Raw genomic sequence first — 133,319 nt, 5'->3', positions numbered from 1 at the left:
ACTAAAATTTCAAAAGTAACGCAAATGCACAGGATAAGTGGTCGCTGACTAAACTAATTTTGATACACGTTATTTATAAAAAATTGTTTATGCTAAAACGTTTTTGCTATTTTGTTTGTCACTTCACTTCAATTTTATATTGATATCGAACTTTCAAAACTATAATGCACGGGAAAAGTGAGCATTGACCAAACTTTCAGAAATAAATCAAATACACGGGATATGTTATCATTGACTAAACTAACTTTGATCTACAGGACAAGTTGTCATTTATAAAAATAAAAAAAATCATGCTAAAACGTTTAAACTATTTATAAATATCATCACCTCAATTAAATTCTACACTGATATTGAACACTTATCAACTAAAAAGCATGAGATTAGTGGACATTGAATAAAATTTTGTAGATAACTGAAATGAATTGGAGAAGTGGCCATTGAATAAAATTTCAAAAGTAAAGTAAATGCACGGGATAAGTGAACATTGACTACAAGTATATTAATGATTCAATAAATCTAAAATATAATTTTTTGCTTATAATAGTGATCGAAGGAAATACGCTACTAAACATATTTTAGTAAACTAACCTGAAATGCATGAGAGAAGTCTGCATTGACTAAAATTTCAAAAGTAACGCAAATGCACAGGATAAGTGGTCGCTGACTAAACTAATTTTGATACACGTTATTTATAAAAAATTGTTTATGCTAAAACGTTTTTGCTATTTTGTTTGTCACTTCACTTCAATTTTATATTGATATCGAACTTTCAAAACTATAATGCATGGGAAAAGTGAGCATTGACCAAACTTTCAGAAATAAATCAAATACACGGGATATGTTATCATTGACTAAACTAACTTTGATCTACAGGACAAGTTGTCATTTATAAAAATAAAAAAAAAATCATGCTAAAACGTTTAAACTATTTATAAATATCATCACCTCAATTAAATTCTTCACTGATATTGAACACTTATCAACTAAAAAGCACGAGATTAGTGGACATTGAATAAAATTTTGTAGATAACTGAAATGAATTGGAGAAGTGGCCATTGAATAAAATTTCAAAAGTAAAGTAAATGCACGGGATAAGTGAACATTGACTAAAATTTTGTACATGACTCAAATGCATGGCAGAAGTGTGCATTGACTAGAATTTTAGAAGTAACGTAAATTCACGGGATAAGTTGTCATTGACTAGATTAACTTTGATACACGAAACCATATGTTATTAATAAAAAAATTGTTCTTGCTAAAGCATTCATGTTATTTATAATATCCTCTCACTTCAATACTATAATGATATTGAACCCTCATGAACTAAAATGCGCATGATAATGTTGCATTAACTAAAATTTCATAAACAAATGAAATGCACGTGATAATTTGTCGTTGACTAAACTAACCTTGATCTATAGGACAAGTTGTCATTTATAAATATTGGTCATGCTAAAACGTTTAAACTATTAATAATATCCTCACCTCAATTCAATTCTACACTGAAATTGAACCCTTATCAACAAAAATTCACGAGATAAGTGGACATTGAATTAAATTTTGTGTTATAACTAAAATGCATAGCAGTAGTGACCATTGACTAAAATTTCAAAAGTAATGTAAATACACACGATAAGTTGTCGCTGACTAAACTAATTTTGATACACGGTAATTCTATAATGATATTGAACCATCGTAAACTACAATGCACATGATAAATGAACATTGACTAAACTTTCAGAAATAAATCGAATACACATGATAAGTTGTAATTGATTACACTAACCTTGACCTACATGACAAGTTGTCAATTATAACAATTGTTCCTCCTAAAATGTTTAAACTATTTAAAATGTCATCACCACAATTCAATTCTACAATGATATTGAACACTTATTAACTAAAAAGCATGATATAAGTGGATATTGAATAAAATTTTGTAGATAATTGAAATGAATCGGAGAAGTGGCCATTGAATAAAATTTCATAAGTAACGTAAATGCACAAGATAAGTTTTTGCTGACTAAATTAACTTTAATACACGGAACCGGTTGACATTTATTTAAGATGGTTCCTGCTATAATGTTTATGCTATTTATAATACCACCTCACTTCAATTCTATAACGATTATGAACCTTGATAAACTAAAATGCACGAGATAAGTGAACATTGACTAAAATTTCAGAAATAAATCAAATACACGGGATAAGTTGTCACTGGCTAAACTAACATTGATTTACACGAAAATTTGTCATTTATAAAAAATTGTTTTGCTAAAACATTTAAACTACTAAGAATATCATCACATCAATTCAATTCTACAATGATATTGAACACTTATTAACTAAAATGCACATGATGAGTGGATATTGAATAAAATTTCTTAGATAACTGAAATGCATGAGAGAAGTCTGCATTGACTAAAATTTCAAAAGTAACGCAAATGGACAGGATAAGTTATCGTTGACTAAGCTAATTTGATATACATTATTTATAAAAAATTGTTCCTGCTAGAATGTTCCTGCTATTTGTAATATCACCTCACTTCAATTTTATAATGATATTGAACCTTCAAAAACTACAATGCACGAGATAAGTGAAAATTGACTAAACTATCGGAAATAAATCAAATACATGAGATATGTTATCATTGACTAAACTAACCTTGGTCTACATGACAAGTTGTCATTTATAGAAAAAAAATCATGCTAATATGTTTAAAGTGTTTAGAATACCATCACTTCAATTAAATTCTACAATGATATTGAACACTTATCAACTAAAAAAGCACGAGATCAGTGGACATTGAATAAAATTTCGTAGATAACTTAAATGAATTGGAGAAGTGGCCATTGAATAAAATTTCTAAAGTAACGTAAATGCACGAGATAAGTAGACATTGTCTAAAATTTTGTAGATGACTGAAATGCATGGCAGAAGTGTGCATTGACTAAAATCTTAGAAGTAACGTAAATGCACGGGATAATATCACTTCACTTCAATTCTATAATGATATTGAACCCTCATAAACTAAAATGCACATGATAAATGGGCATTGACTAAAATTTCATAAATAAGTCAAATTCACTGGATAAGTTTTTCCTGCTAAAACATTTAAACTATTTATAATATCATCACTTCAATTCAATTTTACAATGATATTGAACACTTATCAACTAAAATGCACGAGATAAGTCGACATTGATTAAAATTTTGTAGATAAATGAAATGCATGGGAGAAGCGAGCATTGACTAAAATTCCAAAAGTAACGTAAATGGACGGAATAAATTGTCACTAGCTAAACTAACTTTGATAAATGATTATTGTACACATGACAAGTTGACAAAAATATTTTAAATTTTTATAAGTTGATATGTTTTTTAGGAAAAAAATTATATAAATTGATATTATTAATGTTTAAACCACCAAATAATTTTTTTTGAAATCCTATAAATCGTTCACACCATGAATAACATTGACAAGTTAAGAAATAAATAATAAATGGTATAAATTCATAATAATATCGACATTTTATATATTGTAAAATTCATAATGATTAACTTTCAAATGGTATAAATTTAAACTGTTTACAAAGACATAATGACGAATTCAAACTACTAAAATTCATCCCCGACCAACCAGTACCCGTGCGGATGCACGGGTATGTTACTAGTATTTTGTAAAAAGACCATGTTACATGAACAAATCATCTAATACAATCAATCAAATTTTATCGGGAACTCATTGATTTGATCAAGGACTTTGTGATACGACGTCCCAAGCACATATCACACACAAATCAACCCTGGCTGGAGGCTTAGGTGGTACGACTTACGTGTGGTGAACAATATACACTTCAAAATTGTATATCAATGATGATTAAAATTGTGGTTAATTATGTTCAATGAATGATTATGAAACTGTGGTACATTTTTATATTCACTAATCATCTACTTAATGTAATTATTACATATTTAAATTGAGTTAACCATGTAAGCTGATATCAAAATTTAATGTCAAATTTGTGTAATAAAATAATACAACTCTAAAAGTATGATCAAATAAACCCTGTTAATCCCTTAACATGAATGCCAAATGATATTGGAATTAACTACTTACAGGTTGGGTTTGTTAATGGAAATGTAATTTTTGATATATCATGCTCAAATCATTTGATGCAATTTTTATATGAATCCGCCTCTTTGTATTTCCTCACAATATTGACATGTTGCTTCTATATAAATACAGTAGTAGCATTTTCATTATTCCAAATTAACATATTTTCCTATGATTGATTATTTTGACGCTGTGTAAAAATCCAAATTAACATATTTTCCTATGATTGATTATTTTGACGTTGTGTAAAAATATTAGTAAAAAAATAAAAATAAGCATAAGGCTCTGTTTGGTAAGGCCAAAAGTTAGCTTATAGCTTATAGCAGATAGCTTATAAGCTTGATTGACCAAAAAAGCTCTGTTTGGTAATGGTTTATGAGCTTATAGCTTATTTCACGAGCTTATAAGCTATTTTTCAAATGTTATTCCATATAGCGTTTGAGCTTATAGCTTATCATTTTTTCTTCCATTTTTACCCTTATATTTTATGTAAAATCCATGTTTACCCATTATAATTTAAAAGAGCACATTAATATAATAAATAAGCCTCATATCCATAAAAACAACGTTTCCTTAATAACAGAATAGCACTGAAAAAAATACAAACATATAGAATAGTATATTTGAATGCTTCCACTTTTCTCATTTTTTATGCATATAGAATATATATAACCTTCATATATGTTTTTTTAATTAATGAAAATATACCTTCTGGTTTTGAACAAAATATACCCCTAAAGAAATGATTTGTGTCTATTTAGCCCTTCCATCGTTAATAATTTATATAATATTCAATAAAAATATTATTTAATATTTTTACTTAAGAAGATATTATTCAATGTAACATACATTATTGTTAATAACATATAATAATGAAAAAATAATGATAATAATAATAATAATATAATAACAACAACAACAATAATAATAATAATAAAGCATTTCGGTAACGGTCATTTGTTACGTTTAATTGTTTTATAAAGTATAAACACTTAAATCAAAATAAATATAAAATAAAATTTTGGTGAGTAAGATTTAATTTATAATATAAAAGATATATTTTATTAATAAATTTAAATTATTTTTTAAAAAATACATAAATTGAAAAAAAAACTTAAATATCAATTGATATAAATTTTATATTGAATTAAGAATACCTTTTTATCCTTAAAAAAAAAACCTTTTATGTCGTTTTACATTTGTCAGCAAGTTGAACCGCTAATTTTACCAAAAACTTCACCTAACTTATCAGCTATAAGCTATCAGCTATAAGCCATCAACTATAAGTTATAAGTTATAAGCTAGCTTATCAGTTATCCACTATTTTTACCAAATAGAGTCTGAAATGGGCAGAGTTTATTATTATTGATGTAAAATATAAGGGAATACAGTCTGAATTTACATTTCACTAATCCAACAATATCAATTCAATTTATGTGTTTACAACTATTCAATCTTATTACAAACAATTAACAATGTCTATTCTTCTAAAAAAAACCAAAATTTTATTTGATGAGATGCATCTTATGCAAAAAAAAAAAAAAACCCAATCGAAAGCTAATCCTTTGCCCAGAGTAGTTGTTGTTGTTTGTAAAAGAACACAAAAAACCATTTCAGAATACAAATCGGAAACCCTAGATTTTTTCACAAGCAGCCCAATTCTTGCTCACTGTAATTGTTGATTTCGATGTTTGGACAGGAAAAACTTTTGAAAACACCCACAGTTCTTTCATACAACAAAACTACCAAAATGGTGAGGCACCATACCATCAAAATAGTGATGGAAGAGATGGAAGAGTGAAAGTAAGCGAAGAGTCCATTCATGCTGCTACCGTCAATGAGGAGAGAACCAATTCCCGGAGGATCTTGAACCAAACAATCACGTAGCATAGTGAGGCTTGTCGCCGGCGGAAGCTTGACGGTGGTGGTAAGGAAGAAGCGGTGAGGTGAGCGAAGGTGAAGACCGAGATATGGAAGAAGCGTCTTTTCACTTTCAACTTTTTGGCTTTTTGGTTGATTTGTTTATTTTTTTCGCTTTCCCAAAGTGTATTTATTATTCAATTATGGAAAATACTAAATTTAAAACAAAACTCTCATTGAAAGCTTCGCATTATTATATCCGAGACTCGGAATGTAACTGATAGTTGATAACCATAATTCCGAGACTCATAATGTAACTGATAGTTTTTTTTTGGAGAGAAAAATGATAGTTGATAACCATAATTCTGCAGTCACTAAATCTGTCGTATCAGTAATCTACCGGTGACTAATTCTAGATGACTCTTGCACCTCTAGATTGCACGTGTTGGTAAGGTGTTTAGTGCAATTTAGAGCATCATGTGAAATAACAAAATATATTAAATAAAAGCTTAGATTTTGATTATAAAATACACTCTCCGATCACTATTATAAACAAAAATCAACATTGTAGATTCATGCATTAAATGATATATGTGGTTTAAAATAAAGACCATATACATAATTTAATGAATGAATCTAAAATGTTGACTTTTGTTTATAATAGTGACCGGAGGGTGTAACTTGTAAAAATGACGATGCTATGAATTTGTTTGAAATCAACTCTTAACTTTTTTTTCATTATCCGTTACCATTGTGATTTGTGATGATAAATTTTTATCTAACGATGCTGATGTTGTCAAAAATAGAATATCACCTATAATTTATCAAAAGTTTATGACTTGTGGATTTATTTAGTTTGATAGAATATCACCTATAATTTATCAAAAGTTTATGACTTGTGGATATATTTAGTTTGAAATAGAAATATTATAAACCAACACACGTTGGCTCAGTTGGTAAGGAACGGGTCACTTCCTTGCAGAAGGTTGTGTGTTTGATTCCCTCTGCCGATGTGAGGGCAGTGTTGGTGGGTGATCTGTAAGTACCTCTATAAGTGTCTTTTGGGCCCGGAGGCGTGCCCTGACCCTGGTGGTGATCGGAGCCGAACCCACCTAAACTTTTTGTAACCAAAAAAAATAGAAATATTATAAATGCTTGTACCAAAAAAAAAATTATAAATGTGGTTGACAGGACATAATATTACCGGACAAGATAGAATTATACTGTAGGGAGAGAATATTTTTTATGTAGGAAAATAGAATTATAGAAAGGGTGCTTTGGTATTTTTGATAGTATGTACTCCCTCCGTTCCTTTTTAAGTGTCACTTTTGCAGAATTCTTTTGTTCCTATTTAAGTGTCACTTTACATAGTTCAATGCAACATTAAATGTTATTTTACTAATATTACCCTTATTTATTATTGTGGAGAGAGAAATATATGTAATGAGATATTAAATAAATAAGGTTATTATAGTAAAAATAGAAATTATTGTATCAAAAGTAGCAACATTTATTGATTGTCTTGGTTTGTGTAAAATGTCAAAATGTGACAATTAAAAAGGAACGGAGGTAGTATCATGTACAAAAAGTTGTCCGTGATTTAGGGAGGAACAAAAATTTATGATTTTGTTTAGGCATGTGACAACCCTCTTTCTCATACTTTCATTGTACTTTTATTCTCTCTCTTCCTTTTTCTCTCTCCATTGTTATTGTCTAATAAAAAGATAGGAAAAAGGTTGTCACTAAAAATTGTTGGAAATTGGATGTCAAAATATCATTCATCTTTGTTATTTGTTATGTCAAGTCTATAGTCTGTTTTTAAATCAAATAAAGCTTAAAAAAGTTGTCTAGCTCAATCACGTGTTTTTAACAAATCAAACGCACAAAAAAAAAAAAAAACTTGTTCCTACATTTTGTCAAAAAATTGGAGAAATGATATTTGTACAACTATTTTCTAACAACTTTTTGACAACTTTCTCTTTCATACTCACATTATGTTTTTATTCTCTCTCTTCCTTTTTCTCTCTCTATTGTTCTTGACCAATCATAGGAGAGAAAAACAAAGTTGTCATGAAAGTTGTAAGAAAGAGATGTACAAATATCACTACTCAAAAATTGTGATAAATATTATATTGTAGCACCTCTCTCTCAAATAAGTCGACTCTAGTTTTTTCTCTCTAGGTTCTCTCTAACATTTTCCTGATTGAGTGAATTGTTTTTGGTCAACTTTTGACTTGAAAATAGGGACCGAAAATAGTGATTGAAAATTTTATAAGGACTAAAAGTTGAAGGAAAGTTTTAGAGAGAATAAAACGAAAAGTTTATATAATTATAGGGACTAAACGTATTTAACCCTAATAATAATAATAATAATAATAATAATAATAATAATAATAATAATAATAATAATAATAATAATAATAATAATAAATACATTAAGAATAAGAATAGAACATGGTGTTGATTCTCCTATGTTAATAAGGTATCATGTGTCCTCGTGAGCTTAACTCAGTTGTCATGTACAATGCATAATATATGCAAGATCTAGGGTTCAAATCTCAGCCACCTCAAATAAAAAGTATTAGGTAATTTTAATTTTTTTTTTGAAGAAATAATTTTAAATTTTTTTTAATGATAAAAAAGTTTGAAATAGTGATCTATCTTTAATGTTTCTCTTCTAAATGAAATCTTCCATTTTTTCAACTATGCGTTCAATTGGATTGAATTTTAAGACTAAAGTGTGTGCAATTATGTTACTCTCTCCATTACAAAGTGATTCATTTATAAAAGGCTTAATTGTAGTTTTGACCTCTTAAATATTACTCCCTCCGTTTCAAAATGAGTGTCGTTTTAGGTGTTTACACACATATTAAGAAATGCAATGATTAAGAGAAAGAGAATGGTTATTTTACCAAATTATCCTTATTAACTATTGGTTAGTTTTAAAAGTTATATTTTGGAAGTAGTGTGCAGAGTATTAATTGGAGGGTACAATTGAAAAGAAAAAGTTATTATTGCATTGGAAACTGAAAGCGACACTCATTTTGAAACAAATTTTTTTGGCTAAAGCAACACTCATTTTGAAACGGAGGGAGTACAATCTTGCAATTTTGACCTTTTATATATAAAAAAAAACAATAATAAACCAACCCCTTAAGTTTATCCCCTTTTGCACTTTTGACTCAATCAATGCACGCGTGACACTTCACTTAAGTGAGTAGGATGTCATGTGTATAATTTTTAATAAAAAATAAATAAAAAAGCAAGCTCATGAGTGAAAAATAAAATTTAAAAATAAAGTTTTTTTTTTTGCAACAACACGCCATCATAACTCATCAACTCAAACCCTTCAGTTCCTTCAAAAACCTTCAATTCCTCTCTTTAAAAACCCTAGAATTATGAAATTGTTAACAAGTAACATCCTTAAATAACCAAATCCATCATTGTTCATCTTTGTTGCTTCATTGTTCTTAGCATCCGAACCTGATTCCAAACCTAACGCAAACACCGATACAATTATGGGAACTGGGAGTTACACATACATGGGCCGAAGTTTAAACGAATTCACCATCTCAGAGAGTTTCTTCACTAGGAGAAATTTGGATGAAACAACGTTGTTTACGTTTGACATTGTTGAAAAGGGAAAGAACGAAAATTGGATATGTGTGTGAATGTGAAGAGAGATTGGATTGCTCAATCTCCCAGGTTGCAGGGGGTGCTAGATGAATTAGAAGGACTCATGGCTACCAGCGTCAAGCTTAACTATATAATCTACACACGCGCTTCTCTCCCTTAGAGTATGCAAAAACACAAACATGTCAATCCCTTGATAGGAGCTCCTGAATATTCCGAATAATCGGAGTATAATGGTGCCAATCATTATCGTCGCAAAGATTAAATTGATGGATGTCTTCTAATTTGAATAGTGCACCATGTTTGTAATTCCTAACTCCCAAGCAAGTCGCAAGCCATGATACACTACCTGCAATTCGGCATGAAGTATATTAGAAAAACCAATATTCATAGCAAAACCACGGATCCACGCCCTAGCGAAGTCAGAGATGTGTTACTTGAACAACAATTTGTATGACAACTTATGAGACAATCATAGATTTACAAAGAAAAATTGATATTGATACAAAAACCAAAACATTAGAGAGATAAATTAAAAACATAATGTAAGTATAAGAGAAAAAAATGTCACGAAAAAATTGTACAAATATCATTTCTCTAAAATTAACTACTTGCACATTTGTTAAGATATTTTTTCTATCAAACATCCGCTAAGATATTAGTTATTCACATTTTATCATGTTAATCTTATTTAATACTTCAACCTCATTACCTAAAATTACCCATCATATCTTTTTATTGCAAAAGAAAAATTAACTAACTTCTTAAAAAAAAAAATAACTATTCAAATTTTAACGCAATAAAAACGAAAAAAGGGGCACATGAGTGTCCGTCTTTTCGCTAGTATATATAATAAGAGCCCAAATTGAAGCTCACAAAGCTGCTCAACTTCAGATGCAAGAGAAACCGTAGAATCAATGAAATGCTATACAAAATATCCAGATTGCTCAAATTCACGAATCCTTAACCTACATCACTACTATCCTCCAAGCTACGGTTGCTAGGAACCCTTGGGACTTTTTTATTGCTTTAATTATTAATATTTTGCTATTTTACACATGTATTTTTCTTGTTCTTTTTGTAATTATACAAGTGTTATTGTTGACGACAAAAAGGGAAGTAAGAGTATCAACGTTTAATTTGTTATATATTATCTGATTGCTTTTACTTTATGCACTTTATTCTTTTATGGGTTAAATTCATCGGGAGTTTATAAACCTTACCATCTCATTAAGTTGAATATTTGTAATAGAAAAATTGTTCATCCAAATGCTTGTGTTTGTCATCATAAAAAAGAGGAGATTGTTAGACCAAAATTGGTTAAAGAACGCACTCTTAAATTTTCATGATAACAAAACATATGAGTGTTGGTGTAAGTCATAGAGGCCAATAATTTTATGTTAAACTTACGCTATGTATCATGACTTTTATTATTAAATAAAATAAGACATTCTTTATTATATTTTCTTTAAGATTTATAAAGTCCTTATAATAGATAGTTCAAGTAATGAAACATTAACTGAGATTTAATTAATCGTGTGATTACATTAACATAAAGCACATTTTTCTTAAAAATATTCGTAGTCAAACTTTAATATAAATTCGGAGAGTAATAAAGAGTAGAGACTATTATGTACGTAGACTGATGATCACGTCTCACAGGTATATGAGATTTTTTTAAGCAAAATGAAAATTAAATTAAAAGAAAAAGAAAGATACAAAGACTGGGGGGACATGTGACCTGACCCAGATACAATCCATATGAGAATACATCATGATAAACCATACCAAATAGACCAGTCCTAATCTATTCTAACAAATATTCTATAGTTACAAACGCAACCCAGTGAACCTGCGTACGAGCACGAAATCAAGCTACATGTATATAAGATATTAAGTCTATATGTAGGTGTAAATGTTAGGAGTAATATTTGTTGATGTAAGCCCCATAAGCCAATATTTTATAAGAACAAGGTACTTGTATCCAAATATTTATATTTGTTAATAAATTAAGGCATTTTCTTTATTGTGTTTATGTTTTAAAATAATAAAGTTCATATAATACTTAGTTTGTTTAAATGGAAAATATTAAGTATAAAGAAATTATTCTTAAAATATTCATAAAATTATGGATAAAATTATTCTTAAAATATTCATAGTCAAGCTTTATACGAGTATAAAGATCACAACTCACAAATTATGGATAAGGAGTTATCATGTCTTTAGATAGATATAAATAGGCAGCCATATAAATATTACGAGTAATATTTATAATGGATTGACCCGCCACAAGAATGCTACACATAACATTATGTAAAATTTACAAGTTATTCTTATAATGATAAGTGGTGTACTATACCCTTCGACCTGAAATTAATGTGTACCCTAGATGTAGGAGTCGAGAGTACTTTGTTGCCATATAAACTTCGTCTGTAACAAGATGACTATAAAATCGATTGATGGGTACCTCAAAAATCTAGATGAAATTTTTCCTTCTACATCACAAGAGATATGTCTAAAGGCCCAATATTGAACTAGACAAGGATGACAAATTATGCATTGTGTTCAATATAGATATGAGGGCGGAAACGTAATTGTACACAAGATCTTTATCAAAGAAAGGTTTCATCAAATCACTTGACATTTTTGTCCCTTGGATAGCAACGACGTGTTGCTAGATACAAATCACTATTTATAATTTTAAATATAAGATTTATTATTATTGCCAACATTACAAAAGCCTACAAGGTGATACACAAAAGGACAATTAAAGAGAGAAATACATGATACTTATTACTTGGGGCTATGTTTAGTAAGCAGAGCTAATTCGTTAATAAATCAGCGAATGAGTTATTGGGATTACACAAGCCCAATAACGATTGATTTGTTGAACACACAATTGGTTCTATAAATAAAGCTCTTATGTTGAAGCAAGTGCACACTGAAAATCGGATTCCACTTTCAGAAATCCTAGGTTTTTCAATCCCTAAAATTTCCCCTCTTTCTAAGCCATCATCTGGTAGCAGCTAGTGAAGGAAGTTGTTCTTTCAGATTGAGTAGAGACGTTGTTGATCGAGTGGCGCTTGTGATCACCCGAAAATGTTGACATTATAGGAACTGCACTACAAGAGGCAACACTTCAATCCCCGGCCATGTTCTTTCGTAAGGATCCAACAAAAGGGAATTTTTATTGTTTTATCCGATATGTATATTCTATTTTGTTATATGATTTCCCTTCAATATTTATACTAGGATTGTCATAAGATATTCTTATAGTGATAATGATGTATACTACTCTTAAATTTAAAACCACTATGTTCTCTACACATGGACCTAAGTGTTTTATTGTTATTACATTATTTACAATAGGATAACTATAAAGTTGGTTAATGGGCAGCTGACAAATCATGCTGAGGGACATGTGTGTCCAAGATGTAATTTCCCTCCACCATAAAAGGAGAAATATCTTTTGATGAAATATGATTATAAAATTGCATGACTATGCCGAATTAGAATTAAGTAATAACAAACAACGATAAAAACACTACAAATAATATGATAAAATCAAAGGGACCGACATACCCATGCTTTCAGATTGACAAAACATTGATGCCTAAATCATTGACTGAATATGTAATTGATTGAAATCAATCTTTCAATATGAAGCAAAATAACACCGCAAAAGTTGATTCAAAACCAACCATTAAAAATTAAAATGGAAGAGAGATCTAGAACCGGTTTGTTGAAGAGAAACTAGGAAGAAAATAAATAGTGTGGCATAATGTTTTTTTTTGACAAAAATAAACGATATTCATTCATTCAAATTGATAGAGTACATCGATACAATACAAATCCAAATTCGCTATTGATAGAGTACATCGACACAATACAAATCCAAATTCGCTAAAAACAAAAAGGATGAATATGTGAACAAACTCACAGCATCCATGTTAATAGCATAAAACGACAAAGTATCTATGCCTACAAATATGACTAAAATGACTATATTAAAGTCTCCGGAATATTCATGTTTCCGGATCTGCAACGTTGACGACGCCAAAGTCATTGTCATTGATCTTGATCAGATTTGCACTTGCTCAAAGCTAATCTTTCAACCTGAATCAAATAAACACCGCACTAAGACGGGAAATAAAAAACACACCGCACGAAGACGGGAAATCAAAACAAACATAGTTGTTCAGAGACGACGATGTCACAAAAACAAACGAAAGAAAACAGAAAATATGTGAAATCACTTATTCAATTAAGATATAAGGAAAAACAATTCGGAGGGATGATTTTTGGGTCAAAATTGACTCTAAATCACCCCTTTGACAAGAAGAAGAAAAAGGCGATGACTAGGGTTTGAGAAGGAGAGAAGAGAGAGTATTGGTGTTTTATTTCCAAGGCCATTGTGCGACATAATGTTTTGTTGCATATAAGATAATAAGATAATATAATACATTCACAAATAAAATATAATAGATTAATAGTGATTCGTCTCCGTAAGCATAACACAGGCATAATATATACAGAAACTGCATTTGAACCCCAAATTCTTCACTTGGTGAATTTTAGCCACTACAAGTCTACTTATAAAAGGGAAAAAAAATATATCAGTAATGACCCCTCTTAAACGAAATAATGATCTTTTAATTTTTTCCTAATAAAACAATGATCCTTAACTACATGAAGTTCATTTTAGCATATAAATTAACGTGCGCTATGATTTTCTTATAAACTACCGTCACATTAAACAACATTAATAGTAATAAAAGAAAAATATACGGACATTTAACATAGGAGGAAATATATAAAAATAAAATCGGAAGAGTGTTTGTACTTAGGTTAAGGACATGCAACAACGTTAAAACTCTTAAGAAAAATTTGTCGTCCATTTGAATCTAACGAGGTTTAATGGATTAATTTATGTAATTACGCGCGGATAACTCGATTTACACAAAAAAAATAACGATGGTAGATGTGCAAGGAACTCAAATTTACTACACCTCCATCTCACAGTAATATATGATTGAATATATATATTTGGGTTAAATATGTTTTTGGTCCCTATAAATATACCAACTTTTCATTTTAGTCCCTCTAAAATTTTCTTTCAACTTTTAGTCCCTAAAAAGTTTTCCATCTTCACTTTTGGTCTCTCTTTTAAAGCAAACTCATATGTAGAATACATATTTTTGAATAAAATTTTGCATAAAAATTGATAATATTATAAGAATCTCTCCCAAAAAAATTTAGAATTTTTTAACAAAACATGAATTTAATATGAATTTTTATATTTTTTATGGTTAAAAATTCATATTAAATTTATGTTTTCTTAAAAAATTCTAATTTTTTTTGGGAAAGATTTTTACATTTTTTTACACATTTCTTCACAATTTCTTTAAAAAATAGTAAAATTAACTTAAAAATAGGGACCGAAAGTAGTGATTGAAAATTTTATAGGGACGAAAAGTCGAAGGAAAATTTTAGAGGGACTAAAACGAAAAGTTGGTATATTTGTAGGGACCAAAAATATATTTAACCCTATATATTTTAGCTTATTTTTGATTGAATTAAATATATTTATTTTGTTTGAATATATATATATATATTTTAGCTTATTTTTGAGTTAGAAAAAAGGAAATTGCTCCAATAATATTGGATCAAAAGTATATTCCATCCAAAGTAAAATATAACAAAAATGACAGTTAAAAAATTGATGTATATAAAGTAATTTTTTAACCATATACATTGACTTTTCAACTACCACCTTTATTTATATTTCATTTTAGATGAAACTTTTTTCGATCATATTTATAAACAAAAAATAACTTTTAAAGTTCATTGAATAATTAAACATATTTGATTTATAAATATGATCAGATATCTTTTTAAAAAAATGATCATGTAGTAATAAATATTCAATAAATCTAAAATATGTGTATAATATAATTCCAAGGACAGTAACAGAAACAAATCTGATCTGATATGATTTGAATAGAATAGAATCATGAACCAAATCTGAACCATGAAACACTCTTTCAATTCCAAGTTTCTAACACAGTAGTTTACTTTTCACATACCCCCCAATCCATACAAAAAGTAATCAAAAAGTCACAAAGCAATTTTCACCGTCAATCACAGGCTTTATAGAGTTACAGACAGACACAGTATAGTATTGCAAAGAGTCAACCGACCCTTTTTGGATCTATCTATTTGTAAGGCTTCAATGACTCCACATCTTTACGTTTTATCTTCAATCTCTCTCTCTCTCTCTCTCTCTCTCTCTCTCTCTCTCTCTCTCTCTCTCTCTCTCTCTCTCCAAAATAGTACTTTCTCTCTCTAACATAATATAAAAGTACATTTTTTTCTCCTTTGAAAAATAGTCAAGCATGCAAATATATGACATAAAAAAAAAACACTATTAGGGTTCTTTTTCCATTTAACCTAAATCAACTAGATTCATTATTTCAAGCCACCTTTCAAGTTTTTCTCAGTGTTACACTGTTTCTCTCTCAAAAGGGTCACTGACAAGAGAGAGAGAGACTGAGAACGAAGAGCAAAATCTTGCCTTTTTTCTCTTTCTTTCTCTCCAACAAAAATACATAAAAAAACACCATTTTTTTTCTTCTGTTGTTTGATACAGAGAGAGTTTTGAGACATTGGTGTTTCTCATTTGACCCTTTGTCTCCATAATCTCTCTGTCTTTGTTCTTTGTGTTTTTTTTTTTTGCTTGCAAAGTTCTGTACCTTTTTTGAACTTTTTGATGATTCTGCTGACACCAAGATTTACTTGTGATTAAGGGTTTGGAAAAAGTTTTGAACTTTTTGGATTTGGGTGGTTTTTTTTATTGAAGAGAAGAAGAAAAAAAAAGTGGGGTATTTGATGAGTTTTGGGGGGTTTGTAGAGAACAATTCAGGAGGTGGTGGAGGTGTAAGAAACATAGGAGAAATCTCTTACAACAACGAAAGAATGCCATTTGGTTCTTTCTCTCAACCTCGTCTTGTTACTTCTCCAGCTTTGGCTAAATCAATGTTCAACTCACCTGGATTATCACTTGCACTTGTAAGAACTATGAAAGATCTTTTTTTTTTGTTTGTTTTCTTAAATTTGGTTGTGTTTTTTGATGACCCTTTTGTTTTATTTGATGGAAAAAATGAAGCAAACAAATATTGATGGACAAGAAGATGTGAATGGATCAATGCATGGGAATTATGAGCAAAATGGTTTGAGAAGAAGTAGAGAAGAGGAACAAAGTAGATCTGGTAGTGATAACTTGGATGGTGTTTCTGGTGATGAACAAGATGCTGATGATAAACCACCTAGGAAAAAGAGATATCACCGACACACTCCTCAACAGATTCAAGAGCTTGAAAGGTATTTTTCTTTTACCATTTTTGTGCTTTTGTTTTTAAGGTTCATTTTGTAGATTTTAATAATCATGTTTTGTGTTATAGTTTGTTTAAGGAGTGTCCTCACCCAGATGAGAAACAAAGATTGGAACTTAGCAAAAGGCTTTGTTTGGAAACAAGACAAGTTAAGTTTTGGTTCCAAAATCGAAGAACACAAATGAAGGTGTGTGATATGACATCAAAAAGTCATTTTCCTTTTCATTTTCACATGGTTTTACTTTTTACTTTTTTAATATCCTTTTGTGTTGCTAACTTTTTGTTTGTACAATTGTACTAGACTCAACTGGAAAGGCATGAGAACAATTTGCTTAGGCAAGAGAATGATAAGCTTAGAGCTGAGAATATGTCTATAAGGGATGCAATGAGGAATCCTATTTGTTCAAATTGTGGTGGTCCAGCTATGATCGGCGAGATTTCACTCGAGGAACAACACCTTCGAATCGAGAATGCGAGGTTGAAGGACGAGCTAGATAGAGTTTGTGCACTTGCTGGAAAATTTTTAGGCCGTCCGATTTCTTCGCTACCCAACTCAAGTTTAGAGCTTGGTGTTGGAGGAAACAACAATAATGGTTTTAATGTGATGAATAATGTGCCTTCATCATTACCTGATTTTAGTTCAGGAATGTCTAATAACCCTTTAGCCATTGTGTCTCCTTCAAATAGACAAACATCTATGGTGACTACTGGCTTTGATAGATCGGTCGAAAGGTCTATGTTTCTTGAACTTGCTTTGGCTGCTATGGATGAGTTGGTTAAGATGGCACAAACTAATGACCCTCTTTGGATTAGGAGTATAGAAGGAGGAAGGGAAATTTTGAACCATGAGGAATATTTGAGGACATTCACTCCTTGCATTGGTTTGAAACCTAATGGTTTTGTTTCTGAGGCCTCAAGGGAAACTGGTACTGTCATCATCAATAGCTTGGCCCTCGTCGAGACTCTTATGGACTCGGTGAGCTTCTAAACCCTTAATGTTATCGATGCAACCTCAATTGTGGTCACAAAAATATAACAAACTTTGATGTCATGTTTCAGATTGGTTCTGATTGCAGTCTCAAACCATTTTCTTAAACATTGTGATCTTATATATATGAATTACAAATTGTTTTAGTGCTTTTCCCATTCTACGTAGAAATATAATTATGAATCTGACTTGGTTTTCTTTCAACAGAATCGATGGATAGAGATGTTTCCTTGTATCATTGCAAGAACCTCCACAAATGAAGTTATATCTAATGGAATAAATGGAACAAGAAATGGTGCACTTCAACTTGTAAGTAAAATTTATTATGTTTTTACCGTAGTGCTAAATATCAATTATAGCGTAGCGGTATTTAAACAAACTGTTATTTCACACGATCCATGATTGACAACACTGGCATTACATGAATTAGCTCTAGCAAAACGGATGTATTTTCGGTGTTTTGACAGTAAAGTTTGTGTTTTTTCAGATGCAAGCTGAACTTCATGTGCTATCGCCTTTGGTTCCGGTTCGCGAGGTAAATTTCCTTAGGTTTTGCAAGCAACATGCAGAAGGGGTTTGGGCTGTGGTTGACGTGTCTATAGATACCATCAGAGAAACTTCTGGTGCTACAAGTTTTGTGAACTGTAGGAAGCTTCCCTCTGGTTGTGTTGTGCAAGATATGCCAAATGGTTACTCCAAGGTAATTAAATTTCAAAAAATGCTTTCTTATTCTTGTTATTAGTGTGTTTTATGGTTTTTATAATCCCTACATTTCATGTTTTTTAGTTTCCACATCTTCTTGTGGACAGTAAAAATGATTTACATTCCTCCATACATTGTGTTCTGAACTTCTTTTATTTTAATATTAGGGAGAGTTAGAGTTACTATTTACCATACATTGTGTTTTTCGTTAATTAGTTTGGTCCTCGAATGCTTATTCAATTAGTCAGATCACACATTTGCGGACCAAAATGACTATTTATGCATATATTTACCATTGTTTAAGTAATATGTGGATCAAAAGAGGTGAGTAGAATATTCAAGTGAAGTGAAGCAAAACACAAGGTCAAGGAATCAAGGGGCTTGTGCTTTTCAAAGCAATTAATTAATCAAAAAGCTCATTGTTCAAAGTAACTTAACTAGTCTAGTGACTACTCACTATATAACTACTCTGTCAAATTATAATTCCCATATAAAATATGAATTTTCCACTTTTCAAAGAATTGTATTGCACCTGAGTAGGATGCTTCTCATAAACAATTACAAATTCCAATCTTAAAGTTTTCAACAATTAATCTTTAAATAATACACCCCATGTGGCCTAAAGTATAGATTAATCCACTATTTTAATATATAGAACCCTCTTATCACTTGAATTTCTGTACCTTTTGAGACTTATTGACTAGATTAGCAATTTTTTCCTTGTAATCTTTAAGTACATTTTGATTCTATAAACAAATAAACAATATATACAAAGTTTCTATTCCAATCTATTATGCTATATAGATAGTTCCTTACAAGCATGATTTGGATTTAGCATAGTTCAAGGCCTATTTTATTACTCATTTTCATTAGGGTCAAACATATAAGAGACTGGCTATTTTGTCTTTTTCCTGTGAGATTTGCAAATCTCAATGCTCACAGTCCCCATTGTTCCTAAAAATCTTGCTTGACTTTATCAATAGTACCCTATTTTATGTAAATGGTCCATGAGATACCTCTTGTCCTTTCTATTGGAATGACCAATCATCTCTCATCATATAATCACTAATCATATTACTATTTACTAGTACATTGTTTTTTGGACAAATGTTACAAATTTGTAGTACAAGATAAAACTTGATAAAATGTTAGAGTAAGTTATACATGGAAAATATGATTTCTATTTTGAAATATATGATTTACATGAAAAAATTTAAGGTGTAAGTGTGACTTAATTCATATTTTTTATTTTTTTATAATGATCCATGTAAGTGTTGTGTAACTATTTGGCATGTGCATTTTTATTCTATATATAAGTAGTAATTTTCTATATCAAGGTCAAGTTTTGTTTTGATTTTCCTTTCCATACATATATACATAATTGAATGACAACATAAAAATAATATTGGAAATAATTTCTATTTGTTGTATAGTATTGAAATATGTACTTAATCACATAAGTACACTTATAATACAATATACAGTAAAGAAATGTTTTGTAGCATGATATAAATTGATACTATTGTCATGCATGCAATTGTGAATAGAACTTGAGACATGTGATTTGTAAGTACGACTTAAGGGCATGTGGATTGAATGCAAAGTTGGAAAAGTTGGCATGACAAACATGGTTAATATTGCATTGATGAATTTGTAGGTGACGTGGGTGGAACATACAGAATATGAGGAAAATCAAGTCCACCAGCTGTATAGACCTTTGTTAAGCTCAGGCATGGGTTTTGGCGCGTCTCGTTGGGTCGCTACCTTACAACGCCAGTGCGAGTGCCTTGCCATATTAATGTCCTCTGCCGCTCCCTCTCGAGACCACTCTGGTATGACTCTAACTCAACTACTCCTAACACCTTTTCTACACATAAATATCTTTTAATGATAAATTATTTGTTCTTTGCTTAAAAATATGTTATATGATCCTCGCGTATCATAAAATAAATCTAAATACAATGTTCCAATTTCTCTAGCACATTTTGCTTAAAAACATTCAAGGATAGCATGATTAACAATAATCTGAACTAAATTGTATTTTTTATGAATGTCTCACAGCAATAACAGCAGGAGGAAGGCGAAGCATGCTGAAGCTCGCCCAGCGAATGACAAACAACTTCTGTGCCGGGGTCTGTGCCTCAACGGTCCACAAATGGAACAAGCTTAACCCTGGTAATGTAGACGAAGATGTGAGGGTGATGACACGAAAGAGCGTCGATGATCCAGGCGAGCCACCAGGGATCGTGTTGAGCGCAGCCACGTCGGTGTGGCTCCCGGTTTCGCCTCAAAGACTGTTTGATTTTCTGCGTGACGAAAGGCTCCGTAGCGAATGGGATATACTATCAAATGGTGGTCCTATGCAAGAGATGGCTCATATTGCTAAAGGACAAGATCATGGCAACTGTGTTTCTCTTCTCCGTGCTAGTGTAAGTTTTCTTTAATTCTTTCTCATTTTAAAACCCTAATAATAATAATAATAATAATAATAATAATAATAATAATAATAATAATGATTTTTAATACTTATTTGAAACATTTCTTCAAATTATATGGTTGGTACTAGTTGTTACTATTACAAGTTGTAATAACAACAATGTTGAGATGTGACAACGTTATAACTATGTGGACTTGCAAGTTGTTGTAATATTGTAACAAAGTTCAACGTTGAAATGTGAATGTGGCTTTGTTTGTTTGTCGGTAGTGTTTGGATTTTGAGAGGTTGAAAAGTTGAGAAGGACAAGAAGGAAATTTCTGAAGGATCTACAAGCACAAACTTTGATGATTCACTTAGATAAGCTTTTATAACAAGTCAAAATACACTTGTCACCTTATGTATTCCTATTTTATATGGTCCCACCCTTTATTTAATCAAAATTACTACATTTTTTAGTTTTTAGAAAAATGGAAAAATGTTAGTATTATTATTTTAAGAAAAAGTGGTAGTATCTTTGGTTTGACTAGCTTAGCTCATCAAGAAAATGACAATACATAATAATTTATATTTCATGATTTATTCTCAATTACTCCCTCCGTTTCAAAATGAGTGTCGCTTTAGGCTTTGGCACACAGATTAAGAAATAGAATGGAATAATCATTGGATATAACGCTTTTACTAAACTGCCCTTACTTTATAAGAAAAAGACAAAATTAAAGCTGCATTGAAAATTGTGTGAGTGAAAAGTTGGAGAGGGTAAAGTTGGAAGAAAAAAATTAAAGTTGTATTGGAAATGTAAAGCGACACTCATTTTGAAACAAATTCTTTTGGCTAAAGCGACACTCATTTTGAAACGGAGGGAGTATTATACATTTAATTTATGTTTTTTTAATTGTTTATTTTGATTTTGTAGGCAATGAATTCCAACCAGAGTAGCATGTTGATACTACAAGAAACGTGCATAGACGAAGCGGGGTCGCTTGTCGTCTACGCGCCAGTTGATATTCCAGCTATGCATGTTGTCATGAACGGTGGCGATTCAGCTTACGTGGCATTACTACCATCCGGCTTCGCCATCGTCCCTGACGGTCCTGGGTCACGTGGACTAGAGAATGGCGATGCAACCGCAAATGGAGGCGGCGAGGCGCGTGTTAGCGGGTCCCTTTTAACCGTGGCGTTTCAAATCCTTGTGAATAGTCTTCCTACAGCAAAACTCACCGTGGAGTCAGTTGAAACAGTGAACAATCTCATTTCATGCACTGTTCAGAAAATCAAAGCAGCACTTCAATGTGAAAGCTGAGTCGTGACATAAGTGGTTTTCTTAAATTTTTTGTTTTTCTATATCTACTATTACTACTACTGTTTTTGTTGTTGTTGTTTTGGTAATGGATGAAAGAAAAGGGTAAAAATGTAATTGGTGGGATTTGGGGTGTGTTTGAGTCAAGAACGAACCACTCATGGAAAAAGAAAAAGGTTCCTTGCATGGTGGTAAGGATATCTATCTATCTTATCTAGGGTTAGGTTCCTTAACACAAGGCAAGGATCGTGGTTCGGGTATTGACTCTTGTTTGTTTCCCCTAGTATGAAAAAAAACATCAATGAAAGGAATAGTGGAATGACAATTTTATAATTACAAATAATATGGTTTTTTTGTTGATAATATTAGTAGTATTTATCTCAGTGTTATATATTTAATAAGTATCTAATTTTAGGGATATTTTGTTGTTCTTTTAATCTATATATAATCTTACATGGAGTTTTTAGTAAATTCCTTGTGGGCATGAAGATCTTGTGTTACTCACGCGGTAAAGATTGAAAGAAAATGAATGTGATAGAGAGGTGTAGATGGTGGTGAAATGTCTGCAATGCATTTAATGAGGATTCAGAATTTGTTGGGAAAATAGTTGGCAACATTTAATGCTCAAGTTGTGGAATTTTCTTCCTTTGCGTGAGGCTAACCAATAAGATTTTGACATGAGTTTTGTCTATGAGCATTAGTTGACAAGGAAAGAAGTGTTGTGATTTTGTAAGATATTTGCCATTTTGAATGCAAGAGGGCTTGTTTTCATGTTCATGAGTTGCCAATGCATTTACCATAAGTGTTGATAATGATAATGATAATGATGTGATATAGTTGGAAGTTTATGCTCTTGTTTTGGTTGACATGGCTTGTGATCTCTTCATGATAGTGTGTAGGGGTGGGCATGGTTCGGTTAACCATATTAACCGAACCGAACCGTTTAAGGTTTGAAACTAACCGAACTGAACCAAAGTTATGGTTCGGTTAACCGTTTGCTTGCCTATTAACCGAACCGAACTGAACCAAAACCAAAATTTTGAACTAAAATGTATTTTTTATCCTTTTGCAAATTTAATTGTGTTTTTTTTTCATTTTTAAATTTAATTGCCAATGACTGTACCAATTCAATGCTCTAAATAACAAATTTTTGAGATTCATTCTAAAAAAACAAACAAACTAGGATCTGATTATGTGGTTGATCCCAAGAAAAATAAGCATAACCATAACAGTATGGTTTATAAGGAGAATTTGAGGCTTAATGCTTTCAGTTTGGAAGTTACTGCTAATGCAAATGAGAAACATAAAAGAGTCCTTTGAGGAAACTAATATTGTAGGCCACATATGATGTATCTTTAAATTTGCTGGTATGCAGTGACATCTGATTTAAATTTGCATGAATCAACAGGCAAATGTCTCTTAGTGAATCAGTTATTAGTAATTATGTGACAATGAGTAGACCATTTATTGATTAATCTTAACAAAGTTTACTTAATCAATGCCGCTACAATATCAACCTGATCAAGAAGCTTATTAGTTTAGAGTTAAAATTATAATCAAAATCTATTTTGAATAAGCTATTTAACATAAAATAAGTTGTTTTGAATAAGTTGTTTTTTAAAAAGAGATGGTTATAAGTTGTTTTGCATAAGATAAATTGTTTTAAATAAGTTTTTTTTTTAAAAAAGAGATCACTAAGTTGTTTTACATAAATAGATATGGTTAATGGTTCGGTTCGGTTAACCGAAGTTATTAACGGTTCAGTTCGGTTAGTGAATTGTTATCAAAATAATGGTTCGGTTCGCGAATTGGTTAAATGATTCAGTTAATTTTGATACGGTTCGGTTCGGTTAACCGGTTCGAATTGGTTTTTGGTTATTTTTGCCCAGCCCTAATAGTGTGGGTGTTTTTGATTCACATTTTCTAATGGAATAAATGACTAAATTGATGTTCGTAAAAGCTAACTTAATTGATAATGTTAAAAAATTGTTAGATTGAATGAACAGTTTTATTCGGGTTTGAATATGAGACTCATAAAGTGTGTATTTATGTTTTGGTATCGTGTTTATCACTTCGTTTAAGGATAAAAAATAATAAAAGAGACTAAATTTGATATATATTTTTTTTTACAAGAATAGACTAAATTTGATATTTGAAATGGTAAGCATTGGTCATTTTTTTTCCCTTCATGAATTTTATGAATACACAAGAAATTTGTTCAATTAATAATGTATCAAACATTCTAGTCTGTCAAATTTTTCTATGAGAGGGTGGTTGAATATTAAATGCATATGTGACATCCTCGTGTGCATGCCACAATATAGTCAATCTCCAACATCTCCTAGTTGAGATTCTTAGCAATGATCTATCTTAGCACGTCTTACAAGCCATATCTATTGTGAGGCTAATTCTTTGGATAATGATCTTGCTCATTCACGCCACTCACGTGACTTCTCTTGGACCATTTAGGTTAATTCTTTTAACTACACTGAGAAAACGTGTTTTGACAATTAACATACTTTTGTACCATTTGTTTTTGAGACTTTCTGCTTGAGACTGTTGACCTTCTACATTATTGAGATATTATCTTATCCAGATTGAATTAACTAGGTTAACTTCTTGTTACTGTTTGTAAAGACACTCAACTTTTGAAGATATGTAAGAATAATTTATTTTCTTAACTTTGAAAGTGACTCTTACATCATGTCGTTTCTCAACTCGTGATAGATAATAACAAATCATTTTCCTAATAGTGTTAATAATGGATATAAGAATCTAACCAATCACCATGAGTGTATGGATAAAAATCTCTTTTGGAGACTTCTAGTGTACCTACTACTCATACTCAATCAAGTTAATTTCTTCTTGTTCAATCAATTGCTTTCAATTGACAAATAAGATGTGATCCATTCAATGAATGGCTTGGCCTTCATTTATGCACTTTGCCAATATTGTTGTAGAACACATCCATAATCGTAATTATGCATGTCGGGCTCTCCCTTGTCGAGGCCAGAAATGGACCTTTATGGTAGTTGTGTGGGGATCGTTAGATTAGATGTAATGAGAGTATATTCTTCTTTTTAGATCTAACAATATTCACATTTGCTGTATAATGCATGTGTAGTGTAGGGGATATAAATCATGTGAAACCCCTTCCAATAATGAAACACCAAGGCTTTGTTTGGAAGTTTGGTGGGGAAGAGAACGAAAGACGTTGGAGGGTGAGAAATATATAAAAAATAGAGATATCTTTCATATTTTTTGAAAGAGCAACTTTTTAGACAATGATAAACTAATGTTTATGATTAATATATTAAATTTTTAAGGATATTATAACAAAATAGATTGAATTTGAAAACTTCATACAAATTAACACTCTCCCCCAATACAATTGTTAAGTTTCACAAATAAGGGGGGGTTTGTATTATGAAATATGGATAAAGATTTAAACCCTCAAAGCCCCCTCCTCCCAATTTCTCCTATTTCTTTCACTTGCTCATTCTTTTTTTTTTTCAAAACCCTCCCTTCCCTTCCACTCCAAATAAGGCTTTGTTTGCGAGTTTGGAGAGGAAGAGATGTGAGAGTTTTGAAAAAAAAAATGAAGGAGCAAATGGAAGAAATATAAGATTTTGAGAGGGGAGAGCTTTAAGGGTTTATTATTCTTCATAATACAAAATCCTCCTCATTTGGGGAACTAAAAATTTGTATTAGAGAAGGACTTTGAGGGATTAAATTATATGAGAATTCTTCAAATTAAATCGATATTATTATATATTTTATTCGTCTCCTTCCCAAAAGCTCTCTCCTTCCCTTTCCTCCAAACTCTTAAACAAAGTCAATATACATGTAGATACACACACTTTTAATTTGACTTTAAACATGTAATATTGTATTCCTCCCAATATATGTATGTATATATTAATTGAATAATTGATGTTTATACTTAAATATTATTTAATTATTAATAATCACTAATAATGTTTTTATTTAAGATATGTAGCATTCAGATTGTCACAAGAAGCTAGGGTCCAAAAAGATACACCAAAATTAAGTAAGAAGATAGTTGATCCATGATAGCTCAACTACAATTTTGGCTAAATCTTTATACTCAGCTTCATTTGATGATTTTGCTACTTCTCTTTGCTTGGATGATTTCCAAGAGAAAAGCTTGGTATCATAGTAGACAAAGTGAGTAGAAGTAGAAGTGTAGTCATATTTATTCTCTTCCAAAACAACATGACTATACTTTGGGATGGAAGAAGAGATTGATTTTGGAAGAATATAGTGGAAGATGGTTCCTTAAAGATATCATATGTCTTGTTTTATGGCTATGAATTGAGTGGTCGTCAATTGTTGCATGAAGAATATGGATGAAAATCCTTTAATCACTGAATCAATATATAAAGTTTCTTATCTTTACAATCTAGTTTGATTATAGTGGATTAAATTATTTGGGAGTAAATGTGAAATTTCCCATGCATGAGGGGATTAGAGGTAGCAATCGGGTTATAAAATAATATAGTTTCATTTTATCTCTTCTCTTTTTATCTATACTGTTCTTTTAAATTTGTTTTAAGAGAAAATCTTAGCTGTTTAAAGATATTTCTCAAATAAAATTGAGAGGCATTGAAATGAATAGGAAAATGAGTTTTACACAACACAATTATATTCAAGTGCATTTTTTCGTGTTTTTTTCACCTTCAAAGATTAATACAAGTAAAAAATCTAATATAATAATAGTAATAAAAAAATTGTCATAAAAAACAATAACAATAAAAATATTATTCATATTTACTTAAGTAGAACAATTTAATAGACATGTTTTTTTTTATACAGGTGGCCTAATATTTTTAGCCAAATGTGCTTCTATATAGCAGTTAGCCTTCTCTAATAAAATGTCTGAGATAAGCTTGATGTACTCTAACTTGTACATCCCAGCCGGTCTGACATTGACATATTTCAACCTCTAGTTCCTTCCTCCCATTTTTAATAACCCAATTGTGTTGGTTTAACGGTGTTCACTTGAAATCTTGGAGATTGTAGAATTAAATTAAAATTCCATGAACAACACAATTTGTAACCAAATCATATATATTTAAAAGTACAATGTCCTGGTATACTACTAAAGCTCTAACTCTTATCTATCTTCTAGACAAGTGAAGTGACCAATAAGGATTGGTCATAAATGCTATAAGTAGGGGTGTGCATGGTTCGGTTTGAGATGAAAACTGAACTGAATTGAACTGTTTGATTAATTTAAAATAATTGAACCAAACCAAACTGTTTGTATTTCGAACTGAACCGAATTGTTCCAAACAAAACCAAACTGTTCCGAACCGAACCGAACCGAACTGTTACCGAACTGATCACCAAACTGTTTCGAATCGAATCAAATTGTTTTGAACCGAACCGAACTGTTTCAGTTCAGTTTTAGAATTGTTAGTAATGGTCAGTTTTTTTATTTGGTTCAGTTTAGCAGTTCGGTTCGTTTTTTTCTTTTCTTTTCATCTCTAGTTATAAACGGGTTTGCTTTCCGCCTTAGTACATCTCACATTGTGGTATATATGCATGCATGCATGCATACATAGATGCTAAATTTCTGCCATGAATCGTATATTTTCCTTTATAAGCTACATGCATGCACATATAGATGCATATATATGAACAACAAGGATATAATATACACGTGAGGGTGTAATATCTCTCAAATCCCAATACCTGGCTGTAGGTGTGTGGACGATTTTAATAAAGTCAAGAAAACGAAATGGTATCAGAAAGAGGGAATGGCAGTTGGCCTTTTTAGTTTTGTTAGCTCGAGGACATTATATTATGGGTTCTCTTTGTTATTTCTATATTGAAATCACCTATGTACCCTCTCTCACTCTTTCCTTGTCAATTCTTATGCAATCCAAAACTCTTCTTCTTTCTCACACATGCTAGTGGGTTCTACTACGTCCCCACATCTTTGAAACATTATATTAGACAATGATGTCAACATTTGGATGTATCAATCTTCTAAAAAAAACATTTGGATGTATTATATTGATTTATTTGGATTAGAAAACTACATCTAATGTACATTATTTTATTATTATGGAATTAATTTGTACACATTATCAATGTATACCCAAGAGCGCTTATATAGATAATACGAGTCTCTTCCATCTTAACTAATATTTTAGGTTCGAATCCAGTCTTGAACATGCAACAACGTTAAAGCTTTTAAGGAGAATTTGCCGTCTATTTGAGTCCTACAATGATCGAAGAATTAATTTCCGCAGTTGCGCGCAGAGGTTACCTGGTTTACCAAAAAAACACATTATCAATGTAAAGATATCTTACATTATCAATCGATCATAAGTATTAAGTTATTAATAAAAGTTTGACTTAATTCATAAGTTAATAAAAAATCATTCATTGATTGATTGTAATTTATTGACAATATAATATATTTTCATGAATAATATGTATACATTAAACTCTATGGTTTTTTCATCTATTTCAAATTTTAAGCCTTTGTTGTCCATACGGGGAATGAGTGACTTTGATGGGATTGTCCTGAAATACAATTTTATGGCTTTAGCTATTAATTGTGATGGCTTTTTAGGTGGTCCATCAATTATTTATTCTATGTTAATATCCAAACAGAAAAAATATCTTGCTTATCACTTTGCCAATTATAGCCTAAGTTGATTTTTACGAAGTTGGCTATATGTTTGTGTTTATTTAGGAATACAAAATGGGACTATATACTACAAAATCATGTGACTTAGGTGTTTGCTTACGTATTTTATTGGCAATCTATTTTATTATTTATCCTTGATTTGAATAAACAATAAACTAAACAGCATTTAGCAACCGAAGTTCTAACTAAGAATAAAAGCAGTAGAGGAAGAATTATGCAAAGAAAAAATATAGGTGATTCGTTACAATTAGTAATTTCCTTTATAATTTCTTATAAAAAAAAGTTTAAGTAATTCCTTGGAGAAGTTATATAATATATTGGCGGGAAGAAAAAACTAAATCAAGACGACCCAACATGTGAAGTACGTTTTTTTGTTGACAAAAGCATGTGAAGCACATAAACTTAGGAAATTAAGAGAAAAAAAATGGCAAAAATGCAGCAAAATTTGAAGTTATAAGAGAAAAACAAAGACAAGCTCAACCTTTACTATTTTCAACAAGTCAAGTTCAAATTTTCAGTTCTTTCAAAAAACAAAAGTTCAAATTCTTAATTATGTTCGTTAGAATAAATGAATTAAGGCAAAATCACTAATTTTTAAATTTTACAAACGCAAGTTTAAGCGTTAACTCGCATCAACTCATTTACATTCCTAGCTTAAATATATCCTTATTTATTAATTAATTTTGTTACGTCTGCAGCAACTTAACCTAATTTTTTCCCGCTCATTTGCTTTATTACGTTTGCAATTATTTAACCTAACAAATTCCATATAAAAAAATACATTGCACACCAATTTCAATTCTATCCGCTTCCCCTTTTTTTTTGAAGAAAATATTTTCTACCATATCAATGATCTTACGGGTTAAAGATTATTTATTGGTCTCTATTATAGTCGAGAAAACCCGTGCGATGCACGGGTCAAAAGTCTAGTATGACTCTTAATTTAACTTAAATATAATTCTTAATTTTATCATTGATGGATGGAATATAGACCTCTAAAAATTAATCTAAAAGTAAACTTATCATTTTTAGTATTTTTTCTAAGAAGCTAAATAAAATATATTATAATAATAAAAATATGAAAATCATTCAAGCATAAAACAAAGTCGAGGTTCACAAACAAAGAAACATAGACGAAAAACCACATAAAACAACATCAAGGGGTGGAAAAGGTGATACAAACGGATGGTTAAACCGCCAAAAATTGAAATAAAAAAGATTAAGTTGGTATCTAAACTTTCAAACACCAATATCATGAATGAATCTTAATCCTATCAAGAAATTATACAAGAGACGTTTCTTTGTTCCAAAAATTCACGAATTTCAATCCTTACAAATGATCGAGATGAAAGTTAATCAAATCATTTGAAAAAAAACTGGCAAATATCCCTACTGAAGAGATGAGGTCCACCAAACTGCATAACATGCATGCAAACGGCAGATTATACAATGACTTATTTTTGCCCAACAAACTTTTACAACAAGTTATAGTGATTAGAGAACTCTATTATTTAAGTTTAATACATCATATGTATTTACTAAAAATGTATCCTAACTAACTTTCAATTGCTTAGAAGTTATGCTTTAGATTACTCAATTTTCTACTTCATTTTACGCATTGAAACATTGTTGAATGTTCTACTTCAAATATATGCTACGATTACGAAACACAACTGTTGAAGCATCATAAAATAAGAGTCCAGTTTTTTACTTCATAATTAAAAAATATATCATTTTAAAAATAACATTTTAGGGTTCCCTCTTTGCTTGATTAACCTTTTAGAAACAATCATAATCCCTTTTTTTTGCTAATAGGAAACAGTTATAATCTAGAAAGGAAAAAAAAAATGATATATCATTTTAATGAAAAGTTACTTGAGTAGGTTCCGAAAACATAATGTATATGAAAAAAATGTTAAGGAAGTAAAAGAAAAAATTTTATCATTGTAACAAGCACAATCTTTCTTCTTCTTGTTTATGGACTAAGACGAAGGGATTTATTGGGGATGTTTAAGATGACGAAATTTCTCTTTATGCTTCTTCAATTTCTCAAAAGCTTCCCCGAGCAGCACTTAAGTACCGTTTGCTCTCCAACTGTAGTTAAGTGTAGTTTGACATTTTTAAGAATGGTTCAATCATTTTCTAAATCGGTGTAATCGATTTAAACATACTCTCTGCACGGTAGTTAGCTTCGATGTATTTTGCTCTTTTCGGGGTGGCCGAGAGAAAAAACGAAAGCCTAAAGAGCAATTTTCTTAAGATGAAAGCTTAGTACAACAGCAATAGTATTGGATCACAAAAATGGGCCGCAGATTTTAAATGGCACGTATTTGCTACTTGCTCCCCTGTTTTTGCTATTCATGGTTAATCTCCCTTGATGTGAACACCCCCTTCCACTCTACAATTCTTCTGTGCATGATTTACACTAGGAAAGTAAGTATGTTAGGTCGTCTGACATGACTTTATGGCGTGTTAGGATCCTCTTCATTTTTCCTTTCAATGGTTTTAAAAATTTTTAAAGTGTATAGAAAATAATTAGACACACTAAATGTTACATTATTATATTTTTATTTCTAAATTTGGTAATGGGAAAAATAGAGAGCTTTACAAATGGAGAGGATCTTGATCCATTTATGGCCTACTCTATGCCATGTTGAGGCTAGCTCAAATTTTAAAAAATAAACAAGTTCTCACCAACAAAAAAAAAATAAACAAGGTCAATAATTTTTAAAATGATATTTAGGTAAAATTGTCAAACTACATGTCATTGAAAAATATTTTAGGACTACAAAACCAACCTTCTTAAGTAAACATATATCTTTTTTACTATTTTTATCATATTAAATTTTGTAATGTGTTAAATTATAAATTTGTTAAATTTTTCTTTAATTAAATACACTAACCTACATCAATTTTTGACATATTTATATAATTATAATAAAATATAATTTAGATAGAATGTTGTCAGATTCTCAAAACGGCTGTGTTAGATTTCAAAATAGAAAATTACCCCATTGATTATTAATATGTTAGACTATTTATGAAAGCTAGTGGTGTAGGCTTTTGGTAAGAAAATAGCGTAGAAGTGATATGAACCTTAGAGAATGTGAACATATTCAAGATGAAAGCATCCTTCCACGACTGAGTTCAACTTTTCAAGCAATTTTTACATAAAAAAACCCTACAAACACAAAGCAAGAACCAAGAAAGAAATTGAAAACTTTCAAAGTGGAATATAGTAGAAAGATGAACATGGAGATGAATAATCACCATTTCTATAAAGGAATAAAAAAATTGATCGCCACAAGAGATTTCAAAAGCTACTTGATAAGATTCACATTTTTTTCTTAAACAGCAAAATTATAAAAATTTATGAAAATCACAATTGGTTCAACCAAGAACTTTTGGAGGGAATTCTATACCTAACACAAGTGTGAAAACTTGCATTGAGCTTATTTTAAGCTTAGAAGTGTATCAACATGTTTATTACATTTCCGTAAAGACTCCAAATTAGAAACAAGCATCACTTAGAATAATTTGTTTTCGCTAGGCTCTCCAACAAGTTTCAAACCCAACAAAGTAGCAACTTTTCGTTCCATCTCCATTTGGAGTCTCCTAGTTTTACATATAGTAATTACACTCTCTTGTTGTCTTTGAGCTTCTTGGAGGTTCTAATCAAGAAGGATTTTAAATAAACTTTCTAACATTGCGAAACTTTCAAAAAGGTCAGACCAAAACTTATCCGAGCCTATAACATATAATAGGTTAAGCTCAAGTCTAACAATTTCAATGTATCTTAGACTCAAACTTTGCAGATCTTAGCTTATTTACACTCCTAATTTTATTTTGACCTACTTCTCTCTCGTCAAACCAAGTAAATTAGAACATTTTTCTCTGTGTTTGCAAGTTCTTGAACACTAGTATTTTCGTGTATATGTTTATCATAATGTTTATGTTATCTTTTTTTATGATAGAAACCATGTTATCTAAATACAAAATAATTCACTACCAAAAATAAAATAAAAATAAATACAAAATAATTAAGATTTAAATAGGTTACAGAAAAATTAGTTTTCATACTTTATTTTATGTTTTTACCATCCGAAAACTAAGATTTTGGAACAGATTTTTAAAGTGTTCCTCATTCTAAAAACTAGGTTCTTTTATTAGTGAGTTGAAGAATTAATTTATAAAAGTCGAAAATACAAAATAACTTCAGAAAAATAACATCCTTTGTTTCCTTTTTTCGTTTCTCATTGCAGCTGAAGTTTTTAACTTCTTATTTTTCTTAGGCAATCATGTTGGAAATGTATTGTGGGTTTCAAGTGGGTAATGAAGAATATCTTTGAGTTACTAATCTTTAGTTTGTTGATGATACATTGTTAGTTGACAAAAAACGTTGGTGTAATATTCGCACCATAAAAGATATTGTGTTACTTTTTGAGTTGCTTTCAAGGGCGAAGGTAAATTTTTATAAAAGTAAGTTTGTTGGTGTTAATGTCGAAGCATCTTGGTTAAATGAGGTTGCCATATGTTGAATTGTAAAGTGAGGGCATTACCTTTCAAGTACTTGAGATTGTCAATTAGTAATAATTCTCGGAAATTATCATTTTGGAACCTTGATCAAATCAGGGAAAAATTGTCTACTTGGAAAGATCAAAACGTATCGATGGATGATCATCTAATTCTTTTGAAAGCCATTTTAACATCTCTACCAGTATACTTCCTCTCCTTTTTCAAAGCTCCTTCATGAATGTTTCTTAAAATCGAGTCTCTTTTTAAATCTATTTTGTGGGGGTGGGAGTGAAGAGGCTCGTAAAATTCATTTGTTTCATTGGAACAAAGTGTGTTTACCTAAAGAGAATGGAGGTTTAGGTGTCAGAAACTTAAAAACGTTTATTTACCTAATTTAGGAAAGTGGCGATGGAGCTCAAGGAGAGAGAATGATGTGTTTGGTGTCAAATTTTATCTCATAAAATATTTGATTTGGAGTAGGAATACTTTTAGTATTATTAGAGGTGATAAGAGTGGAGGGAGATGATTTATGGATAATGATACTAGGATTATAGGGAATGGTAGTAGCACATTATTCTGGAACGAACCACGGCTGGATGAAGATGGTTTGACGGAGTGCTTTAGTAGCGTTGGAGAAAAATGTGAATCTGAAGGATATGGTGTTAGGTTATGTTGAGAGAGTTCGTTGGAGTTGGAGAATAAATTTGCTGGTGTGGGAGGAAAGGTTGGTGGTGGAGTGTAATGTTTTATTAACTAACATTTCTTTGCGTGATAGTATGAAGACAGTTTGATATGGGATATTAATCATGACAGTTTGTTTTTAACTAAAGAAAATTATAACTTGATTTTCGATTTTGAAGAAGTTGTTTATTCTCCTTTGTATAAAGTCACTTGAAATAATTTGCTTCCATTGAAGATATCATTGTTTGTTCGGAGATTGCTGCATAAGCGTCTTCCTTCTAAAGACTAAAGATAATTAATGTGAAGAGGAATGAAAAGTTTAGCAACACTTTCATGTGATGACTATGTAATTTGAGCGAAACATCTAAACATTTATTTTTTAATTGTCCGATGTCAGGAAAATTTTCTCCCCAAATGCAAAGAAACATTTGATTGACAAATAACTCTTCCACAAATAATTTGAATGAAACATCTAAACATTTATTCTTTGATTGTCCTATTACTCTAACGCATGTATTCTCTCGAGAGGTATGTAAATGCATGGCCAATCCAAGCAAGAGAGGTATATAAATGCATGGCCAACCCAAGCCCTTGCTTTAGGCCCCAAAAAATAAACATTTTTTTCTAAAGGGATTTATGTTAGTCTATATGATGATACTAAGAGTGCATTAGAGGGGGGTGAATAGAGTTTTTCGGTTTTGAAAGAGTTTGCGAAAGCTTAAGTTAGAATACAATGATGTCTACTGGATTATGCTTGAATATGATGATATGAATAAAGCAATGTAAAGAAATAAAGATTCAAATATGAATGAGAAGTTCACTATTGAGTCTTATTTGAGAATACAACAATCAATACACAAATTCAAATCACAAAACTAAACTATCTCAAACCAAACATATTAACAATAAATCACATTAACTACAAATGAACACGAGGTATATGAAGTAATTGTTTGAAGTTAATTTTCAACTTGTGATTGCGAGAAAATTGAAACTTTAAAATCTCAGTTAAGGAAATTGAGATTAAGTTTTGGTAAAAAGTAAAGTGACAATCAATTAATAATCACTTCACACAATGAATTCATATACATAAAAATATAATGCTGGAATTAAAAAAGAAAAGGGAGATAAGAACACCAAAATTTATAGAGGTTCCCCATTTTCGTCCTCATTAAGGGTACGTTCTCTCTTTGTGATAGAAAACACATCTATTACGGTCTTCCCCTATGATGAAAATGTTTACAAGTGTATGACTACAAAGATTCCTTTGATTTCCTAATCTTCTATGTTAAGCAATCACACAAGATCCAATCTTTAAGACCTCTTGAAATTGGATAGCCACAAGGTATTCGAATATCAAGCTTCCATGCAATCCTTTGAACTTCTACTCCAAGAATTCGTATTTGCTATGTCCGAAGCTTTGATCTCATTGAACTTTTAGTAGTTAAGAAACAACCTCCAAAACCCTTTGGAGGTGCAAAATGCCTTATTTTCTTTAGGTCCTGGATCCACCACTAATACCCGTGAGAGAAACAATTCTTACAAGTCCTATAACATCCTAAAAATCTAGACTTCACACTCTACCAAAATCTTAGAAAAGGTGTTTAATCTGAAGAAGATGTAGAGAGATAGAGAGTTTGAAGATTTCAGAGCCTTATTTGCAAATTGTTTAAATGAGCTGAACTGAGAGTTTAAGAGGGTATATATAGGTGTGAGTGAAAATGGTTAATTTTGACACAATATAACGACTTGAATCGAATCGTAATGAGTTTGAATCGATCAAATAGTGTAAAAGGAGGTGATATGAAACTATGAAGTTTGACACGATTCAGAAGGACTTTGAATCGATTCAAGACCTTTTCAAGTGAATATTGATACGATTCCAATCTTTGGATGCAAGAGATTGAATCGAATCATGAAGTCTAGATGAAGATTGATACAATTCAAAGAACAATGATACGATTCAAAGAGCAATGGACACATACCCGGAATGTTAAATGATAAATTCAAAATATTCAATGAATATTTGAATCGATTCATATTGTCAAAATAACATAAACAACCAGAGACAAATAATGATATGATTTAGAATTACATGAATCGAATCAAAGACGTAAAAAAACGTATCTTATAGAAAAACTTGACTTCCAAAAAACTCCTAAACACAATACTAACACTTCTTGACATATGACATTATTGTAGAGAGCATGAGATAGTAGATTGACAAAGGGTGCTTTAACAATTAAGATATTTAACAAATGCAAAGAAAATATAAATCTAATTCTAGTTATATATATAAACAAAACCTAAGCTATATTGAAGGAGAAACTATATTCTATCCCTTTTTGATGATGTTAACCGAGTGTTGATGATGTTAAATTTGCTTCTTCTGAAATTTAGCATACAAGCAACCAGAACATGGTATATACAAATATAGTATACAAGTATAACAATCGATGCAAACAAACATAACACAACATACTTGGCAAACAAACACAACGCAACATCATATAGAGATAATTCTTCCCATTTGACAACTTCAAAAGGGAGGTTACCCGAGAAAACCAGACAAAATTCAAACAACATTACAAAATTCAAATAAAGTTGCATGAAAATAAAACATCAGTGGGCATGGTTGAGGGAAGAGAAGTACCGTGAAGGGGACATGTTAAAGGTCGTGGAGTTTTTCCACCTTTGAATCGATTCCTTCATCTCCCTAAACTGAGTGTCATAAGCATCAAGCCGCTGATCCATATACAACCTTATACTTTGGAAAATGCTAACAAGTGTTTTTGGGGCATTGTTTAACGAATTGAAAATAATAACTTTTGCATAGAAATTTGTGTAATTATCACCCTTTCTAGATAAAATTTCTTGTAATTGATTCATTAAACATTGACCTTAAGATACTTGTTAACATAATCCATATTATTACTCTTTGTTTTACTCCATCCGATCATATTTATAAGAGACATTTAAATTATCAAAAGTTGATTTATTTAGTCCAAATTCTTAATTAGATACATCACATTTTGTTGAACTAAATGTTTTTTATAAATAAAACCAAAAAGAGTAATGGTGAATAAATAATACTATATTTAAAAAAGGGGTTTGTCTAAAAATGTGCAAAAATAGAAAAATCCTTTAAAAAATTCAAATTTTGTAAGATTACTTGCTAATGCTAAACCACCATTGGATATTCCATTTAACCAACCGAATCTATGTCCAAGATCCCTCTACCGTAATTAAACCCAAAACCAATGACCATTTCCACAACAACTACCCACCAAAACCCAACCGCGAATCCAAAACATCTTGACTGTCTAAAAGGGACCCACCAACAGTCAAGATTACGCGTTTGACTAACGTACAAAATATTTGAAACTTAGAATCATTGTGTTTGACCGTAGAAAAAAAAAAATCAAAATTCAGACATTTATTTTTCCATTTAATTAAATAACAAAACAAAGAAAAAAGACCACCTGCGAGAGAACAAAGCAATAAAGAGAGAGAATCTAGAGAGAGAAAGAAAGAACAACAACATCGTATCTTTCGTTACATTGTCTTCAGTTTTTTTTTTTTTTTTTCAAATTAATTTCTTGTTTTAGGAGAGGGAAAAATTGGGGTTTTCTCCTTTTGAACTGTGATCATTTATTTTGGAAAAAGTTTTGATTTTTTTTGGTGGGAATTGAGGAAATTAGGGTTTGGGAGTGAATTTAGTAACCATGAATATGATGAGAAGACTCAAGAGCATTGCTTCTGGAAGAACTTCTATTTCTTCAGATCCTGTAAGATTTTTTATTTTTATTTTGCTGCATAAGTTTATTTTTTAGTTAATAATTTGGTTTAAAAATTGTGTTTTTTGGTTGCTGAAAAAATGAGAAACTAAGTAGTTGAAGAAATGACCAAGATCACTGTTGGAAGTATCTCAGATTTGTCTAGATGAAGTTTATTTTTTCTTTCTTTTTAATTTTTTAATTTCTGGAAGTTTTTTTTGTTTGGTTATTCATTCATTGTATTAGGTCTTTTAATTCAAAATTTTGTATTAATTAATTAATATGTTAACTTAAATCTTGCTTGCATTGATTTTGTGTTAATTTACCAAAAGAAAATTAGTGAATTGGATTGTATACTGGTTGTTTGTTTTAGGATATTATTATTGTTCACTTAATTTCATTATGATGGGATTAAACAACGATAATCGATGAATGTAACTAAGTATTATGTTTAGTAGAGTTTATTATATGGTTTTGACAGTGCAATTTGATTTTTAAAACTCACCGGACTATGCGTGTCTTGAATGTTTTTCAGGGAGGGGATTCTAATTCGAAAAGAGTTAAGCTTGATCAAGAAACTGAGAAGGTTTATGAAGGAATAAATTCTTTAGGAAGAAATGATCGGGAGCAGCGTGTGGATGCATCGAAAGAAGCAACAGTTGGTACATCCAATGAAGTATCTACAGAAACTAAAACTGAGAAGAAGTCAGGTTTTGATGAACTTCCGAAAGAGTTACATGAAATGAAAATTAGAGATGAGAAAAGCAAAAACAACAATGAAAAGGTATTTCATGTCATTCATTGTTTCTTAATCCTTATTTTCATAGCTAAGCTTTTTGTCATTCAAATCCGGTTCTATAAATGTAAATATGTGTATATGAAAACAAGTTACATTTATATTTAATCTTCATGAACCGAAAAATCTTTAAATGCATCGATTATCGAGGTTATTGATTTTTTTTTTTTTTTGTTGCATACAGGATATAGAAGCAACTACAGTGAATGGCAATGGAACAGAAACAGGTCAAATTATTACAACCACTATTGCTGGTCGAGATGGACAACCGAAACAGGTTATTACTTCATTATCGTTGCAGCTGCTTATTAATGATTCGCTATGAAATATAGAGCTGTTATTAACTAACATTGTGTCTTGCTCAGACAATCTCATACATGGCCGAACGCGTGGTTGGGACCGGCTCTTTTGGCGTTGTTTTTCAGGTATTTGCTTATATACTTTTTGCTGTATTTTCATTCATGTAGTTGTCTTTTTCTTTTCTGTTCCTAAGGCATGTTAACTTATCTATGATGTTCTTTATTTTCTGTAGGCCAAGTGCCTTGAAACCAGTGAAGCAGTTGCCATAAAAAAGGTGCTGCAAGACAAGAGATATAAGAATAGGGAACTCCAGGTTATGCGCATGGTTGACCACCCGAACGTTGTTAAGTTGAAGCACTGTTTCTATTCAACGACTGAGAAAGATGAGTTGTACCTCAACCTTGTTTTGGAGTATGTACCTGAAACTGTTTACAAAGTTTCAAAGAACTATATTCGGATGCACCAACATATGCCTATCATTCACGTGCAACTGTATACATACCAGGTAAGTCTATAAAATGTGATGAATTGATTAAGTTTTATTTTGTTTTGAATTCTCTGTTGGATTTTTTTTCGAGCCAATTGCTTATGGCTAAGTATTATTTTTGTGTTTGTATTAATATGTCATGGCATAAATATCTTGTAGATTTTACGTGGATTAAATTATTTACATGAAGTGATCGGCGTCTGTCATCGAGACATCAAACCACAGAACCTATTGGTAAGTTTTGTTTGTGTTATTTCAGCAGTTCAGCTTGATCATAGCTTTTATTTTCCTTTTTTTCTTTCTCCGTTTTAAGTTTCATTTTTTCCTACATTTTTTCATGCTTAGAACTTTGTACTATGATAGCATTTTGAAATTCGAACTGACATGTGATGTAAATGATAGGTCAATCCACAAACACGTCAGTTAAAGATATGTGATTTCGGGAGTGCAAAGATGTTGGTAAGTTTATTCACCCTCTAAATTTGAAGATCTTACATTATTATTGCATATTATAATAGCATTTATCTGACTTTGTGATATTATTATTTAATTTAAGGTGCCTGGTGAACCCAACATATCATACATTTGCTCTAGATATTATAGGGCTCCCGAACTAATATTTGGAGCAACTGAATACACGACTGCCATTGATATGTGGTCTGTTGGTTGTGTTTTGGCTGAGCTCCTTTTAGGGCAGGTCAGTATATTCAAGACTTTCTTTGTTCTTAATTAAGCGCTTATAGCATAAACACTTACCATATAAGTGTTTATGCATAGGTTTTTCTATAACAAAAGATAACATGAAGTCAAACTGTTTTCATATTGGCCACAAGCTAGTTTATGGAAATAAGCTGAAAACAGCTTATGGATATGTCATAAGCTGTTTCCATAAGCTCTCCTGAACCGTGTTCACAAGTTCTTATATCAGTAGATAAGCTCAAATAAACCAATTTAAACAAATGCTAGGAATAAAAGGCATACTTTTAGGTTGATACTTATCTATTCTGTATTATTTACAGGCAATGTTTCCGGGAGAGAGTGGGGTAGATCAGCTAGTGGAGATCATTAAGGTAAAATTTATCATTTTCTTTCCTTTTCCGCTTCCTTTTGCTTTATGAGCTTCTTTTTTAAAGTTGCATTCTGTCTCCTGCTTTTTTCTTGAATCTGAGCTTTTATTATGCACTTTAGGTATTGGGAACACCAACAAGAGAAGAAATAAGGTGCATGAATCCAAACTACAATGAATTTAAGTTCCCTCAGATTAAAGCGCACCCGTGGCACAAGGTTAGCAGTTCTTTCCCCCAAAGTTTGCATGTAATCCATAAATCATAAATTCTTATGTTCACATCTGACTAAACTAGTGGTTTCCAGCTTTTTCACAAGAGAATGCCATCTGAAGCAGTGGATTTAGTTTCAAGGTTGCTTCAGTATTCACCACATCTACGTTGCACCGCTGTAAGTTTATTTGCTATGGAAATGCTACCTGTCTCTAAATATAAATCTGGTCTATTGTCCTAATCGTGTCTGTTTACAGTTGGCTGCATGTGCACATCCATTCTTCAACGATCTGCGAGACCCAAATGCAAGCTTACCAAATGGACAACCACTACCTCCTTTGTTCAACTTCACACCGCAAGGTAAGATGGTAGTGGCGGTGAAGTTTCCATTTTTAGTTATATGTTATTACCTGTTGCTTATCTAAAAATAAAATAATGCAGAGCTGGTAAATGCGCCTGAAGATTTGCGTCAACGTCTCATTCCCGAACATGCAAGGAGTTAAATTGATGAAATCAGTCACTGTAATATCTATAAGGGTATTGTAAATTGGTTTTAAATGACTAGAATACCCTCACACGCCTTCAATGCTTCCTGCCCGTCAAAGTCTTTTGTCCAGCCTTCACAATTGTGACTATACAACTCGTATAAAGTGAAGACAATCAAAATCAAGACAATGAAGACATGTAGGTGACAATGCCATGGATAAAGGGACACTTTACATGTTGTTGCAAGTGTTTGGATTTTAAACCCCTTAGTAGTAGTAGTGGTAGCAGCTTATGATTTGATTAATGTTTAGGTTTTGAAAGATAGCGACTTCTAACAATTATGTAATTATGTTTCTATATAGTTCAAGTTCGTTTATTCCTTAAAATGAAACCTAGATGGATTTTCAGTTTAGTAGGCACCACTTTTCTACAAATCCTTAATTCATTTTCATTTTTCTTGTTATACCAAAAACTATGATAATATATCCTTTGGCTGTAATGGATTTAACTTGTGTATATTCACTTACAAACATGGATTATGTATATCCTATGGATGTCAAAATGCATGTATTTTCGTAACATTCTAAAATTAAACTTTCTAAGTGTTATGTTTTGATAGTGTATAAAACTCTGAAAGTTAGGTCTTGAAAGACAATGTTTAAATAACAGTGTTTGATTTTATGATGCAATGCTCATAATGTGATTTCTATGTGCAACTTATCTTCAATGTGTTGTGTCACTCTAATCTAATGACTCCGCAGCAGTCATGGGGCGGTGTAGCCTAAAAGGAGGCATAGTGACAGTGGGCTTGTGGCACCACCCACATGTGATGTCGGCGTTGAAGATCCCCTGTCGCTAATGATTCTTCTCGCCGATGATCTCTTAATCAACCTCAATCCCAACACCCTATTAACCCTACTCGTGGCCTGTCACCACTTGGTTTGACTTTCCCTTATCGTTGTTGCTTCCATGGTTCTTAAGATAAAGCCAAGCTTTCAGAATGGTGACGTACACTGACCGAGAATTAACAAAAATGAAAGTAGGTTTTTTCCCTCACCTCGTCATCCTTCCAAACAGACGGGAAGGGTAGGATTCTGATAGTGGGAAAACGAAGGAGACAGACAATGGAAGAACAACAGTGAGAGTGTATTATAGTATAGACAATGCTTAGTAAGATCTTCTGCCCTTTAATTGTACATGGTTCTCAAATGTCAATGCTCACCCTACCACAAAAAAGGATTAATTGGTGAAAGTCCATTAGTTTTGTTGTTACCCTTAATATGCCTTCTATCTATGCCAAAAAAATATGGCTTCTAATAAGAATATGTCAAAAGAAGAATAAAAATAGTGTAAGAAGATCTGCTACATTGTTTGAGAAGTTTTTTGGTGCAAGGAAAAAAACAAAAAGAAGGAGCTCAGGGGTATGTTTGTCATCCAGTATTTCAGGAAAGGTGATGTTACCCAACACCACAAACATTATCATCATAGCTCCTTCAAAAGTTGCACCAGCCGGGAATTGAACCCGGGTCTGTACCGTGGCAGGGTACTATTCTACCACTAGACCACTGGTGCTTTGTTATTATGATCAATGAGAACATAGTATATATCGTTACATTACATCAGCTCTTCAATGTGGTTTTTCACCACTTCTTCTGTGTCTTTTATCCATCGCTAAAAATCATTGTGCAATTCGTTCATTTATAAAGGTTAATAAGATTTGTTTTCTTTCTTTTCTGTGTACAAAAGACAATTGGTTTTTCTATTATTTATTTTTTATATGAAAGGTCAATGAGATTTTAATAGTATAAAAATAAAAAATATTTAAAAATAAGTTATTTTTTAAAAAAATGTTAAATCGTTTGAATCGAACTAAACCAAACCAAACTTCACTGTTGTAACCTTCCCTCTTCCTCTCAATGTCGGCAGCAGCCACCCAAACTTGTTTATGATGATGATGGCACTGTATTATTTCATAACGACAACGACAATATGTAGAGGGACGTTGGCATCGAGACTATTGCCGATGACAGGAAGAGAGAAGAGGCGTGAATTTGGCAGCGTGCAACGTGTTAAAGTTCCACATCACAAACATGTTAAACAAAAGATGGTATGAACATGTGTTTATAAGTGGAGACAATCCTCACATCACAAACCTGTTTTGTGGGGTTGTGTTAGTCTCAACCACAATTTCCAAGAGACAAGAATAGGGAAAAGTTACAATATTGAGTGAAGAGAATAGAGAAATAAGAACTAATTATTTAATTTATTAAATAAATACTTATTTCTTAATTTTAAATCACATCCCTTAGATGTTACTTTGCCCAATGTCTTGCATCCATGACCATAAAAATGGTCTAAATGGATGATACTCTAAATAAATGGAATCAGAACTCCTTGATTTCCATCATCAATATTTTCAAGTTTCAATCTTTTTTTCTTCGAAAACTAGGAGGACAATGTACATCTACACACATCTTAGAGAATTTATTTTTGCACCATCGCAGCTTCTCGCGTGCCCTCTATTTTGACTAAAATACCCCGTTCAAATTTTATAATACGAGGCGTATTCGAATTATGAAATCCGAAATGGTTAGTTCTTCTTTTCGACCTCTCCATGGCATGCTAACCCTTGTCTTGGAAAAATCCCAATTCATATTATATAATCCAGAGCATGTTTTCCCACATTCGTATATTTGATCCATTCGTGTGTGTGTGCGCTTCTCAAAACCTCACAATCTCTATCACATTCACCTCCAAAACACCATATTTTGGGAGAAATTGTGATTTCAAAGCACAATCCAAGCATCAATGGACTTAATACACATTATTTTTTGTCTGAATGCAAAAGTAATGTGACTATGAAATCTTCCTCATTCCATTTTTGTGTGTTTTTCTTTATTTCACATCACCAAATTTGTACTGTCGGCATTCAGATTTTATAATCTGAACATTTGAACAACCCAATTCTTAATTATATAATTTGAATCATGCTAATACAAAAACATATCGGGATTCCTGACTATTGTTTGCACTATTTCATACATGGATGCTCCCATTGATACCCTGTATAGTTTGATACCTCACATTATTACAACTCCAATTCTCTTGCCAACCGTGACAATTCCTAAGCCATAGTTTTTCGCCTCTTGTTGAGAATCCTTCCGTCAATGCCAAATCCGAGGTGCTACCCCCATTTGTTATTCATTCTATTGATTATCGAATACTGTTTACTAGTGAAAGAAAGTTTACATCACGAGATTTGTTATCGAACATGATGATCAATGTAGATTTCGTGATGTTATAAGCCTACATGTTATGTTTGTTGATGATCATCACATTATCTGTCTTTAACTTTTACGAGAGCTAACCAGTGACCGTAGCCGTTATCTTTGATTAATTGGGACACAAAATCGATTCAACCAGGTTAATCTTCTTTAAAGCTACATTTTTTTAACCTATAGGAGGTGGCAATGTATATATTTGGATAGTAATGATGTTTATACAACTATTTGGTGACAACTCTTATGATAATCTTTTTTTTCTCTCTTTTTATTGGTGAACAACAATAGAGAGAAAAAGAAAGAAAGAAAGTAAACACATGATCTAAGTATGAGAGATAAAGTTATTCATAAATAGTCACAAAATAATCGTACAATATCATTTCTCATATTTGAGCCCGGTAAACATGATGCACCAATATTAGGAATACCAATAACATACATAAATATTTTCATCAATCTTCACCCTTTATTTTCATTTTCATTTTTCTCTCTTTGTGGATAAGGACGCTTTACTTCTTAAATCTCTTCTTTTAATAGTATACTTATACATTAAAATTGACTTCATCAATCTTCGACAAACATACATAAAAAAATGATATAATGTTAAAAACACAAATCTTTAAACAATGCCTGGGTAATTCCACCTAAAAGGAATACCAATAACACCACCATTAGAGTTCTTGGTACCAACATCAATTCCAGTTAACCGATCACCATAACTCTTTCCATCCGCCATTGTTTCCTTTTCCGCCACCGTAACCGATGTTTTCTCCGGCACAACCACCCTCACACCAAAATGAATAACTCCATTTTGTCTCCCTTCCCAATCCCTCAATTTATAACTCAAAATTCGCGAACAATTTTCCGATTCAGCCCTGTTTAGAATATCTGAAACGGCGATTCTTGCCACGCCAATAGGACGAACACTTTTGAACTTCTTGCATTGCACCTCAAAAGTGATTGACCTTGCATGCAATGGCATGTTCAACAAAAATTTCTCATTCCATGAAAGGAAACTCGAGTTTTTCCCACAATCATCATTATCTTTCACCGTCTTGGTCGTGTAACAAGTAAGAGACTCGCCTCGAACAACAACGTATGCATCCTTAGTTACATGAATATTTTCACCGGATATAACCGTTATTTCTAATGTGCGTGAGACCATACCCATAGTAGAAAATTTAATGTTGTATATTATAAAAATGTGTGTTAGCTAGTACTTTAAGAATGAATGTATATTGCTATGTCCTTCAATCTTTGCTGTGATGGAATTGAGGTGTTATGTTATAAGTTGTGTGAATATATAATAAGCTTAAGTTTTGGGATTTAGATTTGGAAAGTGGTGAGAAAGAGGGAAAGAAAGAATGAGTGTAATTGGTTTGCGGTTTCAGTGTAATTTGAAACTTGGTTTGAAAAGGCAAAATATACGTTTTCGTTGATGACTTTGACTTTGTATAACTTGCAGCACAAAACAATTCCGTTGATATATCCGCTAATACGCTGTTTGGTTGATATTTTTGAGATGAAATTATACTGAAAGACCGACCATTTATGTTGTTTATTTTTTTTTTTTTTTGTGAAGTTGCTTGTGACATGAGGTGAAATATTTATCTGTGAGACTAAATTTGTAAACAAAATCTTAATAAAAAACACCAAGTATGAATTTTTCCACACCTTCTTCAAAAATAAAATAAAAATACCTGGTATGAATTTTTCCACACCTAATATATTTAAAATAATAGAGCACGTATAACAAACTATTACTCCCTCTAGTCTCCTGGATTTGGATTTGTTAATCTCCTATATAAGTAAAATTAGTAGACTTTGTAAAATTGTAATCAAAAGATTATATTATATAATCTCATACAGTTTTTTTAATGTAATTAAAACATTAATTATACTTTTCAAATCATCAAACTTATTTCATGTGAATAAAATCACTTTTAAGAAAGTAAAACCAAATATATATTTTTTGATTAAATTAAAATAAATTTTATTATTATTATAATATATATATTTTTGGCTTAAATGCACTTTTGCCCCCCTATGTTTCAAATCGTTGCGATTTTGGCCCCCTAAGAAAAAAAATGGATATTTTGACCCCCTAACTTTTGTGCCTCTTTTGAATTGCTGGTTTTTGTGTCTCTTTTGAATTCCCTATGTATTGGGATGAACTCTTAGGCACTGCAGCTGGAAGTGGTGTGCCTCTTCTTGATGTAAATTTCTCCTACTAGAAACATACACCAATGTTGTTGCATTGTATGTATAATTAATTAATACCAATGTTGTGCCTCTTCTTGCATTTGTTCCGAAAGAAGGATTGGAAAGTTTAGACGAAGATTCCTCAAATGAGTGTTCTACAGTTCTTGTTGTTGGTGAATCTATGGCAATTGCGGCACACAATGAGGATGCAAATGTTGTTCTTGTTGGTCACACGTAAGCTTTTGTATTCATTTTTTGTTTCGGAATTTGAATAAAAGGGCTTTATAAGTATTCTTTCCTTTTTTGGTCTTTATGTTTTGCAGCTTCCAAGCTCTGCATTTGCTGGGGAGCTTCCAAGCTCTGCATTTGCATTTAATAGCAATGGATTGGCAAAAATTCCCTATTATTTCAAATGGTCTCTTAATATAAAAAACCATGTAATGTAAGTATTAAGAACAAAATTTGCTAATTCTGGAAAATGAACGCAGCGATTCGAGCAATAAAATGGGTGAAACGGACAGATTCGAGCAATTCAAAAGCGGCACAAAAGTTAGGAGGTCAAAATATCCATTTTTTTTCTTAGGGGGCCAAAATCGCAACTATTTGAAACATAGGGGGTCAAAAGTGCATTTAAGCCTATATATTTTTGTAAAAAAATACCAAAGTTAATGGAATGGTATTTTATAAATGATATCTTTAGGTGAACTTAATTAATATTTACTTATATTATAGACAATTGAATATGAGAACAAAAATAGTGTTTTATTAAAATGTTTTTTTTAATAGTTTTATATATAATGTGTTAAAAGTGTTTGGACTAATGAAATTAATTAATGAATAATGTATTATTGTTTTACTTAAATTAAAATATATCAATTATTGTCCTCGTGAGCTCAACTTAATTGGTAGGGACAATGTATTATATATGCAAGGTCCGGGGTTCAAACCCGACCAAAAAAAAATATATATACCAATTATTAGTATATGACTAATAGAATAGTATTAAGTTTTATACAAAGGAAAATTTACATCATTTAATTTGAACAGAAACATTGTCTTTAACATGAACTGTGCTACAAACTAAGTGGCCGATGAGTCCTAGAATGAAACGCTTGTGAGAACTCGATTTCAATTTTAGGCAGGAATAAATTTTGATCCAATTTTAGTTATCTCTCAATCAATGGTAAACTAGTGATGTGCATACTTGTGACCCATTCAAGTACGGAAATAATGAAGATGGTACATTTAGATGAAATGGTAATTAATAGATTCTTTCAGTTTAACCAAAGACCTTGAGTTCAAATCCAATGAGAATAGAACAATGTTAAATCTCCTGAGAGAATTTTGTTTTCAATCCATTGTAAATTTACCCGACTCAAGATATTAGTCTTTCAGCTGCGTGCAGAGGCTACCCATTACACAAAAAAGGAAAGAGATAAGCCTACTCTCTCTATCTCTATGGTTTAATGTATCATTCTCACACACACGAACTTTAGGTGAATGTTAATTTGTGCCCTCATAGACACATGTTAATGATTTATTTAAAAATATATGTACCAAAAGTCATGCATTCAATTACTTAAAAGTTAAAATATTATGTTTTCTAATGTAAAATTGCTCTTTTTTGCTTCCTTAACATGTGCTTTTATGACACAAGTTAATATGACACTTTTAAAACGCTATATTCGATCTACCTAGTTGACCAATACAACCATCCACTAGACACAACCTTCGATCGCATAATGTTTGGCATATGGCAACAGCTCAACAATCTTCGGAGCGTATGGAATGGATTGTCATTCAAGCTGTGTTGTGTGTGGAAATTGTCTTGTAGCTAATTGTAATAATAACATTTGAAGAATCCGAAAAATGTGTGGAAATTGTCTTGTAGCTAATTGTAATAATAACATTTGAAGAATCCGAAAAATCAATGTACAACGGTTACGTGAGCCCAAAGAAATTTCATCAAAAAGTAATCACACATGCAACAATGAAAAGGCTCTTGAATGAGTCCACCTCCAAAACACACGTAAAGAGAAACACTTCGTTAAATCGTAATGTTAATTCTCTTAACATTGTTACGTGCTTCTAATGCCACACGAAAATTTAATTTCGAAGACATTTCCAAGTTGGTCACGTAAATCAAGGTCAGAGTCAACACAATACTTGTATTTTTTATTTTTATTTTTTCAAAAAAAAAAAACTATTTTTTTTTGTTTTACCATGGCAATTAAACGTATATATCACAATACTATATATTACTACTGTTTTACTTTGACAAATTTTGTTTTTTTAAATTTAGACTGGACCTTGGCAATTTCATGACAGCAAATTCTTTTTCTATAAAAACTAAATGTATCATTTTTTACAAATATTAATTAAACAATTAATTTGGTTATTTCTTCCATCTTTTCCTCATATTTTCTCACCAAATCCCATTACTTATACCCTCTTCCAACATTTTCATCTCAAATAATCATTCCTAAACCATACCCTATATCACTTCACATTTCTTATAATAACACCTAGTTACCTATTGTAAACAAAAAATCTCATAGAAATGGAAGGAAAACAACCAGCACGCACATTAGAAATCACCATTATTTCCGGACAAAACATAAGTGTTGATCGAAATTCAAAGGGAGATGATATTTATGTTGTTGTTCGTGCGGAGTCTCTCAACTCTTGCACGACAAAAATGGTGAAGGAAAATGAGGGTTTACTTTCATGGAACGAAAAATTCTTATTAGATATTCCACCGCATGCAAAATCAGTGACGTTTGAGGTACAATGCAAGAAGTACAAAGGAGCTCGTCCCATTGGAGTGGCTAGGATAGCCCTTTCGGATTTTCTTGGTGACGATTTGTCGTTGCAAAGTGATGTTCAAACTTTGAGTTATGGGTTGAGGGATTGGGATGGTAGGAAAAATGGTGTTATTAATTTTAGTGTGAGAAGGGTGACACAAGAAGGTAATTTGTGTGTAGAAAAAGAACAAGGTATTGAGGATGTGGGGTTGAAGGTGGATGAGAAGAATTCAAATCATGTTGTCATTGGGATTCCAGTTTTGGGTTTTTTGTTTCTTTTGGGCTATTCTCTTTTCTCTTTTGTTCGTCGAAAGTAATGTGTTGTATAAATAAAACTGCTGCAAAAGATTGATTTTTGTATTTCATTCTTTTATACAAGAAGGCATATAGATATTTTATTTTAATTATTTTAGTTTTGTGTGACAATAAAAAAGAAGGTTTTTCCCTTGTAATATATACCAATATAAGATTAAATTTACTTTGTTGTATTTAATTTGTCAAAAAAATATATATACCGTCAATATATGCCTTCACATGTTTTATGTTTGTTGTTTAGGTGGTTTGAATTAGATCTAGAGCTTTGTAAATTTTCATAAAAGTACACTTCTAGAGAAATTATTTAGTATGGAGAATTCATTTTAAAATTAGAAGAATCATGACACACTTTATATATCAAGTAATTTTGAACCTGCTCTCTTTAATTTGTTACAATTCACGTTAATTTCATCAAATTTATACAAATCCATATGACTTAGTAGAATGCATGTGAATTCTAACATTAAAAAATAGTGTGTTAGAGAGTTTGCTAACACGCCTCTTTTTAGAAATGGAGCTAAGACAAACGAGAACAGTTCTATTTATAAACCTATATTATACTCCTAGTGGGGTCAAATCAGATCATTATCGACAAGGCAACTAATGCAGGAAAATACTTGCGTGGATCAGGGACCAAACCCTATTGTGTGGTCACAACCAAAGAAATGGGAGAGAAGAGAGAGAAGAGAGAAGAGAGAAGAGAGAGAAAATGAAAAAAGTAAACAAAGAAAGAAAAAACTATGTGTGTGACCAAACCCAATTGTGTGGTCCTGGTCCACACAAGTCTTTCTCACTAATGCCTCATCTACTATGGCGGGTAGACTTGGTTCTTGACATAACATGTATGTTAGTCTTGGTGAAAGAATTTAATTTATTAGTTCTCGGTGGTATACCCATTTTCTTCCTCCCATTCATGATAAATCCAGTCAATGTTTGGAAATTGGTGGTTCAAATATGAGATATTTTAGGGGTGGCTTAAAGAGCTTGAGGAAAATTCCTTCACTTTTTAAACCAAAGGGTGGATTAGCCAGGGGTATGTTGGAATAAAATGTGTTTAACAATGAACCTCAAAGAGTTTTGATGATAACAAGGTATTAAAAATTGTAAATTGGACTAGCTAATATTTGTTCAAGTGTACAGGACCACAGTTAAAAAAGTTACATCATTAATTGGTTCTGAATGAGCAAATAAAGAGCAAAAGAAAATGAAGCTTAGACGATTCTGAAGGCAATACGCTCCTGAAAGTGGAAAGCGCTCCTGAAGTCAAGCTGCTCCTGAAAGTGGAAAGCGCTCCTGAAGTCAAGCTGCTCCTGAAGATAGTAAAAGCGCTCCTGAAGAATAGTGCTCTTGAAGACAAGAGGTCCAGAAGCCACATTATCAGAAGCTGCATCATCAGAAGCTGAAGAAGCTGCACCATCAGAAGCTGCAGAAGCTGCATCATCAGAAGCTGCCTCATCAGAAGTCATTTCACCAGAAGCTAAAGATCAACTGGATTTGCAAAAGATTCAAAGATTGAAGAATCTACATTGCAAAAGCTGTCTATTGGATTCGAAAACATAGCAGAAAATTAGTGGAACATTGCAACGGTCATTTCAAAGGTGTTTGAAGGCATGTGCTTGCAATTTTGGACGAAAGCGTTGACATTGTACTTCTGTACGAATTGTACAACCACGTTCTCCACTACTCTGTTTTGTGTCCACGCTACAAGACAAGAAAACAGCTCCAGAATACGGCTTCGCCTGCATAGATGTTCCTTTGGATAAGGAATGATTTTCAAATTGGTTCTTCATAGGACAACAACCAAATCAGGCAAAAGATCATTGGTGAAAGATCAAGCTTCAAACAACGACTCTTTGGTGTGCTGGCAATTTCACAACGTCTCTTTCACACCTCTATATAAAGGAGTGAAGACTTAGAGTTTTGGTAATGCAAGAACGCTGAACGAAAGACTCACAACATTTTTACAAGTGCCAAACCCCTGCTGAAATTGTTCTGCATTCACTTAGAATTTCTGTGTCTCAAAGTCATATCTTAGAAATTCTTAAGTCCATTGAGTCTGTATCTGATTTGTATTGTGAGCACCTCTGATTGTATATCAAGTGTTCAACCTTAAACAATTTTCTGCGTAATTTTGTTTAGTTAGGAAGTCTCTTGCAGTTGTGCTTGAGCAGGAAGTCTCTTGATTGTGTTCTTGAGCAAAGGAAGTCTCTAGCTTGTGTGCTTGAGCAAAGGAAGTCTCTTGCTTGTGTGCTTGAGCAATTGTAATCAGATATTACTCTTAGTGAAATCTCCTTGGAAGTGCAAGGGGGACTGGACTACTTCCGGATTGTGGAAGGAACCAGTATAATTGCTTTGTGTCGTTCTTCTTCTCTCTCTCTGTTTATTCCGCTGCATTTAGATTCTGATTATCACTTCAGAAGCTGTCTCACTTAGCTTCTGATCAGTGTGTTCAGTTTTTAGGAGAAACGAAGAATTTTTCAAAACACAATTCAACCCCCCTTTCTTGTGTTTTTCTCACCTTCAATTGGTATCTAGAGCCTTGGTCTGTTGTGTAACACTTAACCGTGCAACAGTCAAAGATCTGAGAAAAACATGTCTACTCCTCCTCCTATTGGTTCTGGTGATACTAGCTATAAAAATGTCTCACATGATTATAGTGATAGTAAGAAATCCAGTGTTGGAAAGATTCCAAAATTCAATGGAGATGCTGAAGAATTCTCTTGGTGGAAGACCAACTTTTACAGTTACATCATGAGCCTAGATGAAGAATTATGGGATATTCTGGAAGATGGTGTTGGTGATTTAGTCCTTGATGAAGAAGGAGCTGCTGTGGATAGAAAGAAACATACTCCAGAACTGAGGAAACTCTACAAGAAGCATCATATTATCAGAGGAGCCCTTGTCACTGCCATACCCAAAGCAGAATACATGAAGATGAGTGACAAATCCACTGCTAAAGCTATGTTTGCTTCTCTCTGTTCAAACTATGAAGGGAGCAAGAAGGTCAAAGAAGCAAAGGCTCTCTTGCTTGTACATCAGTATGAGTTATTCAAGATGAAGGATGATGAAACTATTGAGGAGATGTACTCAAGGTTTCAAACCTTAGTTTCTGGGCTACAGATTCTAAAGAAGAGCTATGTTGCTTCTGATCATGTAAGCAAGATACTCAGAAGCTTACCTGCCAGATGGAGACCAAAGGTGACTGCCATTGAGGAAGCTAAAGATTTAAACACTTTAAGTGTCGAAGATCTTGTTAGTTCTCTCAAAGTTCATGAGTTAAGTCTTAATGAACATGAGTCTACTAAGAAGAGTAAATCAATAGTTCTTCCATCCAAAGGCAAGTCATCAAAAGCTCTCAAAGTGGTTGAATCTAAAGAGGAAGAACAGTCAAGTTCAGATTCTGAACCAGATGCTGCTGAAATGGCCATGCTCTCAAACAGACTTCAGTATCTGGCCAAGAAGAACAGAAAGTTTCTCGCCAGAAGGGGTAACTCCAGAAGCTCAAGGAAAGAAGATCAGAAGGGATGCTTCAACTGTAAGAAGCCTGGACACTTCATTGCTGAATGCCCTGATCTTCAAAGAGAAAAGTCAAAGGACAAGTCAAAGAGGTCTACATTCAAACCAAGCAAATTCAAGAAGCAGATTAAGCAGAGTTTAATGGCAACCTGGGATGATTTGGGTAGTGAATCTGGATCTGATAAAGAGGAAGCTGATGAAGATGCAAAGGTAGCTGTTGGGTTGGTAGCAACAGCAACTTCAGAAGCTGGATCAGATTCAGACTCAGAAGATGAAAACGAGGTATATTCCAAAATTCCCAGAGATGAACTTGTTGAGTCACTTAAAGAACTTCTTACACATTTTGAAGTAAGAACCAATGAGTTGAAGGATTTAAAAGAAAAATATGCTGATTTGGTACAACAGCAAAAATCAACTCTATTGGATCTGAAAGCTTCTGAACAAGGACTTAGGGGCTTTGACTTCATGTGTAAAACATATGAAGATCAGCTCAGGTTCTTATGTCAGAAGCTACAAGAAAAGTGTAATGAAAAACCTTTAAGTAACCATGAAATTGCTCTTGAAGATTTTATTATATCTGGCATTGACAGAAGCAGAGTAGCTTCTATGATTTATAGCATTTACAAGAACAATGGCAGAGGAATTGGTTTTCCAGAAGTGAAACTTGAGAAAACCAATCTAAAATCTTGTTGTGAATGCATCAAGGAAGGTCTGAAAACCTTCTTTGTACCAGAAGGGGCTGAGTTGGAAACTGTTGTTCAATCAGAATCTGAAGCTTCTAGTTCTAAGGCTAAGATTACTTCAAAGCCAAAGAACTCTAAGTCAAAGGCTATGATCAAATCTGATTCCAAGACTTCAAAGGTTAGGATCCTGAAAAGATCAGAACCTATTCCTTAGAGTCTGGTGAAACCAAAATCTGAGGCTCTGAAATCTAAGTTTCAGAAGAAGACAATTACTGCTTCTGAAGTACCAAAACCTAAGGTGATGGTTAATCAGAAGCAACACAACTCACAGCACAAGGTACAAGAAGTGAAGAGTAAAGCCTTAAGTACTAACCTTCTAGGACCCATAGGACAATGGGTACCTAAATCTAAAAATGTCAATGATGCAGGTATGTCTAAGAGCAGTGCCAAAGCAAAGATCATGGTACCTAAACAGCGGTTGCTCAAGACACATGACAGGAGACAAGTCCATGTTCCTCAGCCTAACAATAACAGAGGGAGGAAATGTGAAGTTTGGAGGCAACCAGTCAGGCAAGATCATAGGTACAGGAACTATTGGTAATTCCTCTACCTCAATTAATAATGTATGGTTGGTAGATGGTCTTGAACATAACCTTTTGAGCATTAGTCAATTTTGTGATAATGGTTATGATGTGCTTTTTGAAAAACCCAACTGTACAGTAATCAACAAGGAAGACAAATCCATTGTGTTCAAAGGAAAGAGAGTTGACAATGTTTATAAAATCAATTTTTCTGAACTGGCTGATCAGAAGGTGATTTGCCTACTATCAGTGAATGATAAGAAATGGATGTGGCACAGAAGGTTGGGACATGCTAACTGAAGGTTAATCTCTAAGCTTAGTAAGTTACAACTTGTGAAAGGGCTACCAGACATTGACTATCATTCAGATGCACTCTGTGGTGCATGTCAGAGAGGGAAAATTGTGAAATCATCTTTTAAAACCAAAGACATTGTTTCAACCTCAAGACCTTTAGAATTACTCCATATTGATTTATTTGGACCAGTGAGTACTGCATCCTTATATGGAAGTAAATATGGATTAGTCATTGTTGATGATTACAGCAGATGGACTTGGGTGAAATTCCTGAAAAGTAAGGATTATGCATATGAGGTATTCAGTAACTTCTGCACACAAATTCAAACTGAAAAAGAGTCAAAAATTTTGAAAATCAGAAGTGATCATGGTGGAGAATTTGAAAATGAGCCATTTAAAGTTTTTTTGTGAAAAACATGGAATCATCCATGAATTCTCTTCTCCTAGAACTCCACAACAAAATGGGGTTGTAGAGGGAAAGAATAGAACTTTACAAGAAATGGACAGAACCATGATCCATGAAAACAATTTGGCTAAACATTTTTGGGCAGAAGCAGTGAATACAACATGTTATGTTCAAAACAGGATTTATATTAGACCTATTTTGGAGAAAACAACATATGAACTCTTTAAAGGAAGAAAACCCAATATCTCTTACTTTCATCAATTTGGATGTACATGTTACATTCTGAACAACAAACTCTACCTAAAGAAATTTGATGCCAAGGCCCAAAGAGGAATCTTTTTAGGTTACTCTGAAAGGTCAAAGGCATACATAGTGTATAATTCAGAAACACTATGTGTTGAAGAATCTATGCACGTTAAATTTGATGACAAGGAGCTTGAAGATAAAACTTCAAAGCAAGATGAAAGTTTTGCAGAGATACAGGTTCCTGAAGTTACTCCAGAACCCGATCAGATAGCTGAATCTGAAGATAGTCCAGAAGCTGAACCCACATCAGAAGCGCAAGATGAAGCTACTTCTGATGAAGCACAAGATGGCTCACATCAAGCAGATCCTCCCAAAAACACATTCAAACACAAGTCTTTACATCCTGAGGAGCTAATCATTGGAAACAAAGATAGTCCAAGAATAACAAGATCACATTTCAGACAAGTAGAGTCAATGATTGGACTAATCTCAATGATTGAACCTACAACAGTTGATGAAGCACTTTCAGATGATGGATGGATCCTAGCTATGCAAGAAGAGTTGAATCAATTCCAAAGAAATGATGTGTGGGATCTGGTACCCAAACCTCAGCACAAGAACATTATTGGAACAAAATGGGTATTCAGAAACAAGCTGAATGAGCAAGGTGAAGTAACAAGAAACAAAGCCAGACTTGTTGCACAAGGGTATAGTCAACAAGAAGGCATTGATTACACTGAAACGTTTGCTCCAGTTGCAAGATTGGAAGCAATCAGGTTACTTCTTTTCTATGCAGTCAATCATGGCATAATATTATATCAAATGGATGTCAAGAGTGCATTTCTAAATGGTGTCATAGAAGAAGAAGTGTATGTCAAGCAACCTCCTGGATTTGAGGATATTAAATATCCTGACCATGTCTTTAAACTGAAGAAATCACTATATGGCTTGAAACAAGCTCCCAGAGCTTGGTATGATAGACTAAGTAATTTCTTAATCTAGAATGATTTTAAAAGAGGACAGGTTGATACAACACTCTTCAGAAGGACCCTTGGGAAAGATATTCTTGTTGTGCAAATATATGTTGATGATATAATATTTGGTTCTACTAATGCATCTCTTTGCAAGGAATTTTCTGAGTTAATGCAGGATGAATTTGAAATGAGCATGATGGGAGAGCTGAAGTTCTTCCTGGGCATTCAAATTAATCAATGCAAAGATGGAGTCTATGTTCATCAGTCTAAGTATACAAAGGAGCTTCTGAAGAAGTTCAAGCTTGAAGATTATAAAGTGATGAACACTCCAATGCACCCTACGTGCACCTTAAGCAAAGAAGTTGAAGGAGCTAAAGTTGACCAGAAGCTGTATAGAGGTATGATTGGTTCTTTGTTATACCTCACTGCATCTAGGCCAGATATTTTATTCAGTGTATGCTTGTGTGCAAGATTCCAATCAGATCCTAGAGAATCTCATATGACTGCTGTCAAGAGAATCTTCAGGTATTTGAAAGGAACAACTAATCTTGGACTCCTTTATAAGAAATCCTTAGATTATAAGCTAATTGGATTCTGTGATGCTGATTATGCTGGTGATAGGATTGAAAGAAAGTCAACCAGTGACAATTGTCAATTTCTGGGTGATAATCTTATATCCTGGGCTAGCAAAAGACAAACAACTATTGCTATGTCTACAGCAGAAGCAGAATACATTTCAGCTGCAAGTTGTTGTACACAACTACTTTGGATGAAACATCAGTTGGAAGACTATCAGATAATTGCTAACAATATTCCCATTTATTGTGATAATACTGCTGCTATTTGTTTGTCTAAAAATCCAATTTTGCATTCAAGAGCCAAGCACATTGAAATCAAACACCATTTTATCAGAGATTATGTTCAAAAAGGAATTTTAGATATACAATTCATTGATACTGAAAATCAATGGGCTGATATATTTACTAAGCCTTTAACTGTTGAAAGATTTGATTTTATAAAGAAAAATTTGAACATGCACTACGTGTCTGATTAAAGTTTGCTTGCTCCTGAATAGGATTTTAGGTTCTGAAGTTAGTTCAGAAGCAGTAGTCCATCAGAAGCTCTGTATTGAGGTTCTGAGGAAAACTCGCTTCTGATGATGACGTCAGCATCTGAAATCCAGAAGCTGGATTTATTGCTTCTGAATAGTTGAATTAGTGGAAACGTTGGGAGTTACTTTTTAAAAGTAACTTCTGGCCCACTAACTTGGTAGTTACTCTGTGAACTTCTTACGTGGCCTGTATGTGTTGGTGTATAACTAAAAGGGCAATGATGATTTAATAGCTTTGAAAGTACTTTTCACGCGCCCCCAATTTGTCATTAATGTTATGTTTGTTTGTCTCTTTTGAATTGCAAACGTTTTTACTCTTAGACACTTTTTCAATTCACACATTACTCACTCACAACAAACACATTTGCTCTCAAACCTCTTGCGAAGTAAGCGCAAAAACCTTAGAACCCTAAATTCTCTAAATCTTCTTCAATCATCATCAAATGACATCATCAAGCTCGCAACAAGAAGTTTCAGAATCTACTTCAAGCAAGCAAGGCGCATCAGGATCTGGGTCAGTCTACAAAGAAAAGACTATGGATATTCCATGGAAATCCTTAATCGTCCAAGTAGAATCGCCAGTGGACTTCACTTCACTTAAGAAGTACAAAGTGGACATGGAAGGTTATGTAGAAACTCAGAAGCTGTCCGGATACTTCAAGATGCTAAATGGGCCAACTTATGTGAACTTGGTCAAAGATTTCTGGTTAAGAGCTGAAATCGTCAATGGAAAGCCTGTGAAGGTAGCAGGGAAACAAGCTGGGTCGAAGAAGAAAAAGATGGAGATAGAGTTGAATCCCACTTCCTTCAGTAGCCTTGAGATAAGGTCTGAAGTGATGGGTATTCCTGTAACCATCACAGAGGAGATTATCGCTAAAGCATGCAGAGTGGATGCAGAAGGAAGATTCCAAGAAATAGTAAAGGCGGAAGATATCCTTCTGAAAAGCTACTGCAACTTGCTTTTGGGTGGGAATTCAAAAGCCAAGACATCAGAGATGGAGATTCACCACAGAATGTTGGTGAAGTTCTGCACTGATTGTTTCTTTCAGAGAGGAGGAGGATCTGATCAACCAAATTTCCAACAAAAACTAGCTATCTACTTCATGGCAATTCAGAACAAGATCAACTTCCCAAGATATGTCATGGATCATCTCTGTTGGGCAATCAATGAAGGCACTATCAAAGGAAGAAAGCAAGTACCCTATGGAAGATTATTGTCTGAAATCTTCCACCAAGGAGGAGTACTGAAGGTTCTAAAGAAATCAACGGATGCATCTGACAAATGCTTCAAGGCCTCTACTGCTGAGAAGATTATCAGTAGCAGGATCTTGCATTCCATGCATTATTTTAAGACAGCCCCTAAAGATGAAAAGTGGTTGGAAATGACTACAGCTGAATCTGAGATTATCAGGGACTTTCCCTCCATCTTTAAGGAAAGCAATTCTGAAATCTTAGCTAAATCAGCAGCTGAGTATGTCTTGGAGGAAGAGGAAAGCCCTCAGGAGGAGGCTGCTCCTATTAAAGGAAAGAGGGCCAGAATCAGTACTGAGTCAGAAGCTGCTGTTGCAAAAACCAAAAAGCAAAAAGTTGCTAAGTCTGAAGCTGAATCTGTTTCTGCCAAGGATAAAGGAAAGAGGCAGAAGGTTGGTGCTGCTTCTATTCCTCAGAAAAGAAGAAAAGGTAAGGCAGATCTGGTAATCACCAAAGAGCAGCTGGAGGAAGCTCTTGAAGAAATAGAAAAAGAAGAAGCTGAGCCTAAGCTGAAAAGAAAGAAGGCTCCACTCGACAAGAAAAGCTCCATGGTTCAAGTGACTCCAGCCATGAAGAGAATGGATAAGGAACACTCTGATGACTTTTTAGCAAATAGGCGAGAAGTGAAAGCCATGAAAGAACTTGAAAGAAAAGAGGAAGGAGAAAAGATGCTAATCGTGAATGAAGCTGATGCTGAAAATGTAGAGCAAGTTCAGAATCTTGGAACTTCAGAAGCAGTAGATAACTCAGAAATGTTATCTAAGGTACCTCAAGTTTCTCACACATCTTGTGCCATATCCTCTATTCCTTCTGAAGACACCTCTCTTTTAGATCACCTACAAAGTCATTATCTAGGTGAACTACCCCAATCTGGCTTTAACACAACCTCACAAAAGGCCTCTGAAATAACTCCAGAAGCAGCTGCTTCTGATAACGTTGTTTCAGAAGACCCCCCTCAACAACAACCAGAACCAGAAAAAGCCTTTTCACCCCCTCAATCTGAACCTACAACTTCATCACCCCCACAACAACAACCAACTGTTCCTGAACCATCTGTTTCTGAACAATCAATTCCTCAAAAGACCGTTCCTGAACATATTGTTCCTGAACAACCAGTTACTAAACCCATTCCTGAACCTGCACCTGAAACTGCCGCTCCTGAACACATTGTTCCTGAGCCAACCCCTGCTTCCATAACTCCTTCACCAGTACAAGTTATCAAGATCACCCATCATACTGGTGTATGTGATATGGATACAGACTCTGAGGATGATCAAGATGATCATGCCCCTGATATGGTAGTTGACCCCACTCCTGACCAACCATCAACTAGCCAATCCTTGACTACAAATGACCAATCATCATCAAACCTACCCATTATACACTTAGCCCCTCCAAAACCCTCTAAACAACCTTCACCTCCCACCATTTTCTTGGATTCCAAAGTACTACAGGATGTGTGGGAAGATATTGCTTCTGAAGTTCTCAGACTGATAGCAGGAAGAAATGACTTGGGTCATCAAGTTAGCTATCAGAAGCAATGGAGAAGGATCAAGGAAAGGGTCATCAACCTGATTTCAGCACTGCATGATTCATGCATTGAGGCTCAAGAGCAAGCCAAGCAGAAGCTGGAAGATTGGTTGAATGGAATGAAAGAGGATACTGGAGATGTAGAGATTCTTGGTACTTGGGTGAAGAATCCACTCAGTATCAGAGGCAGAGAACCAGATGAATTCCTGCCTAAGGAGCTGCAACTGACTATTCCTTCTGAGATCCTGGAGAAGATTGATGCACCTAACCTGGCTCTAGCTCAGGAGAACAAGGTGCTCAAAGAAGAAAATGAAAGTCTTGAAACAGAGCTACTAGAGCAGAAGCTGAAGATATCAAAATTGGAAGCTGATATGCAAGAAGCCAAGATCAGAGAAGACAACTAGAGAAAAGATATGGACAAGAAGTATGCTGATGTTCAAGAGCTTCTGAAGAAGATTTTAGAGAAATAAGCCAAACCAATAGTTGCACACTTTTAGCTTATTTTTTTTGTCTCTTTAGGCTTTTAATATTCTTTGATCATCTCTGCTTCTAATTTAGTTCTTTTCGCTTCTAAGCTTCTGAATTCTTCTTGCTTCTGAATATCATTAAATGTTTATATCATGTGTGTTGTTATTTGCTTTGATAATAATGTTTGCTATGACCTGTTTATTTAATTTTTGAAGATGGTTAAAATGCTTTAAAATTTATTTGAATTATGCTCTGAACCTTTAAACTTATGTTTTTCTCATCTCTTCTTTTTGTTTATGTCTTTTTGCTAATGACAAAAGGGGGAGTATATGTGATAGTATTTAAAGGCTCTGAGCCCCATTAATAATATTTGAAAATTTTGAAAAATTTCTATCTTTTTGTTTTACCTTTAAAAGGGTGTATCAAAAAGGGTGAAGTATCAAATTTCAAATAAAATTAATTGAACCATTCTTCTTATCTATAAGTCAATTCTTTCAATTTTTTTTAGCTCTGATATTATTGTGCGAAAAATGAATTTAATTAACCTGGATAGAACATAGGGGGAGCTTACAAACCTCACCTTAAAGACTATCAGACTCAGGGGGAGTTAGAGCTTACAAACCTCAGACTCTGAGCTTACAAACCTCAGAAACCCCAAAGTCAACTCGTTAATTAGATTAACAACAATTAACAATTTTTTAAATACTATTGTTTGTCATCATCAAAAAGGGGGGGATTGTTGGAACAAAATGTGTTTAACAATGAACCTCAAAGAGTTTTGATGATAACAAGGTATTACAAATTGTAAATTGGACTAGCTAATATTTGTTCAAGTGTACAGGACCACAGTTAAAAAAGTTACATCATTAATTGGATCTGAATGAGCAAATAAAGAGCAAAAGAAAATGAAGCTTAGACGATTCTGAAGGCAATACGCTCCTGAAAGTGGAAAGCGCTCCTGAAGTCAAGCTGCTCCTGAAAGTGGAAAGCGCTCCTGAAGTCAAGCTGCTCCTGAAGATAGTAAAAGCGCTCTTGAAGAATAGTGCTCTTGAAGACAAGAGGTCCAGAAGCCACATTATCAGAAGCTGCATCATCAGAAGCTGCATCATCAGAAGCTGAAGAAGCTGCACCATCAGAAGCTGCAGAAGCTGCATCATCAGAAGCTGCCTCATCAGAAGTCATTTCACCAGAAGCTGAAGATCAACTGGATTTGCAAAAGATTCAAAGATTTAAGAATCTACATTGCAAAAGCTGTCTATTGGATTCGAAAACATAGCAGAAAATTAGTCGAACATTGCAACGGTCATTTCAAAGGTGTTTGAAGGCATGTGCTTGCAATTTTGGACGAAAGCGTTGACATTGTACTTCTGTACGAATTGTACAACCACGTTCTCCACTACTCTGTTTTGTGTCCACGCTACAAGACAAGAAAACAGCTCCAGAATACGGCTTCGCCTGCATAGATGTTCCTTTGGATAAGGAATGGTTTTCAAATTGGTTCTTCATAGGACAACAACCAAATCAGGCAAAAGATCATTGGTGAAAGATCAAGCTTTAAACAACGACTCTTTGGTGTGCTGGCAATTTCACAACGTCTCTTTCACACCTCTATATAAAGGAGTGAAGACTTAGAGTTTTGGTAATGCAAGAACGCTGAACGAAAGACTCACAACATTTTTACAAGTGCCAAACCTCTGCTGAAATTGTTCTGCGTTCACTTAGAATTTCTGTGTCTCAAAGTCATATCTTAGAAATTCTTAAGTCCATTGAGTCTGTATCTGATTTGTATTGTGAGCACCTCTGATTGTATATCAAGTGTTCAACCTTAAACAATTTTCTATGTAATTTTGTTTAGTTAGGAAATCTCTTGCAGTTGTGCTTGAGCAGGAAGTCTCTTGATTGTGTTCTTGAGCAAAGGAAGTCTCTAGCTTGTGTGCTTGAGCAAAGGAAGTCTCTTGCTTGTGTGCTTGAGCAATTGTAATCAGATATTACTCTTAGTGAAATCTCCTTGGAAGTGCAAGGGGGACTGGACTACTTCCGGATTGTGGAAGGAACCAGTATAATTGCTTTGTGTCGTTCTTCTTCTCTCTCTCTGTTTATTCCGCTGCATTTAGATTCTGATTATCACTTCAGAAGCTGTCTCACTTAGCTTCTGATCAGTGTGTTCAGTTTTTAGGAGAAACGAAGAATTTTTCAAAACACAATTCAACCCCCCTTCTTGTGTTTTTCTCACCTTCAGGGTAGAACATATTAGAGTGTCTAAACTTAGCTTGCTTGTCAATTAGTGATAGAGATTACTAGTGAACAAACATTCCCTTATGAAAAGATGTGTTGGTGGCCAAGTGTGGACGTACGTGTTATTTTTAGACACCAAATTTAGGGTGCTTGATTGCTTCTACCTCATCAAGATCGTCAAAGATTATTGGTGGTCTAGGAGGGGTGAGATTAGGTCAAGATTCAAATTAGGTTTAGAGGAGTCTCAAAAATTGATTGATAATTGGTTCTTTGACTTCTTTTTGAAATGATGTTTGGGTTGGTAATTCTCCTTATCAAGAGTCCATTATCACAGTTTATGTCCAATAAGGCATCCATTTACAATTGCGAACTACATGCATCAATGAAGGAGAAATTCTAATATGGTCACAATATCAAATAAATAGTGTTTGGTCACACATACATAAAGAAGTATTTTTTAATGATTAAGAGGAAATTGATAAAATAATGATTGAGTATTTTGAGGATAGTTTTTTCTTGAGTGTGTGTCCAAATACTATTGATTTGGTCTAGTGATCATGGAAGAATACCTCACCACAATGGACCAAATAATGTGTTTAGAGCATATCTAGCCCTATGGTATAAATAGGCGTTCCATGCCGAAATAATATGGTACGTACTCTTATTTTTGAGAAATCCCTTCAAATAACTTTGAAACCTAACTGAGTTAAACATTGGAGTGTCTTTGTAGGAACCCAATATGTGAAGGATAACCATGAATCACCGTTGAAGTTACTTCGCACCACCTTCGATCGACTGAATTGAGTCAAGAAGAAATTGTGAAGGACTATATTGAATATTAGTCTACTTTTTATTAGCCGTTATATTTTTTTCTTCAAGATGTTAAATTCAGTAAAAAATAAACAAGAACTTAAGAGAAAAAAAATAATTAACTCTGTTGAAAATGTTGGTATTTACAAGAAATTAAAACTTACGAAATTAAATAGTACAACAGGAATATATGGCCCAAACAAAAAAGGGATTAAGACTCATGACTTTAGGTAGATTGTATTGGTATCTACTAGTATTACAATTACAATAGTAAATGATATACATTAAAAAATTGACTTCATCAATATTCTTTGACAAGCATGAAAAAAAAAATGAAATAATGTAAAAAATACAAATCTTTAAATAATGTTAGGGTAATTCCACCAAATGGGAATACCAATAGCAACACCATTGGAGTTCTTGACACCAGCATCCATTCCAGTTAAACGACCACCATAATTCTTTCCATCCGCCACCGTTTGCTTCTCCGCCATGGTAACCGATCTTTGCTCCGGCACAACCACCCTTACACTGAAATGAATAACACCATTTTGCTTCCCTTCCCAATCCCTCAATTTATAACTCAAAATTTGCGAACAATTTTCCGATTCATCCCCGTTTAAAATATCCGAAACGGCAATTCTTGCCACCCCAATAGGACGAACACTTTTGAACTTCTTGCATTGCACCTCAAACGTGATTGACCTTGCATGCAATGGCATGTTCAACAAAAATTTCTCATTCCATGAAAGGAAACTCGAATTTTTCCCACAATTATCGTCGTTATCTTTCACCGTCTTCGTCGTGTAACAACTAAGAGACTCTCCTCGAACGACGACATATGCATCCTCGGTTACATGAATATTTTCGCCGGATATAACCGTGATTTCTAATGTACGTGAGGCCACACCCATAGTAGAGAATTAATTAATGTTTGTTGTGCACAAAACTTTCTGTTAGCTAGTGTAAGAATGAATGGATATTGTTATGGCCATAAACTTTGTTCGAGTGTGAATATATATAAGGTTAAGTTTTGGGATTTAGATTTGGAAAGTGGTGAGAAAGAGGGAAAGAAATACGAGTGTAATTGGTTTGTGGTTTCAGTGTAATTTGAAATTTGGTTTGAAAAAGCAAAATATACGTTTTCGTTGAAGACTTTGACTTTGTATAAGTTGCAGACAAATTCCGCGGTTGGCATGCATATGCGCTGTTTATAATGGACCGACCACCGTTTATGTTATTTTTTTACGTGGAGAATACGTGCTGAGCGCCAAAATTTATTTGAGAATAAAAGTGAAAACAAAGTTTTAATATTATGTATTTTTTGACTCAATTTTATTATTATGTTGATAAAAACATTGTAGTAGGTAACCAGAAAATTAACTGATAACAAATAGTAAATATATGTTGACTATTTTGATTTGAATTGTTCAAGAAAGAGTAGTTTGTTATAGATTAAAAGAAAATTACTTTATATACTATCAGAACTTACTAAAATAATAGAAACTATTTTGAACTTATGTTATAAATTAATAGAGTAATTTTGAATTCACTAAATTTTATATTTATTGTCTGAAATTTTGACATAATAAAAATAACATATATACTAAAAAAGAATATCTCTAAAAAAGGTTTTCCTGAGAAGCTACTGAAAATTGTTTCTTATTTTAAACATTTTTAAAATTTTATTATTTAAAAAAGTCGTAGTAAAATGTTAAAATATTAAAAATCGTTTTTTTTTTAGAATGATTTTAAACTGATTTCTCCTCTGAAACTTTAAAAAAGTTACAACAAATGTATTGCTTAATACCAGTAGCTTAATATATACAAGCTATATTAAAAAGGGTTAAATATGTTTTTTGTCCCTATAAATATACCAACTTTTCGTTTTAGTCCCTTAAAAATTTCCCTTCAACTTTTAGTCCCTAAAAAAATTTCTATCTTCACTTTTAGTCCCTCATTTAAAGTAAACTCATATGCAGAATTTATATTTTTGAATAAAATTTTGCAAAAAAATTCATAATATTATAAGAATCTCTCCAAAAAAAATTAGAATTTTTTAACAAAGCATGAATTTAATATGAATTTTTATATTTTTGACGGTTAAAAATTCATAATTAATTTGTGTTTTGTAAAAAAATTCTATTTTTTTGGGAATTTTTTTACAATATTCTACACATTTCTGCACAATTTCATTAAAAAAAATAAAAATTAACTTAAAAATAGGGACCAAAAGTAGTGATTGAAAATTTTATAGGGACTAAATGTTGAAGGAAAATTTTAGAGAGACTAAGACGAAAAGTTGATATATTTATAGGGACTAAAAACATATTTAACCCTTTAAAAAAAACAAGCTATTTTGATAAAAATGTTATGTCTTTAGACAACATTTGTACGGTTCTGTATATAAAAACTTCAAACGACACTCATTTTTTAAAAAATTAAATGTTAATCATGAATAAAGTTATGGCATACTTGACACCAATATCTATTTATATCTAAAAAAAAATTTGGACTAAATCTGTATCTATAGTTAATAAAATGAAATTTTCCCCTCCAAATGGGACATGAGTACTAATTAACTAACACATGTCACCATACCCAAGTTTTCACCTCTCACACAGCCTTCTAATCGAATAATGCTTGGCAACCTGTGTCTGGAAATTGTCTTGTAACTTTGCTGCAACAACCTCTGAAAAATCTGAATAATTATGAATATATGCAAGGGTTACGTGAGCTAGAAGAAATTCCCACCGAAAGTATTCACAAGCAACAATCAGAATATTAGATTATTTGAATAGCCTTTTGAATGAGTCCACCTCTTCAAAGGAGAATGATGTGTTCCATTTCCTTCACTCTATCTATAAAAGAGATAAACATATAGGATAGTTTAGCGGGATTAAATAAATAAAATAAGTTTTACTAGACTATCATTTGTGTTTATCTCTCTTAAAAATAACAATAAATTAAGCAAAGTAAATGGAGAGTTAAGTAACTCAATTCGTTTGAACAAAAAAAAATAATTAAAGCAAATTGAGCAAGTTAGAACTTGCCCAAAATACACATAAAAAAACCACAAATCGTAACCATTTATGTGTGTTCCAATGTCCCAAGAAATTAAACCTTTCTTTTTACTAAGATATTGGTACGAAACTTTTACCACCGTTTAATAAAGAATAATCTTCGTTGGTAAATCTGTAGAACACATAAGGTGGGTTTTTAACTTCGAACTAAATTTTTTTCACTTGTATAAGGTCGAAATCGAACTTCTGACGACATATATAAGGAACTTACCATTTAGACTAATTCATTATTGTCACTCGAAATAAAACTTGTAAGACATCTTCAAGTTAGTCTCGTGAAATTATTAATACTAACATTGAAGATCTAGTTCAACACCTATCATATTATATTTTTTTTGTTACATATTATACTATTTTTTTAGGGATTACATATTATACTATTGTTTGTCGACATTGGTAATTTCATGAACACAATTTTTACCCTCCTCTCAAAAAATAAGAATTAAAAATTTCCCTAAAAGATAATAATTGAATTATTAACAAAACATTTAGATAATTTATTAAGTTGTTTCTCCCTTGCTACATATTCCGAAAATTTTCTTATCAAATCCCATTTGCTCAAACCCACTTCTAACGTTTTCATCTTAAACAATCATTCCTAAAAATATAAAACCATGCACTATATTTCGTATATTCTTTATAATAATCTACTTACCTGCAGTAAAAAACAAATCTAATAAATATGGAAGGAAAGCAACAAACACTCTCCTTAGAAATCACCATTATTTCTGGACAAAATATAAGCTTCGATAGGGTTTTCATCTAGTAGGGTTAACAAATGCATAGTAACTTCAAATTCTTTTTGTGGTGTTTCACTTACCTTAAAAAATATTATTCATAACTTATACACTACTAATAATAATATATTAATATATATACCATTTCCTTTTACTTATAGTTACTTTTATGCTTCTTATACTTATTTTTTTTCCTTGTATTTTTGCAACTTATATTCGGCACACATATCTTGCAACGGAAACATAAACTTTAAACATTAAATCTATCAACTTAGAATTCGTAAGATCTAATTTGGATCGTATATTGATCATTAATTTTATTCTTTGAAGTGATATTTCACCCGATCAACTTGTATGTATCACAATAATATATCTGTGCATCAAAATTGACTTCATTAATCTTTGACAAGCATGCAAGAAATCAAATAATCTAAAAAATATAAATATTTAAATAATGTTTGGGTAATTCCACCAAAACGGAATACCAATAGCAACACCATTAGAGTCCTTGGCACCAACATCCATTCCAGTTAACCGACCACCATAATTCTTTCCATCCACCACCGTTTGCTTCTCCGCCACGGTAACCGATCTTTGCTCCGGCACAACCACCCTCACACTAAAATGAATAACTCCATTTTGCCTCCCTTCCCAATTCCTCAATTTATAACTCAAAATTCTCGAACAATTTTCCGATACCGCGCCATTGAGAATATCCGAAAGAGCAATTCTTGCCACCCCAATAGGTCGAATACCTTTGAACTTCTTGCATTGCACCTCAAACGTGATTGACCTTGCATGCAATGGCATGTTCAACAAAAATTTCTCATCCCATGAAATAAAACTCGAGTTTTTCCCACAATTATCATTTTCCTTCACCGTTTTTGTTGTGTAACTATTAAGCGACTCACCTCGAACAACAACGTATGCATCCTCTGTTACATGAATATTTTCGCCAGATATAACCGTAATTTCTAATGTTTGTGAAGTCACAACCATGGTAGAAAACTTAGTGCACAAAAAATATGTATTAGTCTAAAAATGAATGTATATTGTTATGTCCTTCAAATTGGTTGTGATGGAATTGAGGTGGTTGAGTGAATATATAATGAGTTTTGGGATCTTGATTTGGTAGGTGACTAGGTTGGTGAGAAAGATGGGAAGAAAAAACTAGTGTAATTGGTTGGTTGGTTCAGTGTATTTGAATTTTGGTTTGAAAAAGCAATGTGCGTCTTTGTTGGATTTTGACTTATAACTTTGCCTTTGTATTACTCTTTTATTTGCGGCTGCATTTCCACCGTTTTCATTTATTTATTTTTTGGAATGAATTTCCACCGTTTTCATGCTAAGCTGAAGAGGCTATTTGATTGATATTATATAGTATTTTTTAGATGGAATGAAATTATATGGAAAGACCGATCATTTATGTTTTTTAGTGGAGAAAGAAACTAATAGTTAATAAGAATGATTTGGTAAACTTGTCAAAAAAAAAAAAGAATGATTTGGTAAAATATATATTTTCTTTATTTTGATCATTGTATTTTCTAACATATGTGTAAATACTTTAAATAATATTCATTTTAAAACGGAGGGAGCGGACCATAACAAATAATTAATTAGCTGTTTGAAATTGAACCGTTAGATGAAAATAGTGGTCGAAGTAGTCATCAATATGACAATATTATGCTTACTTTACGTGTGAGAAACATCACTGGCTCCCTCTCATCTAAGAGCAACTCCACGTTGTATCGACATGTCCTTCTTATCCTATAAACCTTTGTCCCTGTGTGTTCATCATTGGAAGGGAATGATCTGTCATTTAAAATGCTTTAATTCTCTAATCCACTGTTTAGTCAAAAAGATTTCAAACAGTGGAAAATAGGGTCACATACCCCATATTTGTTATGAATTATAAGATTATATATGGATGTATACGACTTACATACGATTGACAATGATTTTGGAAGACACCCATATGTGCTAATGATTGTTTACATTTACTATGGCTTTTGTGACCTTTGTAATCTTTTTATAATATTGATCTTAAATAAGGATTCAAGACACTTTCAATGTAAGTTGATTTATGGGGTAAGAAGTTGAACTTATGTCCCGTAAAAACGTGACTCTCATTGTTGGCGTGAAGATTTCTTTTGTGAACAGTGGCGGAGCCACGTGTGGACTAGGACTGGCCATGGCCTACCCATTTATTCTGTGAAAAGACTATAATACCCCTGAGCTAATTTTAATATTGCTGCCATGCCATTCACCAACTATCCCACTTTCTTTTTGTTTCTTTCTGAAACGCGTACATATTCTTCTCTCCGCCACCATCACTGCTCGCAACTCCCTCCATCTTCAATCTCTCTGTCGACCCTCTCACTTGCAACTCTCACGCACTTCACTCATCTTCTCTACGTATCCATCTCTCCCTCTCTGTCCGTTACTACAGAGCCATAAACCCTAACTATAAGTTATATTTTCAATCTCCTTGTTAGATTTTCCTTTTTCCCTTAAGTTTTTGAATCATACTGTGTTGGTTCTTACTTGTTATCGTTGTTTGGTGATGAATTTAAGTGAGTTTTTTTATTTGGTTTCACCTTCAATTTCTCCATAACCTAATCAAACCCTTTTGAAATAACCAAACCTGTTTTCCTCTGATTGAATTATTATTTGAGGTTGAAACTATGTTGATTGAAGGAATATGACAAAAATGCAGGTCTATACATACAAGAGGGAGAAACTATGGTTGTTTGATTATGTGATAATTGATAAAAAAAAATAATATTATTGATTCAATTAAAGAGAAGGCTTCTCGATAAAAATCAATGAGAATAACATTTTGTAAATTTTTTAGGATTCGTATATTTTCTTTTCTCATAGTTTGTTCATCAGAGCATTGATTTTATTGTTCAACACTATGAAGAGGCTTAGTACATCAGTAACATAATGAGAAGTGTCTTAATTACTCATCACTGTTGCTGAAATTGATTTTTCTAACAAAAATTCATTATCATCTCCATTTGAGATTATTTTCTCAATAACTTCTCATTGTTACATGTTATTGAAGAGTCTCATTCATCATTTTGGCGGCCATCCCAAACTTTTTGGTCTGGCTCCGCCACTGTTTGTGAATGATCAATAAATAAATTTGTAAGTGTTTCTAAGCCATTAAGTTTGTCCTAATTTTAGTGAGCTCTAAGACCCAACTCACCTAAACTTATTCTACGTTAAATTTCCAAAATTGTGGGTAATTTACACTTCAACCAATCAACATTAATCACATAAACAAATTTACAAGTAAAATGAAAGTTAAGTATTTTGTGAATATCATTTACATATTTACTCATTTGGTTAATTTTGATTGATTGATGGATCCATAATTTTTGAAAGGTAGTTTAAGCCTCACCTCACATATTTGCTTAATGTGTCTGGAAATTGTGGGTAATAATAATAAGCACAAAATTCTTAAAAAAAAAATATAAAATAAAATAATAATAAACACCGGTGGTTACGTGAGCCAGAAGAAATTCCCTCCAAAAGTATTCACATGCAACAACAATATTGAATACTAGTCTTTTGAATGAGTCCACCTCCAAAACACACGTAACAAGTACCATTTACGTGCTTTCCAATGCCACACGATTTTTTTTTTTTTTTTTTTTAATTTACACGAAAATTAAAATTCTAAGACATTTCTAATTAAGTTAACTAAAATTAATACTTCAATCAAGATCGAGGTCAACAACTATCAACTACTATCAAACTAATATTTTTGTACATACTAGTATGATACTATTGTTTGTCCTTGGTAGTTTCATGACAACAAATTCTTTTTTCTAAGTAAATAAATGAATCGTATACAAAATTAAACAATCAATTCATAGTAACTTCTTCCTTTCTTGCATTTTCTTATCAAATTCCATTACTTTTACTTAAACCCTCTTCCAGCATTTTCTTCTCAAACAGTCATTCCTAAATACAAAACTATACCCTAAAACTACCTTTTCATAATAATTTAGCTACCAATAGTGGACAATTTTTTTTCATAGATATGGAAGGAAAACAACAAGCGCACATTAGAAATCACCATTATTTTAGGACAAAACATAAGCGTCGATCGAAATTCAAAGACAGAAGATATGTATGTTGTTGTTTGGACTGAATCCATCAAAAATGGTGAAGGAGACAGAGGGTTTACTTTCATGGGACGAGAAATTCTTATTAGACATTCTAGTGGATTTGACAAAGTTCGGTTTAAAGATAAGAAAAATTTTAAGACTATTGTTTTTCTCACCTTATCATATACTCGCGCGCCCTAATTTTTTTTTTTAAATACCCTTTGAATTTTAAAATACGAAACGGATTGTTAGGTATTTTTTTTTTCTTTTTCAGATTTTAGAATCCGAAACAAAGCGAACTACACAGAAACTGTGTTGTATTTGATATCAGAGGCCTCTGCTGACCGCCGTAGAATGCCTGCATAAACTGCAAAGCAATTGCAGAGATTCTATGAACAGTTAGCAGTGACCATGACATCATAAACACTTCTATAAAACTAAAAAAAGTTAAATCTTTCTTGAATAAAATGTATGTTCATATTTTTCTTTATAAAGTTAAATTTTTCTTCCGTTAAGAGCTTTGTAAATATAGCAGCCTACATGATGATCAATATCAATGAACTTTATATCTAAAACACCTTTCTCTTATAAAGTGATGCTTTATTTCAATGTGCTTAGCTCTTCAGTGTAGAATATGTTTTTTAGACAAATAAATAGCAGCAATATTATCACAGAAAATAAGAATACTGCTTTCACTAATATGATGGTCTTCTAACCAATTTTTCATCCATATCAATTGTGTGCAACAACTACCATCTGCAATGTATTCAGCTTATGTTTTGGACAATGCAATAATGGATTGTCTTTTACTAGATCAGGAGATAAGATTTTAACCAATGAATTGACAATTTCCATGGGTGCTTTTTCTTTCAATCATGTCTCCAACATAGTCAGAATCACAGAATCCAACTAGCTTATAATCTTATGATTTCTTATAAAGCAAGCCAATTTTTTTTTCTAACATAATCCTAATTTTTTTTTCAATGATCAAGATTTCTTAAATAATTTTTTAATAAATTTAAATTTTATATTAAAGAAAACACATAACATCTTTTATATGAGAAAGTCGATAATATTTAAAGTCAAGTAGAATTATCGAGTAAAATGCAAATCCTTTGTATGTAAGTATTCTTTGAGGTTAAAGATCTTCTGAAATTTGTTCGATTTAATTAAGAACGTAGAAACAACAATGGTCCGATCCAAGTGATAAGAGATTTGGATGTCTTAAACAAGTGATCAAGTGTTCAAACTCTAGTGTTTTGCTTATGCAAAAAAAAAAAAATCAGTTAGAATCGAAGAATTCATCTTGTATGATCAAAAGATTCCTCAATGGAGATTAGTCATTATTAAAGAAGAGTGAAAACTTTGTATCTATAGGGGCGGGCAAAAAGAACCATAAATTGAACCAAACTGAACCAAAATTAACCAAATAATTATAGTGGTTTGTGAACCGAACTTTTAATTTAATAACAGTTCTTGAACCATAATCGATTAGTTTTGAACCTAACCATATTGACCCATACTGAACCGTTAATGAACAGTTTTGAACCAAAATAGTAATTTTATATGAATTGATTCTTTAAATAGTATTCAAAACGTTTTTTTTTATCTCAAAAGGTTAATTTAGGTTCGGTTTGGTTCAGCTCGTAGGCAACAAAATGATTTAGTACGGTTCGTCTTAAACCACAAACGGTGTGGTTCAGTTTTCTTGAATCGTTAGGATAGTTCGACTCGGTTTTCTTTAAAAACAGAAAACCCATGCCATGCCTATTTGTACTCAAACATATATAATTAAAAAACAAAAATCATGGAATTTACTTGTTGTATTTTGTTTAATTAAATCTAGTTTTGTTGCACTTATATATATTTTTTGGAAACTGCACTAATATGTTTTTAATTATAAAGACTATACTTTGATCAACTTTGGATGATTTTGTAATAAAAATCAAGAAGTTGCCTTGCGTTGTTAAGTAAGTTCCAGGGGAGAAAAGTTCGAATTTTTGTTTTATTTTGTTGACTCTTTCATTTTACACTTTTCAATGACAATTAGTATTTTCAAGTTTCTAATTGATGAATAATGATTGTCCTAAACTTAAGTCAGTTCCCCTTGTTCCTTGGAAACACAGTGGTTGACCCCTTCCTAGGAGACAATTAGGGAATCGTCAAGAGAAAAATACTAAGAAAGTTATTTATTTTGGAAAATATAGCAACGGATTTTGAGACAATTTTTTTAAGTCAACACTCATGTAGCAATGACATTTTATATAGAACGTGTACTTTGGTGTTAAACGTATATACATTTCATTATGTTCAATTATTTTTATATTTTTCAATCATTATCGATTCTATGTTTCAATTTGAGTGACTTATCGCATACCCAATATTCATGAATATAATCAAAGTGTATGCATACGATAAATGATATTTATACAACTATTTTTTGATAATTTTTGTGACAATTTTCTCTCTCACACTTACATTATGTTTTTTCTTTCTTTCTTTTAGCTTTTGTATCAATATCTTATTTTCTTTGTAAATCTATAGTTATCTAATAAATTGTCATACAAATGGTTGTTTAAATAACACAACTCTATACACATAGTAAAAAATTATGTTTGGAGGCTTTTAGGGGAAAATAATCAAGATTTGGTTTGGAAAAAATAATGGTGCATGCTTCAAGGGTGTTTCCTTGATCTTGTGCTTTGATTGTTTGGTTTCTAATATAATCTTGGCCATTTTTAAAGGATGTTTCCTTCCCTTGTTGCATTCGTAGTACAATAAATAAATTGGGGCTAGTAGGTAAGGAGACATGCCATGGATATAATTTATATTTCTTTCTTACAGACATGCCATGGATTACTATAATTATAAATTCAACAACAAGGAAAATATGTAGGTGTTGCAAATGGCTCCGAATTTTGACATAATTTTTTTTGGAGAAGCTGTCTTTTATATGCAGGCTTAAAATCATGTCCCACGTTCAAACTTGTAAAATTCGGAGAAGCTGTCTTTTATATGCACGCTTAAACATGTCCCACGTTCAGGGACGGATCCAAAAAATTTAATAAACGGGGTCAAGATTATTTATTGTAAATATAAAAATATAAAAATGCATAAGCAATAAAATGACGACATCAACTTTTCCATTTATTATGTATTTAAATTATGTATCTAATTTATATTAATGATTAAATACATCATTTATTGTCCATGTGAACTTAACTCAGTTGGTAAGGACATTACATAATTTATGCAGGGGCCGGGGTTCGAACCCCGGACACCTCACTTCTCCACATTTAATTGTGTGAGTTCCAGCCACTAGGCTACTAAACAAAAAAAAAATACATCATTTATTGAATCAATTTAAAAATTAAATTTACTCTTACAAATAAGACTGAAATAAGTAAAAAAAAAATTCAATCAAAGTCTCCCACTTAAAAGTTAAAAACACAAAACATGAATGAGAGAGTAGAGATGAATTAGAAAAACTTATACGGTGCACATTGCTTTCCACTTACTTTAACTATGACTATGATTTAAAAAAAAAAAAAAAAAAAACTCATTAATAAATAGTTAATGGAAGTGTTGTTTCTGAGCCAATGCACAATTGCACACTAAATAAGAATTGTTGTTTGCTTTGTCAAAAAAATAAAAAGAACTGTTGTTTGCAACATAATTAATTAATTAATTTGGCAGTATGGGGTCAACATAACATTACAAGTGGGGATCAAAGCATTAAAATATAGAATTGCTGATTGATTATATTTTGAAGGAGTGGGGTCAACTGACCCCATTATGGACAATGTGGATCCGTGTGCCTGCCCACGTTTAAACTCGTCCCAATTTTTTTATTAAGAAGCTAAAATGTATTTAATTAACCAAACATCTTAGTCTTTCTAGCACAAGATGTACCACAAGAGAACTAAGAAAGAATAAAAGTTGTTACAACATGGAACCAAAGGAAAACAAAGGAAAAAGCCGCATAACAAGCAGCATAAAACGAACAAAAAAGCAAAAGAAGCTAAAGGTGAACTCCCAAACAAAAGAGGGGATTAAGCCACACATGTGGTAATCGAAAGCAAAAGAATAGTGGGTTGCCTTCAGCCACTAGAAACATTGCAGCTTAATTATGTCTAAAAGATGATGAAAAGGGGCCCCTTGTTGAAAAATCCTGGCATTCCTATCACGCCAAACAATCCAAGTACAAGAGAGCCAAATCAAGTAGAAAGCATTACAAATGTTTTTAGAAAAGCCGCCTAGCGATCGGAATTGAAGTAAATGGTCTTTAACATGAGCTGGTTTGACTGTAACAATAACTAGCCACTTGTAAATAACATACCAAATTTATCCGTATAAGTCACAAGACATGAAGAGGTGATCAATATCCTCTGAAGAACCGCAACCACCTGAACAATAATGAGTGTTTGGTTGAAGGATCATGCGCCTAATTAAATTGGCATTTGTATGCAATCGATTACGTAAAAGCTGCCAAGCAAAAATGTTGTCTTTTAAAGGAACCTCTTTGTGCCAAAATACGTGTTGTGGTCGTGAGTTGAAGAAGAGACCCTTGAAGTCAAAAGGTTGTAAACACTGGCAACATTGTATTTTGAAGAGATATGAAGAGACCAAATCCACTTGTCGTTCATATTATCCTGCAAAAAAAAAAAATGGGTGATAAAAAAACACAACACTCTCTCACCAGTTCTTCCTCCCAAACAAACAACCTCCTCTGCCACCTCCAAGCACTACCTCCCTCCCCCCAACCTAACAAAAACATTAATTTCATAAAAATCACATAATCAAACATGACCCATAACCACTCGATCACTCATAATCTCTAAATGGTGAATATAAACTTTCCTCTTACCTTAACCCTTCAAAAGATACTTTAATCTTCAATCTACTCTCCCTCCTGAGCTTTCCCTCAAGTTAGATCTCTCTTTCTCTTGAAATCCTTCTTTCTTCTTCTTACCTTCAATTTTCTCTCTTCTCCCAACTTTGCCTCTTTTCCCTCAATTGTAACAAATGAGCTCTTGACCTAATTTTCACAAAGACTATTCTCTTATAGAAAATTGCTTTTCTGACAATGAAAACTTCATATTGACACAAGTAAAATACTAAAATGCCCTCAGCGACAGTTAACAACCGTTGGGTAAAGCGCCGGCAGTTAACAACCGCTGGCCACCAGCGGCAGTTAACTGCCGCTATGCGCGTTCTAGGATGCACCGTCCTTTTCATCATTCAACCTCTTTTTTCATCATTCATTCAACCTATTTTTTCAACATTTTTCAACATTCAACCTCTTTTTCCATCATTCAACCTCTTTTTCCATCATTCATTCAACCTATTTTTTCAACTTTCAACCTATTTTTTTTACATTTTTCCCCTATAAAAACCCTCACATTTCCTCACATTCTCTCATTTCCTCACATTCTCTCCTCCTTACTCTCATTTCCTATCATTCTCTTACTCCACCTATTAAGGACTAAATGTACGACGAAGATGACTCCACCTATTAAGGAATAAATGTACGACGAAGATGACTCCACCTATTAAGGAATAAATATACGACGAAGATGATAACTTACTTGTGATTTAGTGGAAGAAATTTTGGATGATTTGGTAGAGTTTTTTTAGAGAGAGTTAAAATTTGAGAGAAAGATGGTGATGGTGATGATGGAGTGTGTGTCTGGATTATGACTACTGACTTGAACATATCACGAACACAACGACAGTTAGCAGCCGTTGGAAGCCAGCGGTTGTTAACTGCAGGCGCATACCGTAACGGTTGTTAACTGCCGCTGGGGGTAAAAACGTCATTTATTTGTGTCAATAGGAAGTATTCATTGTCAAAAAAGCAATTTTCTCTCTTATATACTCTTGGGTTAGGTTACATTCACTAATGGGCTTAATAACTTTCTATCACTCACAAAATGTTGCTACACAATTACTTCATTAAAACCTCCATTATTACTCATACACCACTATTCTATTAATTCTCCAAATTACTACTATTTTCATTAATTAACTCTCCATACCCAAAAGCACTAAAAAAAACCCTTCATTCTAAAAATCCTAAATTACCCTTACTGCTAAAATGACTAAAATACCCTTATTTTCTCTAAAATCCAATAAATAAAACACACAAAACAATTAAATAACAAATAAAGCAATTAAATAAATAAAATCCTAAAATCGGGTCGTTACAGTCTCCTCCTGAGTCTCGAATGCACATGTCTATTCCTAATTATTACTAGAGTTAGAAAAAGAGGCATCTACATTACATTTATGCCTACCATGTCTTGGTTTCCTCCACCTGATATCTCTATTCCTGTTACCCGGATTCTGATCGGAATGTTGGCGAACACCTGTTGTTATGTATGTGTGTTCCTGAGCTGAGAGACACCGCTTACAGTTAGTATTCCTCCATCGTTCTAAAATATGCTTAGTTATTTCAAGAATTGTAGTACTTGAATCTAACACATGTTGCCATAGTTTAAGATTGTGACCTTTCCATATACTCCACATTATGGTAGCAATAGTCTCTAATTGCGCTGCTGACACCTGTTGCAAAAGATTAAAAATGATGTCTGACGCGTTATCAAAATGACTCAGAGATGATGCAATCAAGCACCGAACATTAGCAGCATTCCACACATCAATAGCTATTTTACAATGAAAGAAGATGTGGTAGCTATCCTCATGTGGATCATTACCCGTGAAACAAGTTAATGGACAATTTATGCCTATGCTTTTTAGCCTTGCACGCGTAGGGAAGCAATCTTTGTAAATTCTCCATAACAAGTTCTTGACTTTTGGTGGTACTTTCAACCTCCATATGTCACTCCAATATCCTGGTTTTCGCATATGAGAATTATTAGCAATATCTAGTTATAGTTTTTTATATTAGTGATTCTCTAGATCGGTTGTATTTTTTTTTTTTTTAATTACACTCCATTGTATGTTAGTGCTATTTTTTTTTATAAGATTAGTGCTAAAAAGTTATTTAAAAAAATGACGAATGATGTAATATTTTCTTTACTCATTTTGATGTAATGTTAAACAAACAAAATAAATAGAAAATTGAGACATGTATAAACGTTTTGTAAAAAGAATATCACACGTGTATCGTGAAGGAAAATGTATCCTTTGTTCTTGAATACATGATTACAATTGACAAAGTACAATTTCATATGTTTCTTTGGTAGTTTAACCAAACAGCTGGAATTCCTGTTACAACTCCGCTACATGAGCTATTACCGGTCACCGGAACCCCGGTTACCGGAACTCCACTCACCATCGACGACATGGAACTCGAGCAAGAATTTTGTTGCGACATTTTTACCTTTACTGAAATATTTACAACCCCATTTCTCCTAACTCTATTATCCCACAACCTATAACTTAAAAATTGCAATTGATTTTCATGCACATACCCTCCAAGAAAATCGGAAACAGGTATTCTAGCCATTCCAACACTATTACTACTACTTCTTGTTTTGTACTTCACCTCTATTGTTATGAACCTTGCATGTAATGGCACCTCGATCACCAACTTCTCGTTCCATGTAGGGTAACTTCCACCTTCGGAATCAAGTTTCGTGGTGCTCACTTCCTCATTGCTTCCATCACATTGAACCGTGACGAATGTGTTCCCTTTTATGGCTTTTTTGTTCTCTTGAAGATTCTCTGCTGACAAAATTGTTATCTCTATTGTTCGTGACATTTTATGTAAGTGTTTTAAGATATCTTGATCGGAAGCTAGAGACTAATTCCTTTAAACTCAAAGTATGTGTAAAATGAAATACTATAGTTTCACAAGTAATAAGTAAATTTTTTGGGTGACTTCGCGTATTCGGTCGACAATCAGAGACTAATCTCTCAAAATAATTTTATTTTTTAATATGTGAACAAAAAATTGATGATGAGGGTCAGCTAATTTTTATTGTGGAAAAGAAAAGTGCGAAGTTAGAAATAGGAATAGAAATATTTGAGGGATTGAAAGGTTGAATTGAAGGAGAAGGGGAGGGTGGTGTTATATAAATGGAGTTTTGAGAAACATGAAAGAAAGGAGAGAGAAAGAGAGTGGTTGCTTCTTTTGTAATAGTTGGGGGCTTTTTTGTTTTTTTGAACCGAAATTCAGCAGACAAAAACAAAAGACAAAAAAAAAAAAAAAAAATAGATTTGAGCTGTTAGAAATACGGCGCGTGTTTGAACGTGTGAAAATTCAAGTTGAATGAGAGGCGTTAAAAAAATGTGGCCGTTATACTTGACGGTGGAATTTAGTAGGAACTTTCTTTTGAATTTATTCTTTATTTATTTTTTTACAAAAATTTATTCTTTATTTCATTATTACTCCCTCCGTTCCTATATGTAAACCCCTTCTACTATTTTCACATTTCTTAAGAAAAGTTATTACTGTAATTAATGTGTCTAATTTTTGTGTTAATATTACCAAATTGTCTTTGTTTCTATGTGTATTAAATTTGATTTTTCATATTTCAAAATAAGTTAGTAGTATTAATTATGGGTATCTTTAGGAAAATAAATAATAAATGCATATAGGAATTTGAAAAACGGTTTACATTTAGGTACAAATTTTTAGTCAAATGGGTGTTTAGGGACGGAGGGAGTAGCTTTTTTGACGTAAATCAGGTATGCTCCGACTGCGGAAACTACTCTGTCGAGTCTTATGGAACTCAAATGAACGGCAAACTCTATTTAAGAGTTTTGACGTTGCTGTATATTCAAGGCTGAATTCGAACTCAAGACTTTGGTTAAGTTAGAAGAAACATCATCTCATCAAAACGCTCTTGGGTATTTTATTTATACCTTAAGAATAAAAAAAATACTCTCTTTTTTTTAACATACGTAACTTTGTATTTTCACACATATTAAAAAATATAATTACTTGTCAAAATAAAAGTATGTATGAAAAGTGAAATATAATAAAAATGATGACTAACTATTTTTTTCAAAGTGATGACTAACTTTGTAATGATAACAAACCATTTAAAAAAAAAAAGTTAAAGCAATTGACCAAATTGACACGGGGAAGAATTGAACCGAGACTTTAAGGAAAAACACATTCAAAATGGTTTATAGCGACTAACTAATAACATTGGTCATTTTTAAAATACAAAATTTTTTGATGAAATTGATGTGTAAATATTAAAGAAATTCTAAATTCAAACTTAAAGTTACAATTAATTACTACTAGTTGTCTTTTTAAATACAATTCAGATGGTAAAATACTATTGTGACATCGACGTTTGATATGATGATGAAGTGCGAGATAATTCTCCACTTTTTAACATTTAGTGTGTATGTGTGGTATGTTTTTTTTTTATTATTAAATTCAATACTATTGAACAAGAATTTCCCCTTTTAATTTGCATTAGCACTAATATATATTATAAAGACTGTACTTTGATCAACTTTGATGATTTTTGTAATAAAAATCAAGTTCCCCTATGTTGCTAAGTACTCCGTAAGTTCCAATCTGTTGTTTTATTTTGTTGATTCTTTCATTTTACAATGACAGTTGGTACTTTCTAATATCTAAACTAAGTCAGCTCCCCTTGTTCCTTGGAAACACAATGGTTGACCCCTTCTTAAGAGACAATCAAGTATTCGTCAAGAGAAAAATACTAAAAACGTTACTATAACTTTTGGAAACTATAGGAGCAATTTCTAAAATTGGACAACATATAGGATGTAAGTCAAGTCAACACTCATATATATGTGATGTCCACAAACATTTCATATGAAACATGTATCTGATGTCCACTGACATGTGGTTTTTTTTTAAGAAATATATTAATAAGAGATTACAACACAATGCTACTAATATCTATGTTACATGCAATCACTTTTATACTTTTAAAGTATTCTGGATGTTAACATATCAATATTCATATCTTTTTCTAATGACAAATGTTAGTAGGTTAATTGTTATTAAAAATGTTTACATATCAATATTTTTTTAATGGCAAATATTAGTAAGCTAATTGTTATTACTGATGTTTATGTGTCATTGTGTATCAATATCCATGTCTATTTCAGAGCGTGTGCATATAACCAAAAATGAGTTTGGAGGTTTAGGAAGAAAATAATTTATATTTGATTTGAAAAAATAATGCTGTGCATACTTCAAGGATGTTTCCTTCATTGTTGCATTCATAGTGCAATAAAAAATTGGGTCTAGTAGATATGGAGGCAGGTCATGGATTATTGTAAAACAATCATACAATTAGATACAACTAATGATGAAATACTATATTATAATAATTAAATAAATACTATCTCGTGTTGATTTAAATAATAACAATAGGTGCTAACCTTACTAATAATATTTGCAGTTTCAAAAAAAAAAAAATAGGTGTTACAAATGGCACCGAAATTTGACATAAAAAATGTGGATGTATTGGTGATGAGTTTTGCATAAGCCTTCAACAAAATCACGGTTTCATTATGATTTTATCAAATTCAATGTAACTTTAAATATACATTATATGTGAGAACTAAATATCTCTTTTAAGTTCAAACTTGTCTCAATTTTTATAGATAAAGCTCAATTTAAACAATGTATAATTAAGATTTCTCTATTATTTAAAGAAGGGAAGGGATGGGATGGGATTAGAAGTATGTCATCTGCCTTGCTGTTCACAAATCAATTTATAAACATTTGAAGAGATTTTATAAAAAATGAAACATAAAACAAATAAAGAATAAAGAATAAGGGAGGCTATTTGTCAAAAATAAAAAAAAATAAGGGAGGCTAGATTAATTAATAATCAAAAGAAGTTTAAAACAACACATCAAAAGTTGTGGGCTTTTATCTAACCTATTTATACAGGTTGTTTGGAAAATAGGTGGATCCGACAACTAACATCTGACAAAGGTTACATTGTCAATGAGGTTTATCACTTGTTTACGGCAATGGAACCGATGCATCAAAATGAATTTCATAATATTATTTGGAACAACAATGTCCTGATAAAAGTATTAATATTTGTTTTGCGTTTGTTACGGAATCAGTTACCATCTAAAGATAATCTGATAAGGCATGAAATTATACATCAAAATTCAAATGTTTGTGTCATTGCCTACGGTTTTGAGGAAAGCATTAATTCATTCACTGACCCTAACAGTTGTCTGATCAAGTTTTATATCATATAGACATATCTCTCTAAAATTTTAAATAAATTAAAATCTTAGAAATGATCTATATGAATATATGAGTTTTAAAATATTTACACCGTAGAAATATGTTCAACGGTAAATATTGTTGTTACACCCGTATAATTTCGTGGTTGTGATGAATATCCATTTAATTTCAATTCAATGAATATCAGAATTCAGAAGTACAATTTGAGATGACTGATTGAGAGGATAGCTAGAGAAGGCAAACCCACTACCGACCTGTCTTGCCCACCCTATTTGATTAGGAGTAGTTAAGATTCAAGTTAATATTTAGATATTAAGGGGTCTAAAATTCGGGTTGTCCTGAACGATTCATCTTTCGATACATATTTTATCTCTTACCTTAATATTTAGTGTTGAGTTTGATCATGTTTAAATTGCAATACTGATTGATGTAATATTGAAAGAACATTGAAATAAATATACAAATTGAGACATATTTAATTCCCACGTGTATTGTCAATGAAAATGTATGCTTTCTGTTTTTAATGTACATGATGATTACAAAGCACCCTTTCAAATGTGTCTTTGGTAGTTTAACCAAACAGCCGGAATCCCTGTTGCAACTCTGCTGCAGGAGCCATTACCGGCCACCGGAACACCAGTTACCGGAACTCCACTAATCGATGACATCGAATTAGAACAAGAACTTTGTTGGGACATTTTTACCTTCACTGAAATATTTACAACCCCATTTCTCCTAACTCTATTATCCCACAACCTATAACTTAAAAATTGCAATTGATTTTCATGTACATACCCTCCAAGAAAATCGGAAACCGGTATTCTAGCCATACCAACACTACTACTACTTCCTCTAGTTTTGTACTTCACCTCTATTGTTACGGACCTTGCATGTAATGGCACGTCGATCACCAACTTCTCGTTCCACGTAGGGTAACTTCCGCCTTCGGAATCAAGTTTCGTGGTGCTCACTTCATTGTTGCTTCCGTCGCATTGAACAGTGGCAAATGTGTTCCCTTTTATGGATTTGTTGTTCTCTTGGAGATTCTCCGCTGACAAAATAGTTATCTCTATTGTTTGCGACATTTTATATTAATGTTTCAAAAAGATATCTCGTGCAACTATAGATATTAATTCCTTTTCAACTCTGTGTAGAATGAAATACTATGATTTGTGAGTGTAGAGAAATTGGGGACTTGAAGGTTGATTGAAGAGAATTGGAGGATTGTGTTATGTATATATATGGAGTTTTGAGAAACATGAAAGAAACAAGACAGAAAGAGAGTGGTTGGTTCTTTTTTAACGTGGAATTTAACTTTAAGAAAAATCGGCGCGTGGTTTGGACGGAGAAAAGAAACTGTTTGACAATTCAAGGAACGTTAAAAATATGTGACGGCGGAATGTACTTGGAAATTTCGGTTATGGTGAATTTTCGACTTTTTTTTTTAAAGGGATTTTCGACTTATTGTAAAGCTTGAGGTTGGGATTTATTCTTTATTTCATAATTAGCTTAATAATTAGTATTTTTGTGTTAGCTCTCCAAAACGTTTTTAAGGTAAAAGAGTTTTAATAATTTAGAGTTTGTTCGAAAGATAAATAAAATCATATCAATAATTGTGGCTTTTAGAAATTTAATCCAAATTCGTCGAGCTCATTTACCACTTAAGAATAATTCGAATAAAGAAAAATTCATTTTTACCAAAAAAAAAAAAAAAAAAAGCAATACTCAAATAGGCATCTCCTTGCACATGTTGTGTTGGTTAGAAAGATTGCATATCTTTGCCTGTTTTTATATATTTCATTTTGATTTTTTTTTTTTTAAAAAAACTTAATCAGACAAGTAAGACCATCACCTCACATCAACAATGGATTGGTCAAAGTAGTAAGAGATCTAATTTGCGCTTTTTAGGCATGTGATCACGGGTTCAATCTCTCCTCTTGTGTATGGTAAAAAAATTGGTTAAAAGGAGAGAATATACTTCGTGTGTAACAGGTTCTCCAACAAGGATTATTATTGTTAAACAACAGTTGTGAAAACTTCGTATCAATAATATGATAACCGATGACGTCCATGACTGGATATTTGGAGCATAAGCCGAGTGGTCTAATGGCGATAATTTGATAACATATCTTTGATAGGCTCTCATGCCATTTTAAATTTTTTGGGTTAGGTCTAACTCAACTTGAAAAGAAAGAAAAAAAAACATAGCTTGTAAGATGATGAATATCTCACTATCCATTATGGAACTATTAACTAATCTAGCGTAGACTTATTGAATAAGAAATTCTCCTTTTGGTTTACAATTTCAGTAATATGTTTTTTAATTATAAAGACTATACTTTGATCAACTTTGGAAGATTTTATGAAGAAGTTGCCTTGCGTTGTTATGTAACTTCCTTGGGAGAAAAGTTCGATCTTTTGTTTTATTTTATTGACTCTTTCATTTTACAATGACAGATAGTGCTTCCTAATTTCCAATTGATGAATAATGACTGTTCTAAACTTACGTCATCTCCTCTTTTTCCTTAGAAACACAGTGGTTGACCCCTTAAGAGACAATCAGGGATTCGTCAAGAGAAAAATACTGGAAATGTTGTAATTTTGGAAACTATAGACATTCAATCATTTTTATAATTTTAAATTAATATCAATGTATATGTATCGATATCAATGATGTGCCCCACTATCTATGCCCATCTCAGAGCGTATGAATAAAGCCAAAAATGAGTTTGGAAGGTTTAGGAGGATAAGAAATTAAGAATCAAAATTTGGTTGGGAAAAAAATAATGGTGCATGCTTGAAGGATGTTTCCTCCCCTTGTTGCACTCGTAGTACATTAAATAAATTGGGGCTAGTGGGTAAGGAGACAGACCATGGACTAAAAAATGCAGCAGATATAATGAAATGAAATATTATATGTTTTGGACCGGTCAGAAGACCAATTCCACGTTGACACGTGGCCTAACACCGCCTTAAAGCTTTGTGCTTGAAGGAACACGCCAACTTTAGTGCACCGTGTTGCATCCAAACACACCCCCGCGCGAGGATCACCTTACATGTGTCCTCTAACCGCTCCTTAATCACATGCTGCAAAACCTGGAGACGGTTATCCTCAACGCGCGCTTATATAAGGGTGGCTTAGCTTCACCCTCAATGTATGATTCACTTTTCTCAAACACTTTCTACACACTCTTTGTCAGTTCCATTACTGACTTGAGCGTTGGAGTGTTAACGTGCCTGTAGGCACCTTTCGTTTCACCGCGAAGACTCATCGTCACCGTATCCAAACACTTTACTGCATGCTCTCTGTAAATATTGTAAAGCTTAACGTTGGGATTTATTCTTTATTTCATAATTAGCTTAATAGCTTAATAATTGGCATTTTGTGTAAGCTCTCCGGTTTTCAAGGTAAGTGAGTTCTAATAATTCGGAGTTCGTTTGAAATATAAGTAAGATCATGTCAATAATTGTGGCTTCTAGAAATAAAACTTGAATTCGTTTTATGGGTGTTCATTTAGCACTTGAGAATTAGAATACAAATAAAGAAAAATTCATTTAAAAAAATATTTTTTTCCAAAGAAAAAAAAATCAATACTCAAATAGGCAAGCTCCTTGGACTTCTTGTGTTGGTTAGGATTTCTTTATCTGTTTTAAATATGTTTCATTTTGCCTTTTTCAAAAACAAAAACAAAAAACTCAAACAAGTAAGTAAAATCATCACCTCACATCAACGATGGATTGGTTAAAATAGTAAGGGATTTAATTTGCACCTTTTAAACATGTGGTTATCGGTTCAATCTCTTCTCTTGTGCATGGTAAAAAAAAATGGTTAAGAGGTGAGAATATACTTTGCGTGCAATAGGTTCTCCAACAGGGATTATTCATTGTTAAACGACGTTTATGAAAACTTCGTATCTATAATATGATAACTGATGACATCTAGGATTAGTCATTGAAAATTGCTTTTTTGACAAAGAATACTTCCAATTGACACAAGTAAATGACCTTAATGCCCCTGGCGGTAGTTAACTACCGCTGGAAAACACGCCGGTAGTTAACTACCGCTGAGTTCTGTATGTTAAGAACGCAAACAGCTTCCAGTTTCTGGTTCAAGTTCAAAACAACACAAAACCAACTTGACCCCAACTTTAATTGCACGGATTTGAGGCAAATTTCTTCAAGTAATTAACAAGTAAGTACCTTTCTTCCTATTTACATGTAATGTAGGCTGTTTAGGTTGTTAGTTTTCATAATTTTAGCAAAATGTTTAGGGTTTAGGTTAGGTTTAGGTTAGGTATGAAAATTGGAAATTATGATAGAATTAGATGTTGTTTAGGCTTGGTTATGCTGACATTGTTGTTTAAAGTAGGTTTATGTTCAATGTAGTTGAATTTGATGTTGAATTAACACTAATTGTGCTAGTATTTTAAAATGCACTTAAGGTGTTTGATGAAATGCCTAAGTGAAATAATCTTGCTTTTTTTGTGATTTTTTTATTTCCAAATATGTTAAATTTAATAATGTATATATGTTATGTTGGATTTTGAATATGTGAATATGTGAAATTTGTTATGTTATGTTATGTTGGATTTTGAATATGTTATGTTAAATTGCACTTAAGGTGTTGGATTTTTTGACAACTTATTTATGTTATTTAAAATTTGTTTTGTACAGATATGGCTAGGGATACAGATGAGTAGCAGCGGGTTATTACAGAGGATAGGATGCAGAGAGGTAAAGAGACGAGTACCGCTAGTGCTCGGAGAGAAAAGAGGGCTGAAGACCCGTATGTCCCTAAGACTCGGAGGCGCAGGGACCCGAGGATACATGGAGAGGGCTCACAGGTACATGTGGATGACTCCTCCCAGGTGATTGATACGACACCAGCGCATGATTATGCTGGGTATGCGGATGAGGATTTTGCTGGATATGATCGGATGGAGGAGGAGAGAATGTTTTATCAGCCGCCGCAGCAGAGGATGAGGGGGTGCCAGAGGATGTTATGGAGGATTATCTTGAGGCAGATAATCATGTTCCTGAGGGTGAGCCTGAGGCGGCGACTCAGCCACGACGTCGTCGTGGTCAGTTGATACCACCGTATCCTGCTGGAGAGCCTCCCTTTCCTAGAGGACCTGAGACCACGTCACTATTGTCCGACTACGCGAGACACGTGGCAAACCCTCTTTGGGTGAACCATAATAATGTAAGTGTTTAAATTGTTTAAAATTCTTTAAATGTTTTAAAGTGATTATTTAAAATATTATGTAGCGTAAGTGTTTTATTTATTTAAAATAATGTAGCGTAAGTGTTTTATTTATTTAAAATAATGTAGCGTAAATGATCTAATTTATTAAATATAATGTAGCGTAAGTGTTTGAATTTATTAAAATAGTGACAATGTCTTATTTAATTTGAATTTCAGATGTGGCAGGATGAAGTGGGTTATAAGAGCATAAACGCAGGGAAAAGGTTGAAAGATCTTGATAAGCCGGAGCCAGCTTTGAGGTGGTTTTGGGAGCATGTGGAAGGGTTTGGCCTCTATGGTTTGATACACGTTGGATATTCGACTGTGACCCATGCGATGATACGTGCTCTATGCGAGAGGTGGCACACGGAGACCAGTAGTTTTCATCTACCTGTGGGGGAGATGACGATCACTCTGGACGATGTGCATAATCTTCTTCACATTCCTATTTACGGCCGCATGCTAGAGCACGACGAGGCGATGGATAGGGACCGTTCGATTGATATGATGACCAGGTTGTTGGGCATGTCAGATGCTGATGCCAGAGCTCAGGTTAGGGAAGAATCTGCTGGTCATATCAGTTATCCCGCACTGAAGCGGGTTTATGAGCAGCACCTGACTGAGGCTAGACGACTTGAGCATCCACAGTCGAGGGAGGAGATGCAGGAGAGAGCCAGGAGGAGGGCGTGCTGTGTGAGGAGTTTCCTTCTATATCTCGTCGGTTGTGCGCTGTTCACTGACAAAAAGAACAGACACATCGACTTGATATATCTGGATTGCATGGCGGACTTGGGGGCGATTGGGAAGTGGTCATGGGGAGGGATGACCTTAGCCTACCGCTACGATTATCTGGATGATTCTGTTATCTTGAATAACAGAACGATGGTTGGCTCTACGACTCTTTTTATGGTAATATTTATCTTAATTTCTTTATGAATTTATTTTATAAATTTTATTATCATGTTAGACTATTTTATAATGTTTTAGATTTATTGAATATTTAAATCGAATAATTATTTTTGTGTGTATTATTTATTTTGTTGCAAGGATGGATTTTGGAGCATTTGTCAGGTCCTTACCCAAGGAGGCGTAACCCGGAGTGGAACCCGCGGACACCATGTGCTGGGAGATGGCTAACTAGCAAAGGGCATAAGAGTGTGCACATTACCGCTCACGCCTGGATCGCTTGGAGGTGGATGACGTCAGGTTTTCTACCTATGGTGATCACAGAGACGTGCACCCATTTAATATCTTGTGCACTTACTCGGGATGGCTCATGTGCGGGAAGGAGAGGGTGTACCGTCATTTGCCTGAGCAGGTGAAGAGGCAGTTCTCCTTTGTCCAGGACGTTCCCAGACATCCTTCAGCTGTCCCTCCGGTGCCTACACAGATGCTGACCACTGTGTTGATGGACGTTGCGGTATGGTTAGTACCTGCTTGGGGAGATGGGTGTGAGACACCATGGCTGCATGTTCCTGGCTACATGGCTTGGTATGCCAGAGTCTCTCACCCTCGCATTCTCCCACCTGATGAGGGATCCCCTCCCAGGCCGGCGAACGTGGAGCAGCTCATTGAGGAGGAGCATGCTAGGGAGATGCCTAACACACTGACGATCGTCCGGGATGTGGCGCACATAGCCCGAGATATTGTGGCCAGGCATGGCGAGATGATCAAAGAGGAGATTGTCCAGGAGGTCATGCGGATAGCTAGTGCTACTGAGTCTGCACTTACTTATCAGATTTCCAGGCGGCGCAGGGGGCAGCAGAGGCAGGGTAGGCAGGGCTGATTAGTATTAGGATTTTTTTATGTATTTTTTGACTATGATGATCATGATGTATTATTATGACATGTTCCATACATTTTCCTATATCTATGACATATACGTACATTCGCTTTATATTATTTATTGCGTTTTAATTTTACCATGTTCCTGTTAAATATTGGATGAATATGTTTAGGTATTATTAGATGAAAATTTTAGAAGAATTTTCAATTGGTTATTTGATAAAAATCTTTGATGAAAATGAAAATGAAAGGTAAAATTGGATAGGAAAGACACTGGAAGATGGAAATGAGTTTCTGGAAAATGATAAGCACGTAGCGGCAGTTAACAACCGCTACCTTCAGCTTCAGCGGTTGTTAACAACCGCTGAGTCCCAGCGGTTGTTAACTGCCGGCGTATCATGGAGCGGTTGTTAGCTGCCGCTGGGGGTATTAACGTCATTTACTTGTGTCAATAGGAAGTATTCTATGTCAGAAAAGCAATTTTCTTAGTCATTTGAAGCGTAAGCCGAGTGGTCTGATAACGGTGATCTGATAACAGATCTTGGATCGGGTCTAACTCAACTATACAATATAGCTTGTAAGCAGGGCCGTCTTAACAAATTTATAGGCCCGGTTTTAATTTTATAATGGATGCAAAAAAAATTAAATTCCGGGCCCCAAAAAAAAAATAAGCCATTTTAAAATAAAAAATTATAAATCACAAATCACAAAAAATTATAAATCACAAATAAAAAAATAAATAAGCCATTTTAAAATAAAAAATTATAAATCACAAATCACAAATAAATAAAATAATAAATCACAAATCACAAATAAATCAAATCACATAAAATAATAAATAAATCACAAATCACAATAAATCAAATCACAAATAAATAAATTATAAATTATAAATCACACTTTGGTGGGTCTTGAACACATGACCTCACACTCAACAAAAAGTGGCCACATCACTAAAGCAAGCTGTACCGACTGAAATAATGCTCTTTTAATAGATATATAACCATTATTTTCGTGTCTTACATATTAAAAAAAAGTATTTTGGGCTCCAAAAAATTGGAGGCCCAGTGTCGTCGCCCAGCCTCGACGGGCTATGGGCCGGCCCTGCTTGTAAGATGAAGAATATCTCACAATCCATCGTGCAACTATTAACAAATCTAACGTAGACTTTTTTTGAACAATAATCTAACGTAGACTTAATGAATAAGAAATTCTCCTTTTGATTTGCAATTTCAGTAATATATTTTTAATTATAAAGACTATACTTTGATCAACTTTGTATGATTTTAGGAAGAAGTTGCCTTGCGTTGTTATGTAACTTCCAGGGGAGAAAAGTTTGATCTTTTGTTTTATTTTCTTGACTCTTTCATTTTACAATGATATTTAGTACTTTCTAATTTCTAATTAATGAATAATGAGTGTTCTAAACTTGAGTCATCTCCCCTTTTTCCTTGGAAACACAGTGGTTGACCCCTTAAGAGACAATTAGGGATTCGTCAAGAAAAAAATACTGGAAATGTTGTAATTTTGGAAACTATAGACATTCAATCATTTTTATAATTTTTTTGTCAAAAAAAAAAATCATTTTTATAATTTTAAATTAATATCAATGTATATATATGTATCAATATCAATGATGTGCCCCACTATCTATGTCCATATAAGAGTGTATGAATAAAGCCAAAAATAAGTTTGGAAGCTCTGAGAGGATAAGAAATTAAGAATTAAGATATGGTTGGGAAACAAATAATAGTGCATGCTTGAAGGATGATGTTTCCTTCCCTTGTTGCATTCGTAGTACATTAAATAAATTGGAGCTAGTGGATAAGGAGACAGACCAGGGACTAAAAAATGCAACATATATAATGAAATAAAATACTATATGTTCTGGACCGATCAGAAGACCAATTCCACGCTGATACGTGGCCAAAACTTGCATTGTTGCCTCTCATCCATATAATAATTAAATAAGTAGCAACTCGTGTTGGTTCAAATAACAACAATAGGTGTTGCAAATGGCCAAGAATTTTGACATAAATTGTGGAAATAAGTTGTATTTTATATGTGAGACATAAACATGTATGTCCACGTTCAAACTTGTGCTAATTTTGAGAGATAAAACTCACTTTAATCAATGTGGAATGATGTTTCCCTATTATTTAAAGAAGGGACGGGATGGTGGTTAGAAGTATGATATCTTCCTTGCTGTTTACAAAACATTTTATAAACATTTTATAAAAAAATTGTAACATAAACTAATAACGGTAATGAAGACTGGATTAATAGTCAATCAAAAGAAGATTAAAACAATACATACCAACTGTCAAAAACATAAATACCAGAAAGTAAAATAACTTATTGAGAGTCATATTGTTTAATAAAAATCATTCATCATTAAATTCCACCATGGTAGCACTTGGATAATGTTACATAGTTTAATAAGTTTTTTCAATTACATATTTTATTAATTTTTCAGTTGGATTGAAGGTTTATATCATATAGACATCCCTGTAAAATTTATATAAATACGAAATTATTTATTAATAATGCATTGGAGATGCATAAAGATTATATTTTTTTAATAAAAGCACTTTAGACGTAATCTTTATGCGCTTGTGCCCACACAAAAATTTTAGAAACCATTTTTTAGTAGTATAGAATGCATCAATAATTGACATTTTGACCACATGGCTCACACTTATCATAAATCATTTCTCTCTTGGTCCACACTTATCATTATATATCTCCAAAAAAAATTAATAATATGAATATTATCAAGAGTCGGATGCGAAATCAAATAAGAGATGATTGTTTAGTTATTTATATAGTGAAATATATTTTATTGATATAAAAAATGATAAAATCATTCATAGTTTCCATAATATGAAAAATTGTATAGGACAATGGTACAAATTTTCATATATAGTGTCCCCACCCCCACTATTCAAAAATCCTGCCGTCACTGCAATGACATAGAATAATTTCATATTTTTGTAAAAATTTAGAGATAATCTATATAATATAAACTTTCAATCCAACTGTGAAATTTGTAAAATATGTACACCGTAAAAAAACAATTGTTACACTGGTATAGTATGATCCCTCATGTATAATATACGAAGCACCGGCGGGCAAGAAAACCCAACCTTTATAATAGGTGGGGATGAATATCCATTTCTCAATTCAATGAACATCAGAAGTGCACAGTTAATTATTTTACTGTTTAAATGTTTGTTAAAATTTACTATTTGATTATGGCTAATGTTAACTTGTGCCCTCAAGGCACAAGTTAAGAAGTAAAAATAGAAATGTTTTGTTGTAATTAATGTATTTGAATTTAACTTTTTGACTTTTAACTAATTGAATGCACAAAATTTAAGAAACAATTTCTACTTTTGGGTTGTTTAACATGTGCCCTAAGGGCACAAGTTAACATGACCCTTTGATTATTTTCATTAACATTGAAATCTCTCAATAATTTCACATAACTAGAAAATTTGCACACCAGCTCATTGTGTTGGGTAAATTTCTGGTTAGTTTGTTGTTAAATGAGTACAGATTTACATCTAAATTGTTACTAAAAGTGATAACTTCACCCTTGTGTATACATGAATGTCAGATAGTATCATTTTGACATTATGAAAAGAAAAGAAAAGAAGAGAAAAAAGGATGAGCTGGTAAACTTCTATCAGGGCCGACCCAAGCGTAAAACGACTCAAGCCTATGATTTAAACCTTTAAACAAAATCCTTTTTTCCAAAAGGACTTCAGGGACTCTAGCTAAAACATGTTTTTACAATTAGTAAAGAATTTGAAAAATGTCATTTGAAGTTTGCCAACGAGCTCAGATGGTCCACCGTGAGGTTATTGACATTTCTCTCTTGAGCTCCCTTCTATGAAGCACGAACAATCCTCGGATTAGGCGTGTCCCGGTGTCGACACTTGTAATTACACTGAATTATGTGATTTTTTCAAATTATTAGTTGTGTCGGAGTGTCGGTGTCCGTGTCCGTGCTTCATAGGTTCCCTTATATCAATGATATTATGGAGCGCAAAGCTCTTTAAATTTCCATTGGACAAATATACAAGCCCTTTAGATGACATTTAGTTGATCTTGAGACTTGAGATATAATATTTCTAACAAATATACAAGGCTTCACCAAAATTTCTTAAAGAAGCATAACAACTTAAATGTACAAAACCCCCGATAACTCGCAAAAACATTGAATGATCACTTTACCTCGGTCAATGTAGTGTTATCATATCTTTTATCTAAATGATCTTTTAGAATGTCCCTTAGGTACTCCACCTGTTCAGATCCTCCTTGAAGTTCCTCCCACTGCAGGAAAGTAAAAGCACACAAACATTCACAATTTTTTCCGTAGACAAAAGACTGTTCCTATAGAGTACTTAAAATAGTTTGGTTGAGAAAAAGGTATGACCCTTTTATCCTCTGCTTTGAAAATAAGTAGAATACATAAACAGATAAACTGATGGCATAAATTGCATCTTTCAAAACAATAGTAGGAATAATACAGTTGAAAAATAGAGGCTAGAGATTAAGATAGAATGTGTCCGCGAAGTGAAGCTTGGAAGGCAATCTCTCCAATCATATATACCAAAAGGCGCATAAAGTTATAAACTGGCAAGTTCTGTATGTTTTGTATATATTAACTATATGTAATCAAATCAATAGATGTGGAAGTGGTAATATACAACTTCCCGATTTTTCAAATTTTGATGAAAAAAATGACAGGGTTATTAAAATGAGATATGTAAGACTCTAATTAAAGAAACTAGAGAGCTGACCTCTTGATAGGATAATGATACGAGTTTCCAACCGGCAGCAGTAATGTATCGACGTTTAAGCATGGTATGTCCTAGAGGAACACCTGTATAAAAGGAAAAGACAATAAATAACAACCTGAGTGATTCGACGTAGTAAAGATTCAAATTGATACAAGAGAACAGAAGAATACTAGGGCCCTGTTTGGATAAACTTAATTAAGAGCTTATGTATAAGTTATTTCTAAGACAAAAGATAAAATAAAGTCAAATTGTTTTCATATTGGGCTATAAGCTACTTTGATAAGCTAACCTGAAGAGCATATAAAAATAAGCTGAAAACAACTTATGGAGATGTCATAAGTTGTTTCAGATGAGCTCTCTCAAACAGTCTCACAAGTGCTTATACTAGTAAAGAAGCTCAAATAAGTCAATCCAAACAGAGTCTAAATTCACTACATGAAAACAAAAGATACACACCAGTATTTCTAGAGAAATGTGTAGGACCATCAATCTCCAAAGCAAGCTTCTTATCGACTATCACAGCATCCAAAGTGTACCCATCTACAACATATTCTTTGACCCAATCAAGTCCAGTGCTAACAAGAAGATGTCCAACCTCTTTCTGAAACGACGAAGTTATCTTCTGATTAAACCTTTTCGTTTTTCCAGCGCTGGAAACTTTATCCTCAAGCTCACCACATAGAGACAACTGAAGATGTGGAAATTCAAGTTTCAAGCACTGGTTTACAAGATGAACCTGAGAAGCAAACATGATATCTTCCCGATACAGCTCTGAAACCCTTTGCTCCTCAAAATGGCTGAGGGTTTTCCATACATAAGAGAAGAAACTTCTGTCCATTTGTCCAAAGACAGCATAGGACCAAGCTATAGTCCCAAGCTGATCCCTACTTAAAGTAAGTAAAGTTGAGTCCCCGTTTCGATCAACAGATTCAACACCAATCTGTTCACCTATGAAACCTTTCGATTGGCGATGATCTTCGAAAAGTCTGTCTAAAGAATCAAATACAGTGTCAGCAGGCTCATATAGAGATGCGAAAGCCCACAAAAGCTGTGCAAGTTCTTGTCCTTTGAAGGTGTGAATTATTTCTGAAGCCCTTTTCGACAGTTCAGCGAAAAGATCGGGAGCTGAATGTTGCATTGAAGCGAAAGCACCTGCAATGTTAGCAATGTTTTGAGAGTTTAATTCCCCAACTTTAGTCAGTGCAATCTCTGCAATTCTATCCATTTCTGAAAAGTAAAGAAGTTCGCCACCAACTTTGGACAGAGCCCAAGCTATGTTTGAGATTCCTTGAGCTGAGCATTCAGGTAAGGCTGTCATTGCAACGCCGACAAGCATAGACATCTCTTTTTGTCGAGCAAAAGCAAGTCTTCGAGTTTTCATCATAGAAACTTTCTCCATATTCTTAGCAATGCGATGAAGAGCAGTGGCAATATTCAAAGGGGAGAGAGGTGAGGGGCTCAATCCTTTTGCAACTGCGACAATTGTTTCGTAAGTAACATCCAACACATCATCCGCAGTCTGCGATTCAATAATCGCTTTGTTCAAGTTGATTTCTTTTCTATGATCAGATATCCCAGAGAATTGAGACAGTCTATTGTAAAACGTTTCCATCCTTTTCTCCATATTTTCTGCAAACATTTCATCCGCAATCAAACTCACTTGCCTTTTCAAATCACTTTCCTTTGCCTGTGGCAGTCCAAACTCTTCCTCTGAACCATAATCAAGTAAATCTTCTATTTTATCGATTTTCTTCTCAGTTTTCTTCTTGCTTACCACCTTCTCCTCAACCTTCTTTTTCTTCTTATTCTTCTTAACAGTTACCAAATCTTCCATTGCATAAGCCCTACCCTTCGCTTTAATCGATTTCAACGCCACCTCTCTCGCCCTCACACACCAATCCATTCCATCGGTATCCTCAAGCAACTTTGACTTTTGCTCTTTTTCCCTTTTCTTCGGAGCTCGGTAACCAAACGGATCCAATTCCCCGACAAACTCTGATTCCCAATCCATATCAGACTCCTCTTCCTTATCATCACCATCCAATGCAGCCAATCTATCTCCTCTAGCACCATCGTTACTATCTCTATCAAAACGCGTGCAACCGATTCTCAATGTATTATACGAATCAAATTTTCGATTCAAACGCCAAGTTCTCGTGGTAATTGGGAAAGTATAACTAACTCTTGGAGTGAAACCAAAGGGTTTTAAACAACTTTGGTTAACCAAAGAATTCAATAACCCTTCCATACTTTTCAATTATCCTCAAAAAGTACAAATCAACCAAACAGGTTTAAGTTTGATGATACAAAACAAAAAACTATTTTTTATCAATAACTCACAAAAGGGTGTTCCTGCAGACAAAAAATTAAACAACTTTCAACATAATTGACATGGAATATCAAAATTAGTTGCTAAAATTCAGAAATAATGAGGCATGCCAATAAAATTCAACTGGGTTTGGGTTACTGAAATATTCTGAATATAAATACACAGTGATTGATTGAATATGATAATGTTAGAGATAACAAGTGCTAAAATGGATGAACAAAATGAACTAATTTGAGAGATAAAAGGAAAATGAAGAATATGAAACTCACCAAGAAGGAGAAGAGACGGTTCCTCAGGACAAAGCAGACTGTGTTGTGTTTCAAGAACAAACAAGTGATTTCTGGTTGTATATTGGAAATGATAATTAAAGTTTATCCATCTTTTTAAAATAAATTCCTTTCAATTTTTTTTTAATAATATTTTTGACAAATTAAGAGAGCTATAAGTAAAAGAAAACATAATATTTGATAATAAAAAAAATTGATTAAGAAAAAATGTTTTATTCTTTCCTTATGAAAAAAAAAAATGTTTTCTTGACCCAATTTTTTTTTTTAAATAGTATTTAGATAATTACTTAATTTAGAGTAAGAATTTAATGAAAAATACACATATCCTATATTGATGGCATGTGCAAGACCCAAGGTCTAGGCTCTGCCCTATAATTTCTTAAAAAGTATTTTGTACTTAATTTACATTGTACTTAAAAAATTATATACATAATCTATAATTGTTTTATACATAGAGGGGTTTCATATTCTACAAACATTGAACAATATAATTTCTTAAAATTATATTGTGCTTAATTGACATTGTGCATAAAAAATTGCATGTATAATCTACAATTGTTTTATACGAGGTTTCATATTCTACAATCTTTGAATAATCAACTCATTATCAATGTCGTTGAACACATTTATCTCAATATATAAATCTTGAAACCATTGTCCCTTCATTTATCTCCTAATTGATTACACAATCTAATATTTACAATTTTTATAGTAGAAAAAGGTTGTTCAAACGATTGTTGTAGCAACGTGCAAAATAATTGTTAACTTCAAAAGTTGCAAATTCAACACTTATACACATATAAATGATTTATGTCTGAAGTTGATTATCAAACGTCATTAATGCTGGGTACAAAATTCATTTGGATAAAATTTTGCAAATTCAATCAACTTTGTTTTGTCAAAAGCAGAGAACAGGTTGATTGGATACAAACACTCCATTTGAATGAGAAACTTATTGTTTCAGTTTTTCATATCAAAACCATTGTTAAGCTCATGATACATATCCACGACAATATAAAATAATTTTATGCGATAATGTTTCACTATTGTGATAGATTTAGCATTACCTCCAAATTTTGATTTTTCACAAAAGGAAATACATGTTTTAAATGTCAATTTCATGCTCACTGCAAAATAAGTTTATCTTCTCCAATAAAGATTGTTATCCATTATCTCTTGGAATTTGTAATCGCTCATTAGTGATGTTAATTAAGTTAATAACAATATTAATGTCTTAACCTTTCTTTTGCAATGTTTGCGACAATTCATATGAAATACCCACAAAGTTTTCATCAAATGCAACATGGGTGTAAAATCATAGAAGTGCATAAAATACATATGAACTTTCCCTTAAGGTCAAACTTTTGAGATCTACTAAAAATTCGTCTTGCATGTTGCTAGCACCATAATGACCTTGTAGTATGTACATGTCTGCAAAATAAATCACCTATGGTAATTTTTACAATATTGTTGTTGTAGTTTTAGCATGAAAACACCCAAACATCTCTCAACAACACTTCCACATTTGTTAAAATAATGCAAAACAACTACCATTTATTCCTTATTAGATATTTATATTGATTGATCAACAAGATTAGTGTTGGTGTAAACCATACGTGCCAATAGTTTTATGTTAAACTCGTGTATCATGACTTTTATTATTAAATAAAATGAGACATTCATTATTATATTTGCTTATTAAATAAAATGAGACATTCATTATTATATTTGCTATAAGATTAATAATGTCCGTAAAATAGATAGTTCAAGTAATGAAACATTAAGTGAGACATAATCGTGAGATTACACTAACATAAAGATCATTATTCTTACAAGTATATATGTAGTCAAATTTTAATATAAATTAGGATAGTAATAAAGTGTAGAGACTATTATGTGCGTAAACTGATGACCACATATCATGGGTCATAGATAAAAGGATATGAAACATGTTAAGTGATAGTGTCCTAGATGAGATTTCAAACCCTGACAAACGAGTTGGCAATTTTTTTAAACCCAAATTTAGACGGCAATATCTACAGTGAAATTTTGAATTAACACTATGTTAAGATTATTGTCATTTTGATAAAAAAAATTGGGTGCTCCGCCCGAGTACCCGCTTGTCCGCAATAAAGAAAGGATTTGACGTGGCGGCGACTGACTGTAGTAGCTTATTGTCATTATCACAAATCCCAAAATCAAGGTAATTGAAGGTAGTTTAGATTGTTCTTTTTTCCAAATTCCAAAAACAAACGCATGTGTAATTGATTACTAACGCGCTTGTAATTTTTATTTACATTTTAAATTCTAGATCTGGTTTTCCTAAAATAGGGTTTTATGATTTAGGAAATTTTTTATCATGCTAGATATGTAATAAATTTTCATCTGCCGCTAATTTTCCTAAAAGACTTGCTATACGGCACGACAGCTCTCGGCACACGAATTTGCACGATACGTTCAACTACAAGTGGCTTTCTCTTTTAATGGTTGCTACCTTATAATATTTTATAATAAAACGTAAACCTAGCTATTATAAAACATCCAAATGAGACAAACGGTGATATATATCTATGCTTGTGAGCTGCAACACATGTTTCACAGTTTGACAATCAATGAAGATCAATATCTTACAAAGCTACAATGATGTGGAGAAAAGTGTTTTCTCATAAACAAACATATGCTAGACTATACATAACATTTGTACTAAAATCATAATTGAAAGAGAACTCAAACAACAATTTAGAACTCATTCGTGCAATAGTGACGAATTTTTTGCCGTGCACTTTAGCTTTTCTCTTTTCCTAATGAGTTTTATCTTTTTGGAATTTTTTTTTTAATCATTATCATGCTAGATAAGTAATCAATTTTCATGTCATTGAATTCCCTGATATGGGTTTTAGATTTTGAAATTTTTTAATTATTTAGAAAAGTAATAAAGTTATTGATTGTTGCACTAACGGTATTCTTTAATTATGTAGGAAAACACCACGGCATCTAAGACCATCCACAATGGTGGGTGCTTCACCTATTTAACACCATAATAAATAGGTACCCCCATTGTGGAGTATAATATATGGGTGGCTATAGAGAATAGTGGCTATGGAAGCACCCTCTCTCTCTCTCTCTTCATTTTTCATGTGTTTTTTTTTGTTCAGTTTAAGATAACTTATTTGTGCCCAAAATGTGAAGAATACTAGTACATAAAATTGCAAAACAAATCTTGTGACCACAAAAATTAATTAAGACCTTGGTCAAGTAAGTTGGATTTGGACAAAGTCATCACTACCATCAACTTCCTCTTCAATCCATCTAACAACGTTAACACCCAATGAGCTTGTTCCACCATTGTCTTCCATCCCTGATATCCTTGCTTCTCCTACGACCCGCATGATTTCTTCCACACTTTGTTGGCTTGGTAATTGGTCTATCTGTATTTCATTGTAACCTTTTCTTTGAGCTTCAACTATCTCTCTGGGCATGTTCTTCCAAAACCAAGGGTGTTGTCTTATCTCTTCATTTTTCATGTGTCCCGTTTAATAAAATAAATAAATTTTGTTGAAATGTAATGATATAAAATTATTTGTGGGACCTATTTAATAATTTCTTTTAAGGTGCTGGTTGGAGAAAATTGGTGCTTATTAAGTATTACGGTAAAATGAGTGATGTGAACATATGAATTCAATTTAAACACCTAATTTAGGGTGCTCCGTTGTGGATGGTCTAACAGATTGAGAAGGAGCTTATAGTTTATAGGAAAACATACATAATCTACATTTGTTTTATACGGGGTTTCATTTTCTACAATCATTAAACAATACAATTTCTTAAAATTATATTGTACTTAAAAAATAAAAAATTACATACATAATCTACAATTGTTTTATACGGGGTTTCATAGGGGAAAATACATTCACCTCCCTTGAGGTTTATTAAAATGACACTGACACCCCTTATATTAAAACTTACATTAACCTCCCTTAAGTTCCCATCAAATAGACAAATATATCCCTTCTTCATTAACACCGTTAACTTTCCGTTAACAAATTTTTAGAAAGCTGCAATGCGAACAATGAAAATGACGACGTGAACAAGAGCATATTGTTTCTGATTGCTGAAACAGAACGTTATAACATACATATGTTTTTAGTTTTCTAGAAATCAACCAACACATGAACGAAATTAAATAGACGACGTTCTAATAACATACATATATTTTTAGTTTTCAAGAAATCATCGTAGAAAAATCTGTAATTTAGAATTGATTTTTTTTAAAATAAATTCTGGAGAGAAACTAGTTGAACATCTTAGGACATTTAAATCTCCAAAAGACCTTACATTCCAACAAAATTAGACAAGCCATTATGAGACACATGTATAAATACGACTCAAATCAGTTTACTCGATTAATTCCATTGATTAAAGAAAATTCCAAACAATTCAAGAACAACATGTGACATGCGACATAATATCAAAAACACCACTATATTTGACACTTGAATTTACCATGTTATTTATGCACGCGTCATTTTAAATGGAATTGTTGTTATTAAACTTAGTTCATGTGTTGTTGATTTGTTATTAAACTCAGTTCATGTGTTGTTGATTTATGAGAAGCAAAAAACATATGTATGTTAGAGTGTTCTCTTTCAACAATCATGAAGAATATGGTCTTGCTGTTTGCGTTGCCAATTTCATTGTTCACGTAGCTATATTCTTCAAACTAGGAAAGATAACGGAAAATTAACGGTGTTAATAGATAAGGGAGGTTAGTGTAAGTTATAAAACTAGAGGGGGTTTCAATGTCATTTTAATAAACTTCAGGGGAGGTGAGTGTAATATTCTACAATCCTTGAATAATCAACTCATTATCAATGGTGTCGAACACACTTCTCTCAATATATAAGTCATGAAATCATCGTTCATTCATTCATCTCCTATTTGATTATGCAATCTAGTCTTTACAATTTTCATAGTAGAAAGATGTTGTTTAAAGATTGTTGTAGGAACGTGCAAAATTATTGCTAACTTCAAAAGTTGCAAATTCAACACTTAAACACATACAAATGATTTTTGTATGAAGTGGATTATCAAACGTCATTAATCTAGCTGTACACAATTCATTTGCATAAAATTTTGCAAATTCAATCAACTTTGTTTTGTCAAAAGTAGAGAACAAGTTGATTGGACACAAACACTCATATAAATGAGAAACTTATGTTTCAGTTTTTCATATCAAAACCATTTTTAAGCTCTTAAAGTTGTATAATATAAAATAATTTTATGCGATAATGTTTCACTATTGTGGTAGATATAACATAACCTCTAAATTTTAATTTTTCATGACAGGAAATATCATACATGTTTAGAATGTCAATGTCATGCTCATTGCAAAATAAATTTATATTTTTCAATAAAAATTATTATCCATTATCTATTGGAGTTCGTAATCACTCACCTGTGATGTCAATCAAGTTCATAACAATGATGATGTCTTAACCTTACTTTTGCAGTGTCTGCGACAATTCATTTGTAATACCGACAAATTTTTCATCAAATGCAACATGAGTGTAAAAGTAAACAAGTGCATTCCCTCAAAAAAAAATAAAAAATTAAACAAGTGCATAAAATACATATGGACTTTCCTTTAAGATCAAACTTTTGATACCTGCAAAAAATTGTCTTGCATGTTGCTAGCACCATAATGACTTTGTAGTAAGTACATGTTTGCATAATAGATCATATATGGTAATTTTTAGCGATATCGTTGTTGTAGTTTTATAATGAAAAACACCCAAAAATCAGATCATATATTGTAATTTTTAGCGATATCGTTGTTGTAGTTTTATAATGAAAAACATCAAAAATATCTCAACAACACTTCCACATTTGTTAAGATAATGCAATACAACAATCATTTATTCCTTATTACATATTTATATCGATTGATCAATAAGATTAGTGTCGTGCAAACAATTTTTTATGTATCGATAGAAGAAAGTTGATAAGATACAATTTTAAAAACTTCTTGACTATTATTTTTAACATATATCACACATTAATGTAATATTTCTATTTTATTTTTATTTTTATGTTAACTTAGTGTTTCTTTTATATGCAAAACAATATTAAATAATTGCATCTCACTCGTTGTGGATTTTATAGAGATTTATCTGTGAATGCAAATTTTTATATATTTGTTATCATGAAATTTTGAACACCCATGACTATTTTTAAAATATAAACATTAATGTAGTATTTCTATTATATATTTTTTAATATTATATGTAAAACATCGTTAAATTTTTGCTTCTCCATCGTTGTACATTTTATGTATTTATTTTGAGAAAGTCTATATGATATATTTTGAAAACTCACGACTATTTTTAAAACATCAATATTAATGTAAATATTTATTCAAAAATAAAAAAAATTAATGTAAATGCTCTTTTAGAAGATGTAGTGTTTGTATTAAATATTTTTTTATACACGAAAATTAACGAGATTAAGAGATTCAAAGAGATATAAATAAAAACTATTTAATTTAATAATCACTTGCAAAAAGAAGATTTAAATGCAAAACGACACCGTTTACATTTCTAAAACGGCGTCATACTTGGTCACTCTATCTTCTTTCTTTCTTTCTTTCTTTCTTTCTTCCTAGTTCAGTGGAAAACTACAAGCTGAAGCACACAGCAGAAATGGCTACAACTGCCTCTGCTTCATTCACCCGCCTCTCCATTCCCCCAAAACAACAATTCCTCATCTTCACCTCCCCATTTCAAACCAAACCCCCCTCATCTCGAACCCGGTTCACATGCTCCGCCGCCGGTGAAACCGGTTTATTCACAAAACTCGGCCGGTTACTAAAAGAAAAAGCAAAAAGCGATGTAGAGAAACTCTTCTCTGGTTTCTCCAAAACTCGTAACAATCTCTCCGTCATTGATGAGCTTCTTCTTTATTGGAATCTCTCTGATACTGATAGAGTTCTTGATGAACTCGAAGAGGTTCCTTTTCGTTCCTCTTATTCAATTCCAAACTATTATTACTATTTTCTTAAATAATTAATTAATGTTGTTTGTTTATTAATTATTACAGGCTTTATTAGTTTCTGATTTTGGACCGAAAATTACTATTAAGATTGTGGAGAATTTAAGGGAGGATATACTTTCTGGGAAGCTTAAATCTGGGAGTGAGATTAAGGTATGTATGTGTGTATGACAATGTAGAATTAATTGAAATTAGTTTTTTTACACAGACGGTGTAAAACTTTGTTCACATGCATGTAACTAAATCATACCAAGTAGTAGATATTTTTAGGGATATTTTATGAACTTATATAGGTAGCATCTTCGAGTGATTTGGTTGGATGCATGTGTAATAAAGTTTTACACTTTTGTGCATACAAATTAAATCCTATTTTATTAAAGATTTTAATTTCCATGCATGTAAGAAATTTCACATGGTTTCTACTTTCTATTAAAAAAAGAAGAATTTTACACTGTCAGTGCATTGCGACCAGTCATGTGTGTGGTGAACTTAGAAATACTTACAATAAAAGTCAAATGTTTCAAATGATATGACCGTTATGATTGATTGTAATATGTTAACAAGTGTCGCATACTTTTTTTTTGGATTTAATTGAATTGTGCGGACAATGTAATTTTTTTTTAAACCGTTATCAATTACAATTGCTGAATCGTAGAAAGTATTTAACTTTAATCACATCCATTATAAAAGTCATAATAATAACGACAGTAACACTGTCGTGATTGAGTTTGAACACACCAGAAGAATGTGGTTGCATTGTATAGGAATGTGATTTGTGGCTTTATACTGAGATGAGAGGGACTTTACTAACTCATCAACCAAGAAATCAACAACTTTGTAATGAGCATTAGGAAGAATACTGCTTACTGTTTTTTTGAACCGAGAAGGCTTTGGTGTTGAAGATACAATCATTTCGGAAAGATCTCACAACCTATCCAGAGCAATACCAAACAAAAGAGGCCAATCAAACAAACCAATTTTATGAGATGCTGTCAAATTATTGAATAGCTATTCCTGTAAATGCTTTTGGAAACATTTGGCACCCATTCTCCCATTTAGCTTGATGGCTCCATAAATCAAAAGCCAAGCTACAATTTTTGAAAGTATGGATAATAGTTTCAGCATAAGTATTGCATATACTGCAAGCATCACTAACTGCTAGGACACAGCGAGCTCGCTGTGAAATAGTCATTAGAGCATCGTGTGCCACCTTATGTATAAGACAACAACAGATCCTTTCAAGACCCTTCCACTTCGAAATGACAGTGAATAAACTATTAGGTAGCATATCAGCAGAACTCAAAAACAGAGTGATAAGCTGAAGCATCCGAGAAAAGTGGTTAGGGATTCCACCTTGAGTTTTTGTGTATGAAGAAAATTTGATAGAGAGGAGAAAACTTACCTTGTGTGCCAACATATGTTCCCTGATTGAGATTAGTCACCTTCATACCTATAATATGATTACCAATAAAAATATTGGTTAAGCAACACTAAATACCTTTGAAAGTAATCCTTTTATTTAAATAATAAATACTAGTGGCCGTGAATCCGAGTATGAACATGGATACCGAAAAATGTTTTGGCCGAGAAACAACTCCTTAGAAGACACGTGTTGATTGAATCACTGCCTTATTATATTATTTTACTAAGTATATAAATTTATTTTTGTTTAAAGAAACAAATATCAAACTATTTTGTTTTAGCCAAGGAGTTTGGATTAGTAGTCATCAAGCTGATCCACAACATGAGAATGTTAGAAAGATGCTCTTACGTGAAAGGTCCCTGGTTCGATCTCCGTCAATACAATCCTTAGTGGTGAGGCTAAATTGGTAGAAGCCCCCACAGTACTACCATCAAAGGAGGGGACTGAAGAAAGACAAAAGAAACTTTTTCTGTGTTCTTAATGTATTAATTTTATTTTATAATTTATTTTATTTTTGAAACCAACATATATATATTTTTTTTTAATTTGTTGCCAGCCTGCATTTTATAAATATTTGACTATATATGATATTTATTTACGGTTTTAAGTCTTGGTATGGAACTAATTAATATAATCTTCTGTCCCTTGCATTTATCAAATAGGAATTTCAATTTTTATGATATGAATGGTTTTAGGAAGCACTGAAGAAGAATGTTTTGGCTTTGTTAAGCAACAAGGGGAGTAAAACTGAACTTCAACTTGGATATAGGTGTGAGCATTTAACTGCTGATTTTTGTTTTGTTTTGCTGCAAGTCACTGAATTTTATTGTGTTCATTTTTGTGCTTTATATTGGATTAAATTTCATTTACAGGAAACCAGCCGTAATAATGATAGTTGGTGTTAATGGTGGTGGGAAGACAACATCTTTGGGTAAGTAAAATACTAAATTGTTGATTCTATTATTTATGGAGCAAGGAAACAGAAAAATGAGACAATTTGCAGTGTTTCCCTCCTTATGTACCTGGAAAGATGTTCTTTAAGTTAATGAACAAACCAAAATGTTTAAAGGTGTTACATGTCTTTAAAGTTAATAGATAATTGTCAAATGATGCCTGTCCTTCCAAGCAATTAACAATATAGAAATCCAAAACCAAACCGATTTGATAAGCTTTTCCTTGCAGGAAAGCTGGCTTATAGATTGAAGAATGGAGGTGCTAAGGTTAGATTATACTGTGAGTTTTTCTTTGGTTTTTTATTTTGATCTACACCAAAAAGTTCGATGGTGATATCAGAGAATTAAACGACACTTCAATTGTTCTGGAAATCTAGATTGTTAAACTAGCTGGATTTCCTTCTCAGCTTTCTAAAGGCTGCTGTAAATAATGTATATTATGTAATTGAGGAATAATTGCAATCTGACCATTAATCGTGCCTGTTAGGTATAAAGTAATCTATTTAGGCATATTAGCGTCTATATTTGCAATAATATTCAGAAAATTATTTCCCATTTCTACCTGGAGCAGTGAGAAACTTTTGGCTTTAGTTTAGGGTTCAACCAACTGTTGTTTTAACAGTGTTTCTGACTCTACTTGCTGAAAGATGAGCATTCCTTGCCTCATTATTGGATATCTTTTATGACTCTACTTGTAGAGGATATTTTTGTCTCATTTGGAATAGCTATTTCTTGTATAAATTTAGGAGTAAAAAATATCTTTAGATCCTTGAAAGCTGCACTATATTCAAATGAGAAAAGAGGGTCAGATAGGAGAGAATCCAATCAAAATGGGAGAGGAAGAGTAACAAAAATTAGGAGAAACAATATAAAAAGACAAACAATAAATGGTTTTACAGGAAAATTGGTTTTTGACAGAGGCTAATTTGCATTAATTAAGCCACGTAGCCTACCACGTTTGCTGGGATAACATAACACTTTTTGTTGCTGCACTTCCAAATCTCTGTTGCATCTTTGAAGGTTTTAGTTTACCTTCATTAGTCTAGCCCTTCCGCATAGCTCGAATTTTCAAACTGTTTAAAATGAGATTAGGATCCATGCATTTATTGTATACCATAGACTTGTATCATATCTTGTAAACAGGGATGGCATACCTTGTAATTATCATATTTTATTGTTTTTAAGCTTATGTAGAGAGTCTCCTTTGTGTAGTTCAAAACACACGGTTTCACCACATGTCTCATTTTCTCGGCAACTTATGTCTCATTTTCTCTCCCTCAACACAAACATTTAAAATTGACCCCAGTGTATATGTTTTATACTGTATGAAGTAGTATGATACTTTATTCCTCAAGATTCTTTCTTATATCCAATTGAGGTGATTTTTAGTATCTAAGATCATATCACATTGTCTTGGATCACTTATTTATGTGTCACATGTTAGAACAAAATATTTCATGCTCATTTTTTGTTCTTCTCAAAATTCTACCAGATATTGTTGGCAGCTGGTGATACATTCAGAGCAGCCGCTAGTGATCAGCTAGAAATATGGGCTGAAAGGACTGGGTGTGAGATTGTTGTGGCTGAATCTGAGAAATCCAAAGCATCAGCAGGTACAAATAGAATTAGATTTTACTCCTAGCCTGCCGTTTATCATTTTATAAGTTTTACAGTGTTTGTTTATTTTGTAATTATCCTTTATTATTATATTATTATATATGGTTTGGATTCTAAATTTTGTAACTTCTGTATTACCTGCAGTGCTTTCGCAAGCTGTAAAAAGAGGAAAAGAGCTAGGTTATGATATTGTATTATGTGATACATCTGGACGTAAGTACTAAAATTTTACGGCTAGTTGTTTTGAACTTTAATACTTGGCAGGTTGTATATTAGTATTGGTGTTCATGTTATATTCTCAGGTTTACACACCAATTACAGGCTAATGGAAGAGTTAATTTCTTGTAAAAAGGCTGTTGCTAAAGTAGTTGCTGGTGCACCCAATGTAAGCGCTTTTGATCCTTTTTCCTCTCAACTTAGTCATCTTTCTGCTAGTAAATCATTGAGAGTTGCTGACCTTTACATCATAATTTTCTTGTTTTTGAATCCACTGCCTCTTTAAAGACTTTTTTTGTTTTTCAAGTTACTTCCTAAGTTATATTGTTATCTTCTCTTTGGTTTTCTTTCCTCTCAACTTAGTCATCTTTCTGCTAGTAAATCATTGAGAGTTGCTGACCTTTACATCATAATTTTCTTGTTTTTGAATCCACTGCCTCTTTAAAGACTTTTTTTTGTTTTTCAAGTTACTTCCTAAGTTATATTGTTATCTTCTCTTTGGTTTTCTGGAAATTTTTTGAGTAGTAAGGTTTTTGACATTTATGTGGAACTTGATGAACAATTATTTTGTGATGGGGTCTATCATCTTTGTGTTTAAACTCAATACATCAGTATTTTGCTTTTGTCCATTTATACTAGTACACCTTCAGAATTGGGAACTTATATCTTAACTCCATGTAGGTTTTCATGTCTTGTGAATTTTACAGCAATGGTGTTTTACAGTATCAAAATTTTGCAACACAATCTTTTTTAATGAGGATTAGAACTAGCTGAAATTCTAAAGTGCTTTAGAAATTACAGTGTTTTCTGATGATGGGTAATAGTTTCTTTTGATGTAATCCACGTGACCTGAAGGGATAGCATTGCTTGCTTTCCATTTATATATTAATCAATGCATGCATTCCCTACATGTAGTGTATGAGGAGATTTATGTTAGATTTTTAGTCTTATATCTTTTCTTTAAAATATATGAATTTATCATCTCTTTGAACTGAATTACATAGGTGTCATTTGTTTCATTCACCTTGGACATCTTGGTTCTTGACACGGCTAGAGCTGTTGCAGCGAAGTTTATTATGGTTATGAGATTATCATCCATGGATCATATTTGTGTCTTTCCCTAGCATCTTTTTTGTATCTTTTAGTATAATTTCATATTTGATAGGAAGTACATTAATTTGTTTTTTGTCCACATTCCGTAAGTAGGCTTGTTGATGTATTTGTTTTAAGAGTTTGTGATGGAAAAATATCTTCCCTGAGCATCTTTTTTATCTCTCTCTCTCACGCTCACAGACAGTAAGATCTAAAATTGTATGAATTAACGGTGTTACAATGCTTGCAGGAGATCTTACTGGTTCTGGATGGAACTACTGGTTTGAATATGTTGCCACAAGCCAGAGAATTCAATGAAGTAAATTCTAGTTCTCATTCTTTAATTCTGTGTTTATCTTCTTCCTGTTGGGAAATTTGTTATTTTACATATTTGAATTTGAAACTCTGTTATCACCATATGAAAATACCATTTGGCATTCACTTTTCTTCTTTGGGATGAGTGTTGGAATTTTGAAGCTAAAGATCTAAATTTCGATATAATAGAAATGAGAACGGCTATTAAAAACAATTCTACACCGCCTTAATTGTTTTTCTATTTTTGGGCATAATATTATTTCAGTAGAGGAGTGCTAGGAACACTCTCTTTTCAAAACTCTCTCTACTCTTTTATCGGGCAAAATCCATATTGGATCCCACCACTTTATGTGGGACCCATTTCCAACGTGTATGACCCACATTGATTTCACCCAATAAAAGAGTGAGTGTTATAGAGAATGTTGAAAAGAGTGTGTTGCTAGCTCTTCTCTATTTCAATATTTGGTATTATGGTTTCCTTGCAGTTTCATATTAGCTTTCTGTAAGCTGTTAATGAAGTTTCTTTTTTGTCTTGGGACAGGTTGTGGGTGTAACTGGTTTAATTTTGACCAAGCTGGATGGTTCTGCAAGAGGTGGCTGTGTGGTATTATTATCTTCGTTATTTACCTCAATAATCTCTTAATTTTTTTTTTAGGCTCAAATAGATTTTTCTTAATTCAAATTATTTTTATTTCTATCAAGGGTAAGGAATAAGATGCTAATTACTGTTGGCAGGTCAGTGTGGTTGATGAGCTGGGAATCCCTGTAAAATTTGTTGGTGTTGGTGAAGGTGTTGAAGACCTTCAACCCTTCGATGCAGAGGCCTTTGTCAATGCCATTTTTCTGTAAACCATAAATAGGCTTTGGTATGTACATCATGACTTATTCTTTTCATTCCTTTCACATTGAAGTCTGAGTTCTTTAAAAAAAACCAGTCATACGATCTTTCCTATCACCCTTCACTATTCAATATATGATTACGGATTAAAAGATATAACCATACTCTTTCGGAATTTACACCCCAATCATACTTAACTCTAGGGGATCTTGCTATTTGACAACTTATCTGGACCTTTTATTTATTGTGTTGTATTGCTAGGCATGTGTGTTCTATTTGGTATTATGCATAATCAAATTTTAAATTTAGAACCTTTCCACTTTTGACTTGGATGTGAGCTAAGTTTAGAGTGAGGGCTATGTCTTTGGTTCAATTTCTGTATAAAAGAAGAGTAAATTACAATCCCTTCTCTCAATGAAGTTTAAATTTACGCTGGCGTCCCTTTTTTTATTTTAAAGCATACACACTCATCCTTTAAGAAAGGAATATTGTTATACTTCTAAGTTCATTTTAATATAAACAGTTGATTGAATCACATTTTAGTCATTGAAATTGTAAGGGATTGGTTAGTTAGTCATCCAAATTTACGAAATAGCAATTTAGTCCCAATGTCAGTCAATTTGGTCTTCTTTTCAAATTTAGCACAACAATTTTACTGGTTTTATGTTTGACTTGATATAACAAGAGACTATTCAATTCAATATGCAAGTCTTTGATAGGTTTTGATGAATGTTTACTAAAGAGACATTTTGGTGAAAGAACTAAATTGATTGACATTCTTTTAATTTAAGGTTTTAGTTGTTATTTTGTATATTTGAGGGACTAAATTGATTGACAGTTACAATTTCAAGGACCAAAATGATTATTTACTCAAATAATTTGTTATGGACATTCTTTATCTATTTGTGATTCTTAAGATCATTAGTATAGTCTTGAATGCATACTGTCTATTATGGGACATATGAAAGTGAACAGCAAATTTAGGCGAGGTGTCAAAGCTGAAATTGTGCGTTTAAAACTTTTATTTACCTTTGAAGTTCTTAAACTTAGTAATAAAGTATTTAGATTGGTTATCAATTACATTAAAAATGTCCTAGAGAGAGGTAAAGTTTTGTTAGGAGTTGTTCATGGTTATTTACCCTTGCTAAAAGTTTTGTTTATATTAAAAAAGTGTAATATCTCTCTCTCTTGAAGTATAGTTTAAAATAAGAGGGCAAAACTCATTGGAAGAATGTCCATCCTCTTAAATTGATCTCTGTGTTTTGAGAGATTAATCCCTGTCTCCTAACACCAAAATAATGAGGAAAGTGCAATGTAATTTAAGCTTTTCCCAGATAAAGAAAGTGTAGTTTACTCTAAAATCTAAAACAAAAAATGGATAATCACATTTTTGGGTAACCAGAAGTATCTTAACCTTGATTTTTCCTTCGTTGTACATTGGCTATATGAATCTACTCTTACTATTATTTGGTTTACCAGGCTAGGCTACGATTCAGAATCACATATTTACACGAATATGCAGAGCAACACTAGGTCACAGGACAGACAACATTTTATCATTTAATCCATTCTTGAGAGGCCAAGCTTCGCAAAAGGTGAAAATGATTTTGGGGGAGCGAAGCTATTCTTGCTTTGAAGGCAGCTCAGCTGGCATAACCCCTTTGCATGCTTTGTGGTTGGCAGTTTGGACAATTCGACAATGATGGGGTTTATTTCCACTCTTGGCATCGAACTTGAAGATTTTGTTGTGGTGTGCATGTAAATGAATGATACTACAGGAACATGAAGAGTGAACATATGGTCCATTATTTGTCAATAACTGATTATGTGATTTTTTTCTTCCTTTCTTCAACTTCTCAATGAGGTGTCTTATTTCATTGTTTTTGACTTTTTGTCATCTCGGGACAATTTTCGAACAAGGCATATTACTCACAAAGAATGTCTGATGATATAATTACAGTATATACTGACAAGGGCAGTGCTCTATCTCACGAGAGTATTGCTCACGAAGGTTTCACGAATCTTAGGTGGACCTATAAAAGCCCTTTCCTGACCGAAAAATACGACGATTAGTGGTTGTATATTTAGAAAGACTTTTAATTATAAGGTTCGTGAAATTGTTGTGGTCGTTTCCTTTCTGATGTTAAGCACTATCCTACTACTAATATAAGTGCTATTTGCAAACAGATAGGTAGATAAACAGTCTGAAACTTTACGAGTAAAAAAATAAAATAAATTAACACTCACTTTTCAATTATAGGAGTTACGCTAAGGAAAATAAGCAATTGAATCTCAATATCTAATAGAACTTTTCTATTTGTTGTGTAACACGTTGCAAAAATTCATACGAATTCATATCGGGAAATTTGAGCTTCAATTAGCACGACATCAAAACAACCTTTTCTTCCATCAAAAGATTGAAGGCAATAGAAATCTTAGGGCATGTCTAAACTGGGTAATCGAATTGAGAATACATTTTCTCAATAGCATTGCGAAGATTGATGTCATGATCTATCACTCTTACAAGTCACACATTAGATAAAAGATGGTTTGAACATGCATATGCGTTTAAAAGTGGGACAATCTTCATCTCACATGCTGGTTTTTGGTGTTGTATTAGGCTCAACCACGATTTTACATATAAAAAAAATGCTACTATGACTTGTGCATAACTATGTTGGGACACCAATTATGCATTATCATTATTGTTAAAATATTTTCCCTTTCTATCTTCAAAGGTTGAAAACTTAATAAAAATAAATTTCAATAATTTGCTAGTTTTTTTTTTGTTACCCCCTCTATTAAGTGTGTTAAAAGGACAAAAAACAATACATTAATCTATTCAAGAGACATTTAATAATGAATTAATTTTAGGATGTATTCTTAAAACCTCTTTCACCACTAAAAATATTTGATCAAGTCATATTGTATTTGTTTCATGCAAAGAGATAAAAAAATATGGCTAAAATTTTCAATTTTGTGACTGTTATGATTTTATTTTGTACCCTATTTCTTGTTGCAAAGAACGTTGACGGTAAACTATCTTTTTTTATCCTTTTCAAATTTCTTTCTTTTATTTGTATTTGGTAACATTATTTTATTTTTACTTTTTTTAGGTAATTTATTTTTACTTTTTTGTTACAGCTCAAGTTAAATGTAAAACTGTTAAAGATTGTCCAATAAGACGGAATCGCAAGTATTATTGCCTTTTTGGTGAATGTAAATATGATGTCATATAGAAACCTATTGTACGAGTATAAGACCCAAGAGAGTAAACTTACAAGCAGGGAAGAATGAGTTCTTGCACTCGAAAAAAAAAATATATGCAATATATATTGTGCCAAATATTTCATAGTTCTTATTTATTTATATTGGTGCTGGCTCCCGATAATTGTATTTTCTTTTTTATTTCATTTCGTAATTTCATAGACCTTATAATTATGGTTTTGTACTCCAAGATGTTGATGATGAAATGGAATAAAGCAACAAGTAAGATGATAATTAGATTGTGTTCTTTTCTCTAAATTTTAGACGTATCGTGATAGACTATGATTTAAGCTTATCACATCTTCTCTCTAACTTTGTCACATATCATAATATTTTAATAGTTAATTTGAAAAAAATATTTACTTCAAAGTCTAACTTAAATTTTCTGTCATAACTTTTTTGCACTTATGATTTTTCAAACAATTCTATTTATATTTCTCTTAAACAGGGAGTCTATCAATTCATTTCTTTCTTCAAAACAGAAATTATTGATTCTAATGTTGATCAATGGATTGTTTGGTTCTTATATATGTTGGATTTGGGGAAATTTATATGAATTAATACAGATAGTTTTTTTTTTTTTTTTTGAATCGGCAAATATTATGAAACGCCTTCCACACAAGACGTAAGGTATGGACGAAACAAGATACAAATGGTGCCGCATATAGACGGTACACCATAATCACCTAAAAACACCCCTAAAGATAAACCCACCAAAACACATCACCACCTAAAACAAACTCCAAAAAAAAAAAAAAAGCACTGTAAACACGGTATCCACCACCGCCCATCGTCACTACTCACCCACAAAGAACACCCTCAAAATAAAACTCCCAGATCCCAACACCCAATACAAATAGTTTATTTAATTTCTTATAGTCCCTTTAGATTTTTAAATTTTTCTATATGCTTATTTCAAAATTTTGAAAAGTTTTATATTAAACAAACATTAAGAAAAAGTGAGTAAGCATGGTTAAGAAGTACAAGATAAATAACACCGAGATATTCTTGCATGAACTCTTACCTAAATGATTATTCTTACACCCAACTAATAAAAATATGACACATGTTATTAACTTTAAAAAAAATGTGATTTTAATTAAGGAAATGGAAACAATAAATGGTGGTGGGTGGTTTTTGTTGGTTAAAGAAAGTGGAAAAAGGAGAGAGAAATATTAAAAATAATGAGAAAAAAATTATGATATTAATTATTTTTATTATTTTAATGAGATGTTTGATTTTAATTGGTTGGGTGTAAGAATGATATCTTAGGTAAAAGTTCATGTAAGAATTTCTCAATAACACCACCTCTAATAACACACTGCAAAAGCGTTAAGCCACTCCCATCATCACTACCTCTAATAACACCACCATATCCATCCCATATTTTTCTTTCTGTATGTGCAAAACCCACAATATTTCTACTTGTGATAGCCCGATTCTGGGCGTAAATTTTGCATTTACTCATGACCCAACTACATTGCGATATTTCTACTTGATATTTTTATTGAGCATTAGCTTTACGTAGGTTTCATAAATAAGTTTTCTCTGTCCCCCTGAGCTTAGTTCAATTGGCAGGGACATTGCATAATTTATGTAGGGGCTGGGGTTCGAACCCCAGACACCCCACTTCTCCACAATTATTTGTGTGAGTTCTAGTCACTAGGCTACTAGACAAAAAAAAAAAAAAGTTTTCTCTTGAGTCTGTCTTATAGTCACGCAGTTTATACGAATTGATTTTAAAACTAGCTTTTATTTGAATTTTTTAGTTTGTTGTGAAATCAATTTATATACAAAATGATTTTAAGACTTGTACTTATTTGAATTGTTGTTAAAATCAGTTTTGTAGTGAATGATTTTCATGAACCAATTTTGATTTGAAATGCATTTCAAGTCATAATTTTTGAAATGCATTCCAATCTTCTACTTGATTTATGCATGAATGAGTTTTGAAATCATGTTTTGATTATGAATTTCAGGTTAGAGTGAACATAACATGTCGTGTGATTGTAACTTGTTCACATCATAATTGTGTGCCAATGGAGAAAATTACAAACAAAAAAGTTTACTATTTTTTTTCTTCAAATAAGAAACCAGTAACTAACAAGTTATTTAAACATCTTTTAAAAACAATAATTACTGATTGGTTCAATTTAAGAAAGCAAGCTAGTTTTAGAGGTTTTTTCTTTTTTTTTTTTTATTTTTTTTTATTTTTAAATAGACCATGTATGATAGATTAGTGAATTAAAGAAAAAACAAATCCATGAGCTAGGGACATTCATTCTAAATGAATTTTTTTCTGACTCATACATTCAAAATGAAATTGGTTATACTCAACTAGTTGTATATAAATAATAGGTTCAGAAAAAAGTTCAATTGTAAGTGTTTTGTTTGTAATTGTTGAAATTAATTAATACATTTCCAAAGCCATGAAAGGGGAGCTTGAGGTAACCCTGTTGAGGGCCAATGGCCTTGATAACAATGACTTTCTCAGTAAGTAGTAATCAATTTTTAATTAATTTTTTGTTCTTCATATACCTGAGTTATTGTTGTTGACGATTATATCTTCATATCATATCATTAAAAAAAAAAAATGAACAAATAATCAATTGGGTTCATACATTACCACTCTCTCTTCATTAAAAAAGTTAATTCAAATTTTTTTTTTGAAATAAAAAAAGTTAATTCAATTTTATTTTGCAATGAATTGATAATCTTTATTATCATTTTTTTTATGAACAAATGTTAATAATTTGTTTATGGATTATATATACTCGTCTTCGTTTGAATTTGAATCAAGACCTCTAGCCTTTCTTAATCTTTATCTCTAACCAGTTAAGTTAACTAATTCCCTAATATTAATTCTTTCTTGATAATTAAGCAGAAAACGTAGATACTTATGTGATTCTGAAGTATGCTTCGAGTTCGACACATGAAAAAGTAAGTTGTGTAAGCTATGCGTCGACAGGTACATTTTTCTCCCTAATCTTTACATTTTTATTAATTTGTTGTTGATAATTATAATCTAATTTTCTCTTTAATTATCTTTGTACCTTATTGAATGATTATTGTCAAATAGCAGCTTCTCGATCTTACCCATCTTGGAATCAGATCTTTTATTTCGATGTCATTACTCATGATGCTAGTGTACTTAGTATGAAATTATATGACAATGCTACACACAAATTTATTGGCATCGCAAAGTAAGTTTACTTTTCATTTAGTTTAACCTGCATATATGATATACCTTATCCGTTACAAAATAAATGTCACTTTAAAATATTAATAAAATATTAATTATTATTTTCATTAATATATATATATATATATATATATATATATTTATTTATTGTATTACAACAAATCTAACAATTTCATTAACTACAATTAATAAATTTTTTAATCCATCAAAATAATATATATTTTACGTTACAATTAATAAATATATTTTAGTAAAAAAACTTATTCTATCATCAAAATCAACACAACTAAGAGCATCCACAATGAGAATGTTTCACCTATTTAATAACAAACTAAATATATATCCTCATTGTGTAGCAATAATTTTTTATGATTATAGAGAATAGTGGCTATGAAACAACAATTTTTGTTTAAAAATAAATTAATTTAATCGAAATGAAATGATATATAGTTAGTGAATAGTGTGACCCATCTATTAAAGACAATGAGTTTCTTTCAGTAAAACAAAAAACAATGAGGTGTTGTGTTGAAAGAATGTGATGTTTATTTGGCATTGACATAAAATTATAAAATAACTTACGTGTATATCTAAGTGAAACTCACTCAGATATCCAAATAGATGACCTTTATTGTGAATGCTCTAATTATTTTCTTAAAAATCACGACAAATGAAATAATACGTACATTTATAATGTTACAAAGGGAGTAATTTTATTTATGTCTATTGATCAACTAATTAAAATACATTAATTCTCCTATCCAATGCAGCATTTCTTTAGAGGCAGTGTTCTTTATGGATAGCGTTCTAGAAACGGATTATCAAATATTTACCGACTTTGGGGTATATGTTGGAGATATATATGTGGCTCTCACTTTCATTCGTGAGGAGGTAAATACATAAAACTTTCAAGAGTAATAAGAATAATTTATTCATTTATAATTTTCCTTTAATTTCTAGAAAATAATCTAATATAACATTTATTAATTATTATGACATTTTCATGCCTAAGACTCTTGATTTAACATATGTTTCTTAATATTTGGTTCTTTGTTCCAATTTTGAAAATAACATCTTAATGCTCAGGAGGATTAAGAAGGTGCAAGAGAGCTATGGTGGATGGACTTCGTGATTACAAGGGAATTATAGTTAGTACAAGGATGAAATCTTTAATAGATCATGAACTTCATGAAGCACATGTCTTTAATTATTTTTTATTTATATTATAGATTTATACGTGTGTGCCTGTGCACAAACGTTTATATGTAAATAATTAATGGATTAGATTTCTAATAAATTTTATTTTGGAAATTTATTAAGCATACTATTTGCTTGAATAAAGAAGAAGGAGGACTGGATTAGGAGGATAAGGGAGTTTAATTAATTTGACATTATTGGTGAAATGGTTTTGGAGGTTGTACGTGGATAGGGGTAGTGTATGGTATATGTTTTAGTCGTGCGTTATGGTGAGGAGGGGGTGGGTTTGTGATGGTGGAAGACTAGGTTCGGTTTGGTAGAAAGATTTGATGAAATTAAGTGCAGGGATGGAGATGAGAGTGAGCAGTTGGTTCGACGATAATTTGAGTAGAATGGTAGGCAATGGATCGTCTACATTATTTTTTGGGGCTTTTTCTTCCTGTCTGCCCCATTTGTGAAATTTTAATACCAATATGCCCTACTTGAAAAAAAAAAAACACCAAAATGCCATAGTTACGATCAAGTAGTACGATTATGCCATTTCATTTGGCAGACTTGTGGCCATGAGTATGCCATATCAAATGGCGGACTCGTGAAGCATTTTTTATTCTTTTTTTTCATTTTTTTTGTTGTTTTATATTATTTATTTATTTTATTAATTTTAATTAACATAAAAACATAAATTAAAAAGGGCACCCCTAATATGATCCCTTTTTTTTAAGGTCCATATGTGGTCCTCTTGATAAGACTTGTTATAGCAGGTAGATGTAGTATCATAAAGTTAATCTTCCCTCAAGGGGGTGACCAAACCCTTCTTCATCTTCTTGAAAATCACAACCAAGATTCTACGGTGTGAGCTAATTAAGATTATGGGGTTATATATTGTCTTTAATCCGTGTCTTGGTTCTCCTAATTAAAGTAAAGTCACAGAAAGTCCAAAATGAGAGTGAAATTTGATGTTTATGAATCTGCAATTCTAGATTCATATTTTGTTTTTATTTTATCTTCTTATAAAGAAAACATAACACGGTTCGTCAATAACAAAAATCATGCGATTTTGACTTCCATGAACAATAACTTTCATTTTGCATTCTTGAATTCTTCACTGCACAGTCAGAGCAAAAAGCTTCACAAGATCTGACTGTAAACATAGATTTGGGTCCTCGATATCCTAATAAGGGTTGCAATTGAAGAGGATATGGTCGGGGGTGGTTCTCTGGTGGGTTACACATGTGAAACATAGGATAATTAGAGTTTATATGAGTAGTTTTATGTGATGAGAGGTTGTAACTTATGTGATGGTGTCAAGATGTAAACTTTCACTACTCAAAAGCTCAGCTCAATTTTCAAAGATGATGAAATTGCCTATTTAAATTAAAGAGCCATAATGAAATTTAAGAGTTTTCCCTCTCCTTCACATTCATTCTGTCCATGCTCCCTGACTCCATCGTCCTTAGCATCTCGGCCAACTCTATTGCAAATTTGCAATCTTCACCCACACAAAAAAGATGGTGCATTTTTATGGAGAACTTTTTGTTTTGAAGAACAATGGGGAACCTACTATAACGGGTCATATTAGGAGGTCCACAGTTGGACCTTAATAAAAAGGGACCATATTAGGGGCATCCAATTAAAAATATGGAAAAAAAGTCTAATAAAATGCTTAGTAAAATATTACAACAATAATATTATATTAATTAACATTAAAACATAACATAAAATGCATAAAAATATAAAAATTAAAAATTATTATGACAAATAAAAAACTACAAATGTCCGCCAGTGCCACATCCCCTACGTCTAATGTTACGAATAGGATATTTTGGTTCTTCCGGTTGTATGTTGTCGATAGATGATAGCATAGAAGAACTGCCTCCTTGAAGCATTCCATTAAATGACTGAAAAAAATCCTCTTTCAACTTCAATACCGTCTTGACGCCATACTTCACGTAGAAAATCGTGATCGGCTGTGCCCCATGTAGCGTTTAATGATGGACTGGAAAAATTAAAATTATGCGTCCGTGTGAAGTTATTATTTGGTTGGGTTTATTGTGTAAACCGAAGGTCAAAATGTTCTTGGGGTGTTCGGTTTGCATAGAAGGTTTGTGGGGTTTGGTTTGGGTAGAAGCTTTGGGGTGTTTGGTTTGTGATGAATTGGTTTTGTGGAGTTTGGTATGTGTAGAAATTTTGAGGGGTTTGATTTGCATTGAATTGATTTTGGGAGGTTTGACCTATGTAGATGTTTTGAGGAGTATGGTTTGGATAGAATTGATGATGTGAGTTTTGGCTTGTGTAAAGGTTTTGAGGGGTTTGATTTGGGTAGAATTGGTTTTGGGGGTTTTGGTTTGGGTAGAAGTTTTGGGGGGTTTGGTTTGTGCATGTGCCATAGTTTGGTTGGGTATATGGAGGGTTATCATAAAATGTTACTATGTCCATATTTGAAAGTTGTTGTGTTGTGGCGGACATATTTGGGACTTTAAAATTTTCTGGTGTATCATTTGGTGATTCAGGTTGATGTGAACGTGGGTCCCTTAAATGTATGTTGCTGGAAAGATATTTTGTATACGATTTAAACCAAAGTCTATACTCCCTCGTTGGTTTAACTTCATCTGCATAACGCTCGCCATGCAACACATAGTCATGAAAAAATTATCCTCTTACTAGACAAAACTAGTTATTTTTGTGTAATTGGTATTTTACATTGTGCTATCTTTTAATGTAATGTAATAAATATAATTGCTGTTATATTTTATTATGAAGTTTATTAGTCTATTTTCAAAATATTTTTAATTTAAGTTTTTAGGTTTTAATAATTAAAATTGAAAAAAAATTTCTACAAAACCACAACAAAAAAAAGAAAAAAAATGAAAAACAAAAAGAAAAAAAGCCTTCACGAGTCCGCCATTTCAATTGGCAAACTCGTTGCCACATCACCTTCAAGTGCGCCATTTGATTTGGCATACTCATGCTTCAAAAATTCAACTAAGACATATTGGTATTTAATTTCGAAAGTAGGGCAGATTGGTAATAAAAACTCACATGTAGGTCAGACACGTGAAAAAGCCTTATTTTGGTGCGATCCATGGCTGGAGGGGGTGCCCTTATGTGACATATTTAGGCATATTTTATTATCTAGCCGGGAATAAGTTATCATCTGTTGCTGAGATGAGCACTCGAGGTTGGGGTGTGGAGAGGGAGACATGGAAATGGAGATGACGATTGTTGGCTTGGGTGGAAGATCATATGAGGGAGGGCGTAAGCTGTTACTTCTATTATTTTGCATGATGTGTAGACGACACGGTCGGTGGAGTAGAATTTCAACCAAAGACAATTTGCTCACATGAGGTATTATTAATGTTCATGATCAATTGTGTGTGAGTGGTTGCGTTACCGTTGAAAATTTGGATTTTCTATTTCAGGGATATGATCTTTTTGGCAAAATTTGGTTGTTAGTAACGTGTTGGTTAGATATACAATCAGTTAATCAAGCATTGCTCTTTGATAACCTTCTCCAATTTGGTCGGTTGGATGATTTTTTTACAAGTATTGGATCGTTATGATATCTGATACGGTTATCATATGTTTGTGTTGTATAGAAAGAACAAAATAAAATATTTTTTAGTATAAGGAGGAACATTTGTATCATATGGTCAATTCGACAAAGTTAAGCTTTTGTCTTTTGGTGGTTGAAAGCGAAATATGAAAATTTTGTTTTCGATTTCCATTTTGGTGACTTTAATTCCCTCTCTATTTTGGGAGTAGTCACTTAGCTCGTTGGCTTTGTTGTTTTGATTTAGTTTTTTGATCAATTTGGCTTAACTTCCTCCTGTGTTTGTTATATGCGTCTAATATTCTTTGCTAATTGAATTTGAAAATGAATTAAAATCTCTTTTACTTTGATTTATGATTAAGCACCTCTCTGAATCTACGATTCATCCTTAAATTCTTGCATCCTAAAAAACAGTTATGTAGAAGCTACTATTCTCAGCATCTAGTGAACACATAGTGGTCACTTGCCTCCCAAACATGCGTTGTAAAAACAAATGAAACCTTTCCTTAACATTATAGGATATTTAAGAGGACTAATTGAAAATCAAAATAGTATTGGTAAGGTTATACTATATTTTGGAATTTGGACAAGACCCAATAAAATATTATTGTAAGGTATACTATATTGCTCAAAGCTTTTAAGGATCAAGGGTCAATGTGGATAAACAACTTAATTTAGTACTTATAGCATAAACGTTTATCACATAAGTGCTTATGCATCTAAAAAGACTGTTGTTTCCATCTTATTACGTTAGGAAAATGCTCAATGTCGCGAGAAATAATACCATGAAAGCATCAAGAACTCAGTGGTAAGGCAATTTGCATGTTTCATTTGGATTTTCCTATGACACTTGTTGATTGTCGTTTATCTCTCTTGCTTTATCTCTGTTTTCTTCTACCACAACACAACCGCTTCACCTTTTATAATAGTTCCAGCACATTATAGTTGAGAAGCGATTAATTTGTGACAAAAGATGATTCAATTCTGCATCCAGCTTTGTGTGTGTTTTCACATCTCTGTGCAATTTTTTATGCATGATTTAGCCACAAGTATGGAAATGTATTGAGAAGTGGAAAGTATATCTCAACATCTAAGAGTAACACTACAACTACAAGGTTCAACAATCATCAAGGGCCTCAATTCGAATCATGATGGAAATGAAGAATTTAGTGCACTGCGTTTTCTTTTTAGGCCACCAAGAGTTGTGATCCTGTAAAAAATTCAATTGCTCCGTTTGCAAAATTCAATTGCTCCGTTTGCTCAAGGATTTAGTGCACTGTATTGAGAGTTGTGATCTTTCGTGAAATATTCGCGTGAAATGCCATCACGATATAAAGCATCGCTGATTACGTTATTCCTTCTGTTCCACATACTAGCAAAATGAACCTCTTAAAATGCCAATAGAAACATAAAAAATTGATGTAGGAAAGAACAATGTAGGACAATTAAATAACTAAAAATCAATGGGAAAACGAAACATACAGTTTGAAACAAGTAGCCAATGATCATAAAAAAGAGCAAAGAATGCTGGAAATATCTTGTTTTTGACAAGGTCTCCAGAAGCTCAAACAACAGTTATACTAAGGTTGGATCATGTGCATTCAAAGTTTTAGCTTCAACTTGTTTTGGCTTGCCAACTTCTATGGCCAATTAACTTTCAGCTAAACCTGCAAAAATTAATAGGTCAATATATGATGTATCTCTTTATCTAAACATTGTTTTGCTGAAACTAAACAACTTCAATCAAATATTGCACCAGTGGTCAATATTCAAATAAAGACTAATTGAAAACAAGTAAATGTGTCAGCAATATATAGGATTTGAGTTCAGTGCAACCAATTCTCTGCAACAAATTTTAATTCATAAGACTAAAAAGAACCCTAAGAAGCCACTAGTCTTATGTCTATTAGCAATTAATTTTCCAAATCATTTGTTTTATGGTTTCCCAAAGTATTTCGTAAATGACAGTTTTTCTAAGAAATATGCATCCAAACTCTAGTATGTCATCGCAACTTGATTGCAACTTTAACTCCATTAAATAATGAACATTCCATGTGAAAAGGATTTAATTTTTCTATCCATGTCAAATAAACGTGTACGTGTGTTTGAAATTACGGTGAGTTTGGAAGAATCGCGATAGACCATTGGAATTTTGGCCAAGACTACACATTGTAGTTTCAACAAAATTATGGCGCCACCATGATATTTGCTAATCTCACTGGCAATCCAAAGATGCATTGTTAGCTTATCATCGATGAGACAAAAGGAACTAATAAACAAGCATGTATATATGCAAAGCTGTCATGTAAGTTTTTATCCTAGCTTTCAAAGAATGCTTCCTGTAGCAGTATTTTTTACTCATAAACCACTCTGCAAAGTTAAGTAGATAAAATGGCATGTAGATATGTTACATTTCAAAAACAAAAATTATCTTCTCTCTGTTTTTTGGTAGATAGACGAAATGGCAAAGCCATTTTAAACTCACACACAAGTGGAGGTACCGGGGTTCAAACCCCGGTCATGGCATCCGGCCTAACAATTTCGGCATTTTGCTAGTTGAGCTAGGAGTTGTGGATTTCTCTTTGTTGCCTTTATTCATTGAATAAAGTGCCAAGACTTAAAGTTGTAACTGCAGCACTATTTGTAACTGAAGTTTATTAATTCAATTAGTTTTTGTGTAGCTCATCAATTAGTTTTTATTTTTCTGGTTTGAAACAGAAATGGTAAAGGCCAAAGTTAATAAACCTTCCTTTTGCCACAAAATCCATAATCTCTTCAGATTAATTTACCATATCATTAAAAAGAATTTCAAGCAGTGGCACATGCATAAATAAAAACAAATCGTACAAATGCAGCCAATGCAGCCACCCAAGATAATTGATAATACAACATTTACTATAAATATCAAGAAAATGGTGAAGGAGAATATATCAAAACCTCGTTCTTCATGATTTTGTGCCATCTTGTTAAACTACCTCACGATCACCAGGGAGTGAAAGCAGAGACTCTTTATACATGGCCACTTCAGATGCCTTTAGATTCATTTTGAGATACTCTAACCGTTGTCCTTTATTATTATACTTCACCAATCCATTACCACCATCAGTTCCAATAATATCACCACTTTTTGTAGAGCATATAGGGAAAAATCTAGGTTTTTCAATGTCAATAGGAATTACAAGAGTTTTAGTCCAAGATGATTGCAGTTTGTATTCTTTCATCGCCCATATTTCAAGTGCCGGATTATGAAAATTCATATTCCATAGACTGAGAAATTCTCCAAATACCCACAAACCATAATACACAGGACTATGGCCAAAATCATCCGGAAGAGGAATCTCTAACAGTTTCCTTTCCATTAAATCAAAGGCAACAATAACTTCCACCGGTAAACTATGATAATGAGAAGCCAACCAATGAATAGCCCCATTAAAGAATGATCCTGCTTTGCGATAAGTCCTGGCATTCAAATAAGTGATGTGTGGACCTTCAATTTTATTCCACGTATTATCTCTCATCGAGAAAAACTCTAAATATGATGACACAGATGGACAAAAGGACAATAAAACCACCAAGTAATCATCTCTTGACCGGTCATAACCAAAACCATATAGCTGACATCGATGGTATGCATGTAATTTGGAACCATAAGGGGACAAAGGTATTTCTTTGTGAAATCTAGTGGATGGATTCCATACGTAGAGGTTTCTCCAACAGTGCAAAAATATAAACCCTCTGCATGAACCTTTAATTTCATAAAGATGGTAATGTCGGGGAAGTAGAAAAATATGGTCCAGTGAAACAGAATCATGGTTAATGGATGTTTCAAAATCTATAGAGCGAATTCCATCAAGAGGTGGAGTTCTTGAAATTAACACAATTCTTGCGGCGGAAACATCAACATGCGAATTTGCAAAGTGAGGATCAGAGATAAGAGAAAACCATGACTTACAAACGAATTTGAAATGTAAAAGAGACCTCGCTGGCAACCTCAGCAGGATTTGAATGATTAATTCAGAAGGAAGATATAACTTCTCGTTCATCTTCGCCATGTGAGTGTATTTCTCCTCTGTTGCGCGTAACCCTAGGGGATTCCAGGAGATGAAATATATACTGTTTTTTTTTTGGTACAGAAATATGTACCGTTTTTACTAAAGAGGACCGAGGCCCAAGGTAATTTTTTTTTCCTTTCTCTTTTTGGTAAAAAAATAAATATATTTGCAGTTTCCGACAGAAAGAAACAAATCTTTATACCTAGACTTTTCTCCTTCATGCACCAAAGACGAGTGATTCAATTTTCGAACCCAAATCACCCTTAAATAGTTTTTTTCATTCCCTTTTATTTACATGAGTGATTTTTATATTTATTTAGTGTTTTCTTTTGTGATTTCGTCGTATTGGTGCAAAGTTGTTTTATTTGTCATCTTTGTGCGGTTTGTTTGTGTTCCCGGTCTTCTTCAAGTATATGATCGGTTTAGGTTGTCAAACCATCTTTAATCAAGTGTAAATCCAACCAATGACTCTGTCGTCGTCAATATTGCAGATTCGGGGACGTAGTAGTCCAGAGACTTGAATATAGTCACTTTTATTTAGGCTTAATTACACTTTTGGTCCTCGTGTTTTGGCCAACTCGCGAAATTGGTCCTGCCCTTTTAAAACAGGACAAAACTGTCCTTCAGTTATCATTTTTGTTGCACTTTTGGTCCTACCCCCCATTTTTTACTCCAAAAATGCTGATGTGTCACAATTTTAAGTGATGTGGCCAATTGAACACTTATGTGGCAACACATGTGGAAAAACAATTATACATGTCATCATATTAATATTTTATTATTCAAAAAATGTATTTAAATCAAATAAATAATAAAAAACAATTAAAAATATAAAATGTTTGGAATTAAAAAAAAACCTATGATGTAAATGGAAATCCAGAATAATGAATATCACATAACAACACATGGGCAATCATCTTTCCAGCTTTCTCAAGAACAGCTTGAACATTCATGAACAGCTTGAACATTCATGAATAAATTTCCAGCAATCATCTTCAGGAAATTGATTCAGCCTCATTTCTTCTTCCATTATTCTATCATTGATTCAGGAAATGGAGGGTCGTGGTATTGAAACTCTGCTGTCCTATCACTGCTTGACAGGTGATACGGTTATTTTTTCTCACAATTACCACGTCTGTTTTCAATATCGTTTCCTATTTTTTAAAGCTTTATGATGTTGCAGGTCCTTTGCTCAAAAATCATGCTTCATCCTTTGAAAGTGTTGTCAACAAGTATTGTGTGAAGTTTATGACATACATAGTCGAGTAAGATGTTGAAGAGGCGAAGAAGATTTTGTCTGACATGTTTCATTTTTTTGTTTAATGTTGTTATCTATAATGGTTCTAATCGTTTTTGTTGTTGAATCAGGGAGCTGTTATGCTACGTAACATGTTCACGAACGAATTTGGGGACCAAGTTTAACGATTTGTGACTTTGATTGATGCAAAGAGCAATCAGTTCGAGGTGTTGGTGGAAATCCTTGCGTGATTTTTATGGTATCAACTTGAGTGCTTGGATTTCTCTCATATTTGTGGATCAAATGAAGTTCGTGATTAAGTTGAAGGATAAGTTTGGCAAAGTGATTAAGCCTCCCGTATTTGATCCTCCTATGCACTTTATGTTTGACAAAACAAATGTCGAGACAACTTTTGATCCTAATCTCCCCCCTTTAACTCCTTTGATTTCTTAACATCACGATGTCAACAACTTTCAGATAAAATTTGTGAAGAAGTTAACATAATTTGATGTAGCCAAGGGTTTTTTAGTATGAAAAATGTTTGCTGTGAGCATATTTATATTTACCAGCGCCTGTCTTTTTTTGTTAGGTTGTTGACATGTTAATTTATTTTCCGTGTTAGGTGCTGATTTATGAAGGAGAAGTTGAGAAGATGATGGATATCAAAACTACTTCTATCAAGTTGGTGGATGATGACGGTGAAGACAATACTTGATGATGATGGTGAAGACACTGATGTAACGTTTAATGTAGCTTATCACGAAGTTTTTCGCAATGTATCCTAAATTGTGTACTTGGAAGGATTGACTGGAATTAAACTTCTTCATTGTTAATTATTTATGACTGACAATTTCCCATAAGTTGCGTACTTTCTATGATTTAACAGAATTAAAGTTCTTCTATTTCTATGATTCATAGCTTGGAATGTATCATAAATTTTGTACTCTCTATGTTTTGCGACTAATTGTTATATTTATTATGACTTATTCTACTATGGTATAATATTGGCTTAGGTGAAATTGTGAGTTTCTACATAAAAATAAGACCCGTGCGTCAGCACGGGTCATAGTTCTAGTTTCTCTTAATCTAAAGGTCAATAATTATTCATCAAAATCTTAACAAGGGCATTCAACATTTTATATCTCACTTTTAAGACTATTTATTATATTCTCTCTCATCAATCTCATTCACATTCTTCCCTAAAGCCTCATGTTTCCAACCTCTTATTGTTTTTTTTCCCTTTCTTCCATCATCCATGATGTTTCTATCATTTGCCATTGTTGGAGGTAGAAATTTCATGATTCTTGAATTTTTAGTTTTTAGAACTAGAAAAAAAATTATCATTAAAATAGTTAGATTACTAAATTGTGGCACACGATGTGTTAAACATAAAACAAATTAACTACCATGCAGTTTAACAACCATGAAATTTAACAACACGATGTGTTGACTAAAAAAAAAAAACTTAGATTCAAGGTTTATCTAAACAAAAAAATTAGAAAGGATAATATGCATTGAAATTAATAAAGCACACGATGTGATACAAACATAAAACAATTAACAACCATGAAATGATTAAATAAAAAAACTCAGATTCAAGGTTTATCTTAAAAAAAAAATTAGAAAGGATAATATGCATTGAAATTAATACAGCACACGATGTGATACAAATAAAAACAATTTAAGCCACTAGACTACTTGACAAAAAAAAAAAACCATGAAATGATTAAATGTTTTTTACTCAAAAAAAAAAAAACATGAAATGATTCTTTTGTAAGATAATATGGTGCTGGTACCAGGATGTATAATTGAGAAGAAGAAGGGTCTCGTTTAGGAAACAAGAGGATTTTTAGGAAAGGAGATATGAAATATTGAATGTTCATATTAAGATTTTGCTGAATAATTATTGACCTTTAGATTAAGAGAAATGAACGCTTAAGAATTGGTGTCAACGAATCCGTTGACACCAAATCGTAACCATTCTTTATTTTGATCTTAATGGCTCACATTTATTCACTTAATTGTTATCGTGAGGACTCGTCAAAGAAAAACATATCACACTCTCATCTTCTTCCTCCCAAGGTGGGTATCCTTACTGTTCACGTTCTTCCACACAACCAAATACCAATTGATCATCCCTTTGTTCTCTTGTTTCCGATTTCATTCTCCATCAAAAGTACAATAAAATACCAATTGATCATCCCTCAGTTGCACAATCTAAAAGCTTGTCTAAATTTCCCCTATTTTGTACCGTACCTTCCCCTATTTTGATATGATTTCCATTAGACACTAATGTTTCAAATCAATCATATTTACAACAAATTGGTATTAAGAAGGTGGACAAGTATGAATTAGTATTTCACGTGGATTTAATATTTCGTTACACTTTTGATCTTGGCAACCAATATGCAGAGAAAAATGATAGAAGCGATTGATGTATAAAATCTAGAATGCGTGAGTGTGAGGAGAGTTCATGTAGACTTATGATGCAATTGATTGTTGCCGTTAGATTAATAAGTTGGACGGCTAAGATTTGGTGTCAATGGATCCTAACTCTCTCTCTCTCTTTCTATATATATATATATTGTCCATACTACTTGGGTCATTGAGATTTGTCCATTTTTTCAAAAGTTTGATGATTTCAATTTTATATATGGATTCTTTCCTAGATATTTTTTCATATATGTTGTTGTTCCAAAATTTGATGATGAATAACCAAAATATTTGACTTTCGCCTAAAAAAATCTCAAATTCATGCATTGAAAAGAAAATCTTGCATTCTTCGATTAAAAAAATTAAAAACTCACATGATTTAATTTTTTTAACGGAAGAATGCATGAATTTTAATGTTGTTGCAAAACATAGACCCTAAATATGGCATGTGTAAGGAGATACGATTATTATGTTGTGTATTGTTTATGAATATGTTGGATGTGGAAAGCTATAAAGAAACAATGCTGGAAAAAGTACATTCTTGCCCATACTTAAATTAAAAACAAATGCGAATTCATGACTTATTTTTGTGTTTAGTAGATAACAATTTTCTATTAGATAAGTTTTGCTATTACCATAAATAAATCACAAAGGTAGACCATTGCCAATGTTGGAATCTATCTTCCACGACATGTTTTCAGCCATGGTCAATTATATGTAGCTTTGTCAAGAGGAGTTTTTCAAAATTCAACAAAAGTTCTCATCAAAGAAATAAAAGGAGAAGATGGAGACTTTACAAAAAATGTAGTTTTTAAAGATATTCTTTTATTGCAATCATATGATTTTCCTTTACGTAACATCAATTTTATACTAGTCCTCCAACAATCCAGGAGTAGTCCAGTGCCCTTGCACATCCAAGGGATTTTACTACAATATCAACAAATTACAAATGCTCAAGGACACTTGAAAGAGACTTCCTTATGCTCAAGCACAACTGCAAGAGACTTCTATTAGTTCAAGCACATATGCAAGAGGCTTCTATGCTCTATGAATCTCTACTTAAAGACTTCTGCTCTAGGACTCTACCTAAAGACTCCCCTTGCTTAAGCACACCTCCTTAACTCTTAAGACTTCCCTTTGCTCAATCCCCACTTATTGAGACTCCTAAGTGCTCAAGGTTTCATGAAGAGACTTATATGTTCAATCACGCAGACAAGAGACTTCCTAAAATGTTTTCCCCAACTGGAAACAAGTTAATTTGTTCTTACAAATTTTCTAATTATTTTTGTGTTTTCCCCAACTTGACCATGCGAATTCATGACTTATTTTTGTGTTTAGTAGATAACAATTTTCTATTAGATAAGTTTTGCTATTACCATAAATAAATCACAAAGTTAGACCATTGCCAACGTTGGAATCTATCTTCCACGACATGTTTTCAGCCATGGTCAATTATATGTAGCTTTGTCAAGAGGAGTTTTTCAAAATTCAACAAAAGTTCTCATCAAATAAATACAAGAAGAAGATGGAGACTTTAAAAAAAATGTAGTTTTTAAAGATATTCTTTTATTGCAATCATATGATTTTCCTTTACGTAACATCAATTTTATACTAGTTCCTCCAACAATCCAGGAGTAGTCCAGTGCCCTTGCACTTCCAAGGGATTTTACTACAATATCAACAAATTACAAATGCTCAAGGACACTTGAAAGAGACTTCCTTATGCTCAAGCACAACTGCAAGAGACTTCTATTAGTTCAAGCACATATGCAAGAGGCTTCTATGCTCTATGAATCTCTACTTAAAGACTTATGCTCTAGGACTCTACCTAAAGACTCCCCTTGCTTAAGCACACCTCCTTAACTCTTAAGACTTCCCTTTGCTCAATCCCCACTTATTGAGACTCCTAAGTGCTCAAGGTTTCACGAAGAGACTTATATGTTCAATCACGCAGACAAGAGACTTCCTAAAATGTTTTCCCCAACTGGAAACAAGTTAATATGTTCTTACAAATTTTCTAATTAGTAAGTGTAAACTGAAAAAATGAAAATATTCCCTAGGATTTCTAAGATTTGACTTGAAATAAATCCTAAGTGTTTTTGCGCTATTAAATTTGACAAAGTAATGGAATAGTTTAATAGCAGAGTCTTGTTACTTATTTTTCAGGTCTTCAGCTTATTTTATAGGCAGTGATTTGAGAGACGTTGGAGAAGAGTGCCAGCGCAAATAAAGTCGTTGAGAAGATTTGATCACGAACGTTGGCCCTTTGCCTGATATGGATAATCCTGTTGGAAAGTACTTTGAATTTCCTTTGCTGAAAGGGGAATTATCTGTTGCTTTCCTTGTTCCCGATGTCCTTAGTTTGATTGTAGGCGTAGACAGATGAAAATAAAATAACTGCTCTACTAGATGCAATGACAAAGACAGTTCACATAATAAGTCAAAATCGTACGTGGATTCTGGGTCCTTCAGATACACGTAGCCTAGTAAGCCTCTGTGTTTGATTCCCTTCATAGAGTCTGTGGAGATCACTCCCCAGCTTCTGTGAAACTTCCTTATACTAGGACGTTGACTTTTGGTTGACCTTCCTGTAGATCTTCCATCATAGTATTCTAAGCTTCTCAATCCCTTTATGATGCTCTTCACATGTTCCTTCTTCATGATATGGAGTTCCTGCACACTTGAACATATGTTAGTATGTTAATTGTTCTTCAATATCAAATCCCAAGAAAACTTGTATGAAGCATTCATATTCTAATAAGACCCTCAAATATCTATAAACCCTTTAGATACACATTCGGTAGTTATCTATCAGATGTATGTTTGACAAAAAAACATACATATGATAGATAACTACCAAATATATATTTAGGGAGCCTTTGAGATATTAAAGGACCGAGGCCCAAGGTAAATAAATAATTTTTTTTTTCTTTTTTTGGTCAAGAAATAAATATATTTATTCAAAGAAAACAAAATTATCCGTTTATAAATTAAATATCGTTGGTGTTCTGTAAAAAAACTATTGTTTGGCAAATCAATTTTAAGAATACTTTTTATTAATTTTTTTTATAAATTTAAAGAACTATTTTTAACATAAAAAACAACAAATGATATATCTGATAATTATAATTGAATCATACATTGGATGAGAGATGGTCCAAACCAGTGTTTATAAGTGGGGAAAA

The 133,319-nt window shown here is 32.5% G+C and overlaps 12 protein-coding genes, 1 long non-coding RNA gene and 1 other non-coding gene across 14 annotated transcripts; 6 read left to right on the top strand and 8 right to left on the bottom strand.

Moving 5' to 3' along the window:
- The first annotated feature begins 16,089 nt into the window (after positions 1-16,089).
- LOC146897922 (homeobox-leucine zipper protein ANTHOCYANINLESS 2-like) lies at positions 16,090-22,789 on the top strand. Its single transcript, XM_085735809.1, has 9 exons — positions 16,090-16,679; positions 16,777-16,991; positions 17,072-17,189; positions 17,304-17,978; positions 18,198-18,299; positions 18,478-18,690; positions 20,350-20,524; positions 20,754-21,121; positions 22,043-22,789. Exons 1-9 carry the CDS (start codon positions 16,500-16,502, stop codon positions 22,427-22,429), a joined length of 2,433 nt encoding a protein of 810 aa, XP_085591935.1. The 5' UTR covers positions 16,090-16,499; the 3' UTR covers positions 22,430-22,789.
- A 14,998-nt stretch (positions 22,790-37,787) lies between these two features.
- Positions 37,788-41,815, top strand: LOC146897921 (shaggy-related protein kinase theta-like). Its single transcript, XM_085738163.1, has 13 exons — positions 37,788-38,095; positions 38,619-38,867; positions 39,064-39,156; positions 39,245-39,304; positions 39,412-39,684; positions 39,826-39,900; positions 40,069-40,125; positions 40,223-40,363; positions 40,686-40,736; positions 40,855-40,950; positions 41,038-41,121; positions 41,201-41,303; positions 41,385-41,815. Exons 1-13 carry the CDS (start codon positions 38,033-38,035, stop codon positions 41,444-41,446), a joined length of 1,407 nt encoding a protein of 468 aa, XP_085594289.1. The 5' UTR covers positions 37,788-38,032; the 3' UTR covers positions 41,447-41,815.
- Positions 41,816-42,930: 1,115 nt separating this feature from the next.
- Positions 42,931-43,001, bottom strand: TRNAG-GCC (transfer RNA glycine (anticodon GCC)). Its single transcript has one exon. It is a non-coding gene; the product is annotated as a tRNA-Gly (tRNA).
- Positions 43,002-45,064: 2,063 nt separating this feature from the next.
- Positions 45,065-45,994, bottom strand: LOC146897919 (BON1-associated protein 2-like). Its single transcript, XM_085735808.1, has one exon. It carries the CDS (start codon positions 45,879-45,881, stop codon positions 45,330-45,332), a length of 552 nt encoding a protein of 183 aa, XP_085591934.1. The 5' UTR covers positions 45,882-45,994; the 3' UTR covers positions 45,065-45,329.
- A 3,260-nt stretch (positions 45,995-49,254) lies between these two features.
- Positions 49,255-50,081, top strand: LOC146897918 (BON1-associated protein 2-like). Its single transcript, XM_085733237.1, has one exon. It carries the CDS (start codon positions 49,473-49,475, stop codon positions 50,031-50,033), a length of 561 nt encoding a protein of 186 aa, XP_085589363.1. The 5' UTR covers positions 49,255-49,472; the 3' UTR covers positions 50,034-50,081.
- A 14,244-nt stretch (positions 50,082-64,325) lies between these two features.
- On the bottom strand, positions 64,326-65,161 carry LOC146897917 (BON1-associated protein 2-like). The gene has a single exon (XM_085735807.1). It carries the CDS (start codon positions 65,048-65,050, stop codon positions 64,496-64,498), a length of 555 nt encoding a protein of 184 aa, XP_085591933.1. The 5' UTR covers positions 65,051-65,161; the 3' UTR covers positions 64,326-64,495.
- Positions 65,162-68,330: 3,169 nt separating this feature from the next.
- On the bottom strand, positions 68,331-69,033 carry LOC146897916 (BON1-associated protein 2-like). Its single transcript, XM_085735806.1, has one exon. It carries the CDS (start codon positions 68,953-68,955, stop codon positions 68,404-68,406), a length of 552 nt encoding a protein of 183 aa, XP_085591932.1. The 5' UTR covers positions 68,956-69,033; the 3' UTR covers positions 68,331-68,403.
- Positions 69,034-79,205: 10,172 nt separating this feature from the next.
- Positions 79,206-80,090, bottom strand: LOC146897915 (BON1-associated protein 2-like). The gene has a single exon (XM_085735805.1). It carries the CDS (start codon positions 79,798-79,800, stop codon positions 79,264-79,266), a length of 537 nt encoding a protein of 178 aa, XP_085591931.1. The 5' UTR covers positions 79,801-80,090; the 3' UTR covers positions 79,206-79,263.
- A 3,566-nt stretch (positions 80,091-83,656) lies between these two features.
- LOC146897914 (BON1-associated protein 2-like) lies at positions 83,657-84,459 on the bottom strand. Its single transcript, XM_085735804.1, has one exon. The coding sequence runs from the start codon at positions 84,327-84,329 to the stop codon at positions 83,796-83,798; it is 534 nt and encodes a 177-aa protein (XP_085591930.1). The 5' UTR covers positions 84,330-84,459; the 3' UTR covers positions 83,657-83,795.
- Positions 84,460-94,075: 9,616 nt separating this feature from the next.
- Positions 94,076-97,773, bottom strand: RAP (RAP domain-containing protein). Its single transcript, XM_085735803.1, has 4 exons — positions 97,681-97,773; positions 95,539-97,434; positions 95,083-95,165; positions 94,076-94,612 (listed from the first exon to the last, which is right to left on the bottom strand). The coding sequence occupies exons 2-4, from the start codon at positions 97,328-97,330 to the stop codon at positions 94,505-94,507; spliced, it is 1,983 nt and encodes a 660-aa protein (XP_085591929.1). The 5' UTR covers positions 97,331-97,434; positions 97,681-97,773; the 3' UTR covers positions 94,076-94,504.
- A 6,584-nt stretch (positions 97,774-104,357) lies between these two features.
- CPFTSY (signal recognition particle receptor protein, chloroplast (FTSY)) lies at positions 104,358-113,051 on the top strand. The gene is made up of 12 exons (XM_085731878.1): positions 104,358-104,702; positions 104,794-104,898; positions 106,864-106,937; positions 107,041-107,099; positions 107,351-107,388; positions 108,614-108,734; positions 108,883-108,951; positions 109,041-109,123; positions 110,297-110,365; positions 110,903-110,965; positions 111,097-111,227; positions 112,679-113,051. The coding sequence occupies exons 1-11, from the start codon at positions 104,397-104,399 to the stop codon at positions 111,208-111,210; spliced, it is 1,101 nt and encodes a 366-aa protein (XP_085588004.1). The 5' UTR covers positions 104,358-104,396; the 3' UTR covers positions 111,211-111,227; positions 112,679-113,051.
- Positions 113,052-114,097: 1,046 nt separating this feature from the next.
- Positions 114,098-114,703, top strand: LOC146897911 (uncharacterized). The gene is made up of 2 exons (XR_015021275.1): positions 114,098-114,233; positions 114,344-114,703. It is a non-coding gene; the product is annotated as an uncharacterized LOC146897911 (long non-coding RNA).
- Positions 114,704-116,711: 2,008 nt separating this feature from the next.
- LOC146897910 (elicitor-responsive protein 3-like) lies at positions 116,712-119,101 on the top strand. Its single transcript, XM_085731877.1, has 5 exons — positions 116,712-116,959; positions 117,351-117,434; positions 117,549-117,669; positions 118,436-118,556; positions 118,752-119,101. Exons 1-5 carry the CDS (start codon positions 116,896-116,898, stop codon positions 118,758-118,760), a joined length of 399 nt encoding a protein of 132 aa, XP_085588003.1. The 5' UTR covers positions 116,712-116,895; the 3' UTR covers positions 118,761-119,101.
- Positions 119,102-123,758: 4,657 nt separating this feature from the next.
- LOC146897909 (F-box/kelch-repeat protein At3g06240-like) lies at positions 123,759-126,644 on the bottom strand. The gene is made up of 2 exons (XM_085734870.1): positions 125,350-126,644; positions 123,759-124,079 (listed from the first exon to the last, which is right to left on the bottom strand). The coding sequence occupies exon 1, from the start codon at positions 126,462-126,464 to the stop codon at positions 125,379-125,381; it is 1,086 nt and encodes a 361-aa protein (XP_085590996.1). The 5' UTR covers positions 126,465-126,644; the 3' UTR covers positions 123,759-124,079; positions 125,350-125,378.
- Positions 126,645-133,319: the final 6,675 nt, after the last annotated feature.

Source organism: Medicago sativa, chromosome 8 (genome assembly GCF_051527215.1).
Source record: "Medicago sativa cultivar Bolivia chromosome 8, Bolivia_mono, whole genome shotgun sequence".
In the NCBI taxonomy this organism is placed as follows: domain Eukaryota; kingdom Viridiplantae; phylum Streptophyta; class Magnoliopsida; order Fabales; family Fabaceae; genus Medicago; species Medicago sativa.
Note: the sequence above shows the minus strand (reverse complement) of the source record. Positions and strands in the feature narration are given on the sequence as shown.

Coding starts and splice junctions, on each gene's coding strand:
- LOC146897922 (XM_085735809.1), top strand. CDS start 16,500: ATGAGTTTTGGGGGGTTTGTAGAGAACAATTCAGGAGGTGGTGGAGGT. Junction 16,992..17,071: donor CAGATTCAAGAGCTTGAAAG/GTATTTTTCTTT, acceptor TTTGTGTTATAG/TTTGTTTAAGGAGTGTCCTC. Junction 21,122..22,042: donor TTTCTCTTCTCCGTGCTAGT/GTAAGTTTTCTT, acceptor TTGATTTTGTAG/GCAATGAATTCCAACCAGAG.
- LOC146897921 (XM_085738163.1), top strand. CDS start 38,033: ATGAATATGATGAGAAGACTCAAGAGCATTGCTTCTGGAAGAACTTCT. Junction 39,157..39,244: donor GAGATGGACAACCGAAACAG/GTTATTACTTCA, acceptor TGTCTTGCTCAG/ACAATCTCATACATGGCCGA. Junction 40,951..41,037: donor AAGCGCACCCGTGGCACAAG/GTTAGCAGTTCT, acceptor AGTGGTTTCCAG/CTTTTTCACAAGAGAATGCC.
- LOC146897919 (XM_085735808.1), bottom strand. CDS start 45,881: ATGGGTATGGTCTCACGCACATTAGAAATAACGGTTATATCCGGTGAA.
- LOC146897918 (XM_085733237.1), top strand. CDS start 49,473: ATGGAAGGAAAACAACCAGCACGCACATTAGAAATCACCATTATTTCC.
- LOC146897917 (XM_085735807.1), bottom strand. CDS start 65,050: ATGGGTGTGGCCTCACGTACATTAGAAATCACGGTTATATCCGGCGAA.
- LOC146897916 (XM_085735806.1), bottom strand. CDS start 68,955: ATGGTTGTGACTTCACAAACATTAGAAATTACGGTTATATCTGGCGAA.
- LOC146897915 (XM_085735805.1), bottom strand. CDS start 79,800: ATGTCACGAACAATAGAGATAACAATTTTGTCAGCAGAGAATCTTCAA.
- LOC146897914 (XM_085735804.1), bottom strand. CDS start 84,329: ATGTCGCAAACAATAGAGATAACTATTTTGTCAGCGGAGAATCTCCAA.
- RAP (XM_085735803.1), bottom strand. CDS start 97,330: ATGGAAGGGTTATTGAATTCTTTGGTTAACCAAAGTTGTTTAAAACCC. Junction 95,166..95,538: donor ACATTTCTCTAGAAATACTG/GTGTGTATCTTT, acceptor CCTTTTATACAG/GTGTTCCTCTAGGACATACC. Junction 94,613..95,082: donor TATCATTATCCTATCAAGAG/GTCAGCTCTCTA, acceptor ACTTTCCTGCAG/TGGGAGGAACTTCAAGGAGG.
- CPFTSY (XM_085731878.1), top strand. CDS start 104,397: ATGGCTACAACTGCCTCTGCTTCATTCACCCGCCTCTCCATTCCCCCA. Junction 107,389..108,613: donor TGAAGAATGGAGGTGCTAAG/GTTAGATTATAC, acceptor AAATTCTACCAG/ATATTGTTGGCAGCTGGTGA. Junction 110,366..110,902: donor AAGCCAGAGAATTCAATGAA/GTAAATTCTAGT, acceptor GTCTTGGGACAG/GTTGTGGGTGTAACTGGTTT.
- LOC146897910 (XM_085731877.1), top strand. CDS start 116,896: ATGAAAGGGGAGCTTGAGGTAACCCTGTTGAGGGCCAATGGCCTTGAT. Junction 117,435..117,548: donor TGTAAGCTATGCGTCGACAG/GTACATTTTTCT, acceptor GTCAAATAGCAG/CTTCTCGATCTTACCCATCT. Junction 117,670..118,435: donor AAATTTATTGGCATCGCAAA/GTAAGTTTACTT, acceptor TATCCAATGCAG/CATTTCTTTAGAGGCAGTGT.
- LOC146897909 (XM_085734870.1), bottom strand. CDS start 126,464: ATGGCGAAGATGAACGAGAAGTTATATCTTCCTTCTGAATTAATCATT.